The following is a 128,842-nucleotide window of genomic DNA, read 5'->3' as shown; positions in this document are numbered from 1 at the left end:
ATCACTTATTAATAAAAAATGCCTAAATTTTACTAAAATGTCAACTAAATAACCGTCACAATTTAATAACAACCACCTTCTAATTAGCTAAACAATAATAAAATGCACTTATTCAAAAATAGTTTTGATTGTGTTCTTTTCATTAAGTTGAGATAATCATGACATATTTCTTTTTTGGCAATACATCACATTTTATATGGAAAATAACAAATTGTATCTGTGTCCCAGAAATCAGTTTCCACTAAGTTCCCCATTACAAAAACACCTCTCAAGGAAGTGTGTTAATTCCAGATCACATGACCTGCTCCACATGATGTCATTTCCTCCTGAAGAAAAGACTGGCCAGACTCCAAGGCTTTCTGACTTATTTAATATAAAATAGTCAACAGGTTTACTACAATATCTTTATAAATAACTTTCAATTTCAGTTTTATTCAATTGTATATATAATATTTAAAAGAATTTTTCTGTAAAAATGCCATGTGGTGTTTGGTTATAGGCAGCCATGTTGATTTTAGACCTGAAAACAGCAAAAATGTCAACTATGATACAAAAAGTCACACAATTATATATTGACTCTGTTGCTACCCCACACACTGCATTATAATTACTCGGATTAAAACGCAAAACTTCCAAGTAATGGTAACATAAGATTCAATGTCATGCACTTGTGTTGACATTTTGATGACAAGTATTGCCTGTTTTGTGAGTCATTCTACTCAGAGTAAATTATGTTTACACTATTGTACAGCCGGTGCAGCTCAATGTATAAATGCAATCTGATTTAAGTCACTAACATCCAAATCATCCTTCCATTATCTATACACTGTTTAATCCTCATTAGGGTCATTTAGGGGCTGGAGTCTATCCCAGATGACACCCTGGACAGGTCACCAGTCTATCATAGGACTACACATAGAGACAAACAATCACACTCATATTCACACCTACGACAATTTAGAATTACCAATTAACCTCAGCATGTTTATGGACTGTGGGAGGAAGCTAGAGAACCCAGAGAAATCCCACACATACACAATGAGAATGTGCAAACTCCACAGAAACACAGATCTCAGGCCCAGGCCGGGACTCGAACTGGGGATCTTCTAGCTGCAAGGCGACAGTGCTAACCACCGACCCACTGTGCAGCCCACGTTCAAATCAATCACAGAAATTTTCATATTGCAATTATCAGTTCTTTGCAGTCCTCTAGTGGCTGAAAATTTACATTACATGATGGGGAAAGTATGACTAGAATTTACTGTGGAACATACCAAAGCATTTGTCTCTGCGTTTAACCTACAAACACAGTTATGAGTTATACTTCGCATCAATACAAAGTGACAAAATATGAGTTATATTGCTAATATGTTAACATATTAACAATATATGATGGTTTATTTGTAAAACTGTGACATAAAAGGACACTGTTTATAATACTGTATGAATACTGAATACTCACACTTTTAGAGTTGAGTTTTAGCGGCCTGAATCTGTGGGATGTAAAAAAGATCCAGAACATGAAACCATCCATCCTGCTGTAGCTCCTGTAAGTACATAAATCCCCAGTGGACTTGCTGAGGGGGGCAAAAGTAGAAGCGAATAACTCCTGGGCAGAGTTACTGCATGTATGTAACCTGTGTGACCTGCAGCTGCTTCCGCTGTTGTAAAAACATCCAACATGTTTTCCTGAACCTTCCTGTTTCAAGCTGTAATACAAGGATTTTGGCATATATATAGTCAAATAAATAGCCTGTAGAAATATGGATTTCTTTCTTCTTTTTTCACAAACACAAAGACGTCAAGCTGTCAGCTTTATTTAGACCTTTATTCAAGATTGGTTGTGACATTTACACTTGAGTGTCCATGTATACTATATATATAACAGGACACTCTAACCGAGCACTGAAAGGATTAAAATGTTGCACTGCAGTCACCTAATCATAATGTCCGATGCAACGTATGTTGTTGAAGTAGTTCTGTTTTTGGTTAACCCTCCTGTTGTCCTCATTTACGGGCACCAAAAAATATTGTTTCCTTGTCTGAAAAAAATCCAAAAATTCAGCAAAAAAATCCACAGATTTCAGATAATTTGTAAAACCTTCAGGAAGAAAATTCCAATAATTCTTTAAAAGTTTCCCTTAAAACTTTTATTTTATAAAATCCTCCAAACGTGGCAAGAAAATTCTTGTAAATGAGTAAAAATCTTCCAAAAAAATCCTAAAAATATCTAAAGTGATTACATATATATCAGTTAAACTTGTAATATTTTCTGTAAGAACATTCACAAAAAAATCAACCAAAATCTCGCTGGATTTTGGTTGATTTTTTTGTGAATGTTCTTAAGAAACATTTTTAACATTTCTTTTCTTCCACCAAAAAATGTTCAAAAATTTCCCAAAAATATTGAAAATGTGGACATCAGAAGTTTCACTGTGAAAATATATATTTTTTCCCACATTTTCAAACTTTAAAACAGGTCAATTTGACCGGCAGGACAACACGAGGGTTAAATATCTGCTAATTACCAATGAAGCTTAATCCCTGATATTGCGCTAGTACACAGGTCACCAAAGGAATATTAACGTAGAGCAAAATGTGCATCGAGTTAAACATCAGAGGCCCATTGCATCAAACAAACTGAGTTTTTGTCTTCAACACCTCACCGGAGTGTTACACCTGCAGCAGATGAGTCACCTTCAGCTGCTGCATCACTGCACTCATTAAAGAGGCGGACACACACACACACACTCACACACACACACACACACACTCACACACACACACACACACATGCACCGACAGACACACTGGCCTCTTGACTTCCCTCCTAAACCTCAAAGGGAACGACACAAAAACTAACAGAAGCAGACAGACAGCAGATTTTTGGGTAATTGAGCATATTCATGTGTTGTATTGATCTTCATAACCTCATCATTTATTCATTAATGTACCTTGAATGCCACTTTTTACATCCCACTGCTGCATCATCCAAGTCCCCTTAACACTTAGTCAATCTCATATATGCACACGTATTCATAGGAATGACAACGCTTCAATTTCTTGAGCAGAAATTAGCTTTATACTGATTATATTTGGCTATTAGTTGTTAGCATTTTGTTCTTGTTAAGATAAGATAAGATAAGTCCTTTATTTCTCCCCACGCCAGGGGAAATTTACATTGTTACAGCAGCTTATGTAGCAATAGACGTCGTGATATGAATAAAATAATAATAGAACAGTAGTAATAATATTTACAATATATACAGGGGTGAGAGATGAGGATGAAATAGTATAGTATTGACACATTTTAATTCTGATCAACGTAATGCAGATATATTAATTTAAACTTCAAATGAGCTCATTAGATGCAGTAGAAAGCAGAAAAAAGGCAGCATTCATAGTTGTGCATTTATTTGAAGTGTTTAGCTTTAACATCACTGTTCTTTGCTGTGACTCACTTGGTCCATTAGAGCCAGGTGCCAGTTTGTTTTTAGTGTCAAATTCAGATGTGTTTGGCGCCCCCTACAGTCTGAAACACATAACAACACATTTAAAATGAACTAAGCCAGTATACTTTCTTTAACCCTTGGGTCGTCCTGTGGGTCAAAATTGACCCGTCTTGAATTGTGGGGAAAAAAATATTTTCACAGTAAAACTTCTGATGTCCACATTTTCAACATTTTTGGAAAATGCTTGAACATTTTTTGGTGGAAAATAAGAAATGTTAAAAATGTTTCTTGCAAAAAAAATTTTTTTTGTGAATGTTCTTAAAGAAAATATTACAAATTTTACTGATGTATATGTAATCACTTTAGATGTTTTTAGGATTTTTTTTTAAAGATTTTTACAAATTTTTAAAAAATATTGACAGGAATTTTCTTGCCAAATTTGGGGGATTTAAAAAAAAAACTTTTAAGGGAAACTTTTAAGGAATTATTGGAATTTTCTTCCTGAAGGTTTTGCAAATTTTCAGAAATTTGTGGAATTTTTTTTGTTGAATTTTTGGATTTTTTTCAGACAAGGAAACAATATTTTTTGGTGCCTGTAAATGAAGACAACAGGAGGGTTAAATATTCACATTGGGACACATAGTGATATGACATGTTGGCTGAAATGGAAAATGCTTTTGTTGGTCTTTAATGAGGTCATGTTGTGCAGCCGCTTGATTCTAAGTGTTGATCAGAGTGGATCAGTGTGGATGGTGGATTTCAGGAGCCATATGCACACATCATAAATACTAGTTCTTTTAAAGAGTCTGAAGCTGAAGGGATTCACTGATGATTTATTTGTAATTTGGAGTATTGATGTGTGTTCAAGAGAATCCAAGTTGGCCTTGGATCTCAAAAATAAGCCATTTGGTTTAAACTGATGCAAATCTGGATCGACAGATTTGCTTTCAAGTGAAAATCATCAGTAGAGAGGAGAAACTGGAGGCGTGCAAACACAGGACATGTTAAATATACAAAATGTTTGTCTTCCAGCAGCAGATGGTGTCTAGAAATGTGCAAAATACCTTTATGTAGTACTAAGAGTGATTATATTTAGAGCAGACACTGTGTATAGAACAAAACAAAATATTTCTAGTCCTTTAATTACTGTAATACCTTTATTTTTAAGCAGCAACACCCGACCTTTAAGAAAAATAAGGAGAAAATAATAGGTAGCAAAAACACCAGCACTGAGAATAGAAGCTAAACAAAACATAACAAAAATATATCAAACAAATAAGTAAACAAAAATAAAGTAAAACCAGTAAAAATACAATAAATAAATTATATTAATTATATGTAAACTGAGGTATCAAAAGGATTACGTGTGTTCCAGATTGGTCTGTATTATCTATTAACATCCTGCTCTATGAAACATTCAAATATATAATGTTCCAAAGACGGCATCGTATTGATTAAGGAGAAGAAAAGAAAAGGGCCCCAAATCCTCTATATGTCTATATGTATGTACAACAGTGAGGGGGTCCTTTAAGATCCAAGATTCAAGAGTTTTTATTTGTCACATACTGTGTGCAGTGAAATGCAGAGTAACTACTTCTCAAGGATGTACAAAAACACAGACTTTCTTTATGTTATGTGCAGCTAATTATTTTGGAATTGACGTTTTTCTATGCACTAAGCAGTGCACATAAATCACTGTGTATCCCTCTTATAGTCTAAGATAATTAATGTCACTGGTGGACAAAGTGTTACTCGTCTTAATGGCTCATGCATTTCATAAGAGACGTTATGCAATCATTATTATTTAATCTTTTGAACAGCAAAACAAGAGTCCTCAAAGAGTGACATCTAGACAAGGTCCTCAGAGCTCCAGCAGCAGGACGGCTTGATGCACGGAGGGATGAATGCGGCTGCTTTAATTTCACCTTGATGACAAACAAGGCTTCAATAATTCAGCTCTCAGTCTCCCTCATGTTGTGACAAATGGAGGCCGCATCAATACGAAGTGACAAAACCCGATGACAACACAATCTGAGACGCTGTCATCTTGACCTTTTCTCTCAGCCTCCTTCGTTTTTACGATTATTGCACTTTGCAGCATTTCTGTTTTATTCCACAGCATACCATGATGAGTGACAGGTTAAAACCTGACAAGGAGGGAGGCATTGAGATGAGGCTGAATAGAACAGAGTAATTATAGATATACGGTTATTTGGATATTTGACCCGAAAAGCAGTAGAAACGTCATATTTTGCTGCATCGCGATCTTTCAGTCTCTGGAGACGACAAGGACAAGAAATATGCAGTTTTCATGTCTGTAGTAGCTGTGACTTTCATTCTTTAGCTGGGTCAATATATAATTGAGGGACTTTTGAAGTCTATGGGATATATTTTGCATACATTTTTAGGAAAAATAAAAAAAAACTAAGATTTTTATGTTCATTATGATCATGTCTTTACAAATTCCATAATTATTTATTATGGAAACAATCACTTATTAATTAAAATGACTGGATATCACTAAAATGTCAACTAAATAAATAATAAATAAATAATCGCAGTTTAATAACAACCACCTTCTAATTAGCTAAACAATAGAAAATGAGCTGATTCAGAAACTGTTTTGATTGTGTTCTTTTCATTAAGTTGAGATAATCATGACAGATATTTCTTTTTTTGGCAATATATCAAGCCATATTTTTTGTCTCTACTTCCTCATCCTGCTTCATTTTAAAGCTACAAAACACTCTGTAACTTCTGTATTTTTTTAAAAATATCAACTTTTCTGACACAGCAGTATGTAATAAAGTTAAAAGTAGCTCAACTTTCACTTGCTACAACAATAAAAATGCTTCTAGCACATCAGTAGCAATAATTTCATCATTTAACCCCCTCTAAAAGCAACCATTCAGCTGTACAATAAGTGCTTTTCACACTGCAGGTGCATTTTGCTGATAATGTCTGCACTGACTGCAGGACTTTTACTTGTATTGATGTACTTCAATATTGTTGTATTGCTGCTTTTCCTTCAGCAAAAGCTTGGGACACTTCTGCAGATTACAGCTTCAGAGTGTCGGCTGTAAATCACAGTAAGAACACTTCAGTGATCATGCACAAGAAAGCAGACGACAGGGTCAAACTGAAGTGGAATCATATTCTAATACGGATGGCAGAGTTGTTGGAAATGTAGTACAGCTTGATGCACCTGCTGCACTGCTCAGGAATGTACAGAAGATACAGAATACATTGTAGAAATCATCCAAAAATGCGTTTTTATTCATTTAAAATGTGTTTACAGGCTGCACAGGTGCAGCAATTTGCAGATCTGACAGGAGTAAGACCAAAAAACATTGCTTTCCACTGTAAAAACTTTATAAAATTATATATTTTTCACTATAAATGATTCTAGCAAATACAATATCAGCACAGCAAATGTTAATGACATTTATGAGAATATAATAGAGGCAAGCAAGAATAAGCATGAAATAATGCATTTTAATGCATCTAAACTACGTCAGAAGACTTTTAAAAGTAGCATAAAAAACTTTTAGATTAATAGGTAGTAATAATAAATAGTACTGTCATGCAGTAGTTTCTTTTTTTCTTGCAGTGTTCAGCAAAATCACATGAATAACTAAAGAGCAAAGCTGACATTTAGTATTCTAATCTGAAAAGGAAGATCTACTGTTTGTCTTTGTACACTGACTTTTCCATGTAAGGTTTAATGTTGTGTTTTTGCAGAATACAATCGTACATTATTTGTCTCCATCAGTGGACAGTGTGTGCGTGTGGTAAAATTACTAATATGATCAAATATTTATACTATTATATTACATCAAATATGTGGGGGAAAAAATCCCGAGTTGACTATTTTTGTCTAAATAAGGCTTGTTATGTGTGTCTCTCACTGCGTTGTGTATCAGTGTGGCTCTGCGTCAAAGTGACTGATATTTGTCATCGAATGAGGAGGCAGAGAGCTGAATTATTGAAGGCTTGTTTTTCATCAAGGTGAAATTAAAGCAGCGCACACACACACACACACACACACACACACACACACACACACACACACACACACACACACACACACACACACACACACACACACACACACACACACACACACACACACACACACACAGACACTCATTCACACAGCAAATTACTTCTGTGGAAAACCTGGTTTGGACACAAAGTCTAAAATGAAACACCCTGCTGCATCAGTGTGTGTGTGTGTGTGTGTGCGTGCGTGCGTGCGTGCGTGCGTGCGTGTGCGTGTGCGTGTGCGTGTGCGTGTGTGTGTGCGTATTTGCCACACCGTATCATACTTCTCATCTACTTCCATACTGCTGGATTACAGAGCAGTGATCTGCAGTCACACTCACTCGGTTTTCTCTGTAAACTGCCAAAGAGACGAGATGCTGAGAAACCCACTGTTTGAGATACAAGAATCAAACCTTAGATATGTAACCTGTGTGTGACAGCATCAAATTAATTATTAAACTGGTAATTAGGCAACAATTCAAAGTCTTCATGAAACTCCTCCAGTCCTTATTAGCAGCAATTTCCTCAACCAAATGTGTTTCTAAACAGGAATCTGTGATGAAGAACAGACAGTATGTCATAGAGAGACGTATTGTAGGCATCATTTCAGGGACTTATGGTGCCACCCAGAGGACGATTAAAAGAAAACAAACGAGAATCTCTCTAATTGCTTCTGCATATATAGTGTCAATATATAATTGCAGGACTTTTTGTATCATAGCTGACATTTTTGCTGTTTTCAGGCCTAAAATCAACATGACCGCCTATAACCAAACACCACATGGCATTTTTACACAAAGATTCTTCTAAATATTATATATACAATTGAGTAAAATTATTTAGAAAGATATTGTAGTAAACCTGTTGACATGCCATAAATCCACACTTGACTCACACACTGCTTTATATTAAATAACTCAGGATGCCTTGTTTAGCTAATTAGAAGGTGGTTGTTATTAAATTGGGACGGTTATTTAGTTGACATTTTAGTGATATCCAGTCATTTTTGATTAATGTGATTGTTTACATAATAAAAAAATATGGAATTTGTAAAGACATGATCATAATGAACATATTTCTTTTTTTTTTTTAACTTTTAATAAAAATGTATCCAAGATATATCCCATGGACTTCAAAAGTCCCTCAGTTACATATTGACGCAGTGAGTCTTTGAAATGATAAAGAAACTGCATTGGGATGCAAAGTTCAGAAGTATCCAACTTATGTCACAAAAAGACTCTGAGTTGAGCTTGCATGTGTTCATTGTAAGAACACTTTCCCTCTGGATTAAGGGGATGAAAGGGAATTATAGTTTTGCTGACAAAATAAAGCTGCATAATGTAATGATGAAACAACTGAATTCTGGAGCTTAAGTCTTAAATGTTGAAGGCATCTCTGGATGAGAAATAGAAGTAAGAACAAAATAAAAAAACAGACCTTCATTGCTCTTGGTTGATAAACAGATTAAACTGATAACATTAAGTCTGGTTTCTCTCTCTGATATTAGCTTTAATAAAAGAGTTCTCTGGGTGTTTCAGAAGCTCTGCAGTTTCATTTTGCTGTCTAATGTATATTGTTCTGTTCTGCTCCTCCACCGTTCACAGTTTTTTTAAGCACATATACTTGCGTGGTTCAGTGCTGACAGGAAGATAAAAGGCGTCTCTGCAGAAGCCGCAAACAAAAAAAGGTCAACAGGAAGTCAAAGTCCATGAGAGCACATTACTCTTACAAAGCTCTATGCAGACTACAGGCGCCATTCCTCATCTAAATATTACTACTGAAGCAGCTGAACTGAAATTTGAAGGAACAAACCACATAAAATTTTAAGGCTCTGTGCATTTATTAGTATAAATAAATAAATATATGGAAAGTATCAAACTAAAATAGAAAATAAAAATAATGTTTTGCCTTTGTTGAATGTTTTTTCTCCCATCATTATACATGAACTGACAAACCCTAAAAGTAACGCCTCCTGATTGTGAGCATCTACAAACCAGTCCCTTTGTTGTTTAGATCCACACCTGACTTCACCTTTGACCTTTTGGATGCAAAGTGTCATCTTTTGTGCTCGTCCAGCTCAGCAAATTAATTCTAGAGCTCTGGCCAAAGTCTTGTTAGTGAGATCGCAGTGACTTTCAAGCGACTGACTGGTGGCAGGCTGTTGATATAAATTGTAATATCAGTCATTTCTGCCGCACATTAAATGTTTCCACTGTCAGTGTGTTATTATTTTTCAGATCCCCTTTTCTGCATGAAGACACGACAATGTCAGAGCACCAACAACCACACTGAAAAGGGCAACTATTGACGACAGTTTCAATTGTGCAGTAAAACAGCCTTCATTTGTTTTAATGGTCGTGCTCGCCTCCCTGCATGCAAATATTCTACTGAACAACTTCAACCCGACATGATTTTGCAGGGCCACCATCACTGCATTCTGGGCAAAGACTGTTGTCCGTAGCAGAATGATTATCAGGTGCATGTGTGGAGAGAAGTCGGATTATACAAAACTACTGCGACCTTTGAAAACTGAAATCTAACCAGTTCATCCCACAGTCCATGTAAATGTTTGTGGCAGATCTGAAGAAATTCCCTCCAGACGTTAAATAGATTTACAAAAATGAGACAGAAAACCTAAAAGGGTCAATATATAATTGCGGGACTTTTTGTATCATAGTTGACATTTTGCTGTTTTCAGGCCTAAATCAACATGACTGCCTATAACCAAACACCACATGGCATTTTTACACAAAGATTCTTCTAAATATTATATATACAATTGAGTAAAATTGAAATTGAAAGTTATTTCTAAAGATATTGTAGTAAACCTGTTGACTACTTCATATTAAATAACTCAGAAAGCCTTGGAGTCTGGCCAGTCTTTTCTTCAGGAGGAAATGACATCATGTGGAGCAGGTCATGTGATCTGGAATTAACACACTTCCTTCAGAGGTGTTGTTTTAACGGGGAACTTAGTGGAAAGTGATTTCTGGGATACAGATACAATTAGTTATTTTCCATCTAAAATTTGATATATTGGCAAAAAGAAATATCTGTCATGATTATCTCAACTTAATAAAAAGAACACAATCAAAACAACATTTGAATAAGCTCATTTTATTATTAATTATAATAATAATTATTTTGTTATTATTTATGAATAAGTGATTGTTTCCATAGTGAATAATTATAGAATTTGTAAAGACATGATCATAATGAACATAAAAAAACCTTAGTTTTTTTTAACTTTTAATATAAATGTATGCAAGATATATCCCACGGACTTCAAAAGTCCCTCAATTATATATTGACCCAAAAATTGACCCAGAAATTTAATACACACACATACGATTTTGGAGGCATAAATCTAAGCAATATGAGGAATTCTGGAGAAAATGAAACAAGAAATAGTCAAACTCCCTTTTGAAAAAGTTACTTTTCTTTCATATTAAGGGATGCTATTTTTTTGCTGGCTCTCTAAGAGGAAATGTGATTGGAAACGCTCCCCTAGTGCAGATGAATGTCACATGTGTGGCATTGAACGCAGGCGTTCTTTCCATGGGACTGTCAGCTCCAATAGCACAACCTGATTGGTGGATTCCAACACGAGGACAACATCTGGTCTCAGGGTAGTACCCGCAGTGTGGTTGGGGAACAGGTGCCAGTACCTTGCAGAGGTTAGGATGCCTGATGTTCTACTGGAAGGTTATGGATATTCCTCAGCTCTGCCAAAGACGATGGTCTGCTTGGAGGGTTGGAGCCGCCTTTCCCACTCAACTCCTGTGCTGATGTCCTCAGCGATGGTCCTCAGGATCTGATCGTGCCTCCATCAGCACCGCCTCTCTCCAAGAGAATTTGCACAGGTGCTGAGGATATGTTCCAGCATCCCTCGCTTCTGACATTTTAAGGTCTTGTAAGTGTAACTTTTGTTTCCCTCCTAGCAGCTCCATTTCCTGGTTATGTTTTAACTGGTTTATTCTGATAAAATATTTGATTGTTTGTGAGCACGTCTGTCTTCTGTCAGTAAAAAGTCTGTGCACCTTGTTATTTGTTTGGCCGTTCCTCATGAAAGTTCCTAAGGTAGCACTTTCCCAGGTGTAATTCCCAAGTTGCGATGTCAATCTTAGTTCCAACCTTCCCATTGCCCTTTCCAGAAAAACAACTGTATATATCAAAGGATATATGAATTGACTAAAAATAACTTAACTTGAAAACATTTATCACGCAGCAGTTGAGTTTTCCTACTGCAACTAATTTAAGATTATAACCAGATTTTTGGTTATGGTTAAAAAACACTAAGATGAGCGGAAAGTTCTTCCTATGTAGGAGGATTAGGTCACCTGATAACTATAACAGCCAATAATGGGCTTTGTCATTCAAACAACTGATTCTGTTGGACAGTTGCACAAAAAGGTGACCTATCAGAAAAGCAAACTATGAACCCTTATGAAGGTTTCTCAACAAATGTTTCATTGCTGTAAATGCAGTTTTCTGTTTTTTTTCCCTTTAAGTAGCTTTGAATCCTTCATACAACATAAATATATTTACACTGAAATATATTTGGTCACTTTAATATTCTAGTGGTCTTTTGCACCATTTTAGATTGAATAATATTCAGCATTAAATATGAATTTGGTATCTTTGGGACCTCTGTTAGGATTTGGATCTCTGCATGGGTTTGTATTGATTGACAGGGAGGCTAATTAAGCAGGTTTAAAAGAAGGATCTGGGGCGCCATTGATTTAGGCTGAGCTTTCTGGGGGCATTTATGCAAAAATCCAAGATGGTCAGCTTTTGACATGCTCAGACTTGAAGTTGTGTTGGAAGAAGAAAAAATCTGTGAATTTTCAAAAGCTAGACTGGGTCAGAGCATCTCCAAAAGAGCAGGTCGTCTCTGTTTGTGCAGATGTTGGTAAAAGTGGACAACTGTTGGAACAGGCTACAGGATCATGACTTACCAAGGCTTATTGACGAGCATGGAGTACAATTAAGTCTGGTAACATGTGGTCTGATCCCACAGAAGAGCCGCTGTAATACAAACTGTACGCGCTCAGTTTACTCCATTTCCCTAAAGTTTAAATATACTTCAGAGTGGTTAAATGTATGCAGATGTGGAGCAGCAAATCCAGAGATTATAAATCAGTCATGAAACATTAACTTTGTACATAAACTGCAGGAGGAAGATTAAAGGACTACTAGTTTGAAGCGGATAATCAGCACTGTCAAAGGTGATAGTGATTATTAGCTCTGAATGAGTTTATAACCAGCACCTGCTTTCAACAGTGCAAACAGCAACCAATCAGCACTTCTGTGTTTAACACTTTACATCCTTCAAAGTTTCCATTGTCACGCTCGCTGTTCAATCAACAGTTTTTCATCCCGGCCATAAGCCGCCCTCACACATTTCATATATTCATATTTTCATTTTACCCTGTCAAGCTCTGTCATCTCATCTCGGCTTCTCATTTCCTCTAAGCATCGGTGCTTTCAGTTTTACACAGGAAGTGTCAGGTCTGCCCTGCCCCTGTCGCTGCTGCTCCTCTCTCAGGCTTATTCTCTCTCATGCAAACCAAGTGTGAGCAGCGCAGAGAGGAACTGTGGTTCCTACCAGGGTTTCTCCTCCTCAACAAGCAGCCATCCTCCCTCTCTGCCTCTTCTCCTCTGTTTTCCTCTCCTCAGATGATCCGTTTGGCAGCCACCTGCAGCCCAGACACAACATGAGCTTACGGAAACTAAGTGAGTACCATGTGTGTGTTGGTGTGAGTCTGTGTGTAGAGCAGCTACCACTTGTGTTACCTACAACAGGCCTGAGTGTGAGCAGTTATGTTAACCAGAGACATTGTCCTGTTAGTTTTGCAATGTTTGGGTGATTATGATTGCATGCAAAAATCAGCTGACTGCAAGACTTGCTTCACGATAAATAAAGCCCATTTCAAAGACCTTTAAGTCAGTTAATTTACATCTTGTTTTAAAATTTCTGCTTCTCTGTTGGATTAAAGATAAATTCAGGGTGTGTGATTTTCAGCACAAAGTCAAATCTGTCGTCCCAAAATGCAAATGCAAAGAAAGTACCTAAAATTCCTCCTGACATTGACACACAGAGGCAACCAAGCAGAACCATGCACATGCATCCACTTAATACACACAAATGCACATATATCTAAATACGACTCACTTCATTGCTAGAATCAAATACACAGATTTGTTTCACTGCTCTGTAAAGGGCCATTTGCTGAGGCTTGCAGCTGTACAGAAATAGAACCATTTGTTTCTTAAAGCTGTATTAATAGCTGGTTCCTTTTTCCTCTTGATGGAGTCAGATCAAGCAGAAAACACAACATCTGATCTATTAATATCGCCTTATGGAGTTGTTATGGTGGACATACAAGCAAACAGCTTCGAATAAAATGCCCTGCAGACATGAAGCCACATCCATTTTGCACTCTGTCTTATATCTTCTCTCATCTCTTTAGCTATCATTTCCATCTATACCAAATTTCTACTTCTCTGCAGTTCTCCGGTTACTTTCAAATGCTTTAAGATACAATTTACATCAGTCCATTTTTGACTTATCAAGGACAATTGTATCTCATCATGGAAGCCTCTTCAAAACCCAGTTAATGTGTAGAATAAACATGTGTTTCTATAGCCTCCTGAGGAAAAAAAAATCTTTCAGTTGAACTTGTTTTGTGGTTTCCTGCCTTTTTGGAGCTAAAACAACTCACAAATTAGAATTATATAAAAAATATTTTATTTTAGATTTTACAGCGTGTCCACAGAACGACTTTACTGTAAAAAAAAAAACAACAAAAAAACAACTGCAACACTTTGAAACCAAAATAGGCTGACAAGAAAGTCAACCCATTTTCTAATCCTCAACTATGTGGTACAAAATTCTCTCAGTTCTGTGTCCTACATGAGTGCAAAATTTAAGAAGTTGAATGAAACATAGCTATAAATAAAATATTAATAAGTAACTATAAATTCCCACAATTACATATTGGCCCAGCCATTTTTTGTCTCTACTTCCTCATCCTGCTTCATTTTAAAGCTACAAAACACTCTGTAATTTCTGTATTTTTTTTGTAAATATCAACTTTTCTGACACAGCAGTATATGATAAAGTTAAAGTAGCTCAACCTTCACTTGCTAAAACAATAAAAATGTTCTAGCACATCAGTAGCAACAATTTCATAATTTGACCCACCCTTAAAGCAACCATTCAGCTGTACAATAAATGCTTTTGACACTGCAGGTGCATTTTGCTGATAATGTCTGCACTGACTGCAGGAATTTTACTTGCATTGATGTATTCAGTATTGTTGTATGGCTGCTTTTCCTTCAGTAAAAGCTTGTAACGCTTCTTCCGCTGCTGCCGCTGATTACAGCATCAGAGTGTCCGCATCCCATGTGGTGTTTGGTTCTAGGTGGCCTTGTTGATTTTAGGCCTGAAAACAGCAAAAATGTCAACTATGATACAAAAAGTCCCACAATTATATATTGACCCAAGAGAGGACAGTAGAGTAGTGTAGAGGTGCTGAGTGCCTCATGAGAGAAAAGAAAAATCTTATGTCTAACCTTAAAGGCAGAGAAGATGTCTGCCACCTAAACCTAAACCGGGAGCTGATTCCACTGGAGAAGATACCTGAAGATTCTACAGATGTTATCCTTCAGTCTTGGTAAGACATCCTGACCCTTCTTCCTGTTCCCTTCTCCAGGTTTCAAATGGTTCGGCAGCCTCACCAACCTCACTTTTCGCCGCTCCACCGAAAAGTCGGACTCCAAGTCTAAGTCTGGAGCCGGAGCAGGATGTTCACCTGGAGATGACAGCGATCGTGGTTCCATCTTAACTCCGGTGGCTGAGACGTCCCTGGACGACATGGAGGCGATGCGTCCTCGCACTGCCAGCTATGTTCGCTCCAGTGAGAGCTACACACATGTGGGCACGCTGCCACGACTGCTGATGAGGAAGAAGGACAGGAGTAGTAAAGGTAAATCTAACGAGGTCATGATCAACACTAGCCAACATCTCCAGAGGCATGGGGGAAGTAGCTGATGACAAGGTGTGTTTTGTGTTTCATCTGTTCTGTTTTTTGTGCTCTTCTTCTCCAGGATCCAGCAGCAGCAATAAGAAGAGTAAAGACAAGAGCAGCATCAGCAGGAGTCAAAGCCAGCGACCTGCAGGAGACCAAAGCCACGGATCTCTGAAGCTCACAGGTGGAGATGAAGGTGCAGTGAAAGCTGACAGTGGGCTCAAACAAAACTCTCCAGCTGATCCCAAGACACTGTCTGAACCTGAAGCTGAACTTAAAGCTTCAAACATCCAGAACAGCCTCTCTGGAGCTGCCTGTGAGGATGTGTCACCATCTGCTGGTTCGAGTGCAGAACTGCAGGCAGGTGCAGACCTGAACCGTGGAGTCATGGAGGAGGCTTCATCAGCTCCACTGAGCCACGGGGATGATGACACTCTGGAAGTTGATGGGCTTGTTTCTGAGCCAAAGCAGGAGGCAGCAAACAAAGGAAACCACGACTCTGACAGGTGAGTTTTGTCCTTGGAAATATAGCCTCATCTTTCCCATAACATTTTATTTTCTGTCTCTCTTTTGAAACTATAAAATCATTAAAAAAATTAAAGTTTGGGCACATGAGGAAAGCGGCCCCTAGGTTAGGAACCATGACAGTTTATAGGTTGAAGGGATGAAGCTATACAGCTGCATAATGCTGCTTTAGAGTGATACAAAGAGAGTTTTATATGTCCATAAATGTGTCACTGAGGAGAGCAGAAACGGTACTTATACTCTGAATACTTTGAGCAGATTTTCCTAATAATGTCTTTGATTTTACTTATTTTGAATGAAGAATTTCCATAATTTTTCAATGGTAATTTTATTAGAGAAGTAGTCATTGTATGTCGGTGAAAGTAACAATACCACAGTGCAAAAATACTCTTACAAGTAAAAGCTAACATGTTTACTAAAAGAGATTTTAGCTTTAAAAACTTCAAAAACAAATGTGTTATTGTGCAGAATTTCAGAGTAATGTACTAGATTATATTATTAGATTATAGTTATTGATGCATTAATGTGTAAGTCACTTGATTTAAAAAAAATGAAGATTTCAATGTTTTTATCATCTGTCATATCGGTTTTTGGCAAAAAAAAAAAGCCAATATTGGACATCTTGAAGTATTATATATGGTAAAGTAACTATTAATTAAAGTATCTATTAAATGCAGTGGAGTAAAAAGAAAAGTATTCATAAAGTAGCAGAAAGTAGTGCAGCACTTCTTTACTTCATTGCTTTTGCTTCAGTAAATGGTCTGAACTTATTCCAGTTTTATGGCCTGCAGTCCTATTTTTTACTTTTCTGTTTACATGTTGCATATCTAAATCCATTTGTCTCATAAAATATCCATAACACGACTCTGGTTCTATTTGCAGCAGATAAAAACAGTTCACATTGATCAGATAAAGGAATGTTGAAGGGGGTCCCTATGACAATCGTCTCTGTTGTGTTTAAAGCCAGGGGGTGCAGATCTTCAGGTTCAACTGAAGAAGTTGGATAATTCATTTAGTGCTGACCTTGCTGAGGACAGGACTTGTCTTTAGGCGATGGGAGTGAAGTGAGACGATAAGAGGATTCATTGCTTTACTTTTTTAAAGGCAGCAGGTAACATCGATTCCTCGTATTGATCAGGTGCTGCCGGGAAGCTGCCGGTCTTTTGCTGGTTTGATGATTTCTCATTTTGCATTGATTTGTTCTTACGCACAAGAGACCAACCGAAATGTGCTTTTTTTCTTTTTTTTTCCCCTGAGAGCTTATTGTGTGCATTTCATAATGTCACGGCTGATTTTTCAGCGAAATCAGTAAAAACATCCAAACATCCCTCCTATCCCACTCCGTCAACAGAGCAGACTGCATTTTCTCACTGTTTCCCATGACATGCCAAAGGCTCCCTGCCTCCACTATACCATGCATGATAGCAGGGTGTGTGTATCGTGTTACAGTGGGATTTGCAGTGCATGTGTGTGTGCATGCAGAGGCTCGTATGTGTGAGCGTGCAGCATCAGCCCATTAGTTCAGGCCAGGGACCGTGGGAAATATAGCTCCATACTCCAAGTTCAGTATGGACACTTCAAAGCGCTCTCTCTCCTCGGTCACTTCAACCCTAAATCACACACATTTCCTTCCATTTCTCAGCCCGACTGTCCATTTTCCTCCCATGTCAGTCCACGCTGCAGCTCTTCACTTCTTTTCCTGAGTGTTCTCTGCTTTTCTGGAAACCCTTTTTCAGCTCAGACACTGTTGGTTGGTGCTTTTGGTGGCTGGTAAGACTCAGATCTGAAATGAAATGTTGTCATCGTGTTTCTGGGGTAATAAGCTCAGCTGGCAGTAGCAGGTTTGATTCTTCAGCCTCAGCGTCCCACACGGAGCAAAGCATGTCTACGCCTTTGTTAGGTGCTAATTTGAAAAGATGCAAAGTGGTGTTTTAACTCGTGTTATGTCATGGCTGGAGCAGAAACAATTAGTCAACTAATCCATCAAGAAAAAATGAATCAGCATTAATGTTTTAACCTCAGGTGTGATAGTTTGATGCTTATTGTGTGACATGAAAGTGAATGCTGTGGAGTGTTAATTCAGCAGTTTCAACATGTTATCTTGGACTGTTCTACTGTGACATTTTTCTTTATTTTTGAAGATTTTATAAACAAAGCAGTTCATTTGATCAACTGAGGAAATAACCTATTAAATAATAATAATACATTTTATTTGTAATGCACTTTTCATTTAAGCTAAATGTCAAAGTGCTACATTAAAGATATAAAAGGATAAAAGCAAAACAAGCAGGTAAAATATAAAATAAAAACTAAAAATTTTAGGACGTGTTTAATCAAAAGATTTGTTAATTTTATTAACCTTTGTTACTAAACTAACCTGTCTAATGATGGTCTAATCTCAGCTCACATTCCCTGTTAGTGGGTGAATAATCCAACGCTTGGAGAATTCTGCTTCACAACGATAGGAAGATCTCACATTGAAGGATCAAAAAGCAACATAATAGTAATAGAATTAGCCATCAGTTGCATTCGGATTCCATATAGAGCTAAATTAATAGCCTAAAATCTTAATCATTTGTACAACATTTGGCACCACTGTGCTTTGTAAGAAAGACAAGGAAAAAACTGAGGCATGTATCTTCCTCTAGCTGTCACTTGTACCTAAAAAAATTCCAATGAAACTGAATTTCAGTATTAAAGATGCCCTTTAGTGAAAAACTTTCAGTGAAAAAACATTAACATGTTGCAGAAAACTGCAAAACATGGAGTCAGACATCTGAACTGGTTTCTAGTTATTTTCATGGAAAAGCTTCTAACTATGAAACTTTGATTCACAGACGTGACTTTTTAGTGATGGAACATTAAGCAAATGGAAATCAATGATAATTTCTAGTGCAACAGTATTTTGTTACGGACAGATTACCTGTATTGAGTCCAAGATTTCAGAAAAAGTATTACAGACAACCTTTTATTCGGTTTACCATCCGGTTTATTATGGGACTAAAATATTATTATGACAGATGTAGTGAATATGATGTGATTTACAATAGTGGGAATGATCATTTTTGTGTTTCTTTTCCACTGAAAATATGAAAATGATGATGTTGTTTGTGTGTACCAAACAAGCATGCTCCTTTAGATCTGCAGAAGATTTCTTTAGCACCGCAATGCTTCAATTATCGCTCCATGTCCCACATTCTACCTTGCAGCCCCTGCGATTTACATTCTGCACTTTTCCATATTGCAGTTTTGATCATATTTCCATGAAATGTTCAGCCCTGGTTTCCCCACTTACTTTGCTTTTACTTTATCAGAAACATCCATTATACACAAAATAAAAACAGAAAATGGGGCACATTTTAAAATAAACATTGACAGTGATCACACTTAAAATTCAAGCCTGAATGGAAACTGAAAGCATCATTAAGACCATCCTTCAAAGTGTGGTGTGTAAAGTGTTGGAATCACTGAAGCTCTACTGTGTTAGGATCTTCTTCCTATCTAAGTCCAGCATGGTGTTTGTTTTCAGTGCCTCATATATGATTAATGGTATATATATATATATATATATATATATATATATATATATATATATGTTCTTTTTTTGTATTTACAGCTCTCTTATTTTCCTGTCTCAGCGCTGACAGTATCGCTGCAAATGATGGAGGCTAATCGTAATCCTCTATTTGTTCAGTCACATTTTGAAAGCAGAGTTTAAGCTCAGGAGCAGATCTGAAGGGAATGTGGAGCTGCTCTGCTGTGGGACCTATTAACATTCTCCAACCCACTGCCATGATGGGATCCTTTGATCTGACCTCTCTGTAGTCATGTGTAACACAGCTTTGCTCTGGGCCCTCGGAGAACCTTCATGCAATTGGGAGCTGCGCTGATTGATCTTAAAACTTGTCTGGGAGTGTAATTGCCCCCTTTTGCTCGCCCCTGCTTGCTATCACAAAGCTGCACAGCGGTACCCACAGTGAGGCTCCCAGGACTGCAGCACAGCGGGGTTTTGACACCGGATCGGGATCCATCATGAGTGTTAAAGTGTGAGTTATGGCGCCCGAGAGAGTTGAGAGGCCAGCTCCATATTCAGCAACCTAAGATGCTCAGTGGGGTTTGTTATCTATCTGTTTTCCATTAAGCTGGACTGCAGCAGAGTTTCTACTCACTGGAGAGCGCTGCTACAGTCGTGGGAATACAAGCATATTTTTCATCTGTGGTAACACGTGCTGCACCTGTTAGAAGAGCAGATCAAACACAAAAGCCTCTGTATCAAAGCAGGTGTACACACAGTTTGGACAGAAGTTTACAGCCTTTTTTCCTGTTAGCGTATAGCTCAACATCTTTCTTCTTTCTCTCTTTTCAGCCCCATGGAGCCGACAGAGAACCAGGCTGAATACGTTCAAGTAAGTCTGTTTAGTCCAGATGTGTTTGAATCTGTTTATGTCTTTATCATCCTCAGTCCACACAAACAAAAACAGCAACTTTATAGCTTTTTTTTCACCCATAATAATCAGAATTTTCCTGTTTTCTCATTTCGCTGCTGTTTTCTGTCACACATACTCACACATTTAATACCTGACATGCCTGTAGATATTAGCTCTAGTTTTCTGCCTGAATGCACAATTAAGTTGGAATTTCCTCCCCTCTCCAATAATATTGAATTAGATTTTTTTTTTAATGTGAGCACTTAGATGTAATTGTGGCTGATTATTATCCCTTAGTCCTCAACGGCTATGCTCATTTCAGCAGGCTCACTCTGCATTTAGCCTAATTCAGGCTGCCATTTAGCTAATTGAATTTGGAGTGAAGCAGTGCTAATGTCAGCGCTGTGCAGCGAGCAGGCAGTCTGTGCTGCAGCCAGCAGATGGAGACATCCACTGGAGCTGTGTCGAGATCAAGAGAGCGTGTGAAGCTATGTGTGAAGCCGTTCCGTGACCTTGGCGATGGATAGTGAGGATTCCTGTATGCACATAGTTACTACAAAGATACTCTTCAAGTGAGATCAAAAGTGGGGAGTGAGAGGAAGAAGCAGAAAAGTAAGGGAGGAAAAAGGAAGAGGAGGGGGTAAGAAAGAGTACAGTGAACTGTTGAGCTCCTGGGATCGCTTTGGCTATTGATTATACATCACAGGCAAGGTGGTAAAAGCCTTCTCCTATGACCCTGACCTGCATTCCCTTTGTAAAACAAATACGTCCGAGTTCCCCTGGCCACAACAAATTGACTACAGTTAAATCCCACCACTTTGCCTCCATTGTTAGGAACTTTATAACGTTGGAAGCAGATGATCTGCGACATCTGATTAGCTCAGACGCACTTAAAGACTCGATCTAGGGGTGTTAATGATTGACCGTTAATTGATTGATTGCCATTAATAATTTATCCAAATCAAAATATATTAACTGAAGGACATTTATGGTCTAAACGGTTCTGTCTCGGCAGCCATAAAAGACCACCGAAATGCTGTTAAATCAGTATTTTGTGATGTTTTTTTCAGTTGTATGGTGTTTAAATATTGTTTTTTGTGGATGCATGAGGTAGTTCTCTGTGTTTATGGTGCCAAGAACTTTGTGGGGGTTTAGCTAGCAAGGCACCACCATGACAGAGACCTCTAGCTAATGAGGTCCATCCTGTTTTGTAGTGCACATCAAGTATCTGTGGTTTTATCAGCATATGGAAAAATCACCTGTGTACTTGTCTGCTTTAGCAGTTAATTAATTACTGGCTGAAAATGTGTCATGAGAAGACTTCTGTATGTACGTATATAAATAGTGATACTTTGGATTTGAGAGGGTTTTTTTTGCACTGCTTTGTTTACAAAACTAACTGATCTATATAAAGTTTAAAGTCTTTGTTTCAGCTCAGTTCCACTATAAACCACTGCTGTGTATTATTGCCTATCAGTTTGGGCTTGCCAAGGCTGTGCCAAAGAACTGCGCATTCAAATACACAATGGCTTTGGGTTTATGACATGGTGACATAAAACAGAGCATTTCTCATGAGATTATTACTGGGACTTTTTAGAACATTTCTATCATTATTATATTATAGTGAACATCTGACGCAAGGATGTCCTTTTAAGTTGGACTTAATACCATTAAGAGGGTCAATATATAATTGAGGAACTTTTGAAGTCCACGGGATAAATCTTACATACATTTTTCTTAAAAGTTAAGAAAAATAATGCTTTTTTCTGTCCATTATGATCACGTCCTTACAAATCCCATAATTATTTATTATGGAAACAATCATTTATTAATAAAAAATTACTGAATATCACTAAAATGTCAACTAAGTAACCATCCCAAATTAATTACAACCACCTTCTAATTAGCTAAATAATAATAAAATGAGCTGATTCAAAAATTGTTTTGTCTTTTCATTAAGTTGAGATGATCATGACAGATATTTCTTTTTTGGCAATATATCAAATTTTATATGGAAACTAACAAATTGTATCTGTGTCCCAGAAATCACTTTCCACTAAGTTCCCCATTACAAAAACACCTCTCAAGGAAGTGTGTTAATTCCAGATCACATGACCTGCTCCACATGATGTCATTTCCTCCTGAAGAAAAGACTGGCCAGACTCCGAGGCTTTCTGACTTATTTAATATAAAGTAGTCAACAGGTTTACTACAATATCTTTAGAAATAACTTTCAATTTCAATTTTACTCAATTGTATTTATAATATTTAGAAGAATCTTTGTGTAAAAATGCCATGTGGTGTTTGGTTCTAGGCAGCCATGTTGATTTTAGGCCTGAAAACAGCAAAAATGTCAACTATGATACCTGTCAACTATGTGATAAAAAGTCCCACAATTATATATTGACCCAAGATTACACTCACACTGACACAAGACACCAGCTTTTTTCATTTCTGAAGTTTTTAAATTTTAAATAAGCCCGACATGTGGTTGACTGAGTGCTTTTACTGCGACTTTTCAGCATATTTCTCACACTGGATGATCACACTTAGACACATCATTCGGATTTTGAAAGCTTCCAAACAACGTTGCTGTTTCCAGCTTTTAAACCCAAATCACCCACTTTTTCTCTTCCAATTTTAAACCCCCTCTGCATGTTTTGTCGCCCAAATTTGTGTTTTTTTTTCACTCCTCGTCTCTCTCGCACAGCAAAACAAACCCACCAGCCACCAGCCCCACCCACCCCCCTGAAAGCTGCCAGCAATCCCTCCATCTCCCTCCATTTCTCTGAAACATTTATGACAGCTGATGTTTAAATCAGGAGTGGCCTCGCTGTTCCCTGTTATAATGGGAGAGACCGGGCCAGCGACTCGTGCACGCTCACACACGTGTGAACATATTTACAGACATGTACACGTGCGCAATATCAGACGAAATCAGACAACACAGAAAGACACACAAACCAATCTGAGCTGAAGGTACTCAGAGAAAACAATCAATCAGAAACAAAAGCACCAAAGAATTCCAGACTATTTTTCTGAGCTTTATCATAAAAGGTCCATCATCCATCAGTATTCATGGACACACATGGCTAACCAGATAGTATATATACAGTATTTTGTTTTTGTGACTTCTAGTAAGAAAGAAAAAAGCAGCTTAAAAAATGTTTATGGTTGGTACGAGAAAAAAACAGTCCAATCAATCTCAGTTTAAGTGTGAGTTTATTTTGTAATAGCGCTGTGTCTGTGTGTGGTTTCCTGCTTTATGATTGTGTGCGTTTATTTTCGCCTGCAGCCCAGCCCTGCTTTGTCTCCCGTCCTGTTTAGTGGTTTGGTTGTACTTTGATGGGAGGGGCAGGAGGGGGAGGCGGTTCATATGAGGTTTATTAACATATGTTTGGCACAAGACTCACCACCATGATCTAGAAAAAAATGTCTGTGTGGCAGGGGCTCAGCTGCGAATCTGTGCGTTATTGCATGTTTGATTATGCGAATGGTTTAAATTTCCAAAATCTGTATGTGTCTGTGTGCTCCATGATTAAATGAAGGCAGTGCCCTGTGGGGGCATGTACGTGTGTGTGCGACTATTACAGTAGACTGAATTAATGTGGGGCCTCTTAAATGAGAGACAGTGGAAGCTGCCAGGGCTGGTTCACTTATTGTTCTTTCTCCTCACAGACAGACTGACAAAGAGACAGAGTTGGACTGTTTCATTAATCATTTCATGTTGGTCTCCAAACAGAGAAAAAAAAGGTCCAAATATACAGTATAAATTTTCACCAAACCCACAATGAGTGTGGCAATTAAGAGTTTTCCATTGATGTAAATTCTTGCTGTTTGCAGCTGATTCGCCAGTTACCTTGTGTTGCCTTAAAAAACACAGTAATGAAGAAGAGTCTACAGCCATGCTAGAAGCTCTGAGATGTGTTGATATACTGATGTTAAGCAGCTGTTTTAATGTTCATGGTGTTCACTGTCTTCACCCTCCTGTTGTCCTCATTTACAGGCACCACAAAATATTGTTTCCTTGTCTGAAAAAAACCCAAAAATTCAGCAAAAAAATTCCACAAATTTCTGAAAATTTGGAAAACCTTCAGGAAGAAAATTCCAATAATTCCTTAAAAGTTTCCCTTGAAAGTTTTATTTAAAAATTAAAAAAAATCCACCAAATTTGGCAAGAAAATTCTTGTAAATATTTTCAAAAAATGAGTAAAAATCTTACAGGAAAAATCCTAAAAATATCTAAAGTGATTACATATATATCCGTAAAACTTCTAATATTTTCTTTAAGAACATTCACATAAAAATCAACCAAAATCTAGCGAAATTTACTGGATTTCGGTTGATTTTTTTGTGAATGTTCTTAAGAAATGTTTTTAACATCTTTTTTTCCACCATAAAATGTTCAAAGATTTCCCAAAAATGTTGAAAATGTGGACATCAGAAGTCTCACTGTGAAAATATATTTTTTCCCGCATTTTCAAACTTTAAAATGGGTCAATTTTGACCATCAGGACGACACGAGGGTAAATTTAGGATGCTGGCATGCTAACTTTTGTTAATAATTACTAAATATCGTGTAAAGCTGAAGTTGATGGGGATTAGAGTAGTTGTGTTGGCATTTGGTTATGAACAAAAGTAGTATTTAAAGTACCTTCATTTTTTAACTGTTTCTGAGTCCCATCAATTCCTGCCACCTGCTACATATTTACGTCACGCGATCCAGTATCCGTACATAACATACACATGCAGAACATACACCTGTGCTCAGCACAAGGTCATTTTGTTTGTGGATACATCTACATTAAATGGACACATTCTATGTTGCCATGACTTCTGATCATCAATAACTAATAAAAAAAAGTTGCATTTCTACAAAAATTTGCTGCATTTCTGACAATGCCATATGAGGGAATGAACAACCTTGGCGGAGTACTGCGCTTTCTGAGTGCTTTTCTTGTCTTTTTATTCTCTGGCTCTACTAGAATGTTTTAATGTTTAAAATGCACATTATTTTCCTCAAATTGTCCATTATTGTCACAACTCCGATCTTTTCTCACCGTCTGACTGGAATTCTCTGTTTTAGCTCCTGTCTCTTTAAGGTCTCCCTCCCAAAAAGCCTACTCTGTTCTGATTGATCAGTTGGCTTGAAAAAAGTGAGGCAACGTTGGTTACACACCATAACCCCAGATCAGTAAGTGTAGGGATGCAGACGTGGCAGAATTCTTTTTTTGTGGGCAGCCAGACTAGTGTTATGCAAATACATCACATGACGATGTCATTAAGTAACAGAAGAAAAGCCTGAATTTCAAGTTAAGCATTTCAGGCACGTATGAAGAAGACTTTTCTGGAGGTCAGAATATCTTGCTTTGGCATGGACTTTGGGTTTTGTAGGTTAGCAGACCTTTTGCTTGCTCAAAAAGTTACATAACACACTAAAACAAAGGGAAAACTTCAAAAAGCATGACGTGGGCTCTTTATTGGCAATCAGTCCAACAATTGGTGACGTGTTGTACTTCAAACCATAAAGGTTAGAAGCACTTAATGAAAAGGGGATCACCAAAGTCACTTCACTTCATTTTCTGGGTAAAGCATTTTATCATTCCATCCAGTAGCTGTTGAGATATTTTGGTCAAAAAGTAAAAACTTTGACCAGCTGGTGGTGATTCAGGAGGAGTGAAATCATCACAGTTCATCCACTGCACAACATTTATATTTATGCAAAACTTCATAGGAATTTGTCCAGTAACTACTGGGACACAATGGTGGACCTACTTACCAGATATTACCATAACTAGAGCTCCTTAATGCTGCTTTGTTTTCAGCTTACTGTGACACATTGTCTTGCTGCCGATGGTGTAGAGTGATTGGTCTGCACATGCAGGATAGAGGGAAACGGGCATGAAGAGAGGAACTTTCATTCCAGCGAAGCCCTTTGAATTGACTTGAATTGAATTGAATTGAATAGAACTGAATTGAAAGAGAACTACTGCCCGAGAGACTCCTTTCTGGACATTCACTTCTCAAACTGCACCCTCAAAAATAACCATTGAACTGAACCAACACCTCTGACGGTCTGAGCAAAAACCTTCAATATTCGCTGCAAGGTCATTGTACCCTCAGGTGTTTCAATTATTTTGTCCATCCCCTTCAAGGTCAGCGTGCTCCTACCATTAAGCTGCACATAAAGCCAAGAATAATGACACTTTGGTCTCTCTTTAACTGTATGAGACACTGCTTTATTCATGCCAAAGATGTGTCTAGTTGCTACAGCAACACATTTGTGTAAGGTTTAGTCATTTTAATATGATTAAAGCACGACAGCTGATTTTAAATTGCACTATTTCACACCTAAATGATTATTTTGCAACACATTTGCATGGACAAAGTCGCAGCCTTCCCGGCACAGCGTCCTTTCTTTCCCTTTCCCTGTATCATTATTGCTGGCTGATGTTTCAAACAGGCTTTGAAACACATATCTGTGGTTCAATACGGCTTAACCAGCCGGCGTGCAGAGTCCAGCCTGTGAAAACACACTGATGGCAATCAGAGAGACACACACAGACACACACAGGTCATTAGCTGTACCCTCCTAAACCCCGCTGGGGCCTTGTCTTTGTTTTTAGACACGCACATGTGCACACGTAAAGATGTGTTTGCACATATAATCTTGATCTACCCCCAGTGTATCTCTTTTCATCTCACACACACACACACACACACACACACACGTGCACACATTTTCCTCTTTCATCTCACACACACTCACACTCTCTCTATCTCTGTGTGCCTCTCTCTCACACAGACACACACTTTCATTAGTGGGATGCTTCCAGGCACATGTAGGGATTCTCCATTGTGCTTCCTATCAGCCTGCGGGATGGAGCTCACTAATTAATATTTAACTGAAGACCGCCTCCAAGCAGGGGAGGAGATGTGGAGATAGAGGACTGGAAGGAGGGGAAAGTGGAGCGACGGCCGTGGAGGAGAAGGGAAGGACAAGGAGGGGAGAGTAGAAAGACTGAAAAGGATCAGGTGAAGAGGAGGCTGGAAGAAGGAGGTTAGACTATTGATCAGAGGGATAAGAAGGAAGGAGAGACGAGGGGAGGAGTGCTGTGATAAGAAGGGTTGGATTTAAAAAGCACAGGGAGAGCGAGTTGAGAGATCCAGGAATGCAGAAGAGAGAAAGGATAAGGTTCAGTGAATGGATGACAGTGAGAGGAACAGAGAAGAATCTGACAAGGAAAAGAATTTCAAGGCAACTCAGGAGCAAGATACACATTTTCTGACAGAAGCGCTTATTGCAAAATGCAGAGAATAAAAGAAAGATAGACAGATTTAAGGGGAAGCAGTTGTGGGAACAAAGTTAGAATGAAGTGAGGAAGGAAAAGAACGAGACAGACGAGCCGGGGTAATGAAGCGTAGAAGACGCCAAAGTGAGAGAGACTCTTTAGTTTTTCCAGGCACAAAACTGGATGAACTTACAGCCATTTTTCTTTGAATCTGTTACCGTGGAGAGTTCAGTCTGTTACATTAATATGCCTTAAATGATGTGGAACTGTGGTGCTAGATAATACAACCAACAGTACACAGTGTATTATGATGAACCGCCACATTAATCTCCTAAAATGTACTATGAGGTGAAGTATTTTGAAAACACTGGTGCATGATGTTGGATATTTTTCATTGATTTATGCCAAATATGTTTAATAAAATACAGTAAAGAATTGGAGGACTGTTGGATTGCAGATGTTTGGTTGGTTGGTTGCACCACTGGATTGAGGTTGTTGAATGTTGTAGCTGTTTTCAGTTAAGTTTTGTGGCATTCAAACAGTTCTTTTTTTCAACCGATTGTTTGTTTGCTGAATGCGTTTGCCATTATAAAGCGATAATTAAGCCAAACATATTGAAATGTGCCAAATTTCATAAGTGCCTTGAGTAAAATTTCATTTTTTTTTGGGAGATATGCCATGTTGGTTGTTGAACTATGATTATTAAACTTATTTCTACCAAATGCGCGCTATGACATGGTGTCAATTAGTTTGGAAACCAATTTCAAGAAAACACAAAGTAAATGTAAATCATAAATAAGTTAGACATATGAGGGCGCTTCAGAAAGTTCTCCGGCTCACTTGGAATCAAGGGGCGTAACTCCCAGTTTGGGTCATATCTGCAGACTATAAAGCCTTACTATCACTGTCCACAATAACTGAAAAATTTGAAGCTATTATAGAAAAAAGGAGAGGAAAGAACAATGTGTCTGTCCACACAGCACAGATGGCAGAAGCAGCTAAATGTAGCTTTGAATTGTTGCACTGTGAACCTTACTTACACGACCTGCACCATCTGACTTCTGTTTCCCAAACTGAAATCCTACTTACGTTAATCAGTTAAGTGTCAATGCCATTCAGCCTAAGTGATCATTTCTCTCCATCTAATTTGATCTTTTACCTTCTGAAATGTGACTGTTGCCCTTTCCACGTGTAGCCATGATGTCAGTTCATTTATCATTTTCATTCTCTGTCTGCCTCGTTCCCTCTTCCCATTAATTTTTCTAGTTGTGACGATATATTCTACTTACGTGGTCGTCATTTTTAGGGTGAGGATGAGGTCATGCATGCTTTGAGGAATATCTGGTGGCTCAAGATGTGACCTTCTTCCAAGAAGCCTGAACATCAGTGAACCAAGTGCATTAAAGTTAAAGGAGATAATGTTGAAAAACAATGCAAAAACAATCTTTCTGTGACATTTTCTGGTGATGCCAAGAACATTTTGAAGTAGCAGTCTCCACTCGATTGGTTCAGTTCAATGATATGAAAACATGGTCGTGTTCGCAGAAAGTCTGTTCCTCCCATTGCTAAAGATAAAGGATTAATCCTGGAAGGCTGTTCATGCAGCGATTTTCTCCATATAAATGGTGATTGGTCAACCAATGACAATTTTGTTGGATGAGAGGCAATCAATCAACCAATCGACCAGTTAACCTGGAGACTGCAGTCCTGAAAATGAGTTCATTTAGTTCTGTAGGAGATCCATATTATTAATGTTTTAGTAAATGCAGTTGGCTGTGAGCTGAGGACACGGTTTGTCTTCGTTGCTAGAGAAAATTTAGCAAAAAGAGAGCAAGTTTTGCTCTTTTTATGTCTGTTTGAATTAATTTCATTCATCTGAGGATGCAAAAGGACATTGGCAAACAGCTTTTAGCTTTCAAACTGTATTCCAAGCCAAAGAAAGTACAGGATGTGCTTCTATTAGTGGGATTCTTTCACTTGTGCTAATCAGACTTTTAAAAAAGGAGCCAAAAACTCTACATTTATGGTAGTAGGCAGAATATAAAAAGTAAAAAGTATCAATTTGTGGAGTGGCTATTAGCTAATGCACCTTAAAATGGAGTACATCCTGACGCTGCCAGCTTTAATGAGGAGCTATAGAGGACCATCTTTTTATAACTCTGCATCACCCGTGCTGTCACATGTTTGTTTGTTTTCTCACCACATGTATTTAGTGTGGCATGTGTTTATGTGTGTGGCGCAGCAGCCAGATGTAACACGCAGTGTGTTATGATTGTTTTGCCGTGGTATTACAGAGGATTGAGGGAAGGAAAGCGCAGGGCCTCCCTCTTATGAGATTATTTGCGTCCCCGCTGTGTAATCTGTCTAATCCAGCACTGGATGACTCCAGATTACATTAAGAGGAGACGCTGCAGTTAATGAATCCATTCTGTGTCTCGTAGCTCCTTATCTACCGGCCTGCTTTCTCTCTCTGCCTCTGACCCGCTACCATGTGTTCAAGAAGCAGATTAGGAAAGTGACGACTGGCTTTGTGTGTGAAGATGACCTCAGATGACAAATGTAGGAAGAAGGAAAATAGATTTATTTATTTTTTTGGATCAGGTGCATATTTCTGTCCTTCTCTGGCTGCGTCTCTCTCGTGCTCGTGCTCGCTGTGCTTCCCTGCAGTGGTGCAGACCAGACTAAATGCAGTGTCAGAATTTTGGATGCTGTCAAGGCTCTCGCTGTGTTGCCATGGTGAAGCGTCCTCAATGATGTCACTCAACTGGAGCCTCTGGAGACAGAGCCCCACCCCTCCTGTGACATCTCCCTGCCGGTGTGTGTGTGTGTGTGTGTGTGTGTGTGTGTGTGTGTGTGTGTGTGTGTGTGTGTGTGTGAGAAATGGGCCGGTGAGAATCACACTGTGTTATCCTTGAAACACCTGCCTGTGTGTTTCAGCTTCTAATGAGCTGTCTAGCTGCAGTCTGCATGGCTTTTTCAGAGAACACATCATTATATTCTGCAACACACACACACATAGATAAAAAAAAAAAAAATCTGTCAACATTATTTCACCACAGGAGCCAAATGCTCTGTGCAGCCCGATATAATCACATATAGCTGCGTGTATGTGACAAAAAATGTAGGTGGAATTGAAAAATAAGAAATATAAAGGTTAGATTCCTCCGGGAGGCTCCTCTTCCTTCTCACCTCATAGTCTTCATTCATCGTCTCATCTTTTAATTATCTTCTCTTTCTTCACCTCCCATCTTTTCTTTTCTCCCCCCTCACTTTTTCCCTCCCTCTTGTCAGCATTGTCTCAGCACTGAGGCAGGGGGTCATGGGGTGGGTGGGGGGGTGGGTGGGGTTTTTTTACGCCTGCAATCCGACAGCACTCCCCCCTCTCTCCCTCCCATCCCTCCCTCCCACTCTCTCTCTCTCTCTTCCCTCTGGTCCACCCTCCCCCCACCCACACTCCTTTCATCAGCAAGCAATGAGGTAATCCCTAGCAGCCGCGTGAAGTGCAGCAAGTGCAGTGAGGAGAGGAAGCAGAAGCAGAAGCAGACAGAAGCCGGTGCAGAGCAGAAGCAAGAAGAGGATGTCAGGAGCTGCAGTCTCACTCTGAGCTACCAGGACCAGCTGTTAGCGGCTCGACCGTAGCTGATGTTGCTCCGCCGGCAGCTGCTTGCAAGCTGTAGCTGTGCTGTTAGCTTTTTTTAGCCGGTAGCTTGGGTTTCTTTGAGGGGGGTTTTTGTGTGGCACTATGTGGAGGTGCTGTTAGTCAGGCAGAGAGGGTGGGACAGGCTTAACCCAGGGGGGGTGCTGGTGTTTGGGGAGGCTTGGATCGGACACCCCTGGGTGGGGTAGAGAGAGGCGAGGCGAGGCAAGAGAAGGAGAAGTGAAGGGAAGAGGGGGGTAGCAGAGGAAAGGTGTGCGCCCACCATGACGGAGAGGTGTAGTCTGTGGAGTGCCCTGTCGGCTGCAGCATGCTGCTTCTACCGGGGATCCTTCATGCAGGTGCAGGTGAGTGGACATCCGTGTGTTTGCATGCTCCTGATGTCACATACAGCCCAAGTTTCCTTACATCTGGCGCATTTTATGCATGCACACGTGTGAGTGTGAGGTCTGTGCTGGTGTGTGTTGGTAGGAGGTGTGCTCACTCTGTCCCGGCAGCCCAGTCTAATGTCAGCCTGCCCTCCTGGTTGGATGATATCATAGGCTCTGTGCAGGGCTTGGATTGTCAGATGGACTGTGTAAAAACACTGCTAGGAGAGAGAGAGAGACAGAGAGAGAGGTGGGGGTTTGGGAGTTTATTGCTCAGGAATATGGGTTTGTGTGCTGTTTGTGTGCTGTTTGTGTGCTGTTTGTGTGCTGTTTGTGTGCTTGTGCATGAGAGGGAGAGAAAGTGTGTGAAGGGTACAGTAGTGCAGTCTCCTCTAGTATCAGTTTTACTTTGGTCTAAATCTGGGCTGATGCTTGAAACACAATATCCGACCTTATTCCTGAGACAAAATGTGACACCCGGTGTATATTTTGTGTGTGTTGTGCTGCATATGGCCAAAGTGTTCAAAATGTCAACTTTTAGGGCCCAACAAATGGTGCTTGTGTAGATTTTATTAGCCTGGAGTCGGTTTGTAAAGACTTTTGACTTTTACCAAGCGTGCAACTCTTCTGCTTGGAGTGGGAGTTGCAAGAATTTCAAAATGACAGCAGTGATAAAAGACGAGAATTACAATAATAGATGAGATAATGGGAAATAGTAGACTGTGGGGAACCAAACAACGTTATTGCCTGGGGTTATGATACCAGTGAAGCGGTTGTAGTAGTTCTTGTCTTTTCATTTCTCTTCTATTCTCTGTGCCGACTGTGTTGTTTAATTCCGCCTTTACTATGAGCAGGAAAGAGGCAGAGTTGTGTTCAGGACTGGCTGGGCAGCGATCCTGAAGTCATCCTGGACTACTTTGAGTTGTTTGGTTGTTCTTGGAGAGGGAGATTTTTGGCTCGGTTCCTTCTAGGTTTTGGGAGGCATCTGCTTTTCTTTAGAGCAAAGTGTTTCAAAGCTCAGAGTAATGAAGTTATTCTAATTAAATCTGTCATGGGGGTTCCTGTGTAGTGGTGGTTGTGGTGGCTGTTGGTGTGTGTGAGTGGGGGGTAAATTAATTAGCAGTCCCTGAATGGTTAGAGTTAAGTGGGAGCCTTTTTTCTAATGTAAAAAAAATAATGACTTAATTCTCAGCAACTTGGGTTTGTTTACAAACAGTGTGATTTTGTCTATAGATGAATATTGATTCTGCAATCCATTCTAATTAAACATCGCTTGTCAAACACAGTGCTGTGTGTCATTTAACCCCAAACACTGTCTGCTACCCAGAGAGGCTTTAATCATTACTTGTTCTTCAATGTGATGCTTTTTCTTTCTTTGCCTCAAGGCTGTAATGATTTGTTAGAATCCGTGATAATGATGTTTTTTCTTCTTAGATACTTGTCTAAAAAAGGTTACTGAAGGTCTCGCCGGTGTGTCAAACTATGCACACTTAAGAACCGCTAAAGCTACTTCTTCACATTTCACCTTCCAAAAACATCTCCACTTAATGAAAATAAAGTTCACTGCTATCATCTCCTTCATGAAACACTTTGGTAAGAATTAATTGGTAGTTCAGGTACTGCATTTAGCTTTGCAGCTTGTTTTTACAAGGTAATTACAGTGTCACATACTGCGCCGGTTTTTATTTACTGCTCAACATAAATCTGTCTCACACAAGACCATAAAGACACGTATGCAAACTCAAAGGTTAACATCGAGCTGGTGTGTAGAAAAATGCTACTTTCCCCCATAAATTTAGCGTGAGGTTTCTGCGAGAGCAATTACTCACAGTTTATCTCTTTGCTTCATGTGCATCGTTAATGACGGCAGAATGTTCTGTTCATGCTGGCTTTTGCTTGGTGAGTGTTCATTAGTGGTCAGTTCAGGGAAGGAAAAACTGCTTGCTCTACAGAAAACTGTAACCGTAACATTTTCTCCTTATTAACACAGCTATATATCGATAAATAAGCAAGATCTCACGACAGTTTGGGAGATATTAGAAGTCAGGCGATGCTGCTGGATGCAGGGGAAATATGCAGGTGTTAAAGACCTGAGTGGCTTGTAACTGGTCAATGCTCTTCATTCAGATGAGTTTTAAAGATATAATCGCAGCCAAAAAGGGTCAAACACTCTAACAGGTTTGTAAAAGTAATGTACAAATCAATTAATAAGACCACAGCGTTAGACAGTTGACATGCAGAAATGATGTTAATGTGTTGATTGTGGTCTGTGACCTAAACTCATCAGCTGTACCAGTGGAGAGAGATTATGCTTGATCCCCTGGTCTAGACTGCTAACTATGAGCACGCACGCACGCACACACACACACACACACACACACACACACACACACACACACACACACACACACACACACACACACACACACACACACACACACACAGGCATGCAGCTTAACCATTGTGTCTGCATTATGCCCAGTGCTTCCAGCGCGTCTCTGTAACTGGGACAATGTAACTGCCCCCCGGACTCCTGCAGCGGTGAAACTTCCCATCAGCCCCCACAAAAAGACACACATATACACACACGCACACATATACACACGTACACGCATACATGTCCAGATGCATGGACACAAACGTGCACAAAATGATCCCCTGTCGAGATTGTTCCTGGAGTTCATCCCTTTTTCCTACCAGCCACTTTCTCTCTCCTCGCCACGATCGCTCTGTTTCTCCCACTAGACTCTGTAGCCTCATTCCCCGCTGACCTGAGCAGCATGTGGCGGCCGTCATGCCAACCAGCAGCTGGTCCCTCTGTCCTTTAGCGTGCCTGCAGCCCGACTTGTATCTGGAACGTGGCTGTCGACCTCCAGCCTTGCAACATGGCCCCTCTCTGCCGTGAACTGTACACCAGGGTTTTGTTTATGCAAACTGGCACTCAGTATTTCAGTAACTCATGGTGTTATTAAAAAAAATGTCCCATTCCTCTGCTTTTAGTGACTTTGAATGGCTTCTTTGATTTGATCACATGCTGTGGAATATTGTGAGGATATAATACGACAATATGATGGAATTTAAGGTAAATCTATGTAGATTTTTGGGAAAACATCGCAAGATTTTTTTTTCTTGTGCATCCAAAAGTTTCTACGTTTTCTGATTAAAGACGTTTATCTCAGTTTTGGTTTACAAAGCTTTGACAATCTTCTGGTTATAGAAGATGAAAAATGTAGAATTTATACCTGAATTTAAGTTAGTAAAACAGTTTTGTTTGGCATTTTTAACTGTGTTTTTTATTGCAGATTTTTTAAACTAAATTTTAAAAGTAAAAACTAGAAACACTGCTTGTCGTCATATAGGACAAGTTATCAGAGTCCATTTATTACATGCTGCAGGTGGAATTTTTGAAGAAATCCTGCAACAAATACATCATACATATTAAACCGGCCGCCTTTATTGCATTTATGTCCGTTCTGTATGTCTTGTCTGCGTATTATCCATATCTCTATACCCGAGAGCAAGTCTCAATTTAATAACAGAAATTGAACCTAGTAGCTTTGGCACTGTTGTATTTTTAAGTCCGCTATAAGATGTTCATATCTAGTTCACAGTCTGTACTTTAATGTTATTAGTTTCTTTTTCCAATATATATTTTAGGGCATTTCAAGCCTTTATTAGACAGTTGCATTGAATTAAAACAGAAAATGGGGGCCATCCAGGCAGGAATCAAACTCACTGCTCGGGGCGTTTGTTTCTCAGCCGCTCAGCTATCTGCTCCCTCTGATGTTATTAGTTTTAAAGAAATAAAAAAACAGTTTGACATGTCCTCAACTTGTCTGTGTGTGTTAGATGACAGATGACATAGTCTTAAATTGGTAAGAGGAGCTTGGTTGGTTTTTTTTGTCCACTCAGTCTGTCACAGCAGGTTAACCAGCAATGGGTTTGTCAGTCAGAGCCCCGGGGGGTCCTCGTGGTTTTGTATTAGCTTTACCCATCACCCTACTCTCTGTGTAGTCGCTGCTGAGCTAGCTGTAGAAGATATGGCCCTGCCAGTGCCTTTATGAGTGTGTGTTGGTGTGTGTGTGTGTCTGTCTGTCCGAGCCAGACACCAATTGGTATGTTTTAGGATTGAAATATTCACCATGTAATCCCCTCTTCTCCACTCCTCCTATCTCTCTCTCTCCCTCTCGCCCTCCTCCCTGAAGCTTTTCACCACAAATCCTCTTTTGGCGTGGCGGCCTGTCACACCCTGCAGGCTCATAGTGTGAAGGGCAGCTGTGCATGCGTGTGTGTGTGTGTTTCTGAGTGTGTGTGTGTGCTTAAATTGCCTTGTTTTAGAGTCCATATCCTCATTAGAGCAGTGTGATGTTTTTGGCACTAATGAGGACCAAGACTGCCTGTGTGTGTGTTTCTGTGTGTTTGTTACATGTGTGTATGACTGTGTGTGTGTTTCTATGTCTCAGCTGTGTCTGTGTTTGTTACATGTGTGTATGACTATGTGTGTGTGGTTCTCCACTCTGATTAGTTGCTGCTTTATAGTGAACATCTTTAACCATTATTGTTGGAGAGAAGGCTCAGTTTAAGTAAGAAATTCTTTAGATCCACTACATTTATACAAGTTTGCTGAAGTCTTGTTACCTCTTGATTGGATGAGAGTTACTTAGAGTGAACTTTAAGCAGCACTTTAACAGAGAAGAAGTCAAATAAATAATTTATTGCATTCTATAATTGTATATTTGTTCTCAGTATTGGTTGTACAGCTTTCCAAAACTGCCACACCAAACGTTACTCTCACAGAAACAGTGCATATGAGTGTTTAAAGAGCTGCCACCTTTGGCAGGGAAGGTAAAGACTGTAGGTATATTCAGGTCAGAACTGAACAAACCACTTGGATGAGAGGTGAAACATCTTTAAGTATAAAAAAAGAGAAGTCCAGTTGCTGTCTACTGAAGGGTAACCATGACCTGGATGACTGAGAATCAGCACAGACATTGTATAGTTTTCAGAAAACCCATTGTTGGTAGGAGACAGTATGAGGCATACAGTCTCTCAACATCAAATTAGATGCTTTGTATTCTTAACCATCCGCTCTGTTCTCTTTACAAACCAGTTTTGTGGATCCGTAACAGCATTACCTTATCTTTGTCTTTACTTCTTAGAGAAAACTGTCATTTCTGGAATGGTTTCGTGTAAAGAAAGTATAATCATGGGCTCAGATCTACTTATAGGAAGTCAAGGGATTGCAAGAAGGAAACAGTTTTGAGAACTGATCCCAAGAACATAAACATTCAGTTTTAGTTGCATCAACATCACCAGTGAACATCCCATAAATACAAAGCTGGGTTGGTGGCTGCTGGCATGAGCGTTTGAGCAGACAAATAGCGAGAAGTTTTGTGGTTATAAATGTCTTTGCTGTACACCCCAATATGATTGTGTGCCAGAAAATGTGAAGCATGAACGAAACAGCAGCTGCCAATCAGCAAATACAACCCAAATGAAGCGGTCAATTATCAGATTTCTAGCAAGGACAATTTCCTTTAGTCTTCACCAAGAACTTCACCGTTTATTTCCAAGGTCCAAATGGTAAAGATCTTGAACTCTTCATCCAACCAGCTGACTTCCCTGTTTTAATCTCCATATTTACTGTCCATCCTCTTGCTGCATACATCCATTAAAGGCACAAAGGCTGAAAGAAATTGCAGTATTTACAGGGATTATACTGTAATTTAAAGCTTTCTGCAGCTGCCTTTAGACTAAAAGCACAACACTGGACTTAAGGCATCTCTGCTCATAGATTTTTGCTGTGAAGCAGCTATAGGAAGCCTTGAGTTTGCTTTAACAGAGTCCACTAGCATTTCATTCTTCAGCAGTGCTTTGTCCCTCTGATACATTGTGCTCAGGCTCTCTTTAAATCTTCATCTTGGCTCGGGAGGTCAGAGAAAGCGCTGAGAGTTAAGTGGCTCTTCAGCTACAGGTCACTGTTAGACAGGTTGCTCTAAAAGGTAGAAAGAGTGCTTTCATTTCTGAAGGGATAAAATGTGGATTAGCAGATGTCTCGGGTTCGCCGAGCATCTTATCAAATAATGTAACTTGTTTGCAAGGTTAATTGTACATCGGCTCTGAATGAGATCGGACTTAAAGGCAGCCAAGTGGAGGAATTAGATAGAAAGAGTTTAATAAGTAGTGACATATAAGTAGACCTAAGTGGCACAGACCGCCGTCAGCACACAATGGTTCAGTAAACTCGAGCACATTACATGTTCACCGCTCAAACAAATGCAAAAAAACGAAATGGTCTCTGCATATCATGACTTCTAGCTGCAGGCCAGGATCACAAAGCTTTCCAGCTCAGCGCTTCATGTAATCATCTGCTCTCCGCTGACATGATAGAAGAAAGCTTTAAAAAAGAATAACATAAGAACATAAACCTATGGCAAATGCTCCTGTGCATTTAATCACAGTCTAGACCCTTTAAATGGCAGCTGGTGGAGGACAGATTCTTCTAAAGAATACCCGCCCTTCAGCTCTGTATTATAATTATCCTCTTCTGTCTCAACATATACGCTGTAGGTGAATATCTACATTGAGCGTTTTCATCTTTTAGTGCCGTTTGCGGTCACGGTCTGTGTGTTTTTCTAGCTTCTCACTGTTACTTTGGCTGTTTTGAATCTGCATATTTAGAAGTGGCCAAATAATAGCTATTATCTCCTAAGAAGGCTGCTATTGCTGTTGGATATAACTGGATAAATGGATGCTAAAAAGCAGCTTTAAATCAACAGAAATGATCTTAAACTGTGAACATAAAGGAGTAGTTTCACACGGAACATGAGCTGACTGCACTCATTTGCTCAGTCAACATTCTGCAGCCACTTTGTTCACAACAAGAAGAATAATTCTCTCTTCTCTCCTCGCCTCTAACTCCTCACTGTGTCCTCTTTTACTACGACATTCATTCATGAGTTCTAGTGCTGAGATTCGAGATGAATGATGCAAACTGTCGGTTGGTTTTAATAGCAAATTTTCAGGACTCACTTTGTGAGTCAGGCCTCTGAAGTCTCTTGGTGAAGGAACGCCCATGAATCCACACATATGTTGGGAAAGACACAGCTGAGAGGGAGTGTGGCGTAGTGAGGGGATTTGAAGCAGGAGGTTGGCAATTGTTTTCTCTCTTCATCTTTGACCTCTGCTGACCTCGGCGAACGCAAAGGCTATTGGATCTGCGGCGGCTTTAAAGGGCTCAGTCCTCCCAAATGAAACCAGCAGCCTTTCTAGCATGGGGAGTTGTGCTATCATGCTTTAATGCCCTTTGTTTGATACAAAAAGTAGGGCCTTCTGGTTGGAAATGATACACAAAGACCACAATCTGGAAGGCAGCACCTTCTCTGACACTGGCACTGAATATTATTGATCCCCTTTGCACCATATTGTGATGATTTAATCTTATTCTGAAGTTTAGTTTTCAAATGATTAATTTATTTATTTGGGCTGAATGTTGCATCTTTTCGCTAAGGGTTGCCAGCCTTTCATGTCACTGTTGCTTTTCACTGTAATTTCTGATAAATCCCACCGGGTGAAGTGTGTTTGAGTTACGGAAGGCCCTGGACCTCGGTGGAGTTTTTAATGCATCATTTTCCTTTATGAAAAGACCCGAGGCTGTTAAAGCGTCTCTGGGTGATTTGCAGAGAGCAGCTGAGAATGGCAATGAACACACTTGCTCTCGCTCGCTTTATCTCCCTCTTTCCCACACACACACTTAGACAAGGCAGGAATATGCAGTCATGTATGCGTACATGCCTAAACATGCGTGCCCGTATGGATCTGAAGAGAAGGGCTGCAGCTCCATTCATGTTTTAGTCTCTAAGGTGTCAGATCATTTGCATTTTATTTGGCTTCCTCCTTGTTGAACAGCTTATATTATTCATCGATTATCAAAAATGTCACAAGTGTTTCAGCACTGCTGATGTTAAGCTCAGAGACGGAGAAGATTTGACAGATTTTTTTAGTTATTAATGAAGCAGATAGGGGTGTTAATGTGAACCAGATACAGATTCCGATTGGAGATTAAACTGATTATATTGACTGAAATTTGATAGCTTTGTTGAACATGATTAAATTCAAATGAGATTAGATCACATTAACACTGCTGCCAATAAAATGGAATTAATGCAGTGTGGACTCAGATCACGTGCTGGAACACATACAGTAGACCTACACATAGCGACTGGATTTTAGTGATTAGTTTAAGCAGAGCGACAAATTATGTTTCCTGAAGGTAATGAGAGAAGAGTCCAGATATAATAGAGTAATGGACAAGGCACGGGCAATAAACGTCCTCCAGCGGGGCAGTTACTTTCTGTATCAGGACATCGGGAAGTGTTATAATGCTTGGTTAAGTGGCTTTCAGTGTGTGGTATCTGGATTTATATCTATCTATAATGTGCTTGTTGGATTTTTCCACTTCGTTTGAGATGCAGGGCCTTTTTGCATCTTTTGTTTGCACATGAAGCTCGATATGCTGGCAGTCAGAAGCGTGTGAGTGACATCATAGTCTAACATTGGTGGGTGAGGAGTGGAAGATGTGAGCGGTAAAAGGAGTGTAAGTTTTAGAGTTAGCTTAGCTTTTTGTTAACTCAGCAGGATGTGAATGTTACCTTTTCAAATGGTGGGAAAGGTTTGTTCTGTTTCCCGTCTTCATTGATGCAGTTCGCCCACATTTCTTTAAGCACCCTGTCTCCACAAAATCACATTCAAATACAACCAAACTGCATCCTGAATTGAAATGGAAACAGCCTTAAAATCCATAAAAGGAGGCATGAGAGGTTCCTGTGTTCAGGTTCCTTGTTGTTTTGTTTTTACTCGTTTTATTTTGGTCTTCACTTGGAGTTTGGATTTAGGTTTACACCCAAAAACTACAAGGTCAGGTTTGGGAAAACATCATGCCTTAGTTGACACTTTCACTACAATTGGTTAAGTTTAGGCAGCAGAACTTGCTTTGTTTTAAGTCTGTTGTTTGAATCTTGACAAGTTATGTTTCCTGAATGTAATAAGAGAAGAGTCCAGATAGAATAGAATAGAGTAATGGACAAGGCACAGGCAATAAACGTCCTCCAGCGAGGCAATTATTTTCTGTATCAGGACATCGGGAAGTGTGTTATAATGCTTGGTTAAGTGGCTTTCAGTGTGTGGTATCTGGATTTATATCTATCTATAGTGTGCTTGTTGAGATTCAGGGCCTTTTTGCATCTTTTGTTTGCACATGAAGCTCGGTACGCTGGCAACCACAAGAGCATGAGTGACATCATAGTCTAACATTGGTAGGTGAGGAGTGGAAGATGTGAGCGGTAAAAGGAGCACAAGGGTTAGTAAGGAGGGAAAGACATAGGAGCGTGAATGTGCAGCATGTTGTAACAGGCTAGCACAGGCTAATTTCTCCAGAGCATCTCTTAGAGGACACATCTAGTGTCTCTCATGGGAGTGTTTACATCACACCTTCCACACGCTGAGAGTGAATCCCCTCTTTCAGCTCCCTTATTTCCTCTGTTCCTTGAAAGCTGCTCTCAGAAGGTGTGTGCATGTGCAAGCATCAATGAAAACTGTTTGGGAGTGTGTGTGTTTGTGTGTGTAGTTCGTTGCAAAGTGAGAGTCCCAGCTAGCAGTAAAAAGCTCCATCTGCATCACCATGACAACAGCCCAGTAACAACAGGGAGACAACACCCATCTCAACCCTCCCAACCCCCATCAGCTGTGTGAGTGTGAGTGTGTGTGCACGCCTGCATGCATATTTGATAGTGTGCGTTGCGTTGAAATTCCTGTGTGTGTGTGTGTGTGTGTGTGTGTGTGTGTGTGTGTGTGTGTGTGTGTGTGTGTGTGTGTGTGTGTGTGTGTGTGTGTGTGTGTGTGTGTGTGTGTGTGTGTGTGTGTGTGTGTGTGTGTGTGTGTGTGTGTGTGTGTGTGGGTGTGTGTGACAGAGAGCGTCCATTAGGGAGTGTCCCAGCAGGTAATGTCTGAGTCTCAGAGTGATGGACACGACCCTAATAGCTCTGCCTGTATGCTTCAGTGGGGAGTGGTCACAACCACAAGCACATGCAAACACACACACACACACACACACACACACACACACACACACGCTTCATCGCTGCCTCTGTATGAATGGAATTGATACCTCAGCAGCACTCTCCTACTGTCTGCCTCTGCCAGCCAATTGTACAGCTCGCTGCTCAACCTCCAAGAAGAGATGACATCATTGCCGGCCAATGGCATCACAGCTCCAGGGCGTGCTTCTCTTTTTGCCAGTGTGCATGGCCAGAGGTGACCAGGAAGGCTGTGCGTGTGCTTGTAATAGGGAGATAAAACTGATTGATATGCATCTGTTCCACCTAAGGGATCAGACATTTCCATCTAATCATGTGCAGTCACTCCTCACTTCTCTCTTTCACTCTCCCTAACTTCTCCTTATTTGCCTCTAATTCTATTTTTTCTTTCCGTTTTCGTCTTTCCCCCTCTTCTTTACTCCTTTCTCATCTTTAACCTCTTGCACCTCCTCTGCCTCTACAGTGAATCTTCGACTACATTATCACGTCCTCTCCCTGCGCTCTGTGCGTCAAGTTACAAGGCCAATCGATAGGTCAGTGTTTGTACTGTGACTTGGCAAAATTTATGTGTGTGCATACTGACACAGCAGGGACTGGGATGTTGCCGTGACAGAGCTACACATTCCGTATGAGGCTGTTTAGAGCTCCAGCTTGATTCTTTTAAACAGCCAAACATGAGAGCGGTATTAAAGATGTTATCTATGGCTCAGAAAGAAACTGAATAAATGCCAACTCTTTCCAAAATGTCAAACTATTCCTCAGAAGAAACATGGAGGATTCACACAGGGGTTCGGGGACTTTGAAAGAGAAATGTCCATCGGGAAGCATGACATGAAAAAAGACCGTCTGTCGAACGGCTTCACAAGAGCTGGACTGATAAAAGTAAGGCGGTCACAATGAGTGTGTGCCATGACTTGGAGCACAGTTTCAACACAGTATGCAGCTCCTTTAAACTGTAAGAAAATGAGCAGTTTTCCTCCATACAGCAGATGCAGAGAGAGCCTTTGTTTGAGGGCAGTGAATCATAATTTGATCCCATTTGAGTTTTGATAAAAGCTTAAAGTGGAGTCTAATCCCTTTATGCTAATGCAAGTGTTGGTATTTTCAATCAGAAGGAAATGGGTAAATAATATTATTAAAGAAGCATTAAAATCACAGTTGTTTTCGTCAGACGTGTGCCCATGACTCTTGGCTGTGTTTCAGCCTGCATAGCTGATTAATCCTCCGCTGTCAGTCATTGATTAATTAAATAGATGCTGTGTCACCATATGTGTGTGTCTCCTTGGTAACGAGGCTGCAGCTTCAGCCACAGTCATTGTTGACATACAGCACCAGCAGAAGTAATATTACAGTACAGCAATGAGCCAAAAGTTCATGACAAATAAGTAAATAATGTTGATTTAATGGTGGATGTGGATTTATTGGTTGTATTAGCGGTATATACAGCTATATAAAGAGTTATGAATGATAAACTATTACAGGATTAGTTCCTGTCACAAAGTGATTAATGACTGAAAAGGCAAACGGAGCATCTGCTGCTGGGATTTGAATGTTGCCACGAGAGACTTGTTACCGAGCTTAGCCGTTAATGCTAATGCTAGTGCTAGTGCGAGCAGTTTGTGGGTGCAGAGTTAGCTGGGCTTTCTGTTAACTCAGCAGGATTCTGTTTCCCGTCTTCATTGACGCAGTTCGCCCACATTTCTTTAAGCACCCCGTCTCCACAAAATTACATTCAAATACAACCAAACTGCATTCTGAACTGAAATCGAAATAAAATCCACAAAAGGAGGCATGAGAGGTTCCTGTGTTCAGGTTCCATGTGTGGCCATGTTTTGATTTTACTCTTTTTATTTTGGTCTTCACTTGCAGTTTGGATTTTAGGTTTACACCCCAAAACTTCATGGTTATGTTTGGGAAAATGTCATGCCATAGTTGATACTTTCACTACATTTGGTTAAGTTTAGACACCAAAAATTGCTTTGTTGGAAGCTTGTTGTTTGAGGGTTCTCTTCCATTTTCTGGGTTATCTGGATGATGAGTACTACTCTATTTGATATATGATTGGTTGACTGAAAAGTAACAGCAGTAGAGCAATAAAATAAATTGCAAAGAGATGTTGATTAACATTAAAATAAGCAGATAAAATGACGCTAATGCTGACACTGTGGGGTCAATGTTACAGTTTTGCGTTAAAAAAATGACGTTTGTTTTATATGTAAATATATGTAGTTTTCTTATTCCTCTACATCCCTTGTGATCTCTTATTTCTGTATATTCTTTTGTGTGTTTGATACACTGCTGGTTTCTTGAATTTCCCTCGGGATCAATAAAATACCTCGCTACCTATTTTGCCCTGTGAACGTGTACATTTTAAAAGCATTTCTTTTCATGTCTGCATCTACCAGTAAGCATAGCGTAACGAGAGTAGACATAATAATATGCTAATTCCATCACAAGGGAGACCTGGGGTTCTCTGAAATTAGGTGGAAAATATATGTGCATGTTTCCGGATCGGATTTGGCAATCAGCCAAAATGATTTGAAAAATATGTATATATCAGATTTTGGAAAAACAAAAAAACTAAATGAAAGGTATATGTATTTTTTCCCCTTTATATGGCATTACTTATGTTGGCTACCTAACTTAAATGCTGTAGCCTTAAAGGGTGATTGTGCAGATGTGTTGACCCGAATGCAGAACAGATACATTTCCCATAAATAGCTCATCGGTATTAAGGGAATTTAGTGGATAAATATTAACTAAACAACACTGTCCCTCTACATGCCAACCCCTATCTCCTCTCTCTGCCTCCGTCCTTCAGCTGCTGCATCCTTCCTTTTTGTCCCTTTCCTGTTTAACTGCATTGGAGAAATGCATTGTGGGTTTGTGGTTTTCCCTTCACACCTGTCACTGTCAAGATAGATGATTCTGGTGTGGATGGTAATGGTACTGGCTCCCGGTTAAATGACAAATAAGGAATGGATGTGTGGGCCTGTGTAGGTGTGCAGGCTGCGATATATGTTTAAATTCATGCACGTATGTCTGCACCTATAGACGAATAAATGTGTGTTTTTGTGTGAGTGTGAAGAGAGGGAGGTTAGTATTGATGAGTCCTGAGACCATCCATCCATCAGTGGGGTGACCTTTCACCCCCAAAAGCCAGCAAATTAGCCATTAATGGTAAAACCCAGAGAAGCGAGGATGACGGTGAGTGGCTCGGCCCTCAGGGAAACTAGCTGTGTCTTTTTATGGAGGGGCAAAAACACTGAAGCAGAGCAAAGTTGTTTTTTTTGTTGTCACTGGACACTGATTTACCACAAAATAATTAGCATTTCTGTCATAATGAGGTCATATTTTGAAACAATACTTACAGTTTGCTGACATTCACGATTCTCTCGGCTCTCTGCTCCACCAATCACGAGCTCTCCTCTGAGCTGCCAAAATTACAGATTAGATTTGTATTTCCAGCAGGGTGAATAAACTGCCCAGAGCATCTTTCAGCTGTCCCAGCTGGTCGCGGTTGTCATAGATACTAACTGCTAATGTGTCTATTAGAGACAAATAGACAATATTCTTAACCTGGGGTGAAAAGGAGGGGAAATCGAAGAAGAGTAATTAAAACGTTGGGTTTAATAGTAGAATATTGGGATTTTAGATAAACCTGATCTCAGAGTAATAGTGACAAATAACGAAATGGGTAATAAATCAGCGATTTTCAGCGAATAAAGCAGAGGAGCAAGAGCAATATGAGGGAAAAAAATTCAATAAAATTACAGATTATACTCGTGAAAACCACAGTGACAATTTATCTACATAATTGCACGACTCAATTGATGTAGATTGTGGCTATGAGCTTGCCATTGGACGCACATTTCACCCTTTTGGCTATTATTTTCAAAATCCCCTTTACTATGGGAAACGACCTCCAGGCAGCAACCTACAAGCTGAAAATTGCATATTTGGATCATTATTTTTCTGTGAATTATCCATTTTAGTAGCTTTGTTTGTCTCCCTGAATGGCAATGTTCCACCAAAACTATTCTCCCGTCACTGTTTTAAGTGAACACCATCGCTGCATCCTGTTCCCAGTCCTGTCCGAGACAAATTGTGATTGGTTTAAAGAAATATAAACAAAGTCAGACCATTCTATACTGTATACTCTATTTTGTCAATGTGAAATTTGTCTGGCTATACAAGGTTAAAAAGTTGAGCAAAAAAGTTGTGCAAGAATAAAATACAGTACAATCAAACCACAGTCTACATTTTGAGGAAAACATATTTTCTGTTTTATCATCACAAATACATTTCTGATCAACACAACTTTGCCATTTATCTTATTGCTTTTCTGTCGCTCCGTCTCAGCCAACCAATCATATTAGATGAGATTCATCACTCCGATAAGCCAGAAAATGCTAAGAACATGTTGCAAAAACGTCATATTAAAACCCAAATTGTGATATTTTACCAAACCTAACAAAGTGGTTTGGGAAAACCTTAAAAATCCATTCAAACATGCATTTAGCCACTGGTGCCTAAAATAGGGTGACCATATTTTAATGACCAAAAACCAGGACACTCAACCCGGCTATGAGAAATGATACTCAAAGTTTACTCAAAGATGCCTTATAATTTCAATACATTTAAAGTATGCCTCCTCTGTATGGATAGAAAATCATTATTTTAACAAATACTATCTATAACCAAAGACACAAATTCAGATAGGCTTCTGTGAGGTTACTCAACACATTTTATTGTGACAAGTTTCAAAAAGTAACGAATGAAGTAATGATAGAAGTAATGTCTCTTTTGCATTTGAAAAAATAAAAGATTCCTCTGTAATATTAGTGATCCAACTTTAACAAAAATAGCTCTCACCAACTTACAAAAACTAACAAAAAATATCTATATCTTTAGTTTTAGGTCAATTTAGTGGCCAAATGAAAAACAGTGAAGACCAGGACATTTTCATCACTTTATAAAGAACAACCAGGACAGGATGTGAAAACAGCACATGTCCTGGGAAAACAGGAAAACAGTTTAGTGTGTGAATGTTGTTTGTCCTACTACAATACATCATAGTCTTGCAACGAGAATGCAGTTTGGCTCTTTAGGAGCATCATTTAGGTGAAATAGGAGCAAACCATATAGCGTTTTATTTCTTCCATTTACCTAATTTCCCTTCAACGTGATTAGATTTGGTTGCCATAGGAACAAAATTAGAAACTCTAATGAAGCTTGTGTACCTGTGCGAAGGGAATGTTTGGTTAAACGTCTCAGCATCTTATTTCCTCCCCTCTCCTCCTCCGCCTCCTAATGCATGGCTTCACTTTCTGTCTCTCTCTGTTTTGCTGATGGAACAAGGTGATGCTTCTGCTGTTGTACGACACGAACACACATCCGCACGCAAACAACTACACACCGACATCCCGGCTGAGCGGATCAGCGAGGGAAAGTGCACAGAGAGGCGAGTGATATGATATGCGGTTGAGGGATGGAGAGGAACCTGCAGTGGAGAGGTGGAAAGAGTGACTGTGGAGATTAACTTGGGAGACAAGGGATGCAAGAAGAAGGAATGGAGGAGGTAGAGGAAAACAAGGTAATGGAGTGAGCTGGCAGGACAATAAAGTATATATTAAGAGCGAACGAGGAAGCGGTGAGAGAGACTTATGAGCTGCGATGCTTGTTAGAAAGGGGAAATGAGATGACTGACCTCCCTCGCCATGTTTTCTCATCTCCATCCTTCCCTTCTCTCCTCGGTTAACAGTTGGATGTGTCACGGGAGGAGGTGTACCAGAAAAACAACAGAAAAAAAGATCAGTGTTCAAATAACAGAGCACAACATGTCAAGAGAAAGAGGTGCAAGAAGAAGGGCTGCAGTGTTTGCCTAAAGCATGGTAGGTGGAGAAACCGGATGAAGAAGTGGTGGAAAATAAAGCAGTGAAGTAAAGGGAAGCCACAGGATGAGTCAGACCAGTGTATACATTTGAGCTGTCTATAAATTGCACCGCAGTGAGGGTGAAGTGAAGTATGGAGGGGGGCAGAAAGGCAGTGATTAAACAGCAAATCCTCCGTTCTCTGTGATTACTGTGAGCTTTGGCCAGCCAGGAGAGATGGGAGGAGGGTTGGGTTTATCTGAGCCACTTGGGACCAACAAACATCTCAAGTTATATTATATGTAGGTTCTAGTTAAGTCTTTTTTTTTTTTTGCCCTGATGGGATTGGGTGTGATCAAAGTTTTCTCTGTTGCACCTGTAGCCACACATAATAGTGATAATAGTCTATGTGTACTGACTTACCCTGCGGTGGAATATCTACTTCTTGCAAATATATTCTGTAAATTTCTACCTATAAATCCCCATATAGGTATATGTTTATGTGACAATTGGCGTATGTGAATCTGTCTGTTAGCAACATTACTCAAAAACGGAATAACGGATTTCAATGAAACTTTCAAGGAAGGTCAGAAATGACACAAGGACCACCTCATTAGATTTTGGCAGCAATGCGGCTTATAGTCTGGATCCATGGATTTGTTAAGTATTTCTGTACCATTGTGAGATAGTGGCACGGCATCACTGTAACCATGACAACTAGTGAAGGCCACGTTCTGCCTGCTGACGATTACATGATTTTGATCTTACTACAATCCATCGCTGTGGACTTATGAGGACTTATCAGTCGGAAATCATACAAGGAACAACTGATTAAATTGTGGGGATGTTTCTGAGTCCCATCAATTCCCCCCACCCGCTACATATTTAGGTCACGTGATTCAGTATCCGTACATAATGTACACATGCATAACACACATCTGTGCTCAGCACAAGGTCATTTTGTTTGTGGGTACATCTATATTAAATGGCCACATTCTATGTTGCCGTGATTTCTGATTATCAATAACTAGTAAAAAAACAATGCCACATTTCTACAAAAATATGCTGCATTTCTGACAAAGCCATACGGGGAAATGAACAGCCTTGGAGGAGTACTGTCCTCTCTCAGTGCTTTTCTTGTATATAGTATACACTACCTTTCAAAAGTTTGGGGTCACTTAGAAATGTCCTTATTCTTGAAAGAAATGCATTTTTCAATAACATTAAATTAATCATTAAATCTAATACAGTCTAGACATTGTTAATGTGGTAAATGACTATTCTAGCTGGAAACAGCTGATTTTTAATGGAATATCTCCATAGGGGTACAGAGGAACATTTCCAGCAACCATCACTCCTGTGATCTAATGCTACATTGTGTTAGCTAATGGTGTTGAAAGGCTAATTGATGATTAGAAAACCCTTGTGCAGTTATGTTAGCACATGAATAAAAGTGGGAGTTTTCATGGAAAACATGAAATTGTCTGAGTGACCCCAAGCTTTTGAAAGCTAGTGTACCTATACAGGAAATCAAGCCACTTTTCCCCTGCTATAGTTTAATTTAAAAAAAAATACTGCTCCTTGCAGGGAAGGAAAATCCAACTTCTAGCAGTGAAAACTATGTATAGAGCTGTAAGTCTTTTATTTTGTATAAATTAGAAATTTCTACTTACATTTTTACATGGTATTCAGATTTTTTTTTGTCCTATTATTCCTCCATTTCAAAAGGCAGGATGGCTTTGAAAACAGGTAAAAGTTTGAATCAACCACAAATAAAACATTTCACGAACATTACACAAATTCACCAGAGAAAAGCCTCGAGGCACAAGAGAGCGTTCTAAATACTCTATGGACTGACTATGCTGTGCAAACAAACTGCATATAAGAATCTCAGCAAACCTCATAAGAATTACTTCATGATGTTTTTATGTCAGACATGGTTCCAAATAGAAACAAAACTGAAAAACTCGATGGCGAATCACTTTCCAGCCATAAAGCCACACATCACATTACAGATTCATTGAAGTCGGACTAAATCCTCGACTCTGCGCCGGCTTAATGTCGTCTGTGTGAGTTCCTGTGTGGGGTGATGGCACAGTAAACAAACCTGAGAGCTGGAAACATGACTAATAAATGTTGTACTTGTCCCAAATCCTCGCGGCCGTGTTGGCAGAAACGCAGGTCACCACATACTGTAATGTGTGTAAATTTAAAGCATGAGTCACGGCAGGAGAACAGAGTGACTGAGTGGGCTGCTGAAGTGTCTGTTTACACTGGTGTGGCTCCACGATTTGGTTTTCATCTATTGTTGTGGCTTGTGAGAGCAGATTTTTGGCAGAAAAGTGGACCTAAATACTTGATTTTCATTTTTTTTCTAACTTTAATACAGTGTTTGTAAATGAGCTGTCAATCTGTATGGGGTGAACTACTCAACCAGCCACTTCCCCTGAAGCAAAACCCGTGACTCAAGCATTAGAGAGATAATACTATAGGAGTAGATCACACACATGTGCATGCAATCGCACATACAATGAGGTAACCATGATAAGTGCTCCCGACCAGCCATGTTTTCCTCTTCGGTACACACCACTGCACATGACAGAGCAAAGCACACATGGGGCACATTAACCTCTCTCTGTGACACACACACACACAGACATATTTCCTCGGGGAAACACCAGCTGGGGCGTGCAGAGTATGGCATTACCATGGCAACAGCATCTATAGGCGTGGCAGTGCTGAGTCGGCTGTAAGAGTGGGGTGTGAACGTATGTGCTTATCTACCGCTCAGCCCTTCATTACCGAATTAGAGTCTCTCCATATTGCAGACGTACAGATAACAGTCATCTGCTGCCCGTCTCTCTCTCCTATCGTTCCATTTCCATACAGTGGTTGTGCAAGCTGTAGGCAAAATTTTAAAAAGTTACCAAAAAAATGTGGAAAAATTGCATGTTTTTCTACTTTTAACTGTCTACCTAGTACACTCCTGGCATTGATACAGTATACTCATGTCCATATCCACTAAATGTCCAAAATATGTGTCCACATTAGGTTCTTTCTTGTCCAAAAAGGCAATATATATATATATATATATATATATATATATATATATATATATATATATATATATATATATATATATATTTCATCTGTTTTCAGCTAAAGAGTTAGCTAAAATGCAGTCGTGTCACAAAATACAAATTTGTTTAATTGCTTTAATAATTTTTTCTGTTTTAAGTCAGAAAAAATGACAATATTGAGTATTGCGAGGGTATTTTTCCAAACTTTTATTGGTCTGATAAGCAAAATGTGACCTATATGAATATGTAATTTCAACACATTTAATGTTTTGCATACGATGTCATGAATATTGAACAATAGAGGGTGTGTGCTGCCATCAAAAGGACATCATAATTGGAGCTTTTGTATCCATAAATATAAAATTAGCACACATGAACAAGTACTTAGGGGTTATAGAGCTTTGACTAGAGCCTCTGTCCTTCCAGTATACGCAATATAACCTGTGCTGTGTTTTTCTGATTGTCAAATGCCCTCAGTTTCAGCTCAGATCTCTCAGTCTTCCATATTCTGAGCTGTAGTCACTGTCTGGGTCTTTGCAGTACGACTCTGCATGTATTTGTTTCTATTAAATTTCTAGGTGTTTCCAATCCAATGCACTGTGTGCGGTTCCGTTGCTGTGTCATTAGCAGAAGTATTTAACTAATCTGAATTGCATAAGGCTCAACCAAGCTATGTAATTTCATCCAGAGAAACATCTAATTAAATCTGTGTAATCTTTAATCAGCGTCTGTATCGCACTCTGGCTGACATTAGTGCTGTTTCTTTAATAGCTCGACATATAAGCAGGATCTTTAGCAAAACGGAGCGCTGTCATCTCCATCTCTACCTGTGTTTGCACTCGTGTCTGCGGGTGTTTGTGTATATCTGTACCTCTTGCTTTGTTTGTGTACATGCTATTTTTGTTGTTCTGTTTTTTATTGGTGGGGAAAAAGGGGGGGGAGGTTGCGGATGCTTTTGGGAAATGAATGTTTACTCGCCTCGCTGTTGTGAGTGTGTGTGTGTGTGTGCGTGCGTGCGTGTGTGTGTGTGAGCGAGAAAATGTGTAGCCTATAGGCCTGTTTAGCGGAGAAACCACGGGTTAGGAGGCGAGGGAGGAAAGTGCAGTCGTACTTAACAGTCAAACATCATTAAAATCTCCTCGGTTCCTCGGTGTGTTTGTGCCCAAGTGTGTCTGTGTTTGTTTCTCTGTGTGTTCAAGTTTGCGAGAATAAAAAAGTTTTTGTATGTTTTCCCTTACTTTCTCCTTTGCATTTCTGTGATGTTTTCTTGCTCTCTTCGCAGACGGCGCTGTCATGTGCAAACACTCAGCAGATTTAAAAAAGAGAGAGAACAAAACAAGATGAATGAGCCCAAAAAGATGCGATTCAATTCACAACAGTCCGTATTGTAGAAGCATGCGTTGTAGTAATAATACACAAAACCACAGTGACACATGTAGCCACATAGAGGACATCCAGCCCTTTAGGCAGCTGATTGTCAGCACATATCCGTAGCCACGGCGACAGGCGCACACAGTAATGTCTGCTCATCAAAGTTGACCAGGTTCATTAGAGGCGGGGAAGTGAAATAATGAGAGGAAGTGCTTTAGTAGGCATTTCAGCTAGAAATGAATGATTCACAGAAGAAGATACATGAAAGTGTGAATGGTGAAGTCAGATAGGGACACGGAGAGAAAGACATCTATCCATTATCTATAGATCGCTTAATCCTCATGAAGATCGTGGGGGGGCTGAAGTCTATCCTAGCTGACTTAGGGCGGGCGAAGGCAGAGGACACCCTGGACAGGTCACCAGTCTATCACAGGACTATGCTTAGAGACAAACAATCAAGCATGCTCAGTCACACCTACGGACAATTTAGAATAATCAGTTAACCTCAGCATGTTTTTGAACTGTAGGAAGAAGCCAGAGAGCCCAGAGAGAACCCACACTGCACAGGGAAAACATGCAAACTCCATGCAGAAAGATCCCAGGCGCCCTAACCGGGACACGAAACGGGGATCTTCTAGCTGCGAGGCAACGGTTCTAACCACTGCGTCACCTTGCAGCCCTTTTACATTAATATATCAAAGCAAAATTCATCTTTTTACATCAGCTATGGTCTTCATCCATGTCACTTCTGACAGGATTTTACTCACCTGCTATATTGAGTGTAGCTAAAGGCACAGCGGGAGGTCAGAGCTTCGTAACAGTGTTCAATAGATCAAGCGTTACTTAGGGTCAGGCATGGTTTCTATTCACAGTTCGCTTCATCAACATTACTTTAACAGAGGAGAGGAGCTTTTACCCAAACGGATGTGATAGAGCCTCGTCTGAGTCCAACCTGGTTTGACCCAGCGTGCTTAGCATAGGCAGTATATAAAGATGGATGAACCGTCCAGGATGTGAGCCGTTGCTTTCCTGAAGGGCGATTTTGAAGCTCAGTCTGGTGGCTCCGTTTAACTCCCAGCTAATCCAAGAATGGGCAAAGAGGTCAAGCCTCAGCAAAAACTGTAAAAACTGTAAATAAAACTACAAATATCTCTGAACTAATTATATTTTTAGCTTATTTAAATACAGTAAAAGCTGTGTAGTTGTACAGTCAAAATCCAGATTTTTGATGTGGACACTATTTGCAGTTTTGGCTGGTTTTTAATGTAAATTAAATACCTTTTTGTATGATTTTGTTGAAAATTATCTGTAATCTAAAAAGACAGAGGTATATTTAGATTAGGGATTTAATGTTATAATGTTAAATTGTTCAAAAAAAATTACAAGTAAAAACTGTTAAAAATGTAGTGTTGACTGTCCTGCAACAGCACCCACATTTCACTAAAAATGCTAAAACCTTTAAGATAAGTAACCCTCTACTTTATTCATCCTAGAGGAAATTATTTTGCCAGAGCACTGTACAATAAACAATAAACAAAGGTTTGTGGAATATGCACAATTACACAGAGGTTAGTAGTAAAATAGAAACAACAAAGAATACAAAGTACAAAATGCAAAGTTTCTAAAAGTGTTTGTGTGAAGTGTCTTAAGTCTGTAAAGTGTCTAGAAAAAATAAGAATAAATAAGAAAATAAAATAACACAAGTACAAGATACAAACTGTATACTAATAACAAGAAACAGATTAACAGAAAATGAACTGAAAGTAAAAGTAAACAGATGTATTGCACTGATGTATTGCAATTATGCATAAATTTAAGCTTTAATACAACTTAAATGGAAACAATCCCCCTCAGCAGAGTAGTCACAGAAGTATAAATTAGTTACAGAGGCCAAAACTATTTTCTGTACCAGGTTGTATAAATGTTTATTTCCTCTGTAAAGTTGACTTTTACATGTGAGTCTATGAGGATTGACTCGCTTTTGGAACAGCCTCAAGTGGCAATTCGAGGAACTGCACTGTTTTTTATTTCTGCGTTCATCTTTTAGCCCTGGAGGCTGCCGCTTGGTGGTTTAGAAACTGTGGCTCACGCTGTGCAATCGTGCAAAAGGTGATTATAAAAGACATGTTGGGTGCATTCATTTTTGTTGTTTCCACTGGGATGGCAGGCACATGTCTCCTTTACTTGCATCTGCGAAAATATGTGAAAACTGATTCTCCTACAATCCAGCAGCCAGAGTTCATATGAGAGGAGGACGGAGTTGATAAAAATATTGATATGTCAAGGTCACTTGCAATTGTCACAGCAATTAGGCTTTATGAGCGGAAGAGAGTGAAGTGAGGACTTTCTTTCCCCCAGGGTTGTTTCTCTCCCACTGCCCTTTCCTCTGATTGGTGGAGGTAGCATGAGCAGCCCAAGAGGAAGATTAAAGGCACTTTGGGGTGGAAAAAAATCCTCCAAACTCTGCACATTTTTCTAGTAAAAAAAAAAAAAAAAAAAAGCACAGTTTAATTGTGTTATCTTGAGTTTATTGTTACAGCCCTATATATGCTATTGTTAGCTGCTTACGATCCTTTTCTTATTACTGTACCTCCTACCTATATGTTTGCTTCGTCTCGGTCTCTTTGAAATTGAGTTTAAAGACAGTGTGGGGTAGGAAAAAAGTGTAGCGATCAATTGAGTAGTTATAAAAAAGAGCGCAAGTACGGCAGAAGGAGTTTTGAGGAAGAGAGCGGCGCCGTGCAGCGAGGACTGGCACTGTGTTTCCTGCAGTCTCAGTGGGAGTGGAGTTGTATGTCATCTTCTGTCCACCAGCTGTCACTCAGTGCAGGGGGTGTGGGCTCTGACACACACTGACTGACAGCTCGCTGCTATACGGGTAGAGATACATTTCTGAGGCAGCATATACTGTACATCCAGCTGCCTCCAGAGGTGAATATCTTGGGTGTGTTTGAGAGTGTGTCCATGTAGGAGACACTCATTCCTAATGACAGTAGAAGGTCACTGTTATCAGTCTCATAACTCTCTCTGTCTCCACACCAGTCGTCAGTCTCTGTCTGAGGAGACGAGCTGCTTCTCTGATCACACGAAACATCAGCACCGGTATTTTTAACTCAGTTTTCTCCTTTTTATTTTTATTTTTTTTGGAGTTCTTGGTAAATCCCATTCATGGTAAGTGCTTGTGCAGACTGCCAAAAAAGACAGACTGGAATTAGTACATGAAAACTATAAATAGCTTTTTACATCAGATTCTGTGTAATGTTCGTGTTTAACTGTCAAAGTTGGTTTTGGACAGATCTGGTTCGGATATCTCTCCATTATTCCTTCATTAGTTCACATTTTATTAACTTTGTTCCGGAGTTTTTTTCACATGAGATCATGTGAAATAATGTGTTTTATTGTAAAGTCTGCATCTGCTCCACAGACAGAGAGCACTAATCACTGAGAGGATGGAGACAGATAATTACTAGCAGCATTTTTCACCTTATAAGAGCAGAGTTAGTCAGATTCAGTGGCATGGTACTTTTAGGATTTGTTTTTTTTTTAAGGAATGTCAGCAAACACTGTCTAATAAATGGGCTGATAAAACTATTATCCATACACTGTGACATGAAGCTGATTCCTCCTTTTTATTTGGTATTTGTCAAGACTTTCTCAATAGAGTTAGTCGAAGTCATTTAAAGAGTCAGATGGGAGTGAATTTTTGAAGTCCATGGGCTATATCTTGCATACATATTTATTAAAACCAAAAAACTAATGGTTTTTATGTTTAATATGAGCATGTCTTTACAAATTCCATAATTATTTATTATGGAAACAATCACTTATTAGTAAAAAGTCAGTGGATATCACTAAAATGTCAACTAAAAAACTGTCCCAATTTAATAACAACCTTCTAATTAGCTAAATAATAATAAAATGAGCTTATTCAAAAACTGTTTTGATTGTGTTCCTTTTATTAAGTTGAGATAATCATGAAAGACATTTCATTTTTGGCAATATATCAAATTTTTTATGGAAAATAACAAATTGTATCTGTGTCCCAGAAATCACTTTCCACTAAGTTCCCCATTACAAAAACACCTCTCAAGGAAGTGTGTTAATTCCAGATCACATGACCTGCTCCACATGATGTCATTTCCTCCTGAAGAAAAGACTGGCCAGACTCCAAGGCTTTCTGACTTATTTAATATAAAGTAGTGTGTGAGTCAAGTGTGGATTTATGGCATGTCAACAGGTTTACTACAATATCTTTAGAAATAACTTTCAATTTTACTCAGTTGTATATATAATATTTAGAAGAATCTTTGTGTAAAAATGCCATGTGGTGTTTGGTTATAGGCAACCATGTTGATTTTAGGCCTGGAAACAGCAATAATGTCAACTATGATACAAACAGTCCAGCAATTATATATTGACCCAGAGGGCAGTTATGTGAAATGTTGAAAGAGCCACTAAGAGTGGTTTCCAGAATAGAAGTTAAATAGAAGTTGCGTTTCTGTAACTATTTATGACAGAGGTTGGCCTGTTACAAAGATTTACTCTAAGTCATTTTCTTGTTTTTTTAAATAGGCTGCTGTTAAAGGAAAATTTATATCTGCTAGTAGCAAAGACTTCTTTATCAAGTAGGTGATTTACCTTGGTCAGTTATTTCATTACTGTTCAGATAAATGTCATTCCTGTTATGTTAAACTGAAACCTTGCAACTTTACCCATGCCTTTTGTCTTCTTTTGTGGAGACCCCCTTCTCAGGTTTTAAATTTCAGTGTGTATCTTGGATTATATACTTTAAAGAGCCCATATTAAGCATTTGGGGGTTTTCCCTTCCTTTTGTGTGTTTTATTGCTGCTTGTTTTGTGTGCAGGTAAAACATCTGCAAAGTCCACACCAAAGAGATTTACTCTCTCCAACTGGTTTCAAACACCTCGTTTGAAGCCCAGCCTTTTCTCCTGTTACTTATTTACATCACCATGCAACACATTTGCAAAACACCCACCCAGCAGCTTACTTTGGTCCCTCTGAAACAAAGAATGAGCAGCTGCCTCACACTCCACCATTCTATGCTCACTAGAGCTGCATCTGTTAGATGTACTCACTGCCTGAACTCATAGATTTGTGGTTACAGTATATAATCATGTTATTTTGCTTTTTTTGGGCCAGATTGTCACGCGTTTTAGCATGAGAGTGAGAAAAGGGAGTACAGTTTGAGAAAAATAATGCATATTTAGAACATTAAAGCAAGCAAAAATTTTCTAGAAGACCCCAAAAATTAAATTATGAAGCTATAAATGTGCATCATGTTGGCTCTTTAAGTGCTAATTGTTGAATTCAAAGTTTATTGTTGATGTTCTGCTTATTTATATGAGTGATATGTAAGTGTGTGTGTAAATGAGAGTTCAGGCTTGTTAAAGGTTGCAGTGGCTCAGGTAGAGTTCAGGCTAAATTAGAAATGATTCAAAAACAGAATTTTTTTTTAATTTGAGCAGAATTTTAGTTAAACTGCAGGTGAATTAACTCAAAGATTATACTATATATTACAGTATTGATCCCCTTTCTTTAATAGTGTAAAAAAAATGTATATTTTACTGTGAAAAACTGTCAAACCATGACAATAAAAATCTGTAAACTATAAAACAGTTTGATACGGTTTATGCAACACTGAATCACCGTAAACAAGGTAATTAGAAGAAAACTGTATTTTTTAGATTTTTTTTCTCTTAAAAAATACTTTTCTTCACTCTTGCACAGTTATTTAATGGAAAAACGCAAATCAATACTGCAATTTTTGCATTTATTTCTCAAAAGAATACAATTTTTCACAGATGTACATATTGTTGTGCTGATTTGTTTCATGTAAAAATTATAGTTTATACCTGTCAAATTGATGTACCTTTGTTTTAATAATGGACATATGTTTAATATTAATGGCATCTAGAACCACATCATGGCTAAAAATACATATATTTAATGTTAAATACACAAACTCTCGTGCTGATAGTGAAAAAATACGGTAATATTTATAATAGATCACACATACTTTATTTTATATGGTATTTTCATGTCAATTGTCAAGTTTTTAAATGGTAAAGCTTATTTTTACTGTAAAATATGGATTGAAGCACATTTTTTCATACTGTGAACTCAACAGTGTCAATGCATTTCTTTACCTTAAATGAAGAAAATGTTTTACCTTAATTTTTCGACAGCATTCTGGCGACCACAGCTGCCAGAATTTTACTGTAAAAATAACTTCTTCTTTTTTTCTGTGTCTCTGACTGCACACTGAACATTGGTCCAAACATTTGCACAATCCTCTTCACATTATACTGGAGCCGCTTTTCTTTTTCACTTTCTATTTGGAGAAAATGTACGAGTCATATCCACTTTTGAGCTTTCCTTATTGCATCATTGCAGAAGCAGTTGAATTTGCTTTGATTTAATTCCACCCTCACCTTGCTGAGAAAAAAAAGGTAAATAAAAGAAGTCTAATGTTACCGGCGCTTCCCTCTAATGCTCGTATCATTTTACATGTGACTCAAAGACTACTGCACCCATGAGAGCCGGTGTGAATATAACAGAGGGAATCAGGCTGGAGGGCACAGAGGGATTACAGCTGTCTGGAGAGGGGTGATATCGGCCAAGTACGTACACGTAAACCCCCATAATGTGTACGTGCCAGTGTGTGAGGGGGTGTGTAACAGGAGATAGGAGGATTCAAGGGTCTTCATGCAATAATCCAGGTCTCTATCGCCCCACGAGAGAGGAGACACGGGGCTAGCGACGGTTCTTCAGGAATCGGACCTCTGACCTCCGAGTCTGTTCGTGTGTCTGTGCAGGAGGAGGGATCCCGCCCAAAACACCCCCAACCGCCACCACAACTCAGGGTGTTACCATGACAACAGGGTTAGAGGCTAGCCCACTAGCAGAAAGAGAAAGAAGGTGCATTCTGACGTGAGCTCAGATCCGAGTGCTGCAGCATGTTTAGAATGCATTCATCTTTTGTTGCTGCTTTTTTTTCCCCCTTGGAATGTGTTCCTCTGTTGTTTTTTCCTTCACTTTACATCCATGCTGGTAAATGCCAAAGACTTGCCAAGCAGGTTTTTTTTTTTTTTTTTTTTTTTAATACTTGTCAGCCGATATTTTCCATTTCATTTCTCACTGATGCCTTCACTCTTGGAGTTGTGTGTTTTGTTTTGGACTTTTTTTTTTTAGTTACACTGCTTTGAATTGCTCAAGGTACTTGGCATGGTGCTCCTTCAACAAGAATTAGCACAGAAGCTATTTCAGCTGCTAACAACAACATGCTGATTTGTGCCAGAGTTAACACTCTACCCCACTGAGTTCTGCATTGTAAATACTTGTAGCTGTATATTTTTTTGACTTCCGTGCGCGAAGACGGCTTTGTTCCAGTTAGAAAACGGTTACTTTCAGTTGAATCTTGCTGTAGCGATCAATAAGATTGAGATATTTTCTTGCTGAAAACACTTGTACTGAAAATAACACAACCAGTATGAATACTGGATGGAGTAATAAACATAGAAAATAACCAATTCAGTGTGGAACAGACAGAGCAAATCCAAAAGAACCACAGTAACACACACGCACAACATGCCAAAAAGAGTGTGTGTGTGTGTGTATAATATATGTATAAATATGTGCATATATTTAGAATTTCTCCCCATTATCATCCCTTTCATTTATTCTCCTTTTAGGTGGTTCATTTTTTCCTCTTACTGAGTGATCGCGGTGTCAGTTTTTACTCAGGGAGGCTGTGGTGATGTCATGAGACAAAACCCTCTAATTGGCAGGAAAGGAAGGCTGAAGTGCACATTGGTGTAAATGAGGTGATAGATCACACCACGTTGTTATCTATAACTCATTTTCACACATCAGCCCTCCACCCATATAGTTTAGTTTCTCTCTGTGCTCTTTTGTTTAACCTGGTGTTACTGTTTTTCCTCAATCCTCACCCCCCAAAATTTGTACAATCCATTAATAGTGGCACCCATGTACAACTCGCGCATATGCACACATGCCTACAAACGGATGAACACACACACACCCACACACACACACACACACACACGCACACCAATCAGTTTCCCTCTCCTCACCCTCCCTGGGGAAGCAAAGTCCTGCATCAGCTGCTAAATTGCCTAAACTCTCTCATCCGCTAATGGGCTACCTGTCTTCCTGCATGTCTGCCTCTCTGTCTACATTAATGAGTTTCTGTTGTCTGTCGGTCTGCCTCTGTGCCTTCCTGAATGTCTCATGTCTTGTCTTTATGTATGCTACTTGTTTTGTCTGTCTGTCTCCGGCTGTTCTGCTGCGCGTCGGCTTCTGTTATCCTTGCTGTCTGTCCGCCTGTTGGCAAATAATTCAACTGGTTTCTGTGCTTTGGTCTGACAGTTTTTGCAGCGTTGTATGGCCTGTTGTGTTGACGAAGCCATACTCACTGTATACACATCCTGCAATTAAATCTGTTCTTGTTCTGGTGAGCTTCTACTAGACCCACATGAAATAGACACTGCTATGCTGTAAATGGAAAATGGTAATCATCACAAAACCAACAGCTATAGTAGCAAATAAGAATTTATTGCTCCCAGTTGTAGCAGAAATAGTGACTTTTTAAAGTGGTTTATATACAGGATATGAAAGTTCTTTACACAAGGAGAGAAAAGACAGTTAAAATAGAACACATAGGCCAGATAATACTAAGCTTGGACACAAACTAGTGGTAGTAGGGTAGTATTTTAAAGTATTAAAAATTTGCTATTACGTTGCATTGACATTGGCAATAGTCCTAAGCCCTAAAACACACTCGACTTTGTCATCTATTTTACTCTAAATTTAATCATAATTTGCAAAATGAACATCATACTGTGCTGGAGGAGACGTGAAACTGGTGATTGAATCCATAAACTCATTCGAACAATGTTTACTGAGGTAAAAACTCCAATGAGAAGTCGGGTCATTTTCTAGTCAACATCTATACAATCAGACTTCAGCCAGAGGAATCGCCCCCTGCTGGCTGTCAGAACTAATACAGGTTTGAGTCACTTTCATGTTTACTTTTCAAATATCAAGGCTATGTCGGTCTATATACAGTTTCTGAGTACAAGTAGTATTTATGGCTATGTTAATACCAGTATCAGGCCTTAAAGTAGTAATGGCAAAATTTGTAATGCTAACAGTGGAAGTAACATTAGCCATTGTGTTTATAGGAATAGCAGAAATAGTAACAAAAGAAGTGGGCTATTAATTGTTGCAGGAACTTGATAACTAGCATCAGTAATAGTAGTAATAGTGGTAATAATATGATAGTAATGGTACTAACAGTTAACTAAATATGTAAGAAGTGCTACTTTGAACACATAATATAATAGGCCCAAGAGTAGTAGAAGAATGACCGGGTCACTATATAATTGAGGGACTTTTGAAGTCCATGGGATATATCTTGCATACATTTTTATTAAAAATGAAAAAAACTAATGTTTTTTATGTTCATTATGATCATGTCTTTACAAATTCCATAATTATTTATTATGGAAACAATCACTTATTAATTAAAAAATACTGGATGTCACTAATATGTCAACTAAATAACCGTTCCAAATAGTCCCGCAATTATATATTGACCCTTATTAGTAGCAGAAGCACACAGTCACTGCAGTTACTGCTACTGTATTCTTCTTTTCACACCAACAGGCCTACAGTGCCATGGCAGCCAAGGACTCAGCATAGTGACTCCTAGCCATTGTAACTATAGCAGTAATATCATATCGGGCTTTGTCAATGTCTTCCATTGTCCTCATCTCCTTTGTGTCTTTCCCTTTTGTCATCAGGTACCACATTTATCCTAAATAGAATTTTCTGCTCTTTCTTCTCGCCCTTCCTGAGCTCTTGTGTCCCTTCTTCATCTCTGCCCCCCACAGCTCCGGCTCACATACAGTATCGTCTGTAGTTGTGTTGTTCCAGCGAAGTGAGTGCTCAGGACACAAAAGGTCCACAAACAGCACCCAGAGATGAATTCCGCTGCAATATTAACATATGATGATTTAGACAGATGAGTACTAGTGTGTGCATGGGACATATTATGTCTTTGTTATTCAGATATTTCAACACAGGGAATAAATCATTTCTGTGTCTTTGCATGTCCTTGTCAAACCACTTTTTATTGTCTGTCCATTTTTCGGTCTTTCTGTCAGCGTGTCTCCTCTGATGTGAGCCTATTCCATGAACCGTATCATAAATAGAGGCCTGTTGACATTTCAATTTGCCTCATAACCCTTCATATATCCGCACACGCGCATATATACACCACGTTCAATGTTGAGCATGAGTTCAGTGGCAGGCCTCTCCTGGGTTTCCAGGGAGACAAGGAAAAGCAATAACTGCACACTTGACCCCTCTGCTCTTTTATTGGCCTCTTCTCCCCTTCACACACACACACACACACACACACACACACACACACACACACACACACACACACACACACACACACACACACACACACACACACACACACACACCTCAAATCTAATCTGGGAGAGTGAGCCTCGGCGCTGATATTCCTCCCATCTTCCCAGGAGGATTGGAGAAGAGAGGCAGAAAAGACGGGGAGAGGAGCGAGAAGTGGAGGAAGTTAATAATTTCATCTCGCAGTGACCTGGAGACGATAAAATCGAATGTTCGGCTCATCGTATCGCACTCACACAGGGAGGCAGAAACACACTGTGCACACTGATCATCACAGTTTCCCATCCTCTCACTCCGTTGCAAACATTCTGCAAACTGGGAAACTTTTTGATTGTGGGGACAGAAGAAGAAGAGGAAGTACGGGCAAGAGGGAAAAAATCTAATTGAGAGAAAGTGGGGAAAAAAACTCTGACCCCGAAAACAAAGCGAGAGAGAAGCTGATGGAGGGAAAATATTAGGAGGAGCGATGGGACCAGCCTTAGCGACAAGCCTGTTTACTGTTTATTTTGGTCTCCAGTCTCATTTCTCTTCATATTGGCAGAGTCGAGATGGTTTCCTTTCACTGTTTATTCCTGTGTGGATTTCTCTGTTTTGTGTATATTTGTGTAAGAGTTTGTGCGCTCGCATCTGTGTGTGTGCGCGGCCGCTGTTTTAATCATCTTAGGTTGTTTGTCTGAACTCAGTCTTTCCGCAGTCATCAGTTCTTATGGTGTCTTCGCATAGCATCAGCGTCCCATTGTGGGATTTCCCATTTTTCTTCCTTACTTAAGCAAATAGTACTTGAGTAGACACTCTATTTAGTAGTTGATGTAACGTGTCGAGTTCCTGATGAATAGCATGTGTAGCTTTGTGGATAAATGCAAGATAAATGAAGAACTTATTTATTGTACAGTTTTCTCTCTTGCCCTTGAGAATTAAAGAGTGCAGAGGTCTCAATAATCACCAATACAAAGCTCAAGAGCACATATGTATTTATATATCTATCTGTGTGTATATTGGGTGCATTAATGTGTGTGTGAGTGTGTGTTTGGCATCATTACAAGCCGTCCAGAGTGGCCACACTTAAAGGCTAAAGCTAGGTCTCTGCAGTACATGGAACAATAAGAGCTTGCTCATGATGATCTCTTCCTCTTAGTAATCAGGTCAGGGTCGATTGGATTGTTTCTGGTGAGTGTGTGTGTGTGTCTCACTGAGTGGGTGTGTGTTTGTGTGGAAGGCAGCGCGCAGTGACGCTTCCCTGCAGTGTTGCCTTCTGTAACACAGGTGTGTGTTTTTGTGCAAGTCTGTGCACATTTCTGTAAAAGACGCTCTGTTGTACTACAGTAGCAGGATTATCTGTATTACTCAGTTTTATAGATGCATTCATGTCCACAAATCTTCTTTGTGAATAAAGCTCAATGGGATTTATCGGAATAAATCAAAGTTATATATAGATTGTGTCTGTATAAGTACGCAGCTACATGCGAAGAGTCCAAAGCACAAATTCACCACCTTGTTTTCTTCTCTCGCTCGTCTCTTATCAGTTCTCCAAGGAGAAGTATCTGCTGGAGTCTCCCCCGGAGAAACTTCGTAAGGAGCTAGAGGAGGAGTTGAAACTGAGCCCTGCTGACATCAGGAGCCATGGCTGGTACCATGGACACATCCCCAGAGAGGTACGAACACCACACAATCTTTGCACAGTAACACTAGAAGTCCTGAATGGATGCTTCCATGTTCATAAATGCTACTTTTCTCTGTCATTGAATATTGAATATCTTCAGGAGTTTGAACAGACCAAGCAATTTTCCAATCCTATTTGGGCAATTGGTGTTTTTAGGCTTAACTCTTAATGCATTAAATGAAAAAATTACCAGATATGAAAATAATCATCATTGTGTTTGAGCTAATGCACTGTACTTTCCATTTAAAAAATAGCTTAAGCATTTTCCATCACTTGTCAGGAACGAAAACAATCAGGAATTTTGTTATCAAAGAATAGAATAGAATAGAATTAGGGATGTCCGATCATATTGATGGGCCGATATTGGCATAAAAATGTAATATCGGTCGATATCGTTTTTTTTTTTTGTTTGTTTTTTTTTATCTATCATGAAAACCGATAAAATAATGCCTGGATTTTGCCAACAGTTTTCAAAATTGTACAGTATAGTTGCCACATTGTAATAGACTCATAGAGGGAGGCAGAGAGGGAGAGTGTGAACTGGTGTTTGAGACAATTTAAAACAAACATTTTTTTCCATAACTTAAGTTAAAGTAGTTTTCTTATTTTGCACAGACAATGTTTACATTTAGAAAGCCGTGTTGCATCTGAGAATGCATCCAATGGGGCATCACAATAAAATTAGACATGATGTGTTAATTCCATGACAGGAGATATGTGATGTTGCCTAACATTAGTTAAATAGCCCACATATATCGGTATCAGTATCGGTTGATATCGGAATCGGAAATTGAGAGTTGGACGATATCGGCATATCGGTTACTTGCCAAAAAAGCCAATATTGGACATCCCTAAATAGAATAGAATAGAATAGAATAGAATAGCCGTGTGCACATGACTGCATTCATATTGCACGTCCATAAGATATGAATGAAAAACTTCAAGTTAAACTTCACATCTCAGTCTCTCAGTCCCTGTTGCAGCGAAGTAACTTATGAATAAATGATTTCTAAAACAAAATATGATTTATTACTCCTACAGTTTGTATTTCAACCTCCCACATTTTATATTAAAAAGTCAGAATTCAATGAGACTAAATACCCAGTATAGTAATGTTTTGTGTGGCTTGACGTGGTTGTCAACCAGCAGTATTAGTTGAGCGATCGCTTGGCCAACATCTCTGGCTTTGAAAGCACAGTTTAAATGCTTTACACACAGAATGACACTGATTAATGAATCCCATCATCTGTCACAGCTCAGTAGAAATTGCTTTAGCGTTCAGAAGGAGGGGAAACTCTGCCAAACAGACAGCTGCGCGTGTTGCTGATGTACGCAATTGAATTTCACAGCTGGTGACTAAGACGCAGATACACAGAGACACACAACAGCAGTCCGGGATACTCACACACAACACACGCACACACACACACACACACACACACACACACACACACACACACACACACACACACACACACACACACACACACTTCATGCACATGTGGAGGGTCCTCGTTCATAGACGGTGCCGCTGTCGCCTGATCAACCTCTGTCGCTCTTTCACACACACATAAACACAGACACGGATTCAAATCAGCCATCTGTGAGTCTTTCCTCTTATAATTTACATAAAATATTCATTTATTCATGGTGTGCCCCAGAGTAAACTTGGGGAAACCCCCAGCCCCCTGGTAACCAAAACAATACTTAGTGACTGGATCTCACACACACCCTGTGGGCCGCTACTGTACTTTAGCTTTCCTAAATCCCATCCTCCTTCCTGATCCCTTTCCTCCTTCTGATCTTAACTTCCTTCTGAAGTTAAGACTTTAATATCTTCACAGGTGAATAGCCCAATGTAGGATTACCTTTAGTCGTATTATTTTATGCACATTTTCTCCTAAACTGTCAGCACAAAGCGTAGTTTATTCTACAATTCAGCAAGGGATCAGATAAAAAAGCAGCTCAACAGAATTATATTTGAAAATGAGCCAGATAAGAAGAGCCTACACTTGTTTGGAGCTTTTGATCTGTGTATCTGCTGCCTCCTGCTGGTCAGTGACACTGTTTACCTTGGGCTGTTTTGCAGTGCATATTTCATGCGTGGTTTCCTAAGTTGAATGAATTTAAAGCTTCACACGTTCTGCTTTCAACAGCAACCTCTTTGCAGGTAGTTTTAAAGGAGATGCTGCACCGTCTGAGATATGTTTCTCCTTTACTTACACGGCTATTACATCAATATTTGTGATCTCTTCTCCCAGAAACCAGACACACATCTGCAGTGATGTACAGCCCGAAGCTGTTCCACTCGCAGTGAAGGGGACATTGCTTTTCTGGATTGCTTGTTTTGTCGATAAATTCAAAACAAGTTTCATTTTTACAACAATGCTGAACTCCATAAAATGTATCTTTAGAAAGTCATTACAGCCATTGTCTGTGGCGTTTTTTTTTATCCATCATTGCCAATTCAAACTGTGCATAACAGAGACAGTCTGGCTGTGAGAGAGATGTTTGTTCAGCAACACAAACTGTCCTGAGGCATTGTTATAAATAATCACCATTCTCTAAATTCAATTATTCAGCAGTCAAAGTGTCAGAAACAAAATGTTCACACGCAGGCTGTGGCTCAGTCATCCAAGTTTGCTTTATGCTTTGTGTGCTTGGAGCTTTTTTTCCTCTTACTTTGTACATTTAAACCACTTTTTTCTCTCTGTCTAGGTGTCAGAGACTCTGGTTTTACGTAACGGAGATTTCCTGGTTCGTGACTCTCTGACCAGTGTGGGCGACTACGTTCTGACCTGTCGATGGGATAATGAGGCGTTGCACTTCAAGATCAGTAAAGTCCTGGTCAAATCCAATGAGACGAAGGTACGTATTCATCATTTAAAGCCTATTGTTTCTAAAATGCTCACCTGTGGTCCCTTTTACCTTATTAAACCTGTGGTGTTATGGATTTACTTTATATTCTGCAGGCAGGAAGGATGGTAGGAAAAGATTTACCGCAGTTGTTAGTCTGCTTGCTCTAGTTTATTTAATACCACAATAGCAAACAAGTCAGCCACCAGCAGTGTTTAAGACCTTCACAGGGGTTTCTTCGCTTTTCTGTGCGTTTTGGCCTTTTGTCCAAATGCGGCTGTAGATCACAAAAAAGAAAAACTGCCTCCAGGGTGAGGATTTTCAGAAACTCCATCTGAATTATTGAAAGGGAAAATGGACAGTTTTAGAAACACAAGGATGCTGGATTCATTTTAGAGGTTCAGAGGTCCAAAAAGTGTGTTTGTTTCCGTGTGTGAGGTTGTGTATGGCTTTCTGTTCAGCATGTGTTGGTGCGTCAGAAGTCATAGCAAACCAGATATCCAGCACTTTGTACTACTTTTTCCTTGTTGTAGTATCGTTCGGCTTTACCAGGCGTCTACATCTGTTGTGTGTCTTTGGTATGAGATAGTCAATTAACCCTCGTGTCGTCCTGTGGATCAAATTGACCCGTTTTATAGTTTGAAAATGTGGAGAAAAAATATATATTTTCACAGTGAAACTTCTGATGTCCACATTTTGAACATTTTTGGGAAATTTTTCAACATTTTTTGGTGGAAAAGAAAGAAATGTTTAAAAAAAAAAATTCTTAAGAACATTCACAAAAAATCAACCAAAATCCAGTGAAATTTGGTAGATTTTGGTTGATTTTTTGTGGATGTTCTTAAAGGAAATATTAGAATTTTTACTGATATATATGGAATCACTTTAGATATTTTTAGGATTTTTTTTGGAAGATTTTTACTCATTTTTTGAAAATATTTACAAGAATTTTCTTGCCAAATTTGGGGATTTTTTTGCTGAATTTTTGGATTTTTTTCAGACAAGGAAACAATATTTTTTTTGTGTCTGTAAATGAAGACAACAGGAGGACTAAAGGATTATATTATAGAAATACTCTGAACAGCAATGTTTTTCTGTGTCCTCTTCCACTCTTCTGCCAGTGCATGTTGCTACTTGTCACTTAGAAAATAGAATCTGGCTGCAGAGTGATGTTTAGTAGATGTAAGTTACTTTTTAGTTTGGTAATGCAGATTATTGACAGACAGGACAGATGAAAACTTCAACTTTCCAGTATATGTTTGTGTGTTTTTGAATGAGAAACAAAGAGGGTGGCTTACAGCCAGGCCTCCTGCACACACAGTTTCTGTAACTTGTTTAAAACTTTGTCAGCAGGATCCGTACATCACTAACCCCCAGTTTCCCAGACTATGTTTTCCCTCAGAATGTCTCGTCTGTCTTTATGTCTCCATTCTCAGTCTTGTCTCGAATTTGATATAGCTCCTCATCTGCAGACTCTGCTTCCCATAAATGCGGCCAACCATCAAACTGAAATGTCTTACTGTCATTCATATAATGGTCCAACAGGGTAATCGGCCGTTGCATTTAGCTGCTGAGCTTCCAGTCAGCCTAATACATGTAAACAAACTGCTGTGCAGCAGATGAATATGGGTCAATATATAACTGAGGGACTTTTGAAGTCCATGGGATGTATCTTGAATATATTTTCATTAGAAGTAAAAAAAAAACAAAACTAATGTCTTTTATGTTCATTATGATCATGTGTTTACAAATTCCATAATTATTTATTATGGAAACAATCACTTATTAATAAAAAATGACTGGATATCACTAAAATGTCAACTAAATAACCGTCACAATTTAATAACAACCACCTTCTAATTCTTCTAATCAAATTTTATATGGAAAATAACAAATTGTATCTGCGTCCAAGAAATCACTTTCAACTAAGTCATCCATTACAAAAACACCTCTCCAGGAAGTGTGTTAATTCCAGATCACATGACCTGCTCCACATGATGTCATTTCCTCCTGAAGAAAAGACTGGCCAGACTCCAAGGCTTTCTGACTTATTTATTATAAAGTAGTCAACAGGTTTACTACAATATCTTTAGAAATAACTTTCAATTTCAATTTTACTCAATTGTATTTACAATATTTAGAAGAATCTTTCTGTAAAAATGCCATGTGGTGTTTGGTTATAGGCGGCCATGTTCATTTATAGGCCTGAAAATAGTAAAAATGTCAACTATGATACCTGTCAACTATGTTACAAAAAGTCCTGCAATTATATATTGACCCACATGCAGATCCACAACCCAAAACAGAGTGAAATACTCTGAATCCTTTTTACGCTGGCAGATACCTCCCCAGTGTACATGAACGGTCATGTGATGTGCATTTTCAGCTGTATATAATGCATTAAAATGAAAACATTAATGTGAATGGAACCAAAGCAGCTCACCAGACTCTTCAGGAAAAGCACAAGTGTAACTAATCACATTAACAATGGCTCTGTTCCATTCAGACGTCTCTGTGAGAAAATACTGGCCTTCATTAATGTTATTAGTCACCTGCAAAAACTACATGAACAGTCCATTTCATTGTCCTCCTTGATATTTCAGTTCAATAGACTCTTTTAAACCAGCAGGCACACTGGATCTCTGTGCCGATATATCTGAATGGAATGTGGTTTTACTTAAATCTGAGTAATGGCCTATTTTCTCTTATTCCCTCTAATGATTGAGATAATTACATGTGTAGGCTAATTTGGCGCAGGTGTAGCGCGATGACCAGCTGTGATTCTGCTACCCGCTCTGCCTCCGAGCTTTAATTCCTTCGCTGCTTGTTGAAGTCTGTTTCCTCTTTATGTGTTCAAAGCAGCTATTAGATCACTACAGGTTTTTGAGCGCTGTGCACAGGATTATAAAGGAACAGCAGGATTTTTTTGCTCCTCACTCCAAGAAATTTGGAACCACAGACAACAAAGAGAGCCTGTTTCCTCTAATTTCAGGCAGTTTGTTTTATTGCATTCTGTTGTATCTTCATCATCAGGTGCAGTATATGCTGGAGTCTGATAGTTTCGACTCGGTCCAGGAACTCGTGCGGTTTTACGTGGGCCAACGTAAACCGGTCTCCCAATCCAGCACTGTCCACATCTACTGTCCAGTCAGCAGAACTCTTCCTCTGCGCTACCTGGAGGCCACGTTCGCCCTCTCCAACAGCAAGCAGGGCTTGGCCTACTCGCCGTCCAGTCAGAGGGGAGCGTACATCAAGAGGAGGAGCGTCACCATGACCGACGGGCTGACGACGGAGAAGATGATACCTCACAGGTGAGCCAGGAGAGGAGATGAGCGGAGGTGCGCTTCTGTCCTAAAAACATAACAGCTAACCTGGCGTTTCTTTATTCGCAGTTAAATTCATCATTGTTTCGTTGTTGCTTTGTGTCATACACATGATTAGTGACTCAGACAGTCCCAGTCCGGTTGAGACACCAGTGGCACAACCAGAACCAGAGCCGGAACCTGTGCCCATCTGCAGGTTGTGTGTCTGTGTTTGTGTCGTTGTTGAGCACTGAACTAGTGCACTTACCTCCCACATTCCCGCAGTTCCCCTCACTTCACAGACACCATCAGCACCTCCCCCCCAGTAATGAGCATCAAGCCCTCGTCGACAAATGACTCGTTCACCGGATCGCTCAAGTTTCAAATGGAACGAGGCTGTTTGAAACTTGAAATTGAGTCGAATCTGAGAGGAGGAGCAGATGAATATGTTGTGTACAGTGGAAGTAAATGTTATGCCTCATAGAGATTATGAAATGGAAATGAGTGTAGAATGAAATATCAGTGCCAAGGACACACTTGGCTTTAGAAAGCAAAGACGGTTGGAAAAAATATTTGGGTATGATTAGTCAAAACAGCTTCCAGTGTCATAAATTTCAGTTAAGTATTTATTTTCTCAATATTTTTACTGTTCTACATGTTTCTGCTCCTGCCTCTAAGTCTAGAACATGGTTTTAGTTTAGAAATAACAAATAATGTGTTCACCACGACAGTCACACCAACTGAAAGTCTCCCTTTTCTCTCACCCTGAAATAATCAACCTTTACATCCTTAATCACACCATTCCTGCTTTGTGAGGTTCCCTTCAGTATCCTGATATACTTTAAATCCAGACTCGAAGATTTTTAACACTGTAAATCTGCTCTTTTTGCAGTCCGTCGACAATCCACCACCACAAAGATGCAATGCGGAACTGTGCGATGAGCATGGACCAGATTCAGGAGTATCGCTGCCCCTTGTCACCTGTTGGAGAAGCTCCACTATCTCCTGCGTACAGTGCTAGTAAGTGCCAGAGACAAACATGGATTCAGATGCATCAATTCAAAATCACAGTCTTTAGAGATTTTAATTAGTGATGTGTCATGCACAAAAGATGCGGCTCAAAGAACTTAGTTGCTCAGCTCCGCTCACGGCAAAACTTTGTTTTGATTGACAGCATGGTAACCATACAGCCAGTCACATGTGAGGATATAGCATCATACCATTATGTGATAGCAGAGAGGGGGACACTCAGTCAGGTATAGCGGCAAAATGTCCCCCAGCAGCCAGAAAACCTCCACCATCAGAGGGCCAAGTGAAGGAGGAGCCTCAGACTTCTGCTGTGTGGACGCTCTTTGATGAAAGAGCTACAGGAGATGCTGCAAGGAGAAATCCTGCAGCTCATGGTGTAATAGTGGTGAGAACATATCTAGAGGAGCCCCTCATCCAACCTGCAGATGACCCACTGAGCTGGTGGCAGGCCGAGGCCTCAGTCTTCATCCTCCTGGTGAAGCTGATGGAGGAGAGACTGTGTGTTGTGGCAACTTCTGTTCCATCTGAGAAAATCTTCTCAAAAACAGGGCAGATACTCACCGAAACAAGAAATCCTGTCAGACCATCCAAGCTCAGGCATCTGATTTTTCTGAACCTGCACTGAGGGTCTTTATACTGTTTAAAAAACAAGTTTTGTTCTGTTTCTGTTCTGTGGGTTTGTTCATTTGTTTTTTGTGCAAAATAGTTTGATTAAAATATTAAACAAAAGAAAGAATGCCTGCTTTTGTAACAGAACAAATCCACAAAATGAGGCAATCATGAGGCTTCTCATAAAAACACTGAATGCAAAAGGGTTTATCAATGCATAAATCATTTATATTTGCCAGGTTAGGCTAAAAAATGAGGCTACAAATAATGCTAGATTGGGAGCCGAAAGAGCCGGCTCTTCTTTGGGAGCCATGCCAAAAGAAGCGGCTCTCTGAAAAGAGCTGAACTTCCCGTCACTAGTTTTAATGCTCCTCTTTCTGTTTTTCTTCAGTCACCAGGCAGAGAGCCCACTCAGGCGGACGGGTCCTGGCCGTCGTCCCTCCTTCCCCCGTGATGCGACGCTCCAGCGACCCCCAGCTCAGCCCCTCAGCCAGTAACAACCCTGCAGAGTTTCCAGCTCACACCTCTCACTCGGTGCACTCCTCACCCGCCCATCATCCCAGCTACCAGCCGCATTCCTCAGAAACAGCAGGGAGCTACTGTGACCTCAGACCGTGTCCCTCCGGGCCTCCCAAACCTCCGGCTAAGAGCTATGTAGAGCGACTGCGAGTGGAGGAAGGGAGGGAGGAGGGAGCGAGAGAGGAAGGAGAGGGGATGTTCAGCGCTCCGCAGGTGGAGACAGCTTCTTCATTCAGGCCGTCCAGGTACGAAACACTGAAAAAGGATTCCAAACTTGTTCTTTACCAACATTTGTCCAAACTTTTTGTTGTTTCCAGAGGAAGATGAATTGTCATCCATAAGAGGAAGAGTAGGTACAGAAATATGACCAAACATGTGGCTGAGTTATTGTGCTGTAAGTTTCTAGAAGCTGGACTTTAGGCTGAGTCAGACTGGTGGGTGTCGTAAAAATAGAAAGAATTCCCACTGGATAGATGACCAGACGACTCTGTGAGGCAGCTGTAACAGGATAAAGTCTAGCCAAAAGGCAGCTGATGTGGAGGATGTAGAAACAGGATGCTTTGTAGTCAAAAAACCCACTGTAGTTGGAGTGAATTCTGAGCCAAATCTAACTGGATTAATGAATTCTGTGATGTATGTTACCTTTTTGCGCCTGCCTGCACCTGTGACTGAATTGTTGCTCAGCTTTCTCTTCGCTGAAACACATTCGATTCAAAGGTCAATACACATGCTGACATTTTGTCATAGAGGGCAAACACATATAGCAGAGAAGCAGTTTTGACAGGCACTGCAGTCGCACTCTGAGCGAACAGCGACTGGAAAACAGGCTTGAGTAAACAGCTGGTAATCCTGTGGGAAACGGCCCGAGGGCAGACTTTGTGCTGTGGTCAGAGACGCAGCAGATACTGTATTTTATTGGGCTTACTGCGCCATGGGAGGACACAGCAGATGAGGCTTGTAAAAGGAAAATGGTCAGAGACACTGAGCTGGCGGCAGCGATAGTGCAGGCGGCACCTTTGGATATCTCAGCGTCCTCTGTGAAATTCTGGTGCAGGGGGATTATTGCTAAATTGCTGTGAGCACTACTGAGGAAATTGGCAGTAAATGCAGGAAGAGGCTCCTAATGTTTGAGGCACCAGAGTGAGCCAGTGACCGGCACATCTCATCCCACAGAACAGCTGATGTTGTGTCAGGATAGATTGAGCCTGACCGATGCATCAGCATGTCTGATATTATCCGTTGATGGATTGGTGCAAAGTAAATGTGACAGCAGATAACTAACATGAAATTGCACAGCAGGAATGACACCACACAGTATGTTTGTGGTAATTTAGGGACCATTTCACCTTTGAATAGTTTGTCCCTTAGAGAACGCTGGCACATTTATTGTGATTTTACAATCTATTTAAAGTTATAAACTGTGCATCTTGTCACACTACTTTATATTAAATAAGTCAGAAAGCCTTGGAGTCTGGCCAGTCTTTTCTTCAGGAGGAAATGACATCATGTGGAACAGGTCATGTGATCTGGAATTAACACACTTCCTTTGAGAGGTGTTTTTGTAATGGGGAACTTAGTTGAAAGTGATTTCACGGAGACAAATACAATCTGTTATTTTTCCATAGAAAAGTTGATATATTGTCAAAAAATAAATATCTGTCATGATTATCTCAACTTAATAAAAAGAACACAATCAAAACCATTTTGGAACAAGCTCATTTTATTATAGTTTAGCTAATTATAAGGGGGTTGTTATTAAATTGTGACGGTTATTTAGTTGACATTTTAGTGACATCTAGTCATTGTTTTATTAAAATAATAAATAATATAATTCAAGTTCTGACTAAACAATAGTAGGAGCTCAAGTTTGCTTTGTTGCTGTTTATAGGAGTCTTTCCTCTGATTTTCTTTAAAAAGTTACATACAACTAACAGCAACCAAAGCAAGAGAATTGTGCACATCTACATATGTGGTGTAACAGCAATACCTTCATTAATTACTTATAATTATAAATTAGTGACATTGTGCACTTTTCGTCACACTTTTTGTTTAATAATTAGAGTCCTCAAGTGAGTGAGTCCTCAGTTCCATCACAGCTGTGGGGATATTTTTATTTTACTGATCTTTTAGCTAAAGTTAAAGATATTTTTCTGTCACGTCAACCTTTTTTTAATGAGATTTTTCAATTTTACAGTCTTACAGCAAGACATCTGCAAAAGTGGCAATGTTGTGTGCTCCCATAACTTAATAAAAAACATGACCTTATCAGCAACCCTCTAAACATGACAGCAAGTAGCCAAGTAACAATGAAAATACACTTTATGTTGCTGTAGTTAATTATCAACACACATAGAGTCAGAAATACACTAGGCTGTTCGTTATTAGGACAGTTTGATAAACTTAGCTTTAGTTTAGAGTTGATATTTTGTTTAGTTAGTGCTATTATGAATTCTAAGTCACTTGATCTTGTATGTCTGACAAATATGGCATACATATTTCATATTTCTGTCCATGTCATGGTTATATCTGAATAAAGCCATGAGAAACATTAACAGAAAACTGACAATATCTCAATCACAGAATGCCAACACATTAACAACTTAATGAAGCCAGCAATGTTACATATCCCATGTCTGAAAGGGACTTTTTGCAACTTATTCTAACCTATTTTTCTTTGCAACTCCCTTTTCCAGTAGTCTTTGCCAGTGCCCATGTCCCGTTGTGGTTCTGTATTTCCTAACGTGGCGTAATCGTTCCTGTGCAGGTACGAGTCTTGCCTTATGCCGGCTGAGAACAAGCCTCTGGAGATGTCTGTGCTGAAGAGAGTCAAAGAGCTGCTGGCTGAGGTGGATGCAAGGACCGCAGCTAAACACATCACCATGGTGGACTGCATGGTACAAACAAACACACGCTCACATACATGCAATCAGCAACCAAGCACACACACGTACACATATGTAGAAAAGCAATTAAACACACATTACCTCATGCTGACTTGCATAATCACAAACAAAGACATATGTACAACATTAACAAGGAGGCAAACAGAATCAAATAAACATGCTTGTTTTTTCTTTTCTCTTGGGCAGGTTGCAAGAATATTAGGTGTGTCCTCAGAAATGCAAAGGATGATGGGAGTGTCCTCAGGGCTGGAGTTACTGACACTACCACACGGACACCAGCTCAGACTCGACCTGCTGGAGAGGTACAGTCTTTTTCATGACTCTGTGATTAAATCAGTTTGATTGTAAATATTCCTCAATGTAACAGCAAGGAAAAGAACTCCTTTAACCCTCATGTCGTCCTGCGGGTCAAAATTGACTCGTTTTAAAGTCTGAAAATTTGGGGGAAAAAAAAAATTCACGGTGAAACTTCTGAAGTTTTGGTGGAAAAAAAGAAATGTTAAAAATATTTCTTAACAACATTCACAAAAAAATCAACCAAAATCCAGCGAATTTCACTGGATTTTGGTAGATTTTTTGTGAATGTTCTTAAGAGAATATTATAAGTTTGACTGATATATATGTAATCACTTTAGATATTTTTAGGATTTTTTTGGAAGATTTTTACTAATTTGTTGAAAATATTTACAAGAATTTTCTTGCCAAATTTGGGGGATTTTTTAAAAATAAAACTTTTAAGGGAAGCTTTTAAGGAATTATTGGAATTTTCTTCCTGAAGGTTTTGCAAATTTTCCAAAATTTGTGGGGGTTTTTCTGTAGAATTTTTGGATTTTTTTTCAGACAAAGAAACAATATTTTTTGGTGCCCATAAATGAAGACAACAGGAGGGTTAAACCTGCTTTGCGTGACTGCCTCTACCTTAACTTTGCTCTTGTCCCACAATAAACTTTAAGTAGAATAATTCAGCAAAGTGCTTTAAATAATGTATATTTCATCAGCATCTAAAAGCTCTATCAGATCACATTTCTCACTACATCGCTACAGTCTGCCACAGTGTGAATTTCTAGGGTAGTTTTCCTATCAGCAGCAATTCACTTTTATTGAAATGTTTTATTAAATAGCCCCGTCTTTCTCCTCAGGTTCTACACCATGTCCATCATGATGGCCGTGGACCTCCTCGGCTGCACAGGGAGCACAGAGGAGAGGGCGGCGCTGCTCCATAAGACCATCCAATTAGCAGCAGAGTTGAAAAGCAATCTGGGCAACATGTTCGGCTTTGCTGCTGTGATGAGAGCCCTGGAGCTGCCGCAGGTAAGAGCAGTATCAGAAACAAGGCCATTAAAGTTTAGAGTCTACTGCATTCTTTAAATTTATGTTGTGTCGTTTGTCACTTTAGATTTCCCGCCTGGAGCAGACGTGGGTAACTTTACGCCAGAGACATACAGAGGGAGCTATTCTATATGAAAAGAAACTCAAACCTTTCATGAAGAATATGAATGATGGCAAAGGTGAGCTCCGAGCTGCTGCTGGTGTGTGTTATATTGAGAAAATGTGTTTATTTATTCACAGAACTCTCAACTGAAACCTCTCCTCTGCTTCCAGAATCCAGTGCTCTGTCAAACACCTCCTTCCCCCACATCATTCCCGTCCTGTCGTTACTGGAGCGAGGTGTTGCTCTCGGGGAAACTCTGGAGCCCTGGGAGAGTGCGGAGGTGGGAGTGGATGTGGTCATGTACCACCTAGAGGCAGCTCGTACCATCGCACATCACGGGGGAATCTACAGAACCAACACAGAGACCAAATTGCAGGGTGAGATATTCATGTTCCTCTTAGGATGATTTGTAATAACTTTGGAGATCCCTGAACTTATATCTAGCATTATCATCAGTTCAAAATTTCAAACCGTCCAGTATTTTGTATTATGATCCAGTACCTGTAAAACACACCATGCAGTTAATTCACTAAATATGTTGTTTGAATAACTATGGTAATATTCATAGATTTAAATATTTTCACAATGTTTACATATTATGTGTTTAAATAATTTTATATATATCTCGCACTGTTTCTGTAAAACCAAATGTGTTCAGCATCAGTGTCACAATGTTGCTGATTTGATGCAATGGTCGTGTGGTTACTCTGTTGATTTTATTGATTCTGAATACCTCACTATTGGTTCCCGGTTTTCGGCCATTACTGCCTTATTGAACAGTCTGTCGATAGCTATCAGCTCACATCTCTGTTTTCTGCTGTGTCCTGCTATCGATCACGCTGACCTCAGTCTGCTCTTTTCATCAACACCTCTCTGAGCCCAAGTGGGGATGACTGTTTTATACGGTTAAAACCAGTTGAGTTTAAGATTGTTACGTTCCCAATTCGTCTTTTAGCTCATTTATAGAGTAGAGTTTTGAATTGTGTGTCCTTTCTCGAGCACTAAAGAGAAACTCTGTTTCTAAACCATCATCAGACACACATGTTGGTATCCCCACCGACTTATTGCAATGAGAAACAATCACTATATTTAAGCAGAAACTTTCTTTCTTTATATTCAAAATAGTATAAGTGACAAAATAATGGCGTCTTGTTTTTCTGTGTGGTAATGAGTGATCATAAAAAGGAGGAATAGAATAGAATAGAATAGAATAGAATAGAATAGAATAGAATAGAATAGAATAGAATAGAATAGAAAAATCTGAAATGCTAATGAAGATGGTGAGATTCGGTTGTAAGCTCTAAAAAGGCTTTTTAGTGGATTTAATTTATTTATTTGGACGGGACAGTGCATATTAATGAACATACAGTCTCATAATAGTTTAGACAAGGTTGCAGTAAATACACCGACTTTAGCACAAGGCTAATTTCCATCCGTTGTCCCACACATAAAAGAAAAACATACAGGGCTACAGATGTATTAAAAGCAATATAGTAAAAGAAAGACAATGACAAATTAATACTGACTGGGTTAAACCTACCCTAAAGTGATACTATTTCAGAAAAGTGTTTTCTAGGCATCACCTGTCATAAAGTGCATATAGTTAAAGAGCCTGTTTTTAATATGCCTGATTTTAAAGTGCCTGAATTCCTCAATGATCACATGTTATTTATTGTATGTAATTATTTTTTGTAATGTTATTTATTATAGTGGTTATTTTGTCTTAGTTGTTTTAATTGTGACGTTTTAAAATGTATTTTGCAGTTTTTTATTTTCCACTTACCTCCATTGATGTGGTTATATTTCTAAAGGTTTATCAGTTAATACAAAAAATGTTTTATCAACATTAGATTAGCTCTCAGTAAAAAATGTCCACATATTTTCTTATCAAAGGAATCGATTTTTTATTTTAAATACAATAGAAAAAAACTATGAACTGTGAATAGATGAACAGACATGTTTCAAGACTTTTCTCATGTTTTCTTTTTTTGGTTTGTTTATTTTAGTTAGTTTTTTGATTCAGCCAATAACGGATGAGTTTTTTTTCATTCATTATTATCCATTTATATAATTTTCAGTAATTTTTGCTTATCTCTATTTCACCATAACTATCATGAAATACCGTATCATCTGCATAGAGTAACATCCTCTTCTCTCCTCTTTTCTCCAGGATTTCAGGAGCGAGCAGAGATTCACGAAATCTTCCAGACGGAGTTTCAGATGCGTCTCCTGTGGGGCAGCCGCGGCTCCGAGGGCAGCCAATCAGAGCGCTACGAGAAGTTCGACAAGGTCCTCACCGCCCTATCACACAAGCTAGAGCCTCCTGTGCGCCACAGCGAGCTATAGCAGCCGCCCGGCCTTGATCCGACGTCGCCAAAACACTTTGCAATGACCGCTCTTAGTGCTACGGTCTTGTTTTGCATCGATAATGTGGGAGCTTGGACACTGGGAGAAGAGAGCGAATGAAGAGGCAGCTAACGGAGCATGTGCAGTGAGCAGGAGGAAAACAGGAAGGAGAGTCTCACTTTTACACGTGTTGCACTCACTATGGACTCGGAAATAAGGCACAGAGTGTCTTCTGTTCCTCTCGGTGGACACTTAGTGCTGAAATATTTAAATGCAAGAGAGAGGAGACAAGCTGAGTGGAGAAGAAGAGAAGGGTGTCCAGCTCTTCTAGTACAATAACAGTGTATGGTGTCCCCAGAGGGCCAAACAGAGCTACAGAATTTGGCTTTGCTCCAGTAAAACAAAGACGCTCAACTGCTGTCACACGCTGTAGCCGAAATGACAACAATAACTTACATAGCTCATATATAAATGTTAAGTCTGTGCGAGTGAATGTGTGTGTGTGTGTTGGTAAGCGTGTTTCAGTTCCTTCATTTTAATGTTTCATGTGTTGTTATTTTTTGTCGTATTTATTTGTTTTGATCAAAGGACATCGTAACATTCTGGACATTGCTTCATGAGAATCTGTCAGTGCTCATTCTGAGGAAAACCCTGTTCATAAAACTTCATTAAAGATGTATCAAGTAGTCCCATTGAATCCCATTAAAAATGTATCAGGCATGCATTAATAAATGTATCAGAAATGAAACATTTGCAGAAGTAATGCAGCAACTTCTATGTGAAGGGCTTTGCGAGTTGTTGAAAATGTTAAGAGAACAAAGCAACTCCCTGCTGTTGTGGCTGTTTGACTAACACATTTGATATTGTGTCTCCTGTGCACAAAATGTAGCTAAAAACAGCATCATGAAAGAAATATGGAATGTATACACCTTAAATTTGAGTTAAAGCAATGTTTCACTTAGTGTATAAACATTTATGAACATGCTTTGGTTTGGCTCGAGCTTCAGTTTTTTGCTGAAATGGTTAAAAAGGTTGATGCACGTGCTTATAAATGTCACACCGAGTAAAATGTTGGTTTAATAACATTTTAAATGTAAAGAAACTTGAGAAATATACAAATGATTCAGTGAGGATATTTTATATCTGTGGAAAATCTTTAAATGATGAATGAAAATCTGTCATCTTGAATTATTTTTCACTTGTAATTGAGTTCTTTTCAGTTTGAAAACTGAATGAAGTGATGTGTACAACACAGCTGGGCTACAGAGAATGTCTTCAGTGGATGAGTGCTTTCGAATTTGTGTTTCAGCAATAGAGCTAAAATGACTGGAGTAATTTTTGTTTCTATGGGGATTACATTTTGGTGGACTCTTCAGTGTTACATTTCTGCTGTATTAACAGTATACGGGCCTGAGAGGGCCGGAGCCGACTCTCAGAGCTATGCAATCACTTCAACCAAGGGCTGAGACCCCTGAGGAACAAACTCCCACTTAGACTACATGAATCCTGAACCTTTCCTCTCCAAATAGATGATCTATATATGGATGAAAGTTATATCAGATCTCACTCAAACAGAAATAATTCTGGAAATCTTTCTTCTATCCTTGACTTGCATATTAGAGATCCTTAAATGGGTGTTTGATTGAGTTTAACCCCCGTCTTCTACTGTGGCAGCAGATCACAGTTCATGAGTTAAGGAGTCATGTGCCAGTTCCTATTGTGGTCCAACAGGGGGCGCTATAGTCAGCAGAAAAAACAAACAAAACACTGAATCATTAATTGTAATACTGAAGACATATAGACACATAGAGATACAACACATGTATTGTGTGTGTCCTGAGACCAAGAGGATGCCTACTGGTTTAGGTCTGATAACACTGATGATGTGAAATGTTTTTATTTGTGCTCTGTTGAATGATGTACAGGAATGCTCTGACAGCGTGTGGATCCTCCTGTTGTGTCTGACAGGACCGTATGAGATGAACTTGAAAAGCAAAAAAAAGACGAGAAATGATTTAGGACTGATCTCATGTTTTTTTACGTACTGTACATAGCAATTCACTTTTTTTCAAATAAAATGATTGCTTGTGTCAATGAGTTGGATTCTTTCTTGCCACTGTTGCCTTAGGGCTGCTCTGGGGGTTCAGGCATATGGGTTCTGTAAAGTGTCTTGAGACAATTTGAATTGTAATTGGCATTATATAAATGAATTAAATTGAATAAAATGGCATTGTGGTCTTAAGGTTACTGACATAAATACTCATCAGAGAATTAAATCTGTGGCAGAATCTGATCTGTACAGCTTTTTAACATCTATCTATCTATAACGCAAAGGGGAACTGCACCCAAAAGATCAAAAGAAAACTAGCAATGGCCCGAAGCATCATGCAAAACATGACCAAGCTATGGAAAAGTCAACTTCCTTCATCCCTCAAAGTCAGACTACTGAGATCAACAGCCTTTGCAGTGGCATCACATGGCTCCAAATCCTGACCCACGAAGTCTGCAAATAAAATGAGATTGGATCCTTTTGAAATGTGGTGCTGCCACAGGATCCTGAGGATACTATGGACAGACAAGAGAACAAATGCATCTGTATAGAAGGAGCTAAGAGTCGAAAATACTGGCTAACATAATCGCAAGGAAACTCAGCTACTTTGGTCATGTTACCAGACATCACTGCCTTGAGAAAGCAATCATTCAAGGGATGGTTAGCAGAAAGAGAAAGAGAGGAAGACCTGCAGCGAGTTGGTTTGACGACATCAAAGAGATCACAGGAAGTGGAATTGCAGAGGAAGAGCTGCTGCTGACCGTAGACTATGGCGCTCTCTCATTCGAACCACACTAGCATTTACTGATGCTACATGACTTCAGAAGAAGAAGAAGCTAATTAGTGATTATTATTCTTTTTATTATTGAGTAACTTCTGGATTTTTGTCTGGATTAATTGTTTGGTTTGTACCCAACCAACAGTTATGTCTGATCAGCAGTCTTAAACAAATAGATAATTCATGACAGGGCAAAAAATACCAAATGCTAACTTCTGCAATTTCTCCTAGAAAGATCACATAATCATTAATCCATAAATAAAATAACTGCAGATTATCTTCTGTCAATTAATTAATGCTTTAATAGGTTTAGTTGTAGTTTGTCTCTTTTTCATTTCTTTTAATAAAATAAGTCTAGAATAAAATATTATCAAATAACTATCAGTTGTATTAAAATATTGAGTAGTTTTACTTATACATGTATATTTAAATGCTAAAATAAATGTACATTTTCTTGAGTTAACATGTAAATACAGGTCTTTGACTTATAACAGAGGATTTGTACATTACTACTTTTACTCAAGTAAAAGAACAATGTATTTCTTTCACAACTGAAAGCAAGCTCCATAAACGTTCAAAGGAGTTCTCAGGATAAGACAAAGATGATGCTCAGTGTCAAAATATATGCGTATGAATCCCCACATCACCATCTCCAGAAAAGAATACTCCAATATTAGAAGTGATGAGTACCTGAAGGAAGTTGTGCCTTTTTAGAAGCCATTCTCCTGTAATGCAGAATGGGAACCAGTAGGGGGCAGCATTTCTCTGTCAAACACAAGCTGGTCCTTCTCTTGTATACAGTTCACTATCTTTGCCCCATCATGCATCCAGCTCCTGATCCAGTTTAGGTTTAAGTAGCTGCAGTGCAGTACCTCCTGAGTTTTATTGGTTCCTCATCAAGTAGACAACAACATCCTGTTTTATCAGTGTCAATCCTCTAAGAGTGTGCACATTTTTGGGCACTTAAGCTCCTCTGTTAATGTTTTTAAGGATCATTATAAGTGAAAAAATGCATGTATTTATGTTGCGTTTTGCTGAAATTGTCCCATTTGAGCATGCGTGTTGTGTGAAGCATCACACATTGTTCTGCAGACAGACCCACGGTGTTGGCAGTGGGAGGGAGAGAGGACAGATGGAGTGTGTGCGTGTCCGTATGAGCATGTGTGTGCATGCGTGTGTTTGTGCATCGTGTGCTTTCGTCAACATGTGTGTATGTGTGTGTGTGTGTGTGCATCAAAACACAGATGTTTTCAGGAATACTGCTGTTGCTGCTTACTCCCCTCATGAAGGAGGCAGCAGTGCGGCCTGGCAGCTGTTCTCCTGAGGAGGGGGGTCAAGTTTATTTCAAGCCAAATTTATCCTGAGAAAAAGAGAATGTGGAGGAGAAAAGAATACAATAGAATCAAATAGGATAGGATGCCCCATAATCTGCCACAATAGAAAATTATCATTTGCTCGAGTCTTTGTCTCCCCCCTTCCATAGGCGTAGCATGTTATGGATGTAATCTCTAAGAGGATTCTCTCTGCTTGGTATCATGGTACATGTTAATTTCAGCTCTTTATGTTCCTTATTGAAACAGACCCAAGATCTCCCAGGCCTGCCAGCCAGCAAGACAGCCAGCCAGCCAGCCAACCGTCATCAATTCACCCCTAATCTCTCCCCCCAGTCCTTCTATAGCTAATCCGTTGTGTTGGTCATTGTCATCTGATCATGTGTGACCTTGGCTGCTCTATAGCTGGTGCCTGGCAGCGTAGCATTGATGTTTGCTGTCCATCTACAGGCAGATATTGGCGGGGGGTTAAAACCTGACCCTGTTGTCTCTTGGTTTTTTGCAGATTTAAGTTTGCAAATTTGGCTGAGTGTTGGACATCTCAGTGTCTTGAATCATATCCAACTTTTAGCATGAGTGGTGAGGGAAGAAGAACAAAAATAACACAAAATAATAGGAAAAATTACACGGTTTGTATTGCAATCTATTTAAAAATAATCTATATATTGTCTGATTCCATGTGTTATGTACTGTGTTTTGGCTTGGTTCGAAGGAGAGAAACTGTAATTTAAAGGGTGAATATAGTACATATAATCAAAGCAGAGAGATAGGCTTAGATTGATCATGCCCACAAAGATATTTTTAATGTATGAATACACACAAACCCCTTAACATAATCTGCCAGAGGATGTACACTGCCAGTCAAAAGTTTGGACACACCTTCTCATTCAATGGTTTTTATTTATTTGTATTATTTTCTACATTTTAGATTAATACTGAATACATCAAAACTGTTAAATAGTACATATGGTATTACGTTGTAAAAAAAAAAGTTAATCTTCAGTATTAATCTACAATATATGAAATAATACAAATAAATAAAAAAAAACATTGAATGGGAAGGTGTGTCCAGACTTTTGACTGATAGTGTATATATAAATAAATACAAGGTTTGAACATCATAGCAAAAAAGCAAAAGAAATCGATCAGCATGCTATAGAAATGGCCATCCCAGCCAGCTGTACTTCAGCACAGCTTAGCAAATGTGACATGACATGCAGCACTAGTGTGCTCATTCCTGCCTAACACAGTCTGTAACCATGAAACTTGCCACCATAAAAATCCCACCCACACCTCATCTTCTGCCTCTTCGCCTCCCTCTGAGCTCGCCCCATGACTGTTTTCACTGTGAGGATGCTCCTCGTTCCAGCTGGTGCCACAGACTGCATCCAGTACTCATCACGTCTTCATTATCTTTCAAAACTTCCACTGCAAAGCCTCCGCCATCCCTCGTTTTTCCCGCCTGCCTCCTCACCCACGCCTCATATTTCCTCGCACCCGCCAGGCCCCTGGTCGATCTGTCTATCTGCCCCTGCACTGACTCCTCATTAACACATGAATAAAGACAAGGAAGGGCCTGCGAAGGCTTGGACGCCAACAGAAGGCAGCAGATTTGCAATTCAAACCCCCCTGACCATCCACCGTCCCACCCCCCACCCCAGCCTCCACCGGCCTGTATGCTGAGACTGGAACTGTCACCGGTATGATTGAGGACGTATGGAAGGAGGGAGAGGAGGGACAGATGTGCGTTCACACACTGAAGTCATGCCTCTGCACACTTCTATACTGAGAGATACATGCAGACATGCAAATGTAGAGTTTGAGGGTGTGTGTGAGAGAGAGAGAGCTGGATAATTGGTTTCCATTGTGGCGATTTTCCAAAATAAAGTCAAGTCCAAGGGGATACTAGTTCTTAAATAGGAACACCATCGTGAAGAGAAGCAGTTGCAGAGATTTTGGCCTAGAAACAAGTGCAGTGAATGATTTTACAACAAGGGTCTAAAAAGTCCAGTGAGCAAGATAAACTTAGAAGGAACAGAATAGGACAGAACTTTACATGTCAAAAACCTTCACACAGAAGATATGATGAAATTCTGAAAACACTGCTAGATATTCAAATTTAACCCTCCTGTTGTCCTCATTTATGGGCACCAAAAAATATTGTTTCCTTGTCTGAAAAAAAAGCCCCCAAAATTTCCCCAAATTTCTGAAAATTTGCAAAACCTTCAGGAAGAAAATCCCAATAATTCCTTAAAAGTTTCCCTTAAAAGTTTTATTTAAAAAAAAAAAAAAATCCCCCAAATTTGGTAAGAAAATTGCTGTAAATATTTTCAAAAAATTAGTAAACATTTTCCAAAAAATTCTTAAAAATATCTAAAGTGATTACACATATATCGGTAAAACTTCTAATATTTTCTTCAAGAACATTCAGAAAAAAATCAATCCAGCGAAATTTGCTGGATTTTGGTTGATTGTGAGTATTCTTAAGAAACACTCACACAATTTTTAACATTTCTTTTTTTCCACCAAAAAATGTTCAGAGATTTCCCAAAAATGTTGAAAATGTGGACATCAGAAGTTTCACTGTGAAAATCTATTTTATTTTCCACATTTTCAAACTTTAAAATGGGTCAATTTTGACCCGCAGGACGACACAAGGGTTAAACAGCTTTCAGAAATATTTCAAAAAGCTTTTAACTTCATAAAAATAAAAGTAACTTACCAACACAGTGAAGGTTTACCAAACAATCTTCTCAAACTGTCTTTGATAGTTCACAGATGGAATTTGTCAACCTCCTGATTATTTATCATTATTATATTGAGCTTATGTGATGATGTACAGTACCAGTCAAAGGTTTGTACATACCTTCTCATTCAGTGCTTTTTATTTAATTATTTTCTACATTGTAGATTTATAATATGAATTATATAAAAAGGAAAAGTGCATTACAAATAAATGTATTATTATTATTATTATTATTATTATTATTATTAATAATAATAATAATAATAATAATAATAATAATAATAATAATAATAATAATAATAATAATAATAATAATTATTATTATTATTATTATTATTATTATTATTATTAATAATAATAAAATTGACATTTTTTGTAAATATACAATACTTACATTTCTAAAATTACACTCCATAGGTGTCATTTTAATATCACAAAATAATGTACTCCTGCGTTTTACTATTATAATTATTTTATTCAATAATACTTTTGTTTACAGAATGCCGTTGTACTAAATCCCCTCGTGACCAATAATAACGTGTGTTTTTGAAAACGTCACTTCCGACGTCAGCCTCCGACGCTTCCTTCACGTGCCGACAACATGGCGGCTCCCATAGCGATTCATCTGGAGTTTGGGTAGGTGGATTTTAAAGCCTTTATTAGAGCCTGTCATTACTTTTTTGTGGCTCTGTGACAGAAACACGAAGCGACTCCGTGTTAGCTTCACATATTTGGTGTTTGAACAGGAAGGAGACGCTTTTAATTTCCGCTCCGAGCAGCAGAAATGATGAGAACCTCAGAGAACAGAGCTGCAGCTGAGTGACTCCACTGCTAAACACTCAAACTAACACCTCAGAACATTACAGACTTACTCATGAGACGAAGAAATTAGTCCTCTGAGCAACAGCAGTAGAAAAAGTGATTAGTTTTCCTGCGGCGAGCCCCTATTTAGGATCAAGGGTATTTATGGTCGTTGCATTTTTGCAACGAAACTTTGTTGGCACTTCCAAAAAAAAACAACACAGTATAACAAACAACAAATGTTAAAAACAAAAAACAAATATTTACAATAAATACAAGTATTTACAAAAACTATAAAGAGTGTAATAGTGCAATGAGATGCAATGTCTGCTTTAAAGTGTCTGATGTGAGTAAAATGCTTAGTTTGAGGTGGTTATTGCACATTAAAATGATCATGGTCCATCAGTGAGTCTGTTTGAGAGCAGGGGGGTGGGGTAAGAGTTCAGCTCTGAGTTGTGCTATTTGTTGATGGAGGAGAGGGAGGGAGGTGGTGTAATGCTATAATGGAGGCTGCAGCTCTGGGGAAAAAGCTGTTCCTCAGCCTGGTAGTCTGTGTTCTGATGGCCCAGTACCTCCTCCCTGATGACAGTGGGACAAACAGGGAGAGTCCTGGGTGGCTGACGTCCATGCAGATGTCCAGTGCTCTTCTCTGCATGCACTTACTGTACACAGAGTCTAAGTCTGGGAGCTCCCACAATTCTCTGTGCCACCTTTACCATCTGACACAAATCCACCAATCTGTTCAACTTCTTTTTAAATCTGTGATTTTTGGTGAGATTTTGATTCTTCCTTTGACATGTGAACCGTTTAGGAGGGAAAATCACATCTGAAATGAGAAAAGCTGTTGGAAATCACTGGCTGAATCTATAACAACTTGTATTTTAAAAGCTTCTTACAGTGTCATCTGTAGTGTAAAATCATTATCTTGGAAGTAACTAAAGCTCCCAAATAAAGATAGTGAAAATTACAACATGGCTCTCTGAAATGTAAGGCACATTTATGTGTATCGCACCAGCCAGACAGTAAAATTAAAGCTTTACATTAAAATCATTAAAATGAAGCATGAAAATAGCCAATAAAAGTGCATTTTATAATACAAACATGAATAATGTAGTGGAGTGGAAATATAAAGTAAAATGTAAATACCCTAGTAAAGAAGGCACCTCAACATTTTGAGTACATTACCTGAGTAAATGTAGTTAGTTCATTTTCGCTACTGCCAAACAGTACAGCCACCAGCATTGGTAGACTCTAGAGCAGTGTTTTAAAGCCATGAACAATGTTAAAACCGATATATAAACAGTGACCTGTGTACAACAGGAGAGACGCAAATTGGACTGGAGACACACTTGCATCACAAAAATGAGACACGCTGATAAGATAAGTATGAGAACTGACTCACTTGTGGCTTTCTGACCTGATTTCAGACTGAAAGCAGCCAACATTAATTCTGAAAACAATAGATAAGTGAAAATGATTATGTAATATGTTATTCTTCCCACAAGTTATTTTACAGGCCCCATAGTTTCCTATATTTCCTCGAAAGGAACTAATATATATTGTTAAATGCATCATTAGGTTCCTGTAAAGTTCTCTGTAATTTGGTGCTAATTATTAGGGAAACTGTACACATCTGGGTCAGCTGAATGTGCATTTACTTCAGCAGATACGGGAAATAAAAGTTCCATTAATGAAGCTTTATTATCTAAGTTACCCAACATTCTGAGTAGTTGAATAAACAGATCAGAATGGGTAATCCAGTACTTCATCAATTGTACTACCAACACATTTAACATTAAAGGACTACCAAGAAGAAAATATCATAGAGAAAATGTTAACAAGTAATGTTAGTCAGGGTTTCAAAGAGCGTTTCCCACTGTCTTTCTTAATACAGAAACTTTCTCTCTATAGGCTAAACTGGTTTTATATATTTAATCCTGCAAATTATTTTATTTTGATAGTTAGAATTATGAGTCCACTAACAACATAAATATCGGTGTTAAACAGCAACAGTGCTCTCAACTTAACTCAGGCCACTGGTTCCTCGTATATCCTGCGGAAAAGCGACACATTGTCTCAACAGGGTGTTTGTAAAGTGTAAAGTTTATTGAAAGAAATGGATTTATGTAGTGTCAGAGTCCTGATGTGTGACTGATGCGTCATCTAGATGCCACAAAACCACGTATTATTTATGAATCTGTTCTTTTTTTTCTAGAGGAGGAGCAGAACTGCTTTTTAACGGCGTCAAGGAACACCATGTGACTCTTCCAAGCCAATCAGAACCTTGTGAGTATCATCTGTGATCTGTTTATGCAAGTCAGAGTTACAACCTTAATGTGTTCTAGCAATCAATGTCAGGAAAAATTGGATGTCCTAAGGGCTTTCTGTCTTTAATGTTAGATAACTTCATCTCCATAAACCCAAGTAAGACTGTGTTTAGAATTCCAACTTAAAGGACTTTTTGCTGTTTTCAGGCCTAAAATCAACATGGCCGCCTATAACCAAACACCACATGGCATTTTTACACAAAGATTCTCCTAAATATTATATATACAATGGAGTAAAATTGAAATTGAAAGTTATTTATAAAGATACTGAAGTAAACCTGTTGACATGCCATAAATCCACACTTGACTCACACACTACTTTATATTAAATAAGTCAGAAAGCCTTGGAGTCTGGCCAGTCTTTTCTTCAGGAGGAAATGACATCATGTGGAGCAGGTCATGTGATCTGGAATTAACATACTTAGTGTAACAGTATTTTATTATTGTTGCCCTATTATTATTGTAGCTTTGTGTCTGAAATAGCACCCTAAGTCAGCAATGGTACTGGATCGGCCCTAGCAGCATTTAAACTATCATTTTCAATGTGACAAAAGTGTGAACTGCACAGATAAGATTTGACCAGCGACAGGGTCCTGGAGGAGCAACAAGGAAGTCTCCTGGGTGAGTTCTGTTGTCTTTGTGGTGTATAGTGTTATTACCGCTGTTAAAATTAACACTATAGAGTGGTTGTTGAATGGTAAATTTGTTGGCTGATATTGATTTGATTGGTTTAGGTTCAGTGTTTTGTTCATTAGGTGTTCCTTAAACCTTTATACTGTCACTGTATGTCTGAATAAAGCAACGAGGAACATGAGCATAAAGGTGATCTGAAAGACAGGATTCCGTCACTTTCACAGGTGGATGTTACATATCCATGTCTGAAAAGGTCTTCTATCACTAGTGGTATAGAAGTGGACAGAAAGAAGTCACTGCTGATATAATGCAACAGCGTAGCTTCAGATTTATCTTGGTTGATACTCTGTATGGGAGTTAAAAGTCTTGTTTTTGCTGACAGCAGGAAAATCTGGCAAATTGACTGGTCAATATTCAACGTTGATGCAAGCTCAGTTTTACCACTTTACCTTTAAAACAAGTGTAGACACACATAACAGTTTTCCTTTTGTGTTTATCTGTGATAACTTACATTATCCTCATCCTCTCCTGTTCTTTCTTTCATCTCTCCTCATTTGTAACATCTGTTCGACTGCCTGTTGTTTCTCTTTAGCGATCCTTTCAGCCTTTTTTTACTTGTAAAAGCTGCCCACTTTTAATATTGATGTTTGTGTTTGTGAAAGGAGGGCAGTAAAGGGACATTTATGTTGCTTCTGTGAACCAGAGAGGAGTTGGTTGAAAGAACCATTTTTTTGTCTGACAGTATTTCTGCTGCCTTTGTGCACTCATTTTTTCATTTTATCAAAAGTTTTCCTCCCTTGGATCTCAACTGATTCGATTTTATTTTGCAGAGGAATTCAGGGTCTTTCAATCTGGAGCTGGATTTTTTTTTTATTTCCCAAACTCGGCTTTGGACCCAAGTCATCGAGAAAATAAAGAGAGTGGAAGTGTCGCCTGTGAACCGCAGCTGCCTGGAGGTTAAAATGTGATTTTATTATACATGCATGAGTCAGAGAGAGCGAACAAACGAGAAATATGCGTCTTTGCTATTTGACGAAAACAAAGGGTGTTCGTCCGTGGTGCTGACGTTACCACGACAACTAAAAGACAAAAGTTGACCAGAACAGAGAATGTCAGCCTGGTATGACCTTGCTGCACCAGCTGACCTCTGCGTTTGTGTCTATGTGGGTCCAGAGGTTTTGCCTTTTGCCGTGTGCTAAACAAAGTTCTGAAATTTAACGTCGCGCTATCTGACGTATCATTTCCTGGATCTTCTCGCTCATCTCAAGTCTTGCCTGGTTGCTGTTTGTCAGGTTTGCTGATCCTGAAAATGTTGCCGCGAGCTAATTTCGCTTTACACACCACCAGCGTTGGTGTTTGTAAGGCCGTGTGCAAGTACAGAGGGGGTGCAGTGGAGGCAGATATAATTGCTTCTGAATCCTTCGTATTTCTTTTTGACCCCAGCCGGTGATTGATGACCCTCGACTGAAAGACCCCACCCCCTCTCTTTCTCTCTCTCCCTGTCTTCCTCTATCTAACTCTCCCTCTCCCAACGAGCACAACAAAACCCCCATGGTTGACGGATCACACCGTTTTCTGCAGAAAGATGGATAGCTCATCCCCCTCACATGGCCGTCATAATTGCATGAAAGACAGAAAAGCCAAAAGGAGAAAGGAGGGTAGAGAAAAAACTGCACGCACAAAAGAAAAGCGGGAACGGTTTTGAATCAGCATCAAAATGGCGCCTTTTCTCTCCCCTCCCTCCATGTCTCCTTTTCCTCCCACGCAACGCGAGCTATCCCAAGATGCATTAGGTGCCCGTGACGCATTTTCCACTCTCTCTTGTCTGTTTGTTCCCTCATTTTCTTTTCCCCCCTTCTACCTGGACTGCAAAGGCGCTATCAAAAAAAAAAAACCTTCACCTTTCCTCCACGTCCTCATCTGCCAGCTCCTAATTTCTCTGCATCGTCTCTCGTCTCTTCATTTAGACGTCTCTTTTGGTTCAGGATGATTTAAATTTGTAGACCTGTGTAACGTTTTTACAAGAAAGCCATTAAAAAGGGGCAGCGCCTGATGTTTCTGTTATAAAAGGCTTAATTGATGAAACTTTGAATTATCACCAACCTGTGTATTGAACTAAGGCAACTGATTTTTTTTCTACTTTTATCACGTTTGCTTGTGTGTGTGTGTTTAAAGAAGGGGATATAAAAGAGAAGGCGAAAGATGGAAAGAGATGAAGGGGAAGAGAGCAACTTTTATGAGAGGGAGAGGGGGGAGGCAGTGGGTGTGAGGTGGGAGAGAGAGAGCAAATGAAAAAGTAAATGGGTGAAAGGATGAAAGAGCGAATAAGGGGTAATGGTGGAGAAAAATACCAATAGTCAAAGGCAGTAGGAGTGCAAAGAAAAGGAGTCACCACAAAGAAGGAGTTATGACTGCTGTAGTGATTAGTTCTGTTTTTAGCCCCGCAGAGGTGCAGGTCAATATTCACTGCCTAGTAGTGTGTGTGTGTGTCTGTCTGTGTGTGTGCGTGTGTGTGTGTGTGTGTAAGACAAGAGGAGATATTTGTCTTTTTTTTATATGGAGGCCTGGAACCGTAGAAAACTAGCACTATCATTATACTACTGAGCTGGCAGGCAGCACTACAATTAACCTGAACAGCACACAGGCTTTAGAGCTACACACACACACACACACACACACACACACACACACACACACACCTTATACATCTCACATCCTCTGCTCAGTCTGTCGCCCTCACAGCCACACTGACCAGGATGGCGCCTATAGAATTTTTTAGAAATATTTTATTGTCGCAGTGTTGTGGAATATGTTTAAATATCCATATTTGGAGTGTTTTTTTAGATATTTTGTCATCAGCATTGGTTGTTTATATCTGAAGCATCAAAATTCAGATATTCTACACATGAATAATAAAAGCTTTCGCTTAATTTTTTTTAATTGTCATATACGTGCACCTAGTTTTGGCCCCAATCAATCCCACATTGCAATGTATCTCTCCATCTGGAACCCTTTAAAGGGACGATCTTGAGTAAAATTCCAATTTTTACACATCAGACTCTTTTAGTAATGTAATATTTGATTGGTGAAAATGCTAAATGCGAGCCTGCATTCTGTATTTATTAGATTCATTAACTGAAAATCCAAATTTGGCTCCACTACAAGCATTTGTCCCCTGAGTGTGTTTCATGTAAAACCTTCAACCTTCGTACTGTTTTGTGTGATTTTTTTTTTTAAGCTCTGCCTTTGATCCAGCTCGACTCCTGAGCGTCTGAGCGTTTGCTGCCTACCTGCCGCAGCTTCACCGCTCTCCTCTTACACCTGGCTCGGGACGACTCGCTCGTCGTCCTCTTGCCCTCATATCTGCTCCATCTGCTGCAGCTTTCTTGTTCTCTTGCGTTCCTGTGGCGTATTTGCTCTTTCTCTGTTGTGTTTATTTGCTCTCTGCTTTCTATCTCATCTGCTCTGTTCTTTCGTTCCTGTGTAAACCGGTCCAGGAGGCCGATTCTGTTAATTTCGACGGTGTGTGTGTGTGTGTGTGTGTGTGTGTGTGTGTGTGTGTGTGTGTGTGTGTGTGTGTGTGTGTGTGTGTGTGTGTGTGTGTGTGTGTGTGTATACATGCGTGATATGGCTACTAGCAATTGCAGACCTGCTCTCAAGTGTTATCACGTCAAACTAATGCAGGTAGACACGTATGTAGACAGCTGTGATCACGGAAGCAGTCACAAGAAAATATGAGATCTGTCTGTTTTTGTTGCATTTCATCCACTCTGTGTCCTCACACACTTTCTGCACATTTTTAAATAAAAAAAAAAATCACTATTTACATTTAAACACACCACAGTTAACACAGACTCCTCTTCCACCGCCTTAATGTCACCGTTAGCCATACCTTTAATGTATTCATTGTTAGTTGTTTAGTGGGGATTTATCCTAAAACCTCTCATTGGCGTCGCCTTTGTGGCTGTCATGGGTCTGAGTGAGGCTCAGCCTATTGTTGAGACAAGGTCAATCTGATTGTTCAAGAGGTCAGACTCATAGAAAATTCAAGCATCGCTGATATTCAAGCTCAGACGAGAAGCGCCGCGTTTAATGGGCGTCAGAAAATTATTAATCTGAAATGTGGTTGTTCGTTTTATTGCTCCTGCTCTGAAAAATTTCACTGAAAGTACGAGGCTCCGGAGAAATCTAATTGCCCTTATATATATTTTTAAAGACGTACATGCTTGTGAAATATGTCTGGCTTCATATTTTATTTTTTTCCCTTTTATTCTAATCTTTGAAAATGACACGTCAAGCTCTAGATGGTATTTTTTTTTCCATTTCTACATTTTATACACACAAATCATTAATTTTCTTTCTTTCTGCTCAAGGTGAACGGCGTTGCTCTTGGCCGCTGACATCAGTCAACCTTCCCCCATTTCCAGTGTCCTCAACGTACACATACACTCATAAATATACATGCAGACACACACACACACACACATATGTATATATATATATATATATAGGCACCCCCTTGGTCCCGCCTGGTACCTCTGTCGCGTCACATCGACCAGGGGGCTGGAACCATGCACCTTGACCCTTAACCCCTGACCTGTGACCTCCGTTGTCTGACTCTGTATGGGCTCCGTGTGTGTGTGTGTGTGTGTGTGTGTAGATGCAAAATCTGTTCATACACTGTGGTCACTGCCCTACCAAAACAACAAAAATTCTCATTTTAGTAAGAAACGTTGCTTCAGGTGAGGCTTGGTTCTGGAAGGCAGCGTTGTGATTTAACTATGGAACTGTGTGTGTGTTTTCTAGGGGACATGAAGCAGCTGCTGGTTTGGATCCAGAGGAACCTCCTGAAGGAACGACCCGAACTCTTCCTCCAGGGAGACTCCGTGTGAGTGACACATGCTCGTTCTGAGATAACCTTAACGGATGTGTCGTATGTTACACCACCGCTGGAACACGTAGGAACGTAACATTCTAGCAAAATTGCTCCATAAGAGCGGCTCTCAACACGGGCAGCTCAGTGAGGCATTATTCAGTTAAAACTGCTGAAATGCTGGGAGGAAAAAAAACACAGTGTAGCCTTCAGGTTATAGGTTTCAGTAAGATGATTACCTGTGTGTGAGCTTGTGTGTTGTATGTCTGTGTGTGTGTGTGTGTGTGTCCAGGGCTCACAGCAGCCTTATAGGACTGGCTGACTTTTACAGCTGCCTTTTGTGCGGGACTATTTATAGCACCATCTAACCAATGAATGGAGAAAAAGCTGGGGTACCTATAAACCTTATAGATTAGATGTGTGTGTTGGTGTGTACTTTATGTTGGCAGCACTCACTGTTTTTTTTTTTTTTTGAGCAAACCATCATCAAGGTGATGCTTCATTATCTATTTAAAAGGATGTTGTGTGTGATTTAGTTTACAATCTTTACCTTGTCTTCTGTTCTTTTGTTCTTTCTCCCCACAGCCATGGTGTTTTTTTTTGGTTTTTTTTGGGTGCATGTTTGTTCTCACAGGTTCCTCTCACGTTGCCCTTTCTCATTGACGTCACAGTGCATGTATGAGGTGGAGTGAGAGGCGTTATCTCTTCACCCACATGACTTAAAGTTACCTCTTTTTTAGAAAAAAAAATACCCCAGCATCTGTTTTAAAAAAAAAAAAAGACTTCACCCATAGGTGCCAGTTGTTACCCTCCCCCATTATCTCCATTATCCTCCTTAGTATGTTATTTTTGGGACCCCATTAATTTCCAGTGACAGTGAGTTTTTTTTTCCCTGCTGTACTCTTTAGCTTCAGCCACTTACGTCTCTCATAAGAAAACCATCATTGCTTTCACTGCTTGTTGGCCAGAAAACAATTTGAGAATTGTTTTTCTGCTAATACAAGTGCTTTATTTATGCACATTTGCAAATAAAACACTATAAGGAAACATTGCATTACCAGCAATGGGAATACTCACAGAGCTCTTGTTTGTGATTTAATATGGGCTGTAACATGGACACAACACACAAGTAAGCACTTACTTATTATTTTGTATTTATATTATTTAAAAAATTCAAACACCAGATTCGTTTTTCTAATTTCTCCTGCATGTATTTTGCTCTAAATGCTATTAAACAATTAAAAACCGACTGAAAAGATTTCAAAAGGCATTCTTTATTTTCAGGTGCATTCATTGCTTTTTAAATGTAAATCACTTTAATGGGATTTGTAGGGTTTGTCAGACTGTTTCAAACTAATTACCGTGTCCTGTGTCTCCCCCCTCCTTCTCCTCTATTCACCTCCCCAAAAAGCCTAAACTGTAGTTGGAAAGTATTCATAAAAAATGTATTAACTGATAATTTACTATTTTAATGTGCTTAATTTGACAGAATTAAATCTAGGGGGAAAAAAAAATTTAAATCTCATGCTTGAAATTTCAAGGATTATCTTTCAAAATTTGTTTTTGTTGCAAATAATTTCCATTTTTATTGTCACACTTCTGCCAATAATTGTGTTCTTAACATTTTAAAGCAACTCGAATGTTTAGACTTTCTTCAGATTTTTAAATTTATTTATCATTTAATCTTTTATTTATGTTTTTTAGGATGATAATGTACACATGAATGTGTCTTTGAGGTTTCTGAAATGTACCTGTTTGGAGCTTTTCCACATGTCTGAGTGTGTGCTGCCTTTGGGAGACACGTCTGACTGAAAACGGTGTGTTTTCCCACAGGAGGCCTGGGATTCTGGTGCTTATCAATGATGCAGACTGGGAGCTAATGGTGAGCACTGGGAGCCACGTTCACTGTCAGATGGTGTGGACAGTGTGTGTGTGTGTGCGTATTTGAGTGTGTGTGTGTTTCTCAGCACAAATATTTTCATCTTGACATATTTTTTTTAACCTTTATCGTGTGTTTTCAGGATGCACTGTTACACTCTTGAGTGATTAGAGATCATGCAGATACTAAAGGAACGTGTGTGTGAGTGTTTAAATCAAAGTGTTTGAGTGCGAGTGGGAACCTGTATGTTCACCGATAGCGAGGCCGTTCATTTTCTCTCTCTCAGTTAATGTTTCATATAATGTGGAAGCATGCAGTGGCGAGACAAGTTTGTCCTTGGGGTCTCGTATCTGATCACATATTTACATGCACATGCAGTCTGAACGCTTCAATCTGAATGGATTGATTCAATTACAGGACTCAACGCAGGATGTAAATGAAATGAAAAGTTTGTCATTGATTGGACCCCATTTGAAGCACAGGAGTGATGCACGCATTAATAAACGCAGGTATTTCTCCTTTGGTTTGTTTCCTGAACCTCAGGGGGAGCTGGAATATCAACTGCAGGACCGAGACAACGTTGTGTTTATTTCTACTCTTCATGGAGGATAAAAGAATGAGCACATATCTGCAACAGTTCCAGCCTGTTTCCTCCACATCCTCTGCACTCTTTGCTCCCCCCCTCTACATCCCAATAACACGTGATCCCATTGGATGCTGTGGATGTGTCGTCCCACACTCAGACCACTGATGCTGGTCCACAGGAATGAGTGGAAATTCAGAGATGGTCACGGTGACAAACGTGGAAGCTGTGAGATGGGAATCCTGAAGACAATTTTCTTTTAAAAAAAAAAAAAAAAATCAAGCTGGTTTAAGCTGTGATTGTACTGATCAGCTCACTGGTGCAAGTGTAAATACCTGCAGTTAGTTATTCTACCTTTATTTCTCTGCAACCATCTATCCAAAGTGGGACAAAATTTGTTTTAAAATTACCTTCACTTCACCAGAAAATACAAGAAAACTCTTTACCCTTCCATTAGCATTTATTAAACATCTAATAAATTCTTTATAATTCACAATATTGTTATTGTGAGTAGATAAGAATATTTTAAGTGTTTATTAATATGAAAAAAATTAAAACTCATGTAGACATATTTAATATGATTACAGATGTGTCAATATTATCTGTTTACACAGAAACAACCAGATGCTTCACAGATTTAGCTGTAATTAATATGTTGATAAACACGTTAAAATGTCTTTATCTCCTTACAAGTAGCTGTTTAGTGTGTTACAAACCATTTATTAAATGTAAATAGTTTACTTTTAAGTGCTTTTTATGTCTGTGTAATTGACTTTTTTTTAATTTTATTTTTGTTTTGATTCTTTATTATTTTCCTAAAATGGAAATAAAAAGAATCTTTTTCTACCATGATTCGTGCAGTCGCATAATTGGATTTTTTCTGGAGTGTGTATTTTTTAAAAAATATTTTAAGAACATGTACTCTGCGCGATTTTTTTTTTTTTTTTTTACTGTTTTTCTTACATGTGAATGATTGAATATTTTTCAGGAATTCTATATATTTAGGAAAATTTCATTCTTGCACTCGCCTCTGAAATTAATAAATGCGAATACCATAAATCCATTTTAGTTCAGATTTTTTTATTGCTACGTTAATTGCCGTCAGTGTGACTGATTTGTGATTTAAACGTTTTCACATTTTGTATTTCTGTTGCTCACAAACTGCAAGATTTCCCCCTAAATCTTCAGTTTTGTCTGTCAGAATCCAAACCAGCCTGCAGCGTTCAGGCTCCAAACGGGGTTTTTTCCTTCTTCCTACAATTAGAGTTTTACATCACGCTTCTATAATTCGTGCTGATAGTTTATATGATCGATTTAAACCCAGTTGTGAGATCTCCCTGCAGTTTTAGGCTGATTGGAGGAGACTTAAGGGAGATTTTAGCTTCCTTTAGCCAGCTGGAATATTCATAAGAGGCGCAGGAGGGACGCTGTGCGTACATGCATGTATAGATGTATATGTGTGTGTGGTGTGTGTGTGTGTGTGTGTGGTGGTGGGTGGGGTGTGAACTACAGGACCACTGCGGGAGGTCGAGGTCTAGCCTCCGGGCTGCCCTCCCCTGAACGCCCGGGGCGACCTAAAACCTTTTCTCGGTTGTGGAGTGCGATTTGCAACGGGAAACCGGCCTATAATGGCCGCTAGAAAGGAAATGCTAATGAGGCTGTGAGGGGGTTAGAGAGGGGAAAATGTAGCTCTGTGTCAGCCAGGGCAGGCCGAGGAGGCTGGAGAGAGACTTGCACTGAGTGTGGAGATGATCACAAACATTTCTCTGCATCTGGGTGTCTTCTGCCATTTTAAAAACGTTGCTTTTCCCCGAATTATTTGGATTAAATGTCAAGAAAATCTAAAGTTTGTGCAGCATCTTGTACATTTAGAATTGAAACTTGTTGTTGTGTTAGTGTGCATGATATTTCGTGTCCAGTTTTGTTTGTTTGTTATTTCCCAGAGCTGAATGTATGTGCATTTCCAGCAGGCCTCCAGTCCACAGCCTGCACACTGACTGACTGATGGCTGCTCAACAGGAGACGATGCTGGACCTGCATCATCTCCATCCCATCATAACGATGTGCACAGCTCAGGTCACTACAGGGGGAATTTAAAAAAAACCTCTAGTGATCTCCAGGCCGCAGGTAAACAAGCAGGAAGTAAACAATGGCCTCAAAAAACAAACTAGGAGTCTAAACGTGTGTGTTATTTAACCTAGAAAGCTGATTATTTGATAAAAACAACGGATTCTTGTGTATTTACCTATACACATCACATTAATTGCAGGTTTTTCTGCACATCCTCGTGTAATTTAAGATTATTTACTATATAAAGGGACATCTGCCTGATTTGTTTCATGCTTAAAGGAAAATAAACCAAATTCGTGTTTTCTGTTGCACCCATAAAGGCTCCAGAGCTGAGACTGAAAGCTTGAACGAACCACTGGGGCTGCAAAAAGCAGAAATAAAGGTGACATATGTTCAAAAAGCCCTCCATCCCAGGTATGTATAGCATCAATCGCCACCACTAATATGTCCTCATATTCAGACCTCTCACTGCACAGCATTACAACCTGATGGTCGTTATTATGATGTGAAAAATGTGATTTTAGTGCAAAAACCTTCCACTTGTAGCTGTTTTTAAATCCTAAAATCACGTGTAGAAAGCATGCGGTCGTTAAAAAATCCTCAAACTATGTGTTGTAATTTCGAGGCTTCGATTATTCTGTAAATAAAGTCTAAATAAACCGTAGAAAAAACGATCCACGGTGGACACAGAAGCGTTTCTGCAAGAGCAAACAAGATGCGCAAATCCCCAGGAATTAGGAGAGGTTAGCCTTTAATGTTCAGCAACAATACACACGTTGGCCATTTGTGTGTGTGTGTGTGTGAGAGAGAGAGAGAGAGTGTGTGTGTCTCGAATTAATTAGTGAGTGCAACTGGCAGCCAAATAGGAACTTTTTTTTAAAAAATGAAGAAAATGCAGAAATGAAATGATTTATATGTGTATATTTTGCACAAAAAATAATTTATTAAATTCTACATTAGTTTATTTATAGAAGTTAAACTGTTTGTTATTTTTTATATTTTTAAAATAATGATTAGAATTATATTAAAGAAGAAAAATTTAAAAAATTTTATTAGCATTATTTATTTTGAAATAAACAAAGCTAAATGATCTAATGGGCCAATCAGTGTCCCACGTGATTTATCAGTGACGCTGTTTGGCTCCAGCATCAATCGTCAGGCCACGTTTTGGTTTCTTTTCTGTTATTTTAATACTATGTTGCCTTTAAATTCACTAAAATGTATTTGATTTTGGATTAGAAGCAATAACTGCACTGATAAATGCATTTTAAGAGCTCTGTTGGATTAGCCTTAAATATGCTCTTAGTATATTAAGAAATGATTAGAAATGATTCTATTTTTCCTGCCAAATGTAGCTTTTAGCAACACCTTCAGGTTTAATGTAATTATTTCTATATATCCTCCTCGTTTTTGAGGCAGCTTCATGTATCTGATGCTCCAGTTTTTTTTCTTTGCTCATCTCTGCAGCATGCAGGCCTCCGTCTGGGAGCACTCAACTCACTGCTTCCTACTATTTGCCGAACACAGTCGATACATCAATGCCTCCAGTCGATATGTGCCTTTTAAAACAAACAGTCTTGATTAGATCTTCGACAAAGTGTAAATACCAATCGGGCCAAGCACAACGCACACCCCGAAAAACACATTACATGAGCCAGAATCAGGTTTCCTCCACTTTATTGGCCCCCGCGTCCTCCTTTTCCCCCCCATCTCCCTCTCTGTCTTTTCATATCATGCAGATTGTTGATTTGTATCTTACCTGAAATGAGACAGTTACAAAACAAAACGGAGGCTAACAGGCCTTCCTATTGCCCTCTTTGTGCGTTTTGGAGGCCCACAATCTCGATGTGGCGCTTGGCCAAAGACAGCAGTGATGAATGTGAGTCTGCAGCAACAGATGTCCATACACAATTCTTGGGGGTTGAATTTGAGTTTACTCAAGAATTGCGTTTGGACAATCAGTCGCTAAAGACTCTGTATGTTCTTCTGGCAAAAGTGAAAAGGAAGAAAATTAAGCATTAGAATGTTTGAATCACAAATGTGCAGGGGGGCAGTTATTGTACAGGCCCCTGGGTGCACCTGCTATACGGCTGCCTAAATGCCCTTTGACAGCACTGGCTGCGTCTCACACCGTTTTCTTTCCCCCTTTTCCCCACTATAGTGCATTATTTTGACATCCTCACTGCTCAGCACTGCTTCTTGGATTCCTTTTTGAAAAAGCAGCTCTATCTGTGCAACGCTGAGAGCTGCTGCAGCAGGAAACTACACCTCAAGATGTTTTTTTTTTTCAATGCAACTTCCCCTCACCTCTCCAAATAATCCGTGAACACACTCCCTTATTATTAAACTGTTGGAACTCATCTCCGCATTGGAAGAAAGCCCATCCTTTTTTCTTTCTTTTTTTTTTTTGAAAGTGTTTGATAATGCAAAGCAGCCATTGTTGCAGGCACAATCACCTCGTGACTTTTAAAGCATCCTCAAATAAACGCATCCTACTTTCTTTTACATGCTACAGTCTCTAGTTGTAAAGTTAGTCTCTCCATATCTCTAGGCCCCTTAAGATGGCTGAATGGCCACTGCAGTTTGGAGTAAAAAATGTCATCTCCTTTGGTTCGAGTCTTACTTTTTAAAGTGTCTCAAGGAAAAGTGTTTCTAAAAAAGAAGGAATCAAACAGCTTTATTTCATCTTAAAGTCCGCCAGCAAAAAAAGAGGAAAAAAACGCAATTTCTGCACCTGTGTAGTGGCATCGATTTAGGGGAAGACTCTTCAGTTCTGGTGCCTCAAGATGCACAATGGCTTTCCACGGGTGTTAAATTAAAAAGAAAGAAAAAAAATCCCCTCCTATTTGAATACAAGCACTTGGAGCGCCAGGGTTCTTTCCTCTGGTGTTTGAAAGCTGAGGATGGAATCGAAAAATTTTCAACCAAAAAAAAAAGGAGATAAAATAAAAAAGGAAACCCCTTATTTCCCGGTGGTGCGTCCTTGGTTCAGTTCCCACGTTCTCTCGGTTCTCTCCTCTCCAAATGCCCCCCAGCGAGCAGCGTCGGATGGTGACGAAAAGAAGAAGAAGAAGAAGAAGCTGCGGAGCTGGAGAGCAGCGGGCTTCGGTACACTCCGGACGAGACTCTCCTGCTTCTCCTCCTTCCATCCTTCCCCTGACTGACTGGATGCGTGTCTCTCTGCCCTCCTGGCTTTTTCTTTGCGCCGCTCCAACAATGAGACGCTGCGGCCGCGACGCAAGGCGGAGAGAGGAGTGGAGAAGGTCCTCGCTTGGTACTGAATTTGAATAACACCACGGGGTGATAAATGTCCATTGTACTGCTTAAGTAATGAATCTCCGCTGTCCTCTATGTCACACACACACACACACACACACACACACACGCACGCCAGCAGCTGCGATGAGGGACCAGCAGCCCCTCTTAAAGACACAACAGCCCTATTTTCTACCCAAAAAGAGATTACAATCCCAACACTGTTTACTCTCTGACCGCACTGCATGACGTTTAGTGTTTCTCTTGTGCCCCCTCTCTTGTGTGAGCAAACTAGTGCAACGCTGGAACCAGGCACTTGGACATAAAGCGGTGCCTTCAGCGCCATGTGCAGCCATTCTGCTCCAGAAAAGGGAGCTGCTCACTGTAGGCCTCTGTGGAAACTGTTGTGCAAAGTGACAGAAAATGAGTGGATTCTGAGATGCTCATGTGACACACGACAGAGGGCACGTTGTCTCGGCCTATACTTTGAATATATAGAAAGAAATATTCATTTACGTCACACAAACGCATCCAATCAAAAGTCAAAAGTGCAATAAATCCTCTTAGGCTTTGTTTTTAAACGTCAGTGTTGAATATTTGTGTCCTCCGGCGCACACCATGAAATCAGGACACCGCGAAAAATGAGATCAGTTAATTATTTTTTGAAAGCATTAAAGCAAGACAATCAGCATTTTGGAGAGTTTTCTGTTTATATGTCTCTGTAACAGCCTTTGGCACAATGGGAAAGCCTTTTTAAGAGGGATGGCTGGCTTTTATGTTTATGGGTATTTTTATTTTTTTTTTATTTTTGCGTAAATGTCCCAATATGAGGCGACAATTCAAGTGGCCACAAGAAGTCTTGAGCCTATTGCGCCCCCCCACCTCTCACTGGAAACCTGAACCTGAATCAAGCCCATCCTCATGTCGTGCATATCAGCACTTTTGGATGCTGCGTTTGCGCTGCAGCTTTTTGATGCTTGCAAACGCACCTTCTCCTCCTCTCTCTCTCTCTCTCTCTCTCTCTCTCTCTCTCTCTCTCTCTAATAAATCATCCTGACTGATCCCGCCCTGGGCGCAGGGGGTCCTCCTCTTTAAAGCTCAATCCGTTTTTTCCCTTTTCATCCCTCTGAAGAAGCCGAGTTAACCTCTGCTGATCCACGGTGCCAGAGCCCCTCTCAGCTCCAGCCCGCCTCTCATTCATCCAACCAGTCACTCATTCATTGCTCTTTTTTTGAGTGGTGAAAAGCAAACCCCTCCATCTCCACTCCTCTCACTTTCTCTCTCTTTGCCTTTTCATGCCTTGACTCCTCCAGAGGCGGGAAGAAGTCAAGAGGGTCCACTTTCGCTCTCACCTCGACAAACCCTCACTTATGGTGCTCTGGGTTGTGAATCGAAAAGAGCTTTGACACTCCTGGTTTTTGTGTTGTGGTCCGTGGCACAGTGTGAATTCAGATTTTCAAGATCAGAAACGGAAGTTTAACATGATCTGCAGAAGTTCCACAAAATCTCTTCAAATCTTTTCAAACAGTGGAATAATAATCTGTTAGATTTAGGTGTTTTTTTCAGCTGATTCAAACCTGAATCTAAACTAATGAGGCTAAATAGCACAAAAATGGAAACACTGTCAGCCATCATCAGTTGTCGAATTAAGGCCTTTTAGCTCAGTAGCTTTCATGTAGGCTGTTAGTCTTGGTGGCGTATAGTAGGGGTGTGTTGTGTACACACAGAAACAGTAGGGGAGCGCTACACTCCATGCAGGGGCCACTGTGCTTCCCTCCATTCACAAATCAATGTTTAACCCGCTGGCTAAAAGGCCTGGCAGGGGAGAGGGAGGCCCAGTCAGCGAGGTGGGCTATGAAACCATCCCGTCAAGAGATGGAGAAGAGAGCGAGAGGACAAAAGGGAACAGGGGAATCCTTAAAATAAACCTCCTCTGGTGAAGGCATCTCCTCCCCGCTGCTATAGGGCACTGCTCCAGAGGATGAAGAAAAGAGCAGCGAGGTTAGAGAGAGAGGCAATGCTGTGGCAGGGAATGTCATTGAAATTTATAGTGGGAAGGCTGCTTAGGCAAGCCGGGACAGAGAGTCAGACGGACAAAGGGCTAAATTGGGAGGAGAGTTTCTGAAAGGACTCAGTGGACAAACACAAATTCTCCACCCATATATCTACCTGCTGGTGCATTGTGTTATCTAAGAGGATCCTTAGGAAGGAGCAGCCGTGGACTAATTTCACCCAGCAAGCATGAAGAAAGCATCTTTACTGGATACGTGCGATATTTACTGGAGAAAAGGGCTGAGAGATCTAATGCACAACTAGAAGCACTGGAGGAGACAGAAGGCAAGAGCAGGAAAGCAATTACAGAGAGACAGAGAAGTGCTGTGAGGCCAAGACGCAGAAGAGAGACAGTTTCATTAGAAGTTCATTCTGTGTCCTACAGTCTCTTCTGAACCTGCATGCTTGTTTTTTTACATTTACTTCTTGCATGTGCTGTCAACAGTGTTGCCCACAGATGAGATATATTATAAAATCTCCTGTTTTTAGTTGTTTTAATAGCAACTGAAGCTGCTATTTCCTTGCAGTCAGGCAGCTAAACCTTTCGAAACATGCTACAAATAACTAAAACACACATTTATTGAGAGTTTTTCCTCGTTGTGGGACAAGTTTACTCATCAGACAGCATGGATTGTGCCCTGTGAAATAAATCTTAAAAGAATCACCAAGTGGCATAATGACTGAGATTAAAAGATTAGAAGGGAAATTCTCATATAAATGCACAACTGTGTGTGTGTGTGTGTGTGTGTGTGTGTGTGTGTGTGTGTGTGTGTGTGTGTGTGTGTGTGTCCTGCAACTCTCCACTCAGATGAATACACTCTCCTTGCCCTCCTCTGCTGCCACCGTCACACACATGCATACACACTCCGTCCCCCCCAACCCATCCACCCACCCAGAGCACACCGCTGCCTAAACATCCCCCAGAATTCTTTGACAGTGGCTGCGCTGTTGCCTGGCAACGGGTAGACGGACAGCGTCATCCAGGGAGTAACGGAGGAGATGAGAGGCAGAGAAGTCTGCACTAATCTCACCGTTTACTTTGTGCAGATCGTGGGGTGCCGGGGTTGTCCACAAACATCCCATCATTCGTTACTGTGCATCAATTTTTTTAAAAACATTTTTTGCCAAAGATACACAAATAGATCACAGGTTTGCACTGTGTGTGGTCTCTGTGAGTTCTGAAAGTTACACAAATTTGAATTTATTTTAATTTACATGACATGTGATTAGGTAAATAAAACACACTGCATTATGCATTATATATGTAAATTCACCATGTCGTATCTGTCCATGTCCATATGGAACGTCATCATGTCTTGTTTTTATTCTATCTTTATTTTTGAACCTTCTTGAGCTTCATTCTATCTGTATCTGGCTGCTGTAGCATGTAAATTTCTCCACTGAGGGATCAGTGAAGTTTATCTGATCTCATCTTATCTTTTGGTAAAATAAGTCTCACTTAATTTGTCTGATTTAAACTCCTGTTGTCCTCATTTATGAGTACCAATAGATACGGTTTCCTTGTCTGAAAAAAATCCAAAAATTCCACAAATTTCTGAAAATTTGCAAAACCTTCAGGAAGAAAATTCCAATAATTCCTGAAAAGTTTCCGTTGAAAGTTTTATTTTTAAAAAAATCCCTCAAATTTGGCAAGAAAATTCTTGTAAATATTTTCAAAAAATGAGTACAAATATTCAAAAAAATCCTAAAAATATCTAAAGTGATTACATATATATCAGTAAAACTTCTAATATTTTCTTTAAGAACATTCACATAAAAATCAACCAAAATCCAGCGAATTTTGCTGGATTTTGGTTGATTTTTATGTGAATGTTCTTAAGAAACATTTTTAACATTTCTTTTTTTCCACCAAAAAATGTTCAAAGATTTCCCAAAAATGTTAAAAATGTGGACATCAGAAGTTTCACTGTGAAAATATATTTTTTCCCACATTTTCAAACTTTAAAATGGGTCAATTTTGACCCACAGGATGATATGAGGGTTTAATCACACCTTTGCAACTGCACCTTTGGTAGTTTGATACAACTGTTTTCCTACTGCTCATCAAAGTCACTTTAAATCACTGTGCCTGAAATGTGTAGATATTGTATATTGAATTTTAATTACATTTAATATTTCTATAGATTTTAAAATTAGGTGTTTGAAGTGTTTTGTTTATAGTATTATACAGCAAGTTTGTCAGAGTACTATCTATCTATCTATCTATCTATCTATCTATCTATCTATCTATCTATCTATCTATCTATCTATCTATCTATCTATCTATCTATCTATCTATCTATCTATCTATCTATCTATCTATCTATCTATCTATCTATCTATCTATCTAGATAATTAGCTACACAAAGCATCCAGAACATCTGTAAATGACGTGTAAAAATGAATAAAATTGAAGTATTTTGCTGATAATCTCTAATAACACCTGTATCTCTGACCTTTTAATCTCTTTACCTCTGGCACTGCGGTCAGTTTGAGTGTCGTCTTCTTCATGCTGACTAGGGGTTGTTGTGTAAAGACTCCTTTTCATTTGTTTTACTGAAGCAATTCTGTTCAAGTGCTCGAGTCAAACAGTAATATTGGCCACCTGGGGAAGAAAACCCCCCGCCCTCCAGCCCAGCGGTCAGGCAGTTAATGTATGTATACTGCTGCCAGCCTCAGCATCCTCTCTTCACACTGTCAGCATGATGTCTGGGACTGTTTGGGATTCAAACGTGATACAGAGGGTTGCAGATCATCTACTACAGATACACCTGTCACTTTGCTTCCATGTGCAAAGAACGCTGATTTAATAAGTCTACTTGTTGAATTAGTTAGATATACACTATAAAAAACAATGTTGTTTTTACAGTAAAATTCTGGCTGCTGTGGTCACCAGAATGCTACCATAAAATTATGGTAAAACATTTTCTGCGTTTACAGTAAAGAAATGTATTGATATTGTTGATTTTAAGGTTAAAAAATGTGCTTCATTCCATATATTTATTAAGTTTTAATCTTTAAGAATTTGAACATTTACACGAAAATACAATATAAAATAAAATTTTTGTAATTTATTATAAGTATTACAGCATTTTTCCATTATCAGCATAATAGTTAGTGTATTTAACATTAAATATATGTATTTTTAGCAAAAATTGCGGTTAAAGCTGTCATAGATATTGAAGCATATGTCTGTTATTAACACAAAAGTAGATCAATTTGACCGGTACAAACTGTAATTTTTACATGTAATAAATGTGGCAGCATGTTTATATTACTAGTACAACAATATGTGCATTTAACTGTGAAAAACTGTATTCTTTTTGAGACGTAAATGCAAAAATTACAGTATTGTTATACATATTCTAACATTTTTCCATTAACAACTACACAGGAGTCAAGAAATGCATTTTTTCAAGAGAAAAACAATCTAAAAAACACACTTCTCTCCTGATTAGCCTGTTTACGGTGATTCAGCGTTATATAAACTGCATCAAACTGTTTCAGAGTTTACAGATTTTTACCGTTGAATGTGGGGATTAAACAACTAAATCTAACTTGAAAGGAGCCAATACATAGAGCATAGTTAGATTTAAAAAGAAAAACTGAGTCTGCTGCTCAGTAATTTGAAGAAAACGTTTGATTTCTTTAAAACGCAGTGGAATTCGGAGCTCATGAAATGAGTTTTGAAAGCATTTCATAAGCCCAGGTGATTCACATATTTCCTGAATCAACAGATGACGACAGAGTGATTCAGTTCATAACCAAGAAAATAGTCTAAATGAATGCTTCATGCTGAAAAGATTGAACAGAGAGATGAGTAATAGAAAATTAAATGACGACTAAACAACAATTTGGTAATTTTATAATAGTTTAAAAAGTCATTTTAGAAGAAAAACTTCCCAAAAAGCTCTTATCGGCTTCTAAAATTGTGACTGGAATTGTGTTTTAGACCAATAGGTTTATTTAAAAAAAAACAAAAAAAAAAAAACAAGCACTAATCAAAAGATTTGGACAATCACTATTAGCAGCTGCTCTACTGGAGTTAATAATAAACATCTGGCACAGTGGTTTAGTTGGAAATGGGTTCAGACAAAAACACCACAACTCCTTAAACTGTGAAAACATTCCACTCCAGAGATCCATGCAGAGTGACATGGGTGGCGGGGAGCAGACAGAGCGAGGCTGTCCTGGCTGCTGAGTAAGAGGGTATGTTGCCTCGACTCAGACCCTGAGTGACAGGTATCGACCTGGCCAGCCAAAAGACGTCTCTGTGGGAACGCTATTGATTATTGCCACAGCAATAAAGGTCCCGGAAGCTTGTGAGAATGTCACGACTCTCTGCTGCCTACCAGTTCCCCGGTCCCAACACACAAACACAAAGACAGAAACACTTTGGCTCTGTCACATCCTAACCTACAGCCACTCATTCTCTCATGCTAACTAAAGCCTTCTGACTGGAGGAGGGGGGAAGATGAAAGAGAGATTGGTGGCTCAGTGGCTGCAGGCCTGGATGTGCATTTGTGCGTGTTCGAGTGTGTGTGTGTGTGTGTGTGTGTGTGTGTGTGTGTGTGTGTGTGTGTGTGTGTGTGTGTGTGTGTGTGTGTGTGTGTGTGTGTGTGTGTGTGTGTGTGTGTGTGTGTGCAGATGTATGAGCTGTGGGCCTCTGATCGACCCCCCACTACGCTTTAAAGGGTCAGATCACACAAATTAAAAAAAAAACCCACACTATTGGTTTGGAGATATTCATTTTAGGAGATTTCAGGAAGTAAAATGGAGGTGCAGTTACATATATATTTAAAAAAAAAACATCAGAAATGTGTCCATCTAAGGCATTATCAGTAGGACTTTTAGTAACATAGTTGGGATTTTTGCTGTTTTCAGGCCTAAAATCAACATGACCGCCTATAAACAAACACCACATGGCATTTTTATAGAAAGATTCTTCTAAATATTATATATACAATTGAGTAAAATTGAAAATCGTTTATAAAGATATTGTAGTAAACCTGTTGACATGCCATAAATCTACATTCGACTCACCACTACTTTATATTAAATAACTCAGAAAGCCTTGGAGTCTGGCCAGTCTTTTCTTCAGGAGGAAATGACATCATGTGGAGCAGGTCATGTGATCTGGAATTAACACACTTCTTTGAGAGGTGTTTTTGTAACGGGGAACTTAGTTGAAAGTGATTTCTCGGATTTCTCGTTGTTTACTTTTGATAAAAATTCATGCCAGATATATCCCATGGACTTCAAAAGTCCCTCAGTTGTATATTGACTCACTATTTCTGGGATATTCTGCACAGCCCACTGCCTACAGTGTTCATGGGGACTATTTTCTGGTGTAAAGTGGTCTGTGGATGAACACATTGCAGTTTAATTTCTGAAATGTCACTTTTAAGTGCACCACAAACTACTTGCACTGCACTTGGATGAAAGCAGAGATCAACACTTGACAAAGTATAACCTAAACTACCTGTATTGATAGATAAAACTGGGGGTAAATCAGGTTTTTTTCTTGCAGTTGAAGTGACACACACACATTTCCCCTCTTTTCCAGCCTCTCTCCTCTCCTGCAATCTGGTCAAAACAATGAAGATTTTCCTTTCTTTTCCTTCCTCCCGCTGTCCCTCGTTCACACACCCCCGCACACAAACGCCACCTCCACCCTTGACCTCGCAGTGAAAAGTTAGCGGACCCGAGGTTGAACTCTCCCAGATCAGCTGCAGCCACAAACGCTGGGAAAGTGGCCCCCGACATACGCATCCGTGTGAATGCCAGCGTGTGTGTGAGCGTGGCAACACTCGGGGTGTCATGAATAGGAGAGATCTGACCCTCAACCCTGCTGACCTGTCCACACAAACCCAGCCTTTAACCCAAGTCCGCTATTGTCACCCTCGACTGCCTGCGCTCATTCACTGAGCCCGCCAAGAGGGAGCAAATTCATTATATACCACTTTGCTTATTATTTTCCACCCACGTTTATGCTTCTTCTCATTTCTCCACCATTCTTTCCACCAGTTTCTTTCTCTTTCCCATCACTCCCCTTTTTCACAGCCTCAGTGCTGTCCACTTTAACTTATGGTCTTGAATTTTAACTTGTGTCTTGCTGAGCACACTGAGCATCAGTGCAGAAATATTTGCATCCTTAATTCACTGTGCATTTATTCTTCAGAGCTCAGATGAAATGACCAAACTTTTAGCCAGTGCCTCATATAAAATGAAAAATTTACTGATATCTATCATTTTTTGCTAAAATTAGCATTTGTGTTTCATTTTTTTTTTTTATTCTTAAGTGCTCTTAGTCTGGTTTAGAAGAATTTCCCTGAAGATTTAGCCATGTAAATGTGCACAAATGTGAGTGTGCACTGGTGGACAGATTTGAAACTGTCTCTATTAAATTGCTAGTTTCGTGATGTTGTGTTTTTCTGAACACATTATCACGCAATTTATTGCATAAAAGGATAGAATTACTTTCTAAAATGTCTTCTACTAACTGAAATGATGATTAGCCTTGTTGCATATGCCCTCACAATGGACGGACGTCTTTTTTTTTTTTTTTTTTTTAATCACAACCCTGATAACAGCTGTTACAGGAGTTTCTCAAACTGAGCCCCAGGGAGCTCCAGGGATTATTGAGGAGGATCAAGTTGTGTCGATCCAACATGTTGAGAAACATAATGGGAAGTGGGAGCAAGTGTTTGCATACATATGTTCCCAGTTATGACCTCATCAGGAGGAGGCTGGTAAAGAGGAGAAAATGGTTGACCCTCGACAAATATCAGTAGCTAATAGGTGAGTAATGTGAGCTATCTGCACTCCAAATTCAAAGTTTGAATTATTCTTTATCCTGTATATTGGTCGTCCTTTGGTCCATCAGTAGATGATCCAGACGAAATAAAGACGTTTTCTCTGTTTTAATGTTCTTTTTTAGGGATGTCTGACAATATCGGCCCACTGATATTATCAGCTCGATAATGGCATAAGAATTTGATGCTGGTCAATATTGTTTTCGTTTTTTTTTTTTTTTTGCCTATCGTGAAAACCGATAACATAATGCCTGAATTTCGCTGGCATTTACCGGACTCATAGAGGGAGGGAGGGAGAGTGTGAACTTTTTAAAATTCAAAAAAAGACATAAATATAGCATTTTTTCCATAACTTAAGTTGAAGTAGTTTTCTTGTTTTGTACAGACAATGCCTACATTTGGAAAGCCTTGTTGCATCTGAGAATGCATCTAATGGGGCATCACAATAAAATGAGGCCTGATGTGTTAATTCCACCACAGGAGATATGTGATGTTACCTGAAATTAGTTAAATAGCCCACATATATCGGTATCGGTTGATATCAGAATCGGAAACTCAACTCACCTGTCTGCTCATGCTTCCTATATTCTACTATTCATTTTCTAATTCCCACATATTGGCAAGAAAAATATGTTTATGGATGCATCTTTGACCCTTTGTGTACTAATCTCTATTTCATTTGCCACTTCTTAACAAAGTACTGCATAACCAAAACCTAGTTCCTCACTCGTCAACAGACCACTCAAAGCTATAGGGCTGCAATAAATAAAGCCAGAAAAGGCTCATTTTTAAAAATTTGAAGGACCTCTCTGGTTAAAATCACAAGCTTTCCATGTTGATATGAAAATGTCCACAACTCAGTAGACTCTGATCAGTCCTGCACACAGCTCTGGTCAAAATAAACCTCATTTATATGTGAGGAATTACAGTTAATATTCAGTTGAACGTTTGCCTTTCGTCAGGCCCCTCCATGCTCCTGTTACATTCACTCCACTGGATTCTGCAACCATCCAACTCCACTATCGCAAATACAGTTTTAGATGCCATTATCTTGAATCATTTCCTTGCAGCTGAGGCACAAAAGAAAAACCTGTGTGTTGTTTGTCACTTTTGACAGAGCAGAATATACACAGCAATTAACTAAGTGGTGGAAGAAGAACTCGGATCCTTTAAGAGGAATAAGCAACACCACAGTCCAAGTATTATCAATGTGTTATATTATCAGCATTTTATAAAAAAAGTCCAGTAATTACACAGAGTGGCTCCTTTCAGTGCATGATGTTCCTGTAAATAGTGATGTTATTACATATTTAAACTGTTTTCTGTACGACAATATACCTAAATCTCCAAAGTGAACTGTATTTTTGAAGTCTGGGATGTGATCTAAACGTAGAGGAGCAGAAGCATAAAGTAGGATGAAAACACTCATGTAGTCATCACCAGTAACCTCATAGTTGTGCTGAACTGTTACACTTGAGAAAACAAATGCAGTTGCATCCCAGTACTAACCAATGAAAGCCAGAGGATAAAAGGCCTCAGAAGGATGCTCACTTTGACTTCATCTTTTGGATCAAAACCTCCCCCTGCTGGCGAATCTCTGAAATTGCTGCTGAAATGAAAAACTGCAGGCCTCACATTTGAACATCAGTTTTACCAAGAATCTCTCAGAATAGCATCACATGCACAGGCTTAATGTCTGTATAAATGTAACCACCCACGCTGAAAGCTCAGTGTTTATAATTTGCTTTTATTACAAAGAGGAAAAATGCTTTAATTCTGACCATAGACTGCATATATCATAGTGTATGATTCTAGCACAGTTATTTCACTGTTTATTCCTGGAATGATCATCAAGGTGCTTCAGTCAATCTATCAGTCAGTTAGACTTTATTTATAAAGCATGATTAATGCATATACACAACACAAAGTCATTTACAGAACCAAAAAAATACAATAAAAACACATGCCTAGCCTCCTCTCCCTCACCAATTCTAGCCATAAACATTATGTTTAGCACTCTAAACAAAGCTCGTAGGAAAAGATTTAAAAAATAATTAAACTGTAAACATTATTTTGATGGTTGGATTGACATAATAATGTTGGTAATTCTATTAACTCATTATACAGTAGAGTGTAAAATAAGCTCATATTTCTGTCTGTTTTTCTGTGGTTGTTTTAAAGCTAAATTCACAATGTAACCTGATGACATTGGGTTGATATTATACCTGAAGTCTGTATTAGGTAGCAGGATTTGGTGTTCTTGAGGTAACTTCAGGTTTAACTCCAGGTTCTCAGGACTATGACAGTGGTTCACATCAACACCTTGTTGAACTCTTATCTTGAGATAACTGATCAATGTGTGTGAAAACACCACCTACTGACCAATCAGTTCTCTTGGAAAATGGCAGCACTGTTCCTTGAAGGCTGCACAGTGGTTTGGTTTTTAGCACTTTCACCTCGCAGCTAGAAGATCCCGGCCTTACTGGGATCTTTCTGGAGTTTCAGTGTTCTCCCTGTGCATTTGTGGATTTTCTCTGGGTTCTACAGCTTCCTCCTATAGTCCAAAAACATACTGAGTTTAACTGGTAACTCTAAATTGTCTGTAGGTGTGAGTGTGAGTGTGATTGTTTGTCTGTATATGTAAAGTGCAACCTGTCCAGGGTGTCCCCGAAGTCAGCTGGGATAGACTTCAGGCCCCCGACGACCCTAATGAGGATTAAGTGGTGTATAGATAGTGGATGGATGGATGGATGGATGGATGGATGGATGGATGGATGGATGGATGGATGGATGGGTGCTCCTTGAAGATGCTGCAGGCCTCAGTGCAAAGACAGTTAGAGGGTCTCTGAAGAGGGCAGAAGTTTTTAGAGGTCTACTTTCAAAGCTATTCATTGTTCTGTCGGCCTTTACTTTTCAATATAGTCTTAAAACAAGCACCGATAGAGCACTAAAGCTTTGAACTTCTTGACTTTATGAGATCTGCAATAAGCCTTTTTATCAGTTTGAATGATGCTTTTATATTTGTTCTTTACTTGCTCCTAAAACCCTTTAACATGCTGCTGAAAGAATAAGACCAAATCTCTCTTAAACGCAGTAAGAATGTCATTTTAAATGTGAGATTACTGAATATATCCTGCGCATCACCATAAAAACAGCTGCATTTTTTATTGCTCGATTATTTATTCTGTTTTTTGACTATCATAAAGGGACTACATTTGTACTTTTTGGGTTTCATTATAATAATTTAAACCTACAGCAAAGTAACCTATGCATAATTAAAGTTTTACACAGATCGTGCCTTTTATGAAGCAGTGATATTGATAAAAGATGTTCACAGTCGGCAATTATTTAAATTATTTACTGCAACCTTTGATCTGATCTAAGTGCAGCTTATATATTGTATATGGGAACACACTCTGGTCATCATTAACCCCATAATAGAGATTATTAACATTTAGCTATTATTCTCAGCCCCAGTTCATTCCCTAACAAATGTTTTTAGTAACTCAAACCTCAAGCACAAAAAGAGGGTGTAGATGTTTAGCTGGATGTGACTGCATCCATTATATTGTGATTATGTTACACAGTTCCGGAGGTTTTGAAGGCTTCTTTTCTAAATAATGCAGCAGCATAACCGAACATTTGTGTTGCTTTTGTATTATACTTTTCAACTCCTCATACTGGTTTAGGATTACAGTTTGTTCTTTGTGGGATAAATACACAGCCTTAGACCTGGGTCAATATATAATTGTGGGACTTTTTGTAACATAGTTGACAGGTATCATAGTTGACATTTTTGCTGTTTTCAGGCCTAAAATCAACATGGCTGCCTATAACCAAACACCACATGGCATTTTTACAGAAAATTTCTTCTAAATATTATATATACAATTGAGCAAAATTGAAATTGAAAGTTATTTCTAAAGATATTGTAGTAAACCTGTTGACTACTTTATATTAAATAAGTCAGAAAGCCTTGGAGTCTGGCCAGTCTTTTCTTCAGGAGGAAATGACATCATGTGGAGCAGGTCATGTGATCTGGAATTAACACACTTCCTTGAGAGGTGTTTTTGTAATGAGGAACAGTGGAAAGTGATTTCTGGGACACAGATACAATTTGTTATTTTCCATATAAAATTTGATATAAAGAAATATCTGTCATGATTATCTCAACTTAATAAAAAAGAACACAATCAAAACTATTTCTGAATAAGCTAATTTTATTATTGTTTAGCTAACTAGAAAGTGGTTATTAATTTCGGAAGGTTATTTAGTTGGCATTTTAGTGATATCCAGTCATTTTTTATTAATAAGTGATTGTTTCCATAATAAATAATAATGGAATTTGTAAAGATGTGATCATACTGAACATAAAAAACATTATTTTTAATAAAAATGTATGCAAGATATATCCCATATGGACTTCAAAAGTCCCTCAATTATATATTGACCCTCCTATTATGTTTGCACTACCTGTAGACACCAATGTCCTAGTATCACACTTGAACTTTTTTTATAGCACTTAAGCAGGATGTTTTCTCCTGACTAGATCCTTGCTTGTGTCGTATCTACTCTCAGATATGAGAAATATGCCAAATAGGCTCAGCAACAATGTCTGCAGCTGTCTTAAAAAGGTAGGAATCCAGGTTGTCTGGACCTGCAGATTTCTTGTGGTCAGTATCTTTTAGGGTTTTATGAACTTGGGTGACTGACATGGGTTTAAAATCTAACAATTCTAGACTATCAGTTATTGGGGAGGAAGAGTATGGGTCAGAGGTTTTTACATATAGGTTGTCAGACATAGGCCCTGCACTGATGAAGTGTTAATTAAACTGATTCACAACAACAGCTTTGTCCTTAAAGTCAGTTGAACCAACCAGAATGTTGTCAGGAAGACTTGAGACAGGGTTAGTGTTTGACAGGGATTTAATTATTTTTCATAATTCAAGGTAATTTTCGGTGTTGAGAACAAACGTTGTTTTTTTTTTTAGAGCGTACAGAAGAAGCTTATGTCACCAGTCAAAACATAAACCAGGCTTATGTCACTATTGTCTGCAGAGGTTTATGAATAATTACAGTGTGGCCAAATCACGCCTCCATCTCTGGATATCACACTCCTCCAGTGAGCAGAGGCTGTAATTTAACTCTGGAGTTGTTCTTGGAAAAAGCCAGCTTGCTCGTACATGAAGTAGGAGGTAGAAAATTTGGGAAAGCCCTCTTTTTTTTTTTTTTTTTCCTTTTTTTTCTTTCTTGGACTGCTGACGCGTACAGCCGGATACGTGCTGCTCTCTCCGGCACCGTTGGATTATTCCGCGTCCTCTCCAGCCTCCACCATGTTCCTGCTTCACTTTCTAGTGTTCGGGGCCTTCGTTTTACACGCTGGATGTTACTTTTCGGAGGAAAAGTTTCCGGAGGAGTCGAAAATGCAGCCTCCCACCGTGGTGATCGCGATCATAGCCAGGAACGCCGCGCACTCGCTGCCCTACTACCTCGGAGCTCTGGAGAGACTCAACTACCCCAAAGATCGCATCTCAGTGTGGTGGGTTTCTGCCAGGCTGTTTGCGCTCCTTTTAATCCGACTATAGCAGCCGTTCAAAAGGTCAATGGCATTTAAATGAGTGTGTGAAAGCAGCAGCAGCAGCAGCAGCAGCAGCAGCAGCAGCAGCGTCCTCCCCCTCCTCTGTTCCCTCTGCGCCTTTCACTCCGCCGCATTCATTTCCTACTGAGGACTGCTGCACTTTTCTGTTCTCTGGAGTTCTGTCTAGAGGCAGTTGGAGCAATGATTGCACTTCTTAACCCTCGTGTCATCCTGTGGGTCAAAACTGACCCGTTTTAAAGTTTGAAAATGTGGGGAAAAAATATTTTTACAGTGAAACTTCTGATGTCCACATTTTCAACATTTTTGGGAAATCTTTGAACATTTTTTGGTGGAAAAATAGAAATGTTAAACATGTTTCTGAAGAACATTCACAAAAAATTACCAAAATCCAGATTTTTATGTGAATGTTCTTAAAGAAAATATTAGAAGTTTTACTGATATATATGTAATCACTTTAGATATTTTTAGGATTTTTTTTAAGATTTTTTACTTATTTTTTTGAAATTATTTGCAAAAATTTTCTTGCCAAATTTGGGGGATTTTTTGTTAAATAAAAATTTTAAGAAATTATTGGAATTTTCTTCCTGAAGGTTTTGCAAATTTTCAGAAATTTGTGGAATTTTTTGCTGAATTTTTGCATTTTTTTCAGACAAGGAAACAATATTTTTTGGTGCCCATAAATGAGGACAACAGGAGGGTTAAGCAATTCATGCTGCATGTTAAACTCTGAAAACTCCAAACTGAGCTGACCTCAGAAGATTTTAGCAGTGTGTGTCTTTGTGCTTTGGTGTCATCTGATCCAAATCAAACTCTGTAGAAATCTGTGTTAAACTGTTGCTTTTGTATAGGGAGATAATGGTAGGTGTATATTTTCCACTATGAGGCAAGTATATGGGTAAAACTGTATAATAATAATAGTCATGATAATAACTTTATTTGTATAGCACCTTTAAGAAGAACGTTCACTAAGTGTTTTGACATAAAAAATGACAAAAATGTACAGAATGGATAGCTTATTTAAAAATTGGTTAAAAGGATAACATCACACAAGGGGGGTTTAGTGAGAAGCTGAGGAGAAAATAAAAGAGAAATAGATTAAGATCAGGAGGTTAGAAAGAGGGACTAGAAGCAGTGAAAATTTTAAAAGGGATAAAAAGGCAGAGAGTGATAAAAGAAAAACTAAAGAGAACTTGACTTGAAGGCAAGTCTGTAAAAGTGGGTTTTAAGAAGTGATTTAAAATAAGTTACTGATTGGACAAGCCTTATCTCCTCAGGCAGGTCGTTCCAAAGTCGTATCACACTATATGAAGTTCTGTATGACCATATTAGCAAATGTAATGATGAGGTCAAAATTAAGGAAAAATCTAATGGACACTTGATTTTGATCCAGTCCAGCAAATAAAAAATAAATTAAAAAAATTATCTCACTCATGCAACAATGACACAAAAGCCCAGTATTGTAACATAGATGATCTGCTTATTGACAAATTAATGCACAGTACACTAGTAGTGATGATAATGGTGATATTTGAGGCTAAAATTGTCATAAATTTTCAGATTTTCAGACATTTTGCTTCCATGCCGTGTCCTTTTTTTTAAACTACTGGAGAGAAAATATTCAAATGACCCATTCAAGTGTTTGTTTTACTGCATGTTTTCTCTTTGTGTCTTTAGATTTCCCTTATTTTCACTTGTTCATATTGTTTTAAAGGCCATTTTGCAGCGCTTAAATGCATCAGACTTTCCAGTTTTTGTCTATATTCTAAAGGTGTTTTTTACAGTTGGTTACATGTTGATATATAGAACATTTTATTCCTAAAACATAGCATAAGTGATTTTGTTCTTGTATTTTCTGATTTATGGATTGATCAAAAAAGATATTCACAATCCCTTTTGGTTTTAATATCTATACAAAATGAAACAAAAGCTTTCAAGCTGCTTCCATCTGATGCTCAAATTTCCACTCTCTAAATGAATACAAAATCAGATGCATTTTTATATGTGTAAGAGAGATAAGATAAGATAATCCTTTATTGCTCCCCACGCAAATATGTAATGCCTAGATGCAGGTTTAAATATAAAATCCTCAGAAAACGTGCAGTTCTTATTGCAAGTAATCAACTATGGAAGTTTTTCTGTAGTGTGTCTCTGTAAAAACATGAAATAATGATATCATGTTAACAAAATGCATTTAGTAATATCATTAGTCCAGCACCAGTTGTATTTTGAGTCGCATTTATTTCCCTAAAAACAGATAAAACACACAAAAAAAATTTCATCCAATTTTTCCTTTTCCCCCCCCAAAAAAATTCTATAAATATGGATAAAACATCTCTGTCCTGAATCCCTTTGGCGGCCATAATTACGTAGTGAAAGTCTCACATCATGCCAGACCTGCTCCCAGGATGCATGTGGTTGTCTTTGGCCACGCTTATTTCCCTCCAAGTAAAGGTTTACTCGAGTCACACTTCTGAAATAACTCACAATTATGAACGGCAAAAAGAGCCAACGCATATTTCAGTGCAGTATAATGTGCAGTGAGTGTCGGCTGCTTCACGCACATCTGTCCAGAGGTTGTGGAGTGCAGAAAGAGACATCAACAGCTGTGGAAGAACAATTAAGATCCTTTAATAAAGCAAAAGTATAAATACACATGCTTCTTTACAAGAAAAAGGCGTGCATGTAAAATCCTACTTGAGTGAAAGTACCTGAGAATGAGCAGCGAAAGCGATCTGACTGATATGTTGTTATATTTGATGTGATTAGATTATTAATACTGAAGCATCAGCATATCAGTGGCGAGTTCCTGTTGTAGCTCCAGGGGTTTGGCTATGGAATCACAGGACTGCCATAATAAAAGATAAATCTGTTAAAAATAAGGCAATAAATGTGTAAATATAAAGAGGAATAAATAAAAAAAATAATAATTCTGTTAAAAAATAAATGTGTAAATATAAAGAGAAATGAATTAAAAAATGATTAAACAATATGGAACTATAAATGTAAATTTAGTCTTTGCTTTTCCCTTTTTTTTTTCCTTTTGCTTTTCCATTTTGTCATTGCTTTTCCTTGATGGACTGAGCTGTCAATCAAATGGCTTTGGGCGGGACTTTCTGTCCAAGGTGAGTAGTCAATACCTGAAAAAACCAAAAAAAACGGAAAAAAGGGGAAAAGCAAAGACAAAATTTACCTTTATATTTCCATATTTTTAAATTAATTAATATATATTTTTTATTTATTCCTCTGTATATTTTCACATTTATTCCTTATTTTTTTTAAAAGATTTATTTTTATTTATTTATTCTTTTATTTACTCCTCTTTATATTTACACAGTTATTTCCTTATTTTTTTAACAGATTTATTTCTCATTTATTTTTTTATTCATTTCTCTTTATATTTATGCATTTATTTCCTTATTTAAAAAAAACTATTTATTCATTTGTATTCATTCCTCTTTATATTTACACATTTATTTCCTTATTTTTTAAAAACAGATTTATCTTTTATTGTGGCACTCCTGTGATTCTGTGATATTTGGCTAGTCTGAACTTCTTAATATGCAGCTTTATACGTGGAAACAGCAGATAAATCTGAGGGATCATGAGTGAATTAAAGGGAGAGGAAAGAAGAAAAAACTTCCAGTACACAAATCTGTTTTCACTTTTGAGACTTTTCCTCTAAACTTTGATGTTTGGCGAGATATTTATTCATCTGAATATTTATTGAAATAGAAGCATGTGAGAAGCTTACGGGGAAAAATCACTTATAGACATCAGAAATGGGAGCCTTCTTTTTGTAAGAATCAAAAAGGGTTGGAAACAGAGGAAAGAAACGCTGCTCAGTCACATAAATAAGGGTGATGACTGTTGTTTAAACGTGTACTGGGACTGTGACCGTTTTTTAACAAGCATTTGTAAACTGATTCTCATTAGTTTTGTTGATGTGCAGTTGCTTTACATTCTGCTTCCTCTGTGTTCTTCAGGGCAGCCACAGATCACAACCTGGACAACACCACGGCTCTACTGAAAGAGTGGCTGACTGTCATGCAGAAATATTACCACTATGTTGAGTGGAGACCGATGGACAAACCCACGTAAGTCTGAATATATACATACATTGAACTTACATTCTGATTTTATCATGTGCAGCTGTAAATCTTATCTGGGACACTTCAATGCATTTAATCCTTCTCTGTCTCCGTTATCAGGATGATAAAGAATCCCTGAAGTGTCACATTGGTACTAACTAAACAAATGAGCCCCCTTTTTAAATGTTCCAGCTCAAAACTCCACTCAAAGGATTGATTTCGCTCACATTTGTAGCCTTTAAGTTTGCAGTTTGTCCATCGGTCGTGGTGTAGCCTAAAAATAAAATGATTTTCTCTTTGCATAATAAGGAGTGATGCAGCGTGTCTCTGCTTCTCTGAGCTGAGGAGACCATTAGTGGAAATTATTTGTGCTTGTCAAGTACTCAGTCTGACTGAACTCTGCTAATCTGCTCAAGCTGTTGAGGCTGTCAGTCCAGCTGTGTTAAGTCCAAGTTTTTATGCATCTTTTGCTCTTTACGCAGTGATATCAACCTCAGAACTTCCATCATTTACTACACTGTTTTTATCCTTAATCCACTGCTATGTGTATCCTGAATGTTGTCATATGGGTCAGTCTATAATTGAGGGACTTTTGAAGTCCTTGGGATATATCTGGCACACGTTTTTATTAAAAGTAAAAAAGCTAATGTTTTTTTTATGTTCATTATGATCATGTCTTTACGAATTCCATGATTATTTATTATGGAAACAATCACTTATTAACAAAAAAATGACTGGATATCACATTAGTCAACTAAATAACTGTCCGAATTCAATAACAGCCACCTTCTAATTAGCTAAACAATAATAGAATGAGATTGTTCAAAAAATGTTTTGATTGTGTTCTTTTTATTAAGTTGAGATAATCATGACATTATATTTCTTTTTTGGCAATATATCAAATTTTATATAGAAAATAACAAATTGTATCTGTGTCCCAGAAATCTCTTTCAACTAAGTTCCCCATTACAAAAACACCTCTCAAGGAAGTGTGTTAATTCCAGATCACATGACCTGCTCCACATGATGTCATTTCCTCCTGAAGAAAAGACTGACCAGACTCCAAGGCTTTCTGAGTTATTTAATATAAAGTAGTGTGTGAGTCAAGTGTGGATTTATGGCATGTTAACGGGTTTACTACAATATCTTTATAAATAATTTTCAATTTCAATTTGACTCAATCGATAAATGATATTTAGAAGAATCTTTGTGTAAAAATGCCATGTGGTGTTTGGTTATAGGCAGCAATGTTGATTTTAGGCCAGAAAACAGCAAAAATGTCACCTATGATACCTGTCAACTATGTTACAAAAAAAGTCCCACTATTATATATTGACCCAAGCATCATAGTGTGAAGGTGTCTTGATTGTTCCAGCATACATGGTCTGGCAAAGAAAAGTCTGTTTTTGAGATTTTATTTATTTCAGAAATGTATTTTGCCATAGAAATCAGTCAGCCTAACATGGTAATAATTGATAAAACATGAGTAAATGGTGAATCAGTGCAACACTAAACCAAATCGGCATCATTTCCTGTGTTTATATCTGTGTCTGTTCCAGGTCCTATGCAGGAGAGTTGGGTCCTAAGCATTGGCCCAACAGCAGATATGAATATGTGATGAAGCTGAAGCAGGCAGCGCTCAACTTTGCCAGGAAACGCTGGGCCGACTACATCCTGGTACCTTCTAAAATAATGTTTCTTGTAATCGCAGAGTGAGATTCATATCAGCGACTTTCTTGATACAGCAGATGATTTTCTTTTCCTTGTGTGCAGCTGCTGTTTCATCCAAGAGAAATGTTGGCAGCCGCTGTTCAGTTGAGAAAAGTGTCTGCGGTCGCTCACATTTTCCTCTCTTTTCTTTGTCCCCTCTGTGTCTCTGTTTCAGTACGCTGACACAGACAACATCCTGACAAACCCAGACACCCTCAACCTGCTGATAGCAGAGAACAAATCAGTCATCGCTCCCATGTTAGACTCCCAGGGAGCGTATTCCAACTACTGGTGTGGCATCACTCCGCAGGTGAGCAGCACTTCACAATGAGAACATTAGAGTGGATTATTCCTCTGCTGGACGACATAAGAACAGAGTTGAGTTACATTCAAATAAGTTATGTTTTTTTCCTTTGTATGGACTTTTTTAGGGATATTATCGTCGAACAGCAGAGTACTTCCCCACCCGTCACCGCCACAGACAGGGCTGCTTCCCAGTGCCGATGGTCCACAGCACCGTGCTGCTGGATCTGAGGAAGGAGGGAATGAAGAAACTGGCTTTCTACCCTCCTCATGATGACTACTCGTGGCCCTATGACGACATCATTGTTTTTGCCTTTTCCTGTCGTTCTGCAGGTGAGGTTTTTTGCACCAATGTAATTTACACACACAGAAGAATGATGTGTTTGAGTCTTTCAGTTTTGATAGTCCACACAGTGATACAAATTCCACCACAATTAGTGTCTCATCTATTTATTTATTCAGTTCAATTCAATTCAATTTTATTTATATAGCGCCAAATATAGTTCAGATTGTCTCAAGATGCTTTACAGAACCCATATACTTGAACCCTCAGAGCAGCCCAAAGGTGACAGTGGCAAGAAAAACTCCCTTTTAATGGAAAGAAACCTTGAGCAGAACCCAACTCATATGGGGAGACCCATCTACTGCTGGCCGGCTGGTTGAGAGGGACAGAAGAGGTAGAGGAGGGTGGGGGACAAGGAAACATGTAACACACACTGGGATACATGCATGATCAGAGTAACATAGATGATACATACAAAGTACCAGCCAACATATAAACTGATTCATAAGTTTACTGTTATGATGTACGGCTCTGGCATTAAATATACTACATAAGTAGCTGGTAGCAAAATGCAAACAGTGTATAGATGAGCATGTCAAGTGTAGTGAGGGTGATGCAGAGTTGGACACAGTGGACATGATGGAGACTAAACCAGTTGGTGGGACAGAAACCACAGATCTGAAGCATCCAGCTCTGGGACCAGGTATTATTCATTTTCTCGACTTACTGATGTTTGCTACTACTCAGAGATCCAGATGTACTTGTGTAACAAGGAGCGCTATGGCTACCTGAACGTTCCAGCCAAACCTCACCATACCTTAGACGATGATCGCCTCAACTTTGTCCACGTCCACCTGGAGTCCATGAGTAAGTAATATTAACAGGGCTGAAATCAACCAAAAAAATGTGACATTCTTAGATGACAGAAATCGTATCTACTCTTCAACTAATCAGTTGGTCATGAGAAAAAAAGATCTTCGTATTATCTCTTGATTAAATAAAGTGTCCACAGTCCAGTGAGTGCATTCTGCCTGCTAGCCTGATTAGCCTAAAACAGAGGCAGCTTGATTCTAAATATTCAGCTGATTCTATAGACAAAAAGCTGACATTTGCTGCACATTAATTCATTTTAATGCAAGTATTTGATGCTGAAATAACAACAACAAACTCAGACCAGCATGCAGCTTCTCATATTCATTTGATTCTCCAAAAATATAACTATACCAACTGAAATCCCAGCACAAGAACAGCTGAGGAATAGAACATAGACATGGTTGAATGCTGTTTTTAGATCATATGTCATGTTGGTTGTTGAGCTCTGATAGAAAAAAATGCTGTTTGCAAAGCTTTAACCCAACTTTTTAGCCATCATTTAAACAAAATGCAGCCACACTGGCAACTTCTTTGACATCCCGGTGATTAGTTTGGAGCCGACTCAGAATAAATGTTCAGTCTCCATTAGACTGGACAAGTGCAGGGGGATTGAAAACACACTCTGTGATTAACCCAGAAATACTAGTGATGTAGCGTCTCTCTCCTTATCAAAGCAACACCGTTGATTGTTTGACCAATGAAAACTGGTTCAGAGAAGAGAAAATCGACCAACCAACCAACCAACCAACCAACCAACCAACCAACCAACTGCTCAACCCGCAGACTGAAACCCTGAAATTAATAAAGACAAATACTGATAGAGATTTAACAAAAAAAGCAACTAAAAGTGTATTCCAGCCACATTTTAACCACAAGTTCTTGCTGTCTTGCTTTATTTGACCATTTTATGTTCCTTTCCTCTAACTCAAGTCTCCTCTTTGTTTAAAAGTTGATGGTCCCCCCATGTATCCCTCCCACTTCATCCACATGTTCCCAAAACAGAGAGACCTCATGGGATTTGATGAGGTAAGTAGAGATGTTGTATGTTTTTAGGAATGAAGTCATTTCACCTATTAAAATACTGTGTTTATACTAGCATAGTTCAGATTTTTCTATCAATCTGAGCATCAGTTGTTTCTTACATTTCTATACTAAAACAATACAGTGACAAAAGCATGAAGGAATTACATTTTGAATGAGCGGCGTATAAGAAAGCACAGAATATACAGTGGGCTTGTTTGCAGAAAGAAAAGACGAGACATGATGTATGCAGCTTATGGCGTTAAATAACCGTTTGCCCTTCTCTCTTCAGATATTTCTGATTAATCTGCGACGCCGTCCGGACCGCAGAGACAGGATGTTGTTCTCTCTGAACGAGCTGGAGATCGACGTCAAGGTTGTGGATGCCGTGGATGGAAAGTGAGTAGACTCTCAGAGAAAGGCTCAGGACGGTAATAACAGTCAGTTGACTCAGATGGAAAGGGGGCTTTGAGTGTTTCCACGAGAGAGAGAGAAAAAATAATGGCAAAACTGCAGATACTGAGAGGAAATGTAGATAGGAGAATGGTTATACATCAGCTCACCTGAACCATGGCTTAGTGGAGATTTTTTGCATTTTTCTAGCTGCTTTTCTCTGTTCATGGTGACAGCAGGGATAGGAATTAACTCTTTCAAACACTTATAAAATGGGATGTGTTTCTGTCCCAAGTTGCAGCTTGCGGAAAAACATAATTTCAACATTCTAAAGTGGTAATCTACACATATCTGACGAATCAAGACATGTAGGCTTACAGATGTGCACAGACTGACCCTTCAGTTATATGCAAGTAGCAACAACCATGGTTTTCAACTGAAGTGCATGGGAAAGTGTAATACCGCTGAGGGTCACTTAGTGCTGGAACCAAAAAATCTCAGGCTCCAATAGAATCCATTAAAATAGCTCTCACTTCTTTCAATAAATACCAAGTCAGTAAGTTTTTTTACACAAGTCATTATGAAGTTATTTGGAAAATTCATTCCCTCTGACCAGTTTTCTAGTCATAATTTTGACAGTAATTCCACAATTAAGTAGATGTTAGGCATCAAAGTGAAATATATTTGGGGAGGTGACTGGTTTTATTAGAGGGACTGGTCTGGAGTGAACTCCAGTCAGGTTTTAAGAGCCCTGGAAACTGGAACAGATGATCTAAACCGTAGTTCAAGAGTTCAATTAGGCTCAAATGCAAACAAATGGGCATCATCGTTGCTTGCTATCTTTATATACACCAATCAGGCAAAACATTATGATGATCTCTTTTATGCTGCTAAAACTCCTCTGACTACTCTAACTGAGGACATACTGTATATGCTATGAAAGAAATGAGTGTTATAGTTAAGTATACAGCACATGCTTATTCCCAGACTGTTTTCTCTTTGGAAGAAGGTGTTGAAAGAGAAAAACATTGTTTTGACACCTTCTATGAGAACCTAATTATAAAGCTCAGCTGCATCATTAACCGTCCTCCATGCGACAGATGTTTTCCATTTTGGTGTTGCACAAGATGGGTTCATTTTTTTTTTCCTGGCATAACCTGCCTGTGTTTGTGTTTTTGTGTATCTGCAGTGCACTGAACAGCAGCGACATCAAGATCCTGGGTGTCGACCTGCTGCCGGGTTACTACGACCCGTTTTCTGGACGCACTCTGACCAAAGGAGAAGTGGGCTGCTTCCTCAGTCACTACTACATCTGGAAAGAGGTGAGAGAAGGAACAGATGTGGACGGCCTTTAGCCTCATACTTGAAGCATGACGTGATTTACTGGCTTGACTTGCTGCGGTTTGCAGAATATGTGTGTAATGCTGCTAAGTATGCCTATGTTTGACATCCTGCTAGTGAAAGTTGAGCCTGATTGCAGTTTTTATGTGACTTTTTTTCAAACCCCTTATCATATATTTAGTTAATTTGTCTGTTGGAGAGAAGATTTACGCAGTGTGATTAACTTTTAACAGTTTTATAGTAAGTAACCAAAGCAGCAGAACTAAAACTCTAATTTTTCTAAGTAGATAAAGCAAATTGGATTTTGCAATACAAACCGAATCCAAAAAGAAAACCAGCTGCAGATCTCTGTAATACATAGGGTTTATAGTGTGTGTGAATACTTTTTTCTCCTCAGATGGTGGACGTGCAGATGGATAAGGCGCTGGTCCTCGAAGATGACGTCCGTTTCCAGGCCAACTTCAAGCGACGCGTGCTCAGACTGATGGAGGAGGTGGAGCAGGTGGAGCTGGACTGGGACATCATGTAAGACATCACGGTTCCTGTTTGGGTTGGGCAGAGAAGTGCAAGGTCACGATGAGTTAATACAGCAGCCCCAGCTGTGTGTAGAGGAATGAGGTCAGAAGAAAAATCCAGCTCCAGGAGTGCAGCGTGCATCGATTATTCATAGCTTGTTTAAATGAAGCTGGATGTTCTCAGTGTGTACATATTCCTTCTTGTACATCAGATGTCTGTGTGTCAGGCTTTGCAATACATAGAAATAAATGGTTTTAAGTGAAATCATATTGAGAGGATCAGACAAAACTTCAGACATGCGATCAAAGTAGCCATCAGCTTCTTTTGGCGTATTTTTGGCTGCCATCTGTTAGACACATGCAGAACATATGCTGGAAAAATGAAAAGCAAAAATTGTTTCCATTCTGTTTGGAAAAATAGCAACAGAGTTATCACATGGTTTGGACATGGCGTTCTTCACCTTCCTTGTTTCTCATACTGGGTTTTTGTTCCTACAGATACTTCGGGAGGAAGCAGGTGAATCCTGGAAATGAGGAAGCAGTGGAGAACGTTCGGAACTTGGTGGTGGCCGACTACTCATACTGGACTCTGTCTTACGCCATCTCCCTTCAAGGAGCCCAGAAGCTGCTCAACGCTGAGCCTCTTTCCAAGATGCTACCTGTTGATGAATTCCTCCCCATCATGTATGACAAACATCCCAAGTACGTATCACAACAGCACTGAATCCACTCAAAAATACCCTCAGCTGTTTCCTATACATGGATATCTTAAGGTCACGTATTTCTTGTTTTGATCAAGATGAATGTTTTCGTGACTTCTAAATCAAATCCTGTCTTTGAGCACTCTTTAATCTCCCTCTGCTGCAAAACCTATAAAGCTAAATCAGACCTCATAATTGCTAAAAGCATTCTTTCCTATAGCTGCCTAAACTTGTATACAGCTTTTATATTTAGCTTAGTTTTGTGTAGAATTTTAAGATTAAAGAACTATAGTAAGACTGTGGTTTTGCTTCAGCGACTTTCTCTGAAAATAGATCATTTTAATCTGCAGTTGTCAATTAAAGCACCACATTTCAGAACAGATCTGAACATTTTTGTTTTTATAATGTACAGGCTTCAAGGCAGCGTGTCTCTCTGGGACTGATTGTCCAGATTTTGGACAACGTGTGCTG

The 128,842-nt window shown here is 39.1% G+C and overlaps 3 protein-coding genes across 6 annotated transcripts in view; all 3 read left to right on the top strand.

Annotated features, from left to right (window-relative positions):
• Nucleotides 1–13,069: 13,069 nt before the first annotated feature.
• Nucleotides 13,070–81,442, top strand: sh2d3ca (SH2 domain containing 3Ca). 2 transcript variants are annotated; one of them, XM_055004077.1, is made up of 16 exons: nt 13,070–13,232; nt 15,215–15,487; nt 15,609–16,035; nt 20,421–20,460; nt 64,220–64,348; nt 67,075–67,224; nt 70,246–70,523; nt 70,654–70,731; nt 71,407–71,534; nt 72,544–72,916; nt 75,436–75,565; nt 75,761–75,876; nt 76,714–76,885; nt 76,971–77,082; nt 77,177–77,383; nt 79,177–81,442. In XM_055004077.1, exons 1-16 carry the CDS (start codon nt 13,214–13,216, stop codon nt 79,350–79,352), a joined length of 2,808 nt encoding a protein of 935 aa, XP_054860052.1. In that variant the 5' UTR covers nt 13,070–13,213; the 3' UTR covers nt 79,353–81,442. The 2 variants fall into 2 exon arrangements, with proteins under 2 accessions (XP_054860052.1, XP_054860053.1); XM_055004078.1 differs by lacking the exon at nt 70,654–70,731 and having other exon boundaries at nt 13,072–13,232.
• A 5,393-nt stretch (nt 81,443–86,835) lies between these two features.
• Nucleotides 86,836–98,205, top strand: urm1 (ubiquitin related modifier 1). The gene is made up of 5 exons (XM_023262071.3): nt 86,836–86,893; nt 89,274–89,344; nt 94,825–94,906; nt 96,725–96,773; nt 97,314–98,205. Exons 1-5 carry the CDS (start codon nt 86,859–86,861, stop codon nt 97,380–97,382), a joined length of 306 nt encoding a protein of 101 aa, XP_023117839.1. The 5' UTR covers nt 86,836–86,858; the 3' UTR covers nt 97,383–98,205.
• An 18,566-nt stretch (nt 98,206–116,771) lies between these two features.
• The window catches only part of cercam (cerebral endothelial cell adhesion molecule), an 18,769-nt gene continuing 6,698 nt past the window's right edge, over nt 116,772–128,842 (top strand). For 2 of the 3 annotated variants that reach the window (XR_008599357.1, XR_008599358.1), the window contains exons 1-11: nt 116,772–117,084; nt 121,128–121,238; nt 122,792–122,909; nt 123,118–123,252; nt 123,374–123,578; nt 124,276–124,395; nt 125,351–125,427; nt 125,714–125,820; nt 127,004–127,136; nt 127,553–127,680; nt 128,169–128,372. Coding sequence is in view for 1 of the 3 variants with exons in the window: in XM_055004088.1 (XP_054860063.1) it covers nt 116,879–117,084; nt 121,128–121,238; nt 122,792–122,909; nt 123,118–123,252; nt 123,374–123,578; nt 124,276–124,395; nt 125,351–125,427; nt 125,714–125,820; nt 127,004–127,136; nt 127,553–127,680; nt 128,169–128,372 (1,544 nt within the window). In the remaining 2 variants the exon portion in view is untranslated. The remainder of the gene's footprint in view (nt 117,085–121,127; nt 121,239–122,791; nt 122,910–123,117; nt 123,253–123,373; nt 123,579–124,275; nt 124,396–125,350; nt 125,428–125,713; nt 125,821–127,003; nt 127,137–127,552; nt 127,681–128,168; nt 128,373–128,842) is intronic. The other variant, XM_055004088.1, reaches the window with a different exon arrangement.

Source organism: Amphiprion ocellaris, chromosome 17 (assembly GCF_022539595.1).
Source record: "Amphiprion ocellaris isolate individual 3 ecotype Okinawa chromosome 17, ASM2253959v1, whole genome shotgun sequence".
Taxonomy (NCBI): domain Eukaryota; kingdom Metazoa; phylum Chordata; class Actinopteri; family Pomacentridae; genus Amphiprion; species Amphiprion ocellaris.
Note: the sequence above shows the minus strand (reverse complement) of the source record. Positions and strands in the feature narration are given on the sequence as shown.

Bases quoted from the DNA above. Each gene is read 5' to 3' on its own strand.
- sh2d3ca (XM_055004077.1), top strand. The intron at 75,566-75,760 runs GTACAAACAAAC...TCTCTTGGGCAG, and splicing joins TCACCATGGTGGACTGCATG to GTTGCAAGAATATTAGGTGT. The intron at 76,886-76,970 runs GTAAGAGCAGTA...TTGTCACTTTAG, and splicing joins GAGCCCTGGAGCTGCCGCAG to ATTTCCCGCCTGGAGCAGAC.
- urm1 (XM_023262071.3), top strand. From the start codon at position 86,859: ATGGCGGCTCCCATAGCGATTCATCTGGAGTTTGG. The intron at 89,345-94,824 runs GTGAGTATCATC...TGTGTTTTCTAG, and splicing joins TCCAAGCCAATCAGAACCTT to GGGACATGAAGCAGCTGCTG. The intron at 94,907-96,724 runs GTGAGTGACACA...GTTTTCCCACAG, and splicing joins TTCCTCCAGGGAGACTCCGT to GAGGCCTGGGATTCTGGTGC.